General features: G+C 43.1%; 3 protein-coding genes across 8 annotated transcripts; 1 reads left to right on the top strand and 2 right to left on the bottom strand.

Moving 5' to 3' along the window:
- Positions 1-1,054: 1,054 nt before the first annotated feature.
- Positions 1,055-26,344, top strand: PPT1 (palmitoyl-protein thioesterase 1). Of its 4 annotated transcripts, XR_014027409.1 has the most exons (11): positions 1,055-1,192; positions 3,604-3,713; positions 4,677-4,804; positions 5,367-5,437; positions 8,836-8,935; positions 9,090-9,180; positions 10,307-10,405; positions 11,727-11,798; positions 12,454-12,645; positions 23,287-23,555; positions 26,283-26,344. XR_014027409.1 is itself a non-coding variant. In XM_081335310.1 (10 exons), the coding sequence occupies exons 1-9, from the start codon at positions 1,075-1,077 to the stop codon at positions 12,610-12,612; spliced, it is 948 nt and encodes a 315-aa protein (XP_081191436.1). In that variant the 5' UTR covers positions 1,055-1,074; the 3' UTR covers positions 12,613-12,645; positions 23,287-23,804. The 4 variants fall into 4 exon arrangements, 3 of the variants coding, with proteins under 3 accessions (XP_081191436.1, XP_081191437.1, XP_081191435.1); XM_081335310.1 differs by lacking the exon at positions 26,283-26,344 and having other exon boundaries at positions 23,287-23,804; XM_081335311.1 differs by lacking the exons at positions 23,287-23,555; positions 26,283-26,344 and adding an exon at positions 19,408-19,428.
- On the bottom strand, positions 13,702-36,245 carry CAP1 (cyclase associated actin cytoskeleton regulatory protein 1). 3 transcript variants are annotated; one of them, XM_081335307.1, is made up of 13 exons: positions 36,133-36,245; positions 27,686-27,810; positions 26,310-26,410; positions 24,757-24,834; positions 23,383-23,526; positions 22,675-22,760; positions 21,626-21,731; positions 21,338-21,518; positions 19,378-19,568; positions 18,447-18,570; positions 17,917-17,999; positions 16,983-17,126; positions 13,702-15,065 (listed from the first exon to the last, which is right to left on the bottom strand). In XM_081335307.1, exons 2-13 carry the CDS (start codon positions 27,795-27,797, stop codon positions 14,982-14,984), a joined length of 1,434 nt encoding a protein of 477 aa, XP_081191433.1. In that variant the 5' UTR covers positions 27,798-27,810; positions 36,133-36,245; the 3' UTR covers positions 13,702-14,981. The 3 variants fall into 3 exon arrangements, with proteins under 3 accessions (XP_081191433.1, XP_081191432.1, XP_081191434.1); XM_081335306.1 differs by having other exon boundaries at positions 27,686-27,807; positions 36,133-36,233; XM_081335308.1 differs by lacking the exon at positions 36,133-36,245 and adding an exon at positions 28,982-29,417.
- A 17,331-nt stretch (positions 36,246-53,576) lies between these two features.
- Positions 53,577-101,999, bottom strand: MFSD2A (MFSD2 lysolipid transporter A, lysophospholipid). Its single transcript, XM_081335312.1, has 14 exons — positions 100,950-101,999; positions 96,774-96,899; positions 93,793-93,917; positions 80,969-81,092; positions 79,878-79,956; positions 77,892-78,064; positions 75,719-75,809; positions 72,185-72,306; positions 70,822-70,905; positions 62,965-63,048; positions 61,335-61,447; positions 59,773-59,916; positions 57,026-57,202; positions 53,577-54,325 (listed from the first exon to the last, which is right to left on the bottom strand). The coding sequence occupies exons 1-14, from the start codon at positions 101,037-101,039 to the stop codon at positions 54,265-54,267; spliced, it is 1,593 nt and encodes a 530-aa protein (XP_081191438.1). The 5' UTR covers positions 101,040-101,999; the 3' UTR covers positions 53,577-54,264.
- Between the last annotated feature and the right edge of the window lie 42,180 nt (positions 102,000-144,179).

A 144,179-nucleotide genomic window follows, 5' to 3' on the forward strand; every position in this document is an offset into this window, starting at 1 on the left:
GCCCCCAACAATCTGGGTCCTCATTTTACTTACCTCGGAAGGATGGAAGGCTGAGTCAACCTTGAGCCTGGTGGGACTCGAACTTGCACTAATTGCAGGCAGCTGGTGTTACTTAAGGAGGCATTAGCCCACTGCTCCACCAAGGCTCATACTTCTGATTCTTTTATTTCTAGACTAAAATAGAGAAGTAGAGATCCACCATCCAATTTGTATGGGCTCTCTGCAGCTCCTTTAAACTTAAACTCTAATCCAGAGGTCCCCAACCTTGGTAACTGAGGAATTTGGGGAGTTGAAGTCCACAAGTCTTAAAAGTTACCAAGGTTGGGGACCCCTGCTCTACCCGACTCATTTCCTGAGCTCATATACTGTGCTACATCATAATATATTTCGGGACAGCACACTCTGGAACCGATCATCCTGGCTTCGCTTAATCCTTGTTAAATCACGTTTTAGTATATATGAATGCAGCTGCCCTCATCGGCAGACACTGCCGAGCTGCCGTAATAACCGCATCCCTCCATATAAATGAAACAGAGATATATTGTGGAGTGGAGAAGATGGATTGATTATATCCAGAATAAATATGGGACTAAAAAGTTTAACCTAGCATTTGAATAAGTACTGATGTGATACTTATATTGCTTGTAGTTAGTTTATAAGAGTTAAAGTGCGATAGATTTAATAGTTTATTGTTGTTTGCATAAGGTAGACTATCATTGTTTGTATTTTTATACCCTGTATTGAGCTCTGGGAAGTCGGGGAGGGGGGAGGGGGAAGGGAGGGAGGTGGTGGGGAGGGTTGGGGAGAGGGGAGGGGGTGGGGAGGGGTTTTGCTTTGTTAAAAAAAATGTATTGTAAAACTTTTCAATAAAAATAAATAAATCAATGAAATGGATGCAACGGATTCTGAAATGGATGAAAAAAGCCACTTTTCCAAGGCGAGACCTCAAAACTACAACTCCCAGAGTTCCTCGGGGGAAAGCGAGGCTCTGAGCGCCCCCCCTCCCAAGGGCGAGGCCATGTGCTGTCACGTGACGCCCGAGCCGGTGGGGGAAAGTCACATGATCCCTGGAGGATGGCGCCGGGCGGATGGATGTTGCTTGCGGGGCTCCTGCTGCTGCTGGGCGGACTTGACCGGCCGAGCTCCGGGAGCGCTGCGGGTCCAGTGCCGCTGGTTATCTGGCACGGCATGGGTGAGCCAGGCTTTGCCCTTTGGGAAAATTTAAAGGGCCTCCTTCCAATTGCAGCCGGTTGGAAGTCGGAGCAGAGCTGCTTCGTTTCGCTTCTGTTTCCCAGTCAGGCTGGGGGTGATGGGACTTGTTGCTCGAAGGCTTCTTTTTGTCGGGGGAAGCCTCATTGTGTTAGCCCAGGCATCTTCGAACTTGGCCCTTTTATGACTTGTGGACTTCAACTCCCGTGCCTGGCTGAGGAGTTCTGGGAGTTGAAGTCCACAACTCCCAGAACTCTTCAGCCAGGCACGGGAGTTGAAGTCCGCAAGTCATAAAAGGGCCAAGTTCGAAGACCCCCTCTGTTAGCCGTTGATTTTATCCATGGACCTAATAATAGGTCTCCGTTGAGACAACTTTAAAGTAGAAAATCAACCAGTAGAAACCAGTAAAACCTGTTAATTGGGCTGTTGATGAAGTCTGGTGTGCCATTCAGGCAGATCTGAATGCCTTGCTAAAGTGGACAGCCTTGGCCACTGGATGAAACGCTCCCAAGGATGGAGTCACAACTGATCAGGGGGGGGGAAGCTGTTGCAATAGAGCCCCCCCCCCAGTAGGTTGCTTTCCATCCCTGCTGTTCTCTTTTAGGGGTGGCTGAGTATCCTCTTACTACGGGCACTAGACAGTAAGAGGCAGGCAGATCCTACACCAGGGATGTCCAACCTTGGCAGCTTTAAGATGTGGACTTCAACTCCCAGAATTCCCCAGCCAGTCACTCCCAGAATTACTGATTGGGGAATTCTGGGAGTTATAGTCCATGAATCTTAAAAGTCTTAAAGTTGAAAAGTTTGCCCTACACGTAGTCCCAGATATGTGTGGTAACATCTTTGGAATCATGTGCTTCCTTGACAGTGGCATTTAATTTAAGGCTATCAGCTGCCCTCACCCAACTTCCCTTGTGAAGTTGGGGGGAATAAAATTGGGGGTAACTTTTACCTACACTTTCTTAACCTTTAAGGAAAAAAAGTTTTGCAACGGTTGGTAAAATTACATTTTTTGTTGTATTTGTTTTATATATTGTGATTCTGTTAGAGGCACACATACCATGTTAGGGGCACACATACCAGTTTAATCATGGTCTGTTTCATATGCTTAGCAGTGGAAGAATGGTGGTGCCCCTGGGAAGCTTTTATTTGTGATCAGTTGCTGGCTGTTAGAAAATTAATTATGGTGACACCCTATACATATTTATCTGGAATTAACATAAATTCCTTTGAGTTAAGTGGAGTTTCTGAATTGATATGAATTGTAAGTTCCATGTTAATATATGTTAATATATAATACTAGTGGTTTGCGCCTAAATAGATTCCAATCCACCAAGGTAGGAGTCAAATACTAGTTCTGTTATGAAAGTAATTTAGTTACAAGAGTCTCACAATGGAATTTGAAGGCTGAAATATGAAAGCTTGTGTTACTGTAGAAATTGTGCAGCTGGTATAATAAAAATGAAAGCAATGATGACTAAAACCAAGTTCCTGTTTCTAAAATACTTCCTTGTTTTTCTCAGCAGAAGATTTGATTCCTTTATCTTTGGGGGGGGGGGTAAATATGCGTGTAGGAGTGTTTATGATTTGTAAAATGGAAGGTTAGCCTTTCCTTTTAGCATACAAGTTGACTTGACTTACACTTGGAATTGAGCCTGGAATTATAGTCATGTGGATTGTTCAGTGTGTCACCAGGTGATGCCGCTCAATTTTATGACCTTTTTTGTGGTTGTGGCTAAATGAAGCACTCTAAAGGTTAAAATATTAAGCAAATTCATTTTTTTGTGGTGGGTGTTTGTTTTTTTTGCTGGCATGGCAGTTTCCGGCAAAACATGTCATAAATTGCCTTGTGTCAGCAGGATGTTGCAAAAAGGATAACTGCAGAAAGAACAATTGTAACCCACGTATCTTCCGTAGAAGATGTGTATATTGAGCGGGTCATAAGGAGGGCTGAGAAAATATCTGCTGACCCCTCACATAGCCTCTTGTTTTTAAGATGGATTTTATTGCACATAAATATTTGTAATGTATTTATAAACACAGGTAGCATGAAACCAGCTAATTTTATTCAGACCTAGCCAGGGGACAGTCTCTGCTTCGCATTTGAACCACCATATTGAATCTGTGAATCTGGAGTATGACAAGGCTTCAAGGCTCATCTAAAGCAGCTTTTTCTTGCTATATATGGTGGTATTAGATCAGCATTTTATGTAAGATTCTAGCACTTTTATATGTGTTCATAATTTTAAAACACAGCTTTTTAAAAAAAAACTAGGGCATTTGCTTACTGTTCGACTAAATGCTGTTAATATATTTATTGCTATAAATAGTTAAGGAACCTAGACAAACAGCTACTCTGGTTTTCTGTGTTTGCTTTTCTTTTTTACATTACAGGAGATAGTTGTTGCAACCCCATAAGCATGGGTTATATTAAAAAAATCGTGGAAGAGAAAATCCCAGGAATTTATGTGCTGTCTCTGAAGATAGGCAACAACTTAATTGACGTGAGTTCGTTCGTACAGCACATGCTTTCAGCATGCAGACATGTGAATTAGACGTTTTCAGACTCTTTTCTAAAAGGAAGAGTCAACATCTTGGATGTAGACTGACTCTAGGGTGCTGAAACAGCCTGTTTTGTACTTGAGGTGGGGTCTTTTGAATTCAAATGGTTTGTACATCTCTTAATTAATTGGCCGGACCAGCTGGCTGCCTCATACGAAGAGGGTGAAACAGAAGCTTCAGTGTTGAGAATCTGAGAGTAGGCCTGCCGATTCAAACCAAGACACATCTAGCTTCTCTCCTAGGTGTCAGGTACAAAGAATCAGGACTACTGGTTGGGTTGAGGTATAGAAGATTTATTGAAGACTATATGAAAGAATCGGGTCAACTAAAGTTCAACATTAAATTCGCTCCAGATAAGGGTCAACAGAATTCAGGAGGGGTTGAACTTGGCTCCCTTGTGGCCATGCAAGGATTCTAATCTGATCATATGTTTAACTCCTCCCCCCAGCTCTGTCTGTTCTTCTACAATACATAAAGTAGCCCACCAGTGTATTTAGGAAGCTGACCTATGAGAAAAAGGCAGCCCTCTTCTCCCATTGTTGCTCCCATGCACCTGGTGTGCAGAGGCAGAGTAATCTTGTATTTGGAGACTACACCTTGCTACCAAGATTGGTGGCTCTTGATAGACCTGTTCTCTGTTTGTCTAGTTCAGGGGTAGGCAACCTCGGCTCTTTTATGACTCATGGACTTCAACTCCCAGAATTCCTGAGTCAGCTCTGCTGACTCAGGAATTCTGGGAGTTGAAGTCCATGAGTCATAAAAGAGCCGAGGTTGCCTACCCCTGGTCTAGTTGGAAGAGCGATCAGGCCTTTCTGAATCGGCTTCCTGCCCTACCCATGAAGCCAATCCATTGAAGCTCCCACAGCTGGCTAGCCACTCCTCATCAACTTTTCGTTTTTCCTTAGGACATGGAGAACAGCTTCTTCATGGATGTCAATAAACAAGTCAAGAAGGTGTGTGACCAACTTTCTAAAGATCCAAAGCTTCAAGGTGGCTACAATGCCATGGGCTTTTCGCAAGGAGGGCAGTTCTTGTAAGTATTTCAAATAGGAGGTGATGGAAGACCCTGGAATGAAGTTAGTGAATGGAGCCCCCAGGTTACTGGCTGAACTCTCGGTTGCATACTGGCGAATCTCGGATTCAGTCCTTGATTTCTACCATTAAAGAGTAGCAGATGATGAGCATCACAGCTCAGAGTAGATCTGTTTGGGATACAGTGAAAATGCCTATCTGTTTTAAATTGACCAGTCCAGTCATTAAACAAAACCATAATGCCAACTTTTGTTTTGGCTTAGTGTCCTATGGTAGTTGTCAGCCATGGTAGTTTCTAAAGCATGATTTATAGCTGTCAGGTTTCTGCTCATGCTGCCAATTCTGCCTTATTTTACAAACAGGTCTCACTGAACTCAGCAACAGTCTGTACCGCCCAACCTGGAGGCGATCTAGATATTCTGGAACTTCATTTCCCATCCCTGTTCCAACCCTCGCAACACCAATGATTAATGCTGCACCAGACAGCTTGAAATTATAATCAGGTGGATTCTGTTCTGTGGTGGAAGGTCTTTCTGGTGGTGATCTGTTTTTCCCCTCCTTAGGAGAGCAGTGGTGCAACGATGTCCATCTCCACCGATGTTCAACCTTATTTCCATAGGAGGTCAACACCAAGGTAACTCTGTTTTTCAAAGGCGAGCATAGTTTTAGGACATCATAAATATTGTCCTCGTTGTTAGTTGCGAAGTCGTGTCCGACCCGTTGCGACCCCATGGACAACGTTCCTCCAGGCCTTCCTGTCCTCTACCATCTTCTGGAGTCCATTTAGGCTCACGCCTACTGCTTCAGTGACTCCATCCAGCCACCTCATTCTCTGTCATCCCCTTCTTCTCTTGCCCTCAACTTTTCCCAGCATGAGGCTCCTCTCCAGTGAGTCCTTCCTTCTCATTAGGTGGGCAAAGTATTTGAGTTTCAACTTCAGGATATGGCCTTCTAAAGAGCAGTCAGGGTTGATCTCCTCTAGGACTGACCGGTTTGATCGCCTTGCAGTCCAAGAGACTCTTTGTCCTCATAACAAGGTGGAATTTGGCCCTTTCAAGGTCTAGCAGATTTGTCCTCTGGTTATGAAGGATTCAAGATCCAAGTTGGGAAAACCGCAAAAAGACTGGGACACTGAAAGTAGGTGTTTTCTGGTAGTATATCAGGACCTGGGAACCTATGAGCAGCACACAACCATTCAGTGACAAATGGCCTATTTTCAACAGCACAATTTTCATTAGATTGAGAGTTATGGGGGGTTGTCTATAGGCAGAGCAAGAATGGCAGCACAAGACTGTAAGCAGCACAACACTCTTCCTCACTCTTAAACCCCCATCCTCCCCAAACCTCAACATCAAGCCATAATTGTGTTAAAAGATTTTAACACAACCTGGTGCTGTTTTTTTTGTTTTGTTTCTGGAAGTGGTCTGGTTGACTTTTTTTCCTTTAATGGCACAGAAATATTTTTTGTCCGCTACAAAGGAAGAGACTTCTTTTGAGTCAGGGGCTGCAGCAATATCAAAGAAAGGGAAGAGCTGAATTTTTTTTAAACGCAGTTGTGGCTTGATGCTGAGGTTTGGGGAGGAGGGGGGTTTAAGAGTGAGAAAGGGAGTTGTACAGCTTACAGTCTTGTTCTGTCATTCTTGCTCTACTTATATACAACCCCCCCAGACCTCCAAATCTACTAATAATTGTGCCATTGAAAACGGGCTGTTTGTAACAATGTCAGCACGTGATCTAAGGGTCTTTGTGTGCTGCTCATAGGGTTCCTACTCCTGATATACTACCAGAAAACATCTACTCTCAGCATCTCCGTCGTATTGTAAGGTTTTCCCAAATTTTGAAGGCTGTGGAACTTGTTAGTTTAAAAAAAAAAGACACCAATCCAGAATTTGTGATCAAGAGGCAAAGTTCTGGTGATAGAAAACTGGCTGTGTTTGTGTTATTCCCCCCCCCCCCCCGCGCCTTAGTTTCTCATGAATCAAACTCTCATGGGACTCAGTTGAAGAAACTCTGCTCCAGTGTCTGTTAAACCTGAAGTACAGGTTTACTAGGATGGATCCTGAGGTCGTTGTTTAAACTTGTTGTGTCTGATGTAAAATTCAATCTGCTGGGGTTTTAATTTTTCAACGATATCTTCAGTTTCTTGGCCAACACAAAATCGGATTTCCCTATTTTAACTATATGTTTTTCTAAAACATTGAAAAATCCCAAACACTTGTGTGTTCAGACCAGAATTAGGCAACACGTGACTCTTGAATTCAGTCTTTTACTGACCCCCCCCTCCACCCTGAAATTATATTGCTGATGTTTGGTGGCAAACCGTCGTTGAACTCTGAGAGCGCAATTTTCTGCACAATTTCAATAGGGAAGAATAGAAAAATATGTTGCTCAAAGCATTGGATAAACCAGGGGTAAGCAACCTTGGCTCTTTTATGACTCATGGCTAGCTCAGGAATTCTGGGAGTTGAAGTCCACGAGTCATAAAAGAGCCAAGGTTGCCTACCCCTGGGATAGACTGTATGTATTCCTTGCTAATTTTGCCTCATTGTTCCGCTGCGGGGTTGGGATCTCAAAAAATATATCTCCCTGACCCTAGAGAGGGGTCCACATAGTAGTGAATCACCTGTACTATATTTGAAGATATCCTACAACTAATAAAGATTTCTGTTTAAAGTGGGTATCTTGCTAGGTAGGTAACTGTTTCCTCACTTCCACCATTCAACTTTTCAGCCATTGACGTGCCAAAAAATATGGATAGTCCTTGATGTACAGTATGACCACAATGGAGCCCAACATTTCCATTGCTAAGCACAAGACAGTTGTTAAATGAATTTTGCCCCATTTTGCAACCTTTCTTGCCACAGTTATTAAGTGAATCACTGCAGTTGTTCAGTTAGCAACACGGTTGTTAAATACATTTGGCTTCCCCATTGACTTTGCTTGCCAGAAGGTTGCAAAAGGTGACCACATGATCTTGGGACACAGCAGTTGCCAGTTGTCAACCAAGCCTCCGAATTTTGATCACGTGACCGTGGGGATGCTGCAACAGTCGTAAATGTGAAAAATGGTCATACGTCGCTTTTTTTTTAGCGCCCTTGTAACTTTGAACGATCACTAAACAAATGGCCGTCTAGGGAGATTTTCAATCGTCCAAGTCATGGTTGCCCCAAAGATACTTTTTCCAAAAGGCAACTGGACTTTTTTTTTCCCTTTGAAAACATTTCACTTCTCATCCAAGAAGCTTTTTCAGTTTCTGCATTCAGGTTTCAGAACCCTTTGGGTAAACAAATGGTGGTAAGTCAGGGATTAGCTGTATGCTGTCATGGTTCCGACAGATGAAACTCTTCAAAAGAACTTCGAGGCATTGTTTACCTTAAAGGATCTTTTATTCAAGTAGCACAATATTGGCACTTACATAATCGAAGGCACATGGTATCAAAGCCCAATTCCCTCCTCCAATTAGCAGTCATAAATCACTTTCGCCAGTTAGCTTGAAGCCCGGGCTTCCTCTCCAGCCCGCCAATTCTTTTATCAGCTTTGAGTCCAGTAACCTTGATTCTCACGCTAAGTCTTAGTGTTGTTATGTCTAGCTGGACTCTCATTCACATCCCCCCCCTCCCAGCATCATCTAACTCTAAAAGCGAAAGGGAAAAAGATGGCTACATTTCCATCTGTTGTCAGTGGAAAAACATCCGATGTTAGCAGTGTTGACATATGCATTAGTGCAGCGGCTCCCAACCTTTTCTATACCCCACACCCCTAGAACGCTTCTGATACAGTCTCATGCCCCTTAACAAAAGTTCGAAATAACGGCAATGAGTTATGCATATACACTATAATTTTTGAAAACCCATGTTTTTGCACCTCCTGGAATATCGTCTCGTACCCCAGGGGGTGCAAACACCCCTGGTTGGGAACCCTCTGCATTAGTGTCAGTGGAGCGGCCCCTCAGACTTTTTTCTGGGCTTGCTTGACAAGCTAATGTGCAAAATCTAAGTGTGCAAATTCTAAGTGATTCTCTTCCTACTGCAGGTGTGTTTGGTTTTCCACACTGCCCTGGGGAGAGCTCGCATCTTTGTGACTGGTTGAGAAAAGTGCTGGATATTGCTTACACAGATAAGATTCAGAAGCAGTGAGTTTGGCTTTTCCAATATATATATATATATATGTAGGGTATATTGGGGGTAACCCAAAATCTATTGGGGGAAAAAATGCCTGGGTGGAATGGGAAAAATTCAACAGCTCTTTTATGATTTGGGGTTTGCCCTGTTCTCTCTCTGCCACAGCCTAGTCCAGGCCCAATACTGGCACGATCCGGTGAACGAGCAGCAGTACCGCAGAAGCAGTCTCTTTTTGGCTGACATCAATCAGGAGCGGGTAAGCCAGTCCAGACTCTCTAACCCAGGGGTCTTCAAACTTGGCAACTTTAAGATTTGTGGATGTCATGTCCCAGAATTCCTCAGCCAGCCCTGACTCTAGGACAGGGGTCCTGGCTGAGGAATTCTGGGAGTTGACGTCCAGGAGTCTTAAAGTTGCCAAGTTTGAAGACCCCTGCTCTAACCAATGCAAAACGCTAGGCTGTTTGCATACTGTTGAAAGGCTTCTGTGTGCCAGGAAACCAACCACAGGGTTCCTGTGTGCCAGGAAACCAACCACAGGGTTTGTAATTTGTAATTTGCTGCCTCGACTCACCTTTGGCGAGATGGGTGGCGTATAAATTTAATAATGAAAATAAATAAACGAATGACTGGGAATGAGTCAACAAACCGTAGCTTAGCAGAGGAGCAGACTCAGGTACTCTAAACCAATATTTCTCAACCTTTATCAACTTTAAGATATGTGGACTTCAATGCCCAGAATCTCCACGTATCTTAAAATTCCCTAGGTTGAGAAATACCGCTTTAAACCAGAGGTCTATTTGCAACCGGGTTGCGTGCAGCTTAACTTGCACAAGCAGTGTGCCGGTATGTGTGGACATGCCACGCAGCTTAAGTTGAGCTGCCTACACGTGCACGCCAGCCTGCCACTCATGTGGCCCAGTTCCCCTCTTCCCCCCCCCCCCATCACCGGGCCACCGAGCCGCAAAGGTTGGGGACTGCTGCTATGGGGCATCTTCCTGAAAAAGTGTGAGTTTGAAGCATTTGAAAGAAAGTTCAATTGGCAAAACCAGAACTAACCCTAGACTGGAATCCTAATTCATTATATCTACACAAAACACAGAGCTGCTTCAAAGAAACTAAGCTGGTCTGGGTGGGTTCAGTGCCTTTGAAACACCCTTTTTGTATTGCATTATTCTGACAATATAACAACTTTCTAGTGTTCATTTTGTACTGTAAGTCATGCTGGAAACTTTGAAGAATGGAACATAAAATATGTTAATCTATCCTTCACCATTTACATATGCCCAGGATTAAATGGTAACGGTAGCATGTTTTGATGTAGAGTTTGATTTTTTGCCATTAACACTTTTCTGAAATTTATCTTTCTCTGCCTGTTTTTCCAGGTTATCAACGAGACTTACAAGAAAAACCTGATGACGCTGAAAAAATTTGTGATGGTGCGGTTCCTCAATGACACAATGGTAGATCCTCCTGCCACTGAGGTGAGCTGCTCAGAAGGGTGCTATAAAAGGTGTGCACATCTGAAAATCAAAATGGGATTTAGCCCTTGTGTACCGCCCAGAGGCAGTTCTTAGTCCCAAAAAAAGTACAGGTACTCCCTGACCTACGACCATAATTAAACCAGAATTTCCATTGTTCAGTAAGGTGGTTGTTAAACAGTGTCACAACTGATTTTATGACCTTTTGTGCCATGGTTGTTAAGAGATTCGCTCCAGTTGCTAAGTACATTACGTGGTTTGATCCTGACCGGCTCAAGGTTGCCTCAGCCTTCCATCCATCCGAGGTCTGTAAAATGAGGACCCAGATTATCAAGGGGGCAAAAGGCTGACTCTGTAAACCGCTTACAGAGGGCTGTAAAGCACTGTGAAGCGGTATATAAGTCTAAATTGCTATTGCTAAGCGAATGCAGCTTCCCCCTTGATGTTGCTCATTTGTGCTTGATGGAAGCTGGCTGTGAAGGTCGCAAATGCTGATCGTGTGACCCTGGGAAGCTGCAACCATCATAAATACTTGCTGGTTGCCAAGTATCCAGGTTTTGATATTATGACTGTGGGCATGCTGTGACGGTTGTGTGAGGACCAGTCACATGTTACTTTTCTCAGTGGCATTGTAACTTTGAACGAATGGTTGTACCATTTTTGAGTCCAGTATCCTCAGATGTGGTATTCTGGCAGGTCTCCCCTATTGGGGCACAGGGGATTTATCGCTTTTCTCCCTGTCTTGTCTACGGAGATTCTCCATCATTCCAGGTCATGGTTGTCCCAAAGGTGCTTTTTCATGAGGCAGCTGGCCTTTCTTGTTTTTCTTTGAAGACATTTTAATTCTTCAGCTCTCCCTGTCCCACTTTTGAGAATCCAGCTCCAAGGGTAGGCAACCTTGGCTCTTTTATGACTCGTGGACTTCAACTCCCAGAATTCCTGAGCCAGCCATGCTGAGGGGAAAGGGAAAGTTTCCAAGCTGAGCCATGCTGGCTCAGGAATTCTGGGAGTTGAAGTCCACGAGTCATAAAAGAGCCAAGGTTGCCTGCCCCTGGCCTAGGCCACTTTATGACTCGTGGACTTCAACTCCCAGAATTCCTGAGCTAGCCATGCTGAGGGGAAAGGGAGAGGTTTCCAAGCTGAGCCATGCTGGCTCAGGAATTCTGGGAGTTGAAGTCCACGAGTCATCCAAGAGCCAAGGTTGCCTACCCCCTGCACTAGATGTTCTCATTAGGATAAGAAACACAGGGTTGGCTCTTAGCAGTTTCCAGGGATTGATCACAATAAAGATAATTTATGCCTTCTTGTTCTCTTTCCTTCCAAGTGGTTTGGTTACTACCGGAGCGGCCAGACGAAGGAGACCATTCCTCTTCAAGAGACCACGCTCTACACGGAGGTAATTACCTCGAGTGCTGCTGTCTTTCCTTTGAATGACTGAAAACTCGAGTTAGCTTGCAATAAACATCCTATCTGACACTGCAGCCAGCATTATGTTAGGGGACATAATTTGTCTATTCGGGCAAGAACAAAAAGGCCTGTAATAAATATTACCTTGAAAATTGCTTCCAGGATTGGAAACCATCAGGGTTTGGCAGAAGGACCTCTAGAGTTTCGTTCACCCAACAAACTTAAACTAGGTCAGTTAAGGGCCGTGGCTATATCTATGTGCTAAACGTGGTTATTTCTAACTTTGGGTTAGCTACCTGAGGTTTGCTATTGCCTTCCTTAATTATTTTGTCTACTTCCCTGTCTAGTTTATAACTCTGAGATATCCTTCTGTCCCCTCCCCCCACCCCATTTAAGTAGTAACGAAGACTAACACGGCTTAGCTTTTTAAGGTTGGCTAGATGTCACCTGCCAAACCTTCAAGCTGTATCGGGTGAATCCCTAAAAAGCATGAACAATCCTATGGATTGCTGAATTAAGACAGAAGTCTCGGTTACACCCTAAATGTTATGGCAGAGTGTGGTTGGGTTATAGTATGAATTTTGCCATCGTCTCATTTAGTTTCTGACTTCTCAGTTTAACTGGCATGTTCCCTTCTTTTCCAGGATCGCCTGGGCCTGAAGGAAATGGACCAAGCAGGGAAGCTGGTGTTCCTTGGGGCAGAAGGAGACCATCTCCGCTTTTCCAAAGAGTGGTTCTTCAAGAACATCGTGCCATTTCTCACTGATGCTGCTGGTGATGACAGTCAGGCTGTTCTGTCATAGGGTTTGCTGGCTGGAGATGATTTTTATGGCAAGGTGGGATACGCTCCATAGAGACCTATCTTGAAGACAGGGCTGTTTCTACTAACCTGCTAGGCTACTGTTCCATTTCAGGATTAACAGCTTAGTCATGTTCAACTGCAAGTATTTAAAACTTTTTCAAAAACCAACCTTTGTCTCCAGGACCTGCCTGTTGTAGGTGTTAAATCAGCTGTCACCTGATAATATGGTATTTGTATGGCACAATCGGAGCTGGTCACCATTGTTTGGGAGGGTGTAACTGATTGGAATCACAATGCGTAAAATTCCCACTTCAGGTATGTACAGTTTAAGTCCCGTTTGAAAGAAAGACCCCTTCTGTGATTTTATTGAGACGTCAGTCTAAAGAAACTCAAAAGCACTGCAAATGCCATTGTGTAGTTGCTCTGAATGGAGATACTGAATAGGGCTGCATTCAGAATGAGGTGTGGAGGGGTGAGGTGTTTCCACAGCTGAGATTTTTCTCTGAAAACTGTGGGCTTTCATGGGTGGAAGGAGTCACTGTTAATGCTGCAAGGAATTCTAATAAAAAGCCATTGATTAGATCTCCCAGAACAGGGGGAAGATTTAAAATACGATTTATGGAAGAGGATTCCATTTTGAAACCATGTTAATTCATGTTTGCTTTGGTTTACAAGTATTTTGCAATTTGACACAGTCTAATAAACCAGTTTTATTAACTTAGATTGCAATGGTGGTAACTTCAGGGCTGGTGTGACTTAACAGTCACATCATCTGTATGTGCTCATACTTGACTGGACAATTGGACTTTGTTATTCCACAGAGCATTACACCATAAACTAATTGGGCTTAGTGCGTTGGGAACCTAATCCGGTGCTCTTCAACCTTGAAGATGTGTGGACTTCAACTCCCAGAATTCCCTAGCCAGTATTGGGCTAAGCTACAGACTCCTCCAGGCAGTATATTTTAATAGCCCTCCGAGGCACAGATCATTTAGGCAGGAGATAACGCTCATCCTGGCAAGAATTATAGAAAAACAACGGAACAAGAGCGACCAGCTTTGAAGACACATGGCAAGCTTAGTAAGGATCATGCTTTATGAGCAACTTGGCATTAATTTTATTCTATCTTCAGTATAATTTTAAGTACATAAGAAAGACTTTATATTCCACAAGCCTCAGGAGAGATGTATGAATCACAGGACAGTTTCAAAATAAGAGTTGCATATCTTCTGTTAATTTTCAAGTGGAAAACTCAAAATGTGGCAAAAAGGAGGAAAGAAAAGATATTATCTGCATTACTACAGTTAGACAGGCAGCTCCCTGTGGTGGGTCATTCCAGTACCATGCCTTCAGCCTGGGCACGATCACCAGAGTGCTGTGTGACACAAAACTCTGCAGAGAAGCAGCAAGGAGAGAGAGGGAGAACTAGCTAAAGAGCCCAAATGCTATGGGGCTAACAAATGCCAGTGAGCAGCAGAACCAAAACGCCATGGAATTGTGCTTACAAACAATTAAATACTTCTCTTGGAATGGAGCATTAATTCTGCCCTGGGGGGAAAAAAACAACCACCTGATACAGATTCTGGGAAAAACTGTCCTGGAAGACTGAACAGTGTTCAGTTGTTCAAAAGAGGCCTCTTGGGCACAATTTTCCCTTTGTAAGAGGGCTTGAATGGAAGGGGTCGAGGGGCAGGTTTCGAACTGCTGGACAGGTGCCCAGAAAGGAGAATTGGTTCCATGGTAATCTTGTGGCACCTGTAGCCGGGCAGTTTCCCTCCTCCCCCACATCATGGCACAACACAGAATTTACAAGGACAACACAGGAAGGGGGAAAGAGGGGAGAAGGAATGTTACACATCCCATTTTTCAGCCTTTGGTCCAGCAAAGCTATTCTCAGCATCTCTTGATGAGATTAGTTGAACAGAATTATTTCCCTCGGACTTCCCCCAATTTAATAAGCCTGTCAAGTATATTTCATACATCTATAAAGGGGAGGGGCACCATATGCTGATAGAAACTTTGTCCCTCCCCCCCTCCCAACGTTCCTCATTTAAGTGAAACTCCTTGGCCTGCTTGACACCTTGGACAAGATGGCTGCTGCCTGACCAAGGGGGGGGGGAAGGGGAGTGAATGCCACACCTTCCTGCCAGTCAAGGGAGAGAATGGAATGAACCTGCCACCTTACCCCAAATCCCAGCCTGAGGTATATTTTCAGTGTGGGGAGGGAGGCAGGTCTTTCAAGAAGACAGAAGCAGATGGAGAGTTGAAAAATGGGACAAGGAATCTAAAAGCCAGCCCCCAGAAAGCATTTTTTGTGTGTGTCCCAAAGTGATGGTAGAGGAAGGGGAGGTCCTGAAGCAGGAGGCCATCTTATCCAGCAATTTCTGTCACCGTGGTGACCAACTTCTGCCCGTTCCATTGCGTCTTGAATTGTTCAGGGACAGGAAATTCGTTCTAGGGAAATCAAACATACAAGTCATTGTTGACTGGTGTGCAGAAGACAGACATCTCTGGTGCTGGGAACACCTCCATCCCAGGGCACAGCCCCCATGTTGTACACCTCTCCGAATTTGGCAAGGTTCCTAAGTCATCCAGTTCATATGTCGCTTCCCATAGTAGATGAGCAACTGGGCAACCTGCCATTTGGGGGAAGCCCCAAAACAATAGTTTTCTTCCTTCAGCAGCAGTATTGGATGACATAGTGCTAGAGCAGGGGTCTTCAAACGTGGCCCTTTTATCACGTGTGGACTTCAACTGCCAGAATTCCTCAGCCAGCCATGCTGGCTGAGAAATTCTGGGAGTTGGAAGTCCACAAATCATAAAAGGGCCAAGTTTGAAGACCCCTGTGCTAGCGAATGCAAGTATTTTCCCCAGCTATCAATGGTATTAATCTGCAGATCAATGAGTGGATGATAAAGCTACAGAGAAACGTATTGGCACAGTATCTTCTACATCCCAAAGTACACGGCCGTCCCCAGCTTAAGAATGACTTCTCTTCCTAGCTCTATCTTTAATTCAAATTTGTATTAAGTCAGAACTCATACTAGAAGACAAAATCCAGCCACTTGAAGGTAAAATGAGAGCAAATCCCAGTCCCTGTTAGAACTGATGATGCTATCTAGTTTGGTAATGAAATGTCTGCAAGAAAACTAAGCTCAGGACCAAGGACCTCTCATTATAACCCTAAGCTACAAATATTCCCCTCTGTCGGAATTCAGACTTACCAACAGATTGCCTATTACCAAAAACGGTGGATGGCATTCTCTTTCCTTGAGTTGACAAATTGCTGAAGCCATACAATGTTTTCATGAAGCACTGAAAATAGGCTACATTATTAAAAACACACAGCTTGGTTCATCAGCCTGAGGAAAGACAATGTCATCTGCCATTTTGGGCAATAGACAGACCATCATAAGTACAGGTTGTAAGTTAAGATGTTTCCAACCCAGGGACTTCCTATATCTTCTGAGAACTGGATTTGAGTACCGTGCCAGCCTTCCTCAGTCAGACACCTTCCAGTTGTGCCATTTCTGGCTGGAAATTCTTTTACAACCCCACCTATTTTGAGGATGGTTATCCCAAGCCAGTTAAAAGTTTCGGTTTTTCTTAATTTCCATTTCCTTGGCAGGGTCCATGCAGTATGTCTCAACAGGTCAGTTATTAACCTAGCAGAAACGTTTGCATGACATGCTCACCTCATTATTTTTGGCAGCTGCTGCATGAACCTAAATCCGTAAATTAACTTTAGCTAATTTATGGTTCACTCTGTTTGCAGATTCAGAAACTGGATTAACTAGCCAGGTGAAATATGTTGTGTGACTACAGCTGGGGGCATTGATGTTTGCCAGTGAAAACCTGCTTCCCTTGTTAAAGAACTGATAACATGCCATTCTCTGAAACCATTATCTGCTTCAGCAAGAGAGGGGAAGTTTCAATTTTAAGTACGGGTAGTCCTCAATATACAACTGTTCAATTAGCGACTGTTCACATTTACAACCTACCTGAAAAGGGGGAGTTCCGAAGTTCCAACTGCCACTCCCCCCACCAATTATATGACCAAATTTCAGGTGCTCAGCAAAATGGCCACATTTATTGCCGTCTGCAGCATCATGGAGTCACATGACCACATTTTACGACGATTAACCCTAACTAACAGTTAACGTCTGGCAAACAATGGGTTCACTTAATGACTGCAGCAAAAAAAAAAGGTGGTAAAATCGGGTCAGTCACATGGCCGACCCATTTTATGACTCTCGCCACATTCAACCGTAATGGGCAGTCTCTATTACAGTCATATGTTAAGGACTACCTATAACCCCCTTTTCAGCTTTAATGAAGACCCCCTTCGGAGTGATATGGACAAGAACTCACAAAGTCACCGTTGTCTGTAGGAACAAGGACGTTCATCTCCGAGGACTTGGCACTAACAATCTCACACTTTAGAGAGCTCTTGCTCAAGTAGACTTGACAACCGTCTGTCTTGTTGATGGAAATGGTTGGCACTTTACCCATTACCTAGTGAAAAAAAGAGACCAGGTTGAGAAACTGGGAAGGGCTACACCTCCTATGCTAAGTCTGGACAACATTTTTTTCCTCTCTGGAAATCACATTTCCCTCAAGGTGCATTAAGAAGCAGCAAGGTGGACAGGAGCAAAGCACCCAACAGGAAGGTGCAAGTCTAAATCCAGAAGTTGAGGAGATCAATCGTACTCCTTCTGCACCTCCTTTTTACACTCTCCCAAGAAGGGATTTAGGGACGCGGTGGCTCAGTGGGTTAGGACACTGAGCTTGTCAGTCAGAAGGTCGGCAGTTTGGTGGGTCGAATCCTGAGTGCCGCGTACTAGAGTGAGCGCCTGTTATGCGTCCCAGCTTCTGCCAACCTAGCAGTTCGAAAGCACGTAAAAATGCAAGTAGAAAAATAGGGACCGCTACGGTGGGAAGGTAACAGCGTTCTGTGCACCTTTGGCATCTAGTCATGCCGACCACATGACCACGGAGACGTCCTCGGACAAGCGCTGGCTCTTCGGCTTTGAAACGGAGATGAGCACCGGCCCCTAGAGTTGGAAACGACTAGCACGCATGTGCGGGGGAACCTATACCTCTACCATAAGAAGGGATTTATGGATTCCTAAAGGACTGCATGGCTAATGGTCACAGCTTGACCACTCTCCTAAATGTTAAGATAGAAATGAAGGGAAAGAAGGTGGGCTACAGCATTTTCATGCTTATAACACTGGTAACTCTTTGAGACACCTGGTGGAAGTTACTGTCAAGATGAAATGAACCAAAGGACATGTGCCATTACCTGAATTTGAACATCACGGCTGTTGATTATCTCAACAATGCCCACCACATCATCAAATACCAGCCCAAGTTTCTTACAGTTATCTGAGAGAGAGAGAGAGAGAGAGAGAGAGAAATGAGACTAGTATGGATTGCTTCCTTTAAGAAAAATCTCAACATAGCTAAGACTTATTTTTTCACTGATAGCCATAGCACATAGACTTTACAGCCCTCTCTAAGTGGTTTATAGAGTCAGCATATTGACCCCAACAATCTGGGCCCTCATTTTATCAGCATTGGAAGGATGGAAGGCTGAGTCATCCTTCAGCTGGTCAGGATCGAACTCCTGGCAGTGGGCAGTGTCAGCCTGCAATACTGCATTCTAACCACTCGGCCACCATGGCTCCAGAATGAACATGAACTTGGGCAAAGTCCAAGAGACAGTGGAGGACGGGGGGAGGTCTGGCCTACTATGGCCCATGGGGTTGTGAAGAATCAAGACACAACTTAGCAACTGAACAACAAAATCCCAAAGAAGAGGTGTGAACTTACCCAGCGTGATGGAGTTGATCTTCCCTTGGATACGGAGTGTACTGTTAACACACTTGTAGACATAGGCCACCTGCTTCAACTCGGTGCCACTGATCACCAAGTTGGAGGCATTCTCTTGGTTCTCCTAAAGAGGAAGGAGCAGCTGCTATTATTCAGATTTATCACCTTCTCTTGATGCAACCAGGAGCAGCAGAAACAATGACGAACTTCACACACAAAAAAATCCACCCACAGGCTGGAGCAGGGGGTCCACCACGCACACTTCACTAACTGGGCATCAGGTAAGGGTGCTTAGCTGAATTGCATATGGTCCCCCCACTGAGACAGAGGCACAGAACCCAAGTCCTCATCTTATTGCAATTCTTAATGGGCAAAACCAGGACCAGAATAATTTAATCAATATTTAAGGTTGCAAGTAGTCCTTGACTTACAACTATAATTGAGCCCAGAATTACGATCATGTCAAGGCAATCATTAAGTGGGTCGCTATGTGAACTTGCCCGATTTTACTTTCTGAGGCGGTTGTTAAGTGAACACCGTGATCCTTAAAGGAGTCTGTTTCCTCCAATGGACGTTTTTTGCAAGAGGTCCATTGTAACTTTGAATGGCCGCCCAGGGAACACTTCCAGATAACTGGAGCTGAGGTTTTGTCCTGGCTCTATCTCCTCCTCCTCCTCCTCCTCCTCCTCCTCCTATTAGAAAGAGGGCTGCCCTACCCAACGTGCCCCTTTTGAAGGCCAAGGGCTTGAAAATAAATGAGGCACCACTTGCAAGATAACGCACGCTTTTTGTATCGACACAATTTATACGCTCTTGTGCAAGCCAAGCGATTTCCCGGACTCCTGAGTGATAAGACTCTTTGAACTGAGGAGGTTCTCTTGGAAAGAACCAGCTTCCCAGGGGGTACCAAGGTGAAATGCTGCAGACTCACCACTCTCCATTTCTTGCCTTCCAACTCCAGCATGGGAGGGTCCTTCTTCGTGGGAAATTTGGAGGACACGTTGACCGTGCAGGTAGGTTTGGCAGCCGTGAATGGTTTGGGTCCCGTTCGCACAGGGCCCCCTTGGCTTTTCAGCGATGGGTTTTTGTGGGTCTTCATCTCATCGGACACGTGTTTCAAGCCTAGGATGGGAAAGCATCATTGGCAGAGTTCACACCCTTTGCTAATCCGTTATGCGTTGTGGCGTCTTGGGAACCTAAACACTTGGCCAAACAGCTTGCCTTATGCAGGACGTCCTTGACTTATGGCCACAATTTAGCCCAAAATTTCCACTGTTAAGCGAGACAGTGAGTTTTGCTCCATTTTACGACTCTTCTTGCCACCTTTATTGAGCAAATCACTGCAGCTGTTCAGTTAGTAACAAGGTGAAGTGAATCTGGCTTCCCCATTGACTTTGCTTGTCAGAAAGTCGCAAAAGGGTACACTGCAACCGTCATAAATGCATAGCGGTTGCCAAGTGTCTGAATTTTTATCATATGACCACGGGGATGCCACAGTGATGTGAAAAACGGTCATTCTCTTTTTTCAGTGCTATTGTAACTTTTTATCTAAATCACTCTCTGCTTATTCACTGCGTTCTGCAAGGATAATGTAGGACAACACACACCCCACTGCAATGAGGAGAAGGTTTGGCACAAGTTTAATGTTAACAGACCTGTGGTTGTGATCTGTGTAAGACGGGCAGCCACATAAATCTCTTAAATAAAGTCCAGCTTGGAGGTGTCGTATCAGAAAAAAAATAAAAACGTTTCTTTGTTCCTTAAATTGATATGCTGCCCATCTCACCAATAAGGGGACTCATTGGTCATATTAAGGATGGTTCACCCTTTGAACAGTATTCTTAACGTGGGGTCCTTTCTTCAACCAAGGGGAAAATGAAGCACTTATACCAGGGGTAGGCAACCTTGGCTCTTTTATGACTCGTGGACTTCAACTCCCAGAATTCCTGAGCCAGCCATGCTGAGGAGAAAAAGAGAGGCTTCCATGCTGAGCCATGCTGGCTCAGGAATTCTGGGAGTTGAAGTCCACGAGTCATAAAAGAGCCAAGGTTGCCTACCCCTGACTTATACCTTATATGGTGGATGTATGATTCAAGGGAATCTCACCCATCTCCATCTCAAAATTGATTCCCCCCCCCCAACAAAATTTTCAAACATTTTTGAAATTTGGAAAAGGACAGAAACGGTTCCCACTGTATCCAGGCGGCAAAAACGCTGTAATTCCAAGCCAGAGGGACACCTTGACAACCCTCTGTAACCCTTCGCATTTGTTGTTGTTAGCTGCGGAGTCATGTCCAACCCATCGCGACCCCATGGACAACGTTCCTCCAGGCTTCCTGTCCTCTACCATCTTCTGGAGTCCATTTAGGCTTACGTCTACTGCTTCAGTGACTCCATCCAGCCACCTCATTCTCTTTCTTTGCCTTCAGTTGAAAACATACACATGCTGCTATCTTTAGCCCCACTAACCATCTGTCCACATAAGAGAATTAACATTTGGGACATTTTGCAACCTGTTAAACAAGCAAAACTGGGTTATGGAATGCAGTTAAAACTGCACCCTGCAGAAACTCTTATCCCCTGGACCAGGGGTAGGCAACCTTGGCTCTTTTATGACTCGTGGACTTAAATTCCCAGAATTCCTGAGCCAGCCATGCTGAGGGGAAAGGGAAAGTTTCCAAGCTGAGCCATGGTGGCTCAGGAATTCTGGGAGTTGAAGTCCACGAGTCATAAAAGAGCCAAGGTTGCCTACCCCTGCCCTGGACTAATCCACTGCATAGAAGACTGAAGAACAATTCCATCCAGGACTCTTTTTTTTTGGATTTTTTTTAAAATGCATAAAGAATTTAGCTAAGCTCTCAACTTGTGGCTGAATTAACTAACCCACCTACCGGAAGTGATGCCTTCTCCCTGATTGATCTGAGCAAAAAGCGCTGAGCGGGAGGCAGAGGAATCTGAACCAGCATTTGGGGAGGCGGGAGCTGGAGGGGGAGGGGGGCCAGGGGGAGGAGGTGGTGGGCCACCACGAACAGGAGCCCGAGATCCGTTTTCTGCATCAGTTGGCTGAGGTCCCTGAAGGGATAAGGGGGAAAAAAAAGAACGTCCAATTAGGCTCTCTGTTAAACAGGCAAGTGAAACTACCCCGAGGCACCTGGAATATGGAGGCGGGTTGCACTCACTGTTTTGCTCCAGGTGAGCCCAGTGGTATGGTACTGCTTGATGTACGCTTGCAGCTCAGTCCAGATACTGAGATAAGTCTTCACCCAGTCCACGTGCTTCTTATCACTAAAGAAATAAGACCCAGACAACCTAATTGGGTCATTGGCTGGACCATCTGAAATTCTGCTTATAAAAGGCACCCTATTTTACAGATTGAACTGCTCGGATAAAGCGACTCCTCAGAATCTTTTGGCCGGAGAATCAATCTAACGTTCGATACTCAATATATTTATAAAGGAATCTCCTTCTAATATCTCTTCCCCCCCATGTTTTCACAAATGGACTTTACTTTTTGCCATGCAATTTTCCTAGAACATTTTTTTTCCTGCTTTCCTCATGCCAACGACAGGCTGTCTTAGTTTGCTGGATTTTAAAATGTCCAGTCGATGAAACTTAGTAAGGTATCAACACTCCCGTTCCAAGAGGGCTTATTTGCGAGTCTTGCCTTTGCTCTTTAGCTGTACATTTGTTTCTTGCAGTTGGGTTACAGATAGTCCTCCACTTATGACCAGTTGCTTAGCAACCTTTTAAAATTACGACCCCCCCCAAAAAACCCCTAATGACATAGTTCCGATGGCCACACCCCATGGTCATGTGATTGCATTTTGGGTGCTTGGCAATTGGCCCCCAGCAGTATGCAGCATCCTTAGTCGTGTGATCATGATTTATATTTTGCCAAAAATTGGCATTTACTTCTGGTTTTAGGCAAAAATGCCAAATACTGAACAATCACTAAGAAAAAAAAAGATAATAAAAATGGATCTGGTCACATGGTGTCCTGCTTTATGATTGTCACAACTTACAGTTGTAATGAGCAGGCTCTGTTATAGTCATAAGTCAAGGACTACCTGTATTGATAATGTATTTGTAACTCCCCAGAGATCAACCAGTAAAACTTTAGTTAAGAATTTGAAAAATGTGGGCCACAGGGCTTCTCATGTGACACTGCATTCACAGTTACTTCTGGCTGAGAAACAGGCTACTTGCAGCTTTCTGAAAGAAAACCTACACGTCTTTGTATTCTTTGAGGACCCGATTGCTATAAAACATGGCGGCATCTGTCATTTCCTTCACATAAGGGCCTGGCTTGGGGGCCTGCAAGAAGAGAAAACAGAAAATAAGCCTTTCATTTCATCAGCAGTATAACCAAGGCAACATAGTTTAAATTTAACTAATAACCATTTAAATTTAACTAATTTACAGCCAAGACCGGAAAAATGGTGCACGAGATGCAGTTTACCAGAGAGCACTGATAATATTCCAACACGTTTACATAAAATAAGAGTAGAAACAAAGCAAAAACAATAATAGGTGTGCAAATTCACCGGCCTTCACCAGGACAAAAAAAAATTAATTCAGGCCTTTCTAATAGCAATAAGAATAGAGTAAAATTTGGCTACATTCCCGGAATTTTTAGTTGAAAATTCAGCAAAGAAGAAAAACCCAATAAATTTGAGTTTTGGACCGGTCTGTATGGTGAGTAGGAAGAGCAGTTAGGAGCTCTGAAACCAAAGATGATAGAGGGAGCAGTGAAGTAAACCATGGGCTACTGATCCGGGTCAGAACAGATACGGATACATTCTGCTTAAGACAGGTGTTGTTTCTTCTCTTCTGTCAACAGCTTAAAACTGGCAATGCTAATATGAAGGATCATCCTTGAGAAACAGAAGCTCGGAGCAACTTTGCATGGAGAAGTTTTAGTTCCCCCAATCCTTACCATGGCAACCCAGCCTAGTGCAGGGATGCTTTCGCTAACTGTCGAAAGGTGGTTGAAGAATTTGCTGCCACGGTTCTTCTCTCTGAAGTTCTGGACCACCTGGATCTGATCCGATATTGGCTTCAACACGACGGAGAAGTTACTCTGCAATTGAAAATTAGAGAAAACAAGAGGTGAATTATTTATGCACCCAAATCCTCTTGCTGCCGAGGGTTCTCCTTGATCCTAATTTTAAGGCTGCCTGTTCCCATTGATGCTAGTTCTCTTCCCAACTATCTTCCACCTTCTAATTAAGCCAGGACTAGCTCATGCATAATATTGACCCACAATGTCTAAATTTACAATCTTGCTAACCCTTGGTTTGTTTTAAAGCAGTCCTTTGAATAAAGAACTGCTAGGCTTGTGGATTGTTGTTGTTGTTGTTAGTTGCGAAGTCGTGTCCGACCCATCATGACCCCATGGACAATGTTCCTCCAGGCCTTCCTGTCCTCTACCATCTTCTGGAGTCCATTTAAGCTCACGCCTACTGCTTCATTGACTCCATCCAGCCAACTCATTCTCTGTCATCCCCTCTCCAGTGAGTCCTTCCTTCTCATTAGGTGGCCAAAGTATTTGAGTTTCAACTTCAGGATCTGGCCTTCTAAAGAGCAGTCAGGGCTGATCTCCTCTAGGACTGACCGGTTTGATCACCTTGCAGTCCAAGGGACTCGCAGGAGTCTTCTCCAGCACCATAGTTCAAAGGCCTCAATTCTTTGGTGCTCAGCCTTTCTTATGGTCCAACTTTCACTGCCATAGATTGCAACTGGGAAGACCATAGCCTTGACTATACGCACTTTTGTTGACAGGGTGATGTCTCTGCTTTTTAGTGTGCTGTCTAGATTTGCCATGGCTTTCCTCCCCAGGAGCAAGCGTCTTTTAATTTCTTGGCTGCAGTCCCCATCTGCAGTGATCTTGGAGCCCAGGAAAATAAAATATGTCATGGATTGTACCAAGACATGAATCAGGCTGCAATGATTAGGTTTTCGTTTCCTATTTTCCTCACAAGAACCCTGTGAGTTGGGATAAAAGAGGGGGACTGGCCCAAAGTCACCCACCATCTTTCATGCCTAAGGTGGGGCTAGAACTCACCATCTCCTGGTGATTGTCCTAAAGTCACACAGCTGGCTTTCATGGCTATGGCGGGATTAGAATTCACAATTTCCTGCTTTCTAGCCTGGTGCCTTAACTACCAGAGCAGGGGTAAGCAACCTTGGCTCTTTTATGCTGGCTCAGGAATCCTGGGAGTTGAAGTCCACGAGCCATAAAAGAGCCAAGGTTGCTTACCCCTGGACTAGAGCAACATTACTGTAATTCTAAAGGTTTTTCTCCACTTACTGCTATGGGCTGCTGGCACTGAGAGGCTGTCACCAGGAGAGTTCTCTCGGTCATCAATCCAGCGTGGACCATCTCAGCCTGAAAGAGAAGCAGACAACCTTATGAATTAGCAGCAATGGAATTGGACTGGCAAAAGAGAATTCCAAGAATGATTGACTGTATCAAAAGGAGACAGGCTATATACATTATTTCTTACATTTGCACACTGCTTTACTTTCAACAACCAAAGGTAATTTAAACAATAAAACAAAAAATAACACTAAAGCAATACCCTCCACACACTATTAGGGCCTTATGGCTGAAAGTTTGCAGCGATGGCTAATATAAGCCAAAGGCCTTGAGATGCTGTCAAGCAGCGTCCATTCAGCATATGGAGCAAACCACCGCGTGACTAAGACTGGACATGCATATTAATAAAGGCTTGAAGACATGCTGGAGAAGGAGATGAGGGGAGAGGAAAGATGGGCTTTGCAAGAGAAAAAGTGAAAAAGATTTAAAAAATGATATATTGTGACCGTGTATCTAATTTCATAGGGGATGGGGAACTATTATTTTGCCTGTATCTGTTGTAAGAAGTTAAAGATTCTTTTCCCCCCCATCTCTTTTCTATTTCTATTCTTTTCATGTCTTTTCTCTGATTTCAGTTTGCATTATTTTTTTAGTATTGTAAAATCGTCTAATGACAAGTATTTTTAAAATACCCATATATTGTGGAGTTCCTGGGGTTGTCTGAGCTTGTTTGCTTGCAGATGTTTCATTATCTAGCTAGGTAACATCATCAGTTTTGCTCAGGAACTCCACAATTCAGTCCTGAGCTACATTATCTTCTCTTCTACTGAAAGTTAATATTTTCTGCAATTGTTCCTAAAGCTTGGATAGACGTATTTTAGAAATAGGTCAGTGATGATGTAATATGTTGGGATAATTGTAGAAAAGGGGATTTAGTTTCAATCTCACTTCAGGAGAAAAACAACAACAATCCTTTGGGTAGTCTCAATGCTCCTTGCCCCACTTAAACCCACTTAGTAGCTTATTTTATAGGGCTGCCCTGGGAATTTCTGTAGAAATATCCCCATTCTCCTGCCAATGAAGATATCTAGAAAACACAACAGCCGGGTAACTTCAGCCAACAGCTCAAGAGAAGTATATAGTATCCTTTTGCACAAAAAGAATACCCATGAAAAATAATAGAGGCCAAGTTCCTATTTTTAATTCAAACGTGTTCCTCAGAAAATTGAATTTTCTATTCTAGAGAGACTTGAAGGTGGCATGACAAAATTATTGCAGTCTTCAGAATCTAAACATTTCTTCCTTTGTAGTCTCTGGCCACAGAAGTTTTAGAACTTCCAAAGTATTGCCAACCCCCCCCCCCCAAAGGTATGAATGGAGTCTACATGGTCTCCCTTCACCTTTTATTGTGTGAGCTTGATCATACCACCTCCGTTTCTGGGCAAAAAGCCCGTTAGCCTCAATTGATTGCCTGCCAAAGATATTAGGGGTGGTGTATTTATGTCCACTCAAAATAGGAAACAGGAAGGAAGCATGAGTCATACGTGTTTTTGGACTTCGCTGCCAATTTCTCTGCTGATCTTCATGTATGCAGCCACTGGACCTGCCAAAAGCTCATCAAAAGCCTGCACAAACTCAGCGACTCCTGTGGAAGGAAAAGAAGCAGATGAGAACTTGTGGGTGAGGCCTGGGGCTGTCGCAAATCGAACATGCAGTAAGATTTTGAGCTGCGTTAGTGCCATAGATGCAATCCTACAAAAGGGGCTTCAATGTGAAAATGCAGCAACAGCCTTTAAAGTAGCTGTCTCTTTCCCAAGTTCATGTGTGTCATCCCGGGAAAACTGCAGCTGGTTTTAAGGTGCTACAGACACCAAGGTTGTATGTTTTGAGAACAGGAGGAGTTGGGAAGGAGAGTGAATTTGCTTACTAGGGCTGGGCAGCTGCTTTGGAGTTAATCTCGGAACGAACATTTGGAGTGCAAATTATCTTTGGGAGATTAACGCCAAAGCACTGCCCAACCTTAGCAAGCAAATTCACTCTCCTTTCCAATTATTTCTACTCCTAAAACGTATTTTCTATCCTAAACTTTGTGCCCTCCGAGCTTGCCAAGGCTACAGTCCACTCCACCAGAGGTTTTAACCACGTGGCTGGAGAACACTTTCACAGTGTCTTTTTCAGTGGGTGAACACACTAGGATTGCTGAGAGCATGTTGTGGGTGCTCTCACAAAAGACCTGCCATGTGGGCATGGCCAATGCCAAGGAACCAGTTTACTCCTCCTCCTGGCTGCCTCACAGGCCTCCTACTAGTTCAATTTATCCTCATTTGAAACTGAATGCAGATGCTACATGCTGACATTTTGCAGCACACTGGCTTCTTTTTCTTTAATTAGGAAAAAGAAAATCAAAGAACAAACCTCCCGATACTGGAAGCATGCTGCACCACGGTGTGCTTAAAAAGGAGGCAAGGGCACTCCAACAGGGCTGTTGTGGGGGAAATAGGAGGGGGAAGGAGTATAATGTATGGTCGCTGCCTTGTGGCAAGTAAAACTATACTGACAGGCGGCAAGCGAAAATGAAGCAAAGATGGCTGTAATCAGAACCGGGTGAAGGTTAACGCCTTGAGTATAAAAGTAGTAAAGGTGAAAAATGGGAGGAGAGGGAAGGGAAGGGAAGGGAAGGGGAGGGGAGGGGAGGGGAGGAAGGAAGGAAGGAAGGAAGGCAGGAAGGAAGTGCTCTATAATGCTATTATATACATTTGTGATTTAGAGCTGGTGAGACTTGTTGTACAGGGAAGGGAAAATGAGCTGCTAATCTGGTTCACACAGACAGAGGCACAAGCTGCCCAAATATGCTCAGGGGACAGGAGTAGAGTCAGCCTCTTGGAATATCAAAGGATATCATTTGGCGCAGGGAGCTCACCTTTTGGGGGGCTGTCCCCATGGCTACCGTGCATGCCAGGACCACGAGACACCATCTCCAGTCGCCCCACAGCTTTCTCCAGTCGTTCAACAAGGCTTTGCAGCTCTGTCATCTTTCAGCACCTGCTAAGTTTGACCATGCCATTAAGAGGAAGCTAATGCAGCTTGCACCCAATCCTATTTCCTTTCAGGGCCTTTTTATAACAACCTGAGAGCAAAAAAAAACCCTGAAAAGAAGCTTATTTACAGAATACTGGGGGAAAAAAATAAAAATCCCTCTCCACTGAAGCCAAGCCCAGAGCCGGAATACAATATCCATCGCTCAGCAATTATAGAGAGATAAACATGTGGGTGAACCCAGCCAACGTTCTACATGTGAGGGGCTGTAGCCTTTCTCTTGGAAACACAATAAAAATTAAACATGTGGAAGTAATTGGAACATTTTAATCTCTAATCCCCTTGTCAAGGTATCCGTCAATCTCTTCTGTCTGTGTTCTAACGTTTTAGCTTGGCTGGGGATTGTCGGTTGCTGAGTTTGTATTTAGAGTGACGCTCACGAGTTGTGGGTGTTTTGTCTTTCTTATCCCACACAAGTACTCGGCCTCCACAATCACACCAAGACTGATCCTAATTGGCTTTCAATCAGACTTTTAAACCACGGGGAGTATTTGAACTTTGGGCAAATCTGGAGATTCAGTTGTGTGTGGGTTGGAAACTGTACATGGTCTTCAAGTAGCAAGCTGGAGGGGGGGGGAAAAGCTCCACACTGGGTCATACTAGGACAATGATTAAATGTCATTTTAAATGGAATGTGATTAACATAAAAAACTTTCTGGCAGGCTGCAATTTGGAAGAACTACTATGGGCCCTGAGCTAGTTCAGATTCTCTCTCCTATTCATCAAAGACGCTGCACGTTTCAGGCTTAAAGGAGTCTCCTTGATCCTAATGAACTGATTCCATATGTATATGCCCAGGTGGGCATATAATTTTATTAACAGCCTGGAATGTAATAAAAATTTAATACAAGTGAAAGAAAAAGAATAAAAAGTAAATAGTGCAAAAAACAACAACCCCAGAAACAAACCCAATGGAAAAGGAAGAAAACACGCAGGTGACTTTCAACCTTCGCCATAAATATAAACAACTGTAACGACTCTTCCAACCTCTCAAAGGTTGCAAACATTTATCGCTTCATCTCCCATCCAATCTCTTTATCTAGAAACAAATCCATAAAACATCATCTTTTCAGTCCCGCTGTCAGCAGAAACTCCGTAAAGGATCGCCAGAAGAACACACCTTGCTTTAACCTTGATCAGAAAATTCTAACATTCTTCATTGCTGCAGGATCTGATTTCTCTTAATGAAGGGATTCCTTAAAGCAACAGCCTTGTTCTTTCAGCTCACAGCAAAGCCAGGAGGTGGGGGTGCTTGGGCTCCTTTAAAGGGGGAGCCGAGAAAGGTTGCACAAACACAAGAAGATCCAAAGGCACAACTTCCAAATGGGGGCAATGGTTTTAGCTAAATTAGCCTGCCAGCCTTAGGGTGGGCATGTGCCAAGATAAGCAGGTGTCCAAGATAACAAACAAAAGCACCCTTGTTTGCTTTCCTACTCAACCTTATATGAAATGGTGGATGGTGGCACCTCAATTTTTTTAATTTTTTTTAAAATCCCATTTATATCTCCGAAGACTCAGGGCGGCTTACAATCTAAGAAGCACAAATCAATGTGCTTAGCAATAGCCTTCATTCTATGTATATGCCTGCTTATTAGGGCTTTCGCCCCCCCCCCCAAAGAAGCATTTTTACAAAGTCAGCTTATTGCCCCCAACAATCTGGGTCCTCATTTTACCTACCTCGGAAGGATGGAAGGCTGAGTCAACCTTGAGCCTGGTGGGACGCGAACCTGCACTAATTGCAGGCAGCTGGTGTTACTTAAGGAGGCATTAGCCCACTGCTCCACCAAGGCTATCTTCCTCAGGGGAGGACAAAACCTACCTGTACCTTTATAAATGGGAGGTCCTTTACAGTCCTCATCCCATCCATCCCATCATTTTACGGAAATGCCAAGAGGGACCAGGGGCCAGCTACTTTTTCACTGGTTAAGCCATCTGATCAATCAATCACTGCTCTTGCTTGAAACATGAGTCGTAGCTCCAGTCAAAATGAACGTTCTACTGGTTAGATCTGAAAGTGATGTTTGACCCACTGTCGCCAGTTGCAACTCGCTGCCCCGAAAACTGACGGGGTGTCCTTAGAAAGACTTCAGACATTTTCACAGTTTAAATTCCACGCAGATACCATGCGCTGTAAATTTTGTGGGATGCTTACAGTTGGCCCATAAAGGCCTGTCAAGAGACTGCAGTAGGGCCTGAGGCAGCTACTGATGCACAAATGATGACAATCCAGACCTACGCAGCCTTAATCACTGTGAGAGAGGGCTCTGCACATCGCAAGGCTCTGCAAGAAAGAATGTTACAACAGGGTAGCACAAATGTGTTGGTGGGCTGAGACCCTTGCGGACTGCACTTGACGGAATAAATGACACTACAGGCAGTCCTCAACTTACAACTGTTTGTTCAGTGACTGTTCAAAGTTACAAGATGACTGAAAAAAGTGACTTATGACCGGCTCTCACGTGACTGGCGCATCATCAAAATTTGAGCAATTTGGGCACTTGGCAACTGGCATGTGCTTATGAGAATTGCATTGTCCCAGAGTCATGTGATCACCATTTGCCACCTTCCCAGTCAGCTTCGGACAAACAGCTCAATGGGGGAAATCTGATCCACTTAACGGTCTTATGATTCATGTCGCTGCAGTGATTCACTTAACAGCCATGGGGAAAGGTCATAAAATGCGACACAACTCACTTAACTGGCTTACTTAGCAGGAAAAAAGTTGGACTCAACGGTGATCATGAATTGATCATGAATTGCATAGCTCAGTGTGAGGTTGGCTTAACAAAGCACACCAAGACAAAGCCAGGCTACAGTACTGAACTGCAAAGGTCCCATTTCAGCCTAGTTTAGTGCGCTATGCATACCCACCCAATAAGGAAACAACAGTTGCCTGAAGCAACACTTTGCTTCCAAATTACCACACATGCCTCAAAGAGGAAGGACGCTTCCTCATTCCTGTAACAGAAAACTCTTTAACTTCCTCTTTGCAGAAAAAGCATTGATCCTAGGTGTGCTAATGAATTCAGATAAAAGTGCCTTTTCACTAAGCTTTAGCTGCCACCTATTCCCAAGCTTTTCCATTAAACTTTGCCACAGCATGTGGGAATATGGAATATTTGCAGAATTGATGGATAGCTGCTGTTAGGAAAGGGGATCTTTACTCCAACTAAGAGGATTACACAGCTTCATCCTCATGCAGGAAACTGGAATGGAATAGTAGGATACATTTTCCAGAACCAGAGCAATTTGCTCGTTATCTCCGGTAAATGGAAGATAAGGTATGTCATAACCAAAGAGAGGGATCAGGGAGAGTAGATCAGCTTTTTAATCATTCACAGCAGACTTTGGTAGTGCAATGGATTTTTTTTGGGGGGGGGAGAGAAATTTGACTCTGCAAAATATAGAATGTCCCCACCAACCACACAGACCTATTATTTACGCCATAATGTCTTGTCTGGCTGTATTCTATGTACACAGACATTCTGATTTGTAAACTGCCATTTCTGGCTTAGTTGCACAATGTCTGGAAGTTCATGCAAGACTTAAGGCACCCAAAATAATTTCAAAAAGAAAGACCACAGTTATCGGTCTTGCTTATTTGAAGGAAACTCTACAAAATGCCAAAGAGAAGCGGTTGGCTGCACTCCTTTGCATTCTTTGCCTCGCAGCAATTTGTGAACCTAGACAATTAAGGACTGTTCAACAGAGCATGCTTTAGCATGCAACACTGTGCGATGCCATAGTTGATTATGATATCCCATCTTTATTTTATGCAACCCACGACTGCTGAATTCAAGTGTACTGAACCAAAAATAATCCAATCATATTTTGGCTGAGTGCAATGTACATACCCAATCATGAATGGCTTTCTTTTTTTAAAAAAACATGGCTGACTAAATTTCAGATTAATTACCTCAAACAAAATTGGACTATTGAAATATAGAGAGCCTTGGTGGAGCAGTGGGCTAATGCCTCCTTAAGTAACACCAGCTGTCTGCAATTAGTGCAGGTTCGAGTCCCACCAGGCTCAAGGTTGACTCAGCCTTCCATCCTTCCGAGGTAGGTAAAATGAGGACCCAGATTGTTGGGGGCAATTAAGCTGACTTTGTAATAATGCCGCTTGGGAGTGGGGGCGAAAGCCCTAATAAGCAGGCATATACATAGAATGAAGGCTACTGCTAAGCTTGTAAGCCGCCCTGAGACTTCGGAGAAGGGCGGGATATAAATGGAATTTAAAAAATATAATAAAAAAAATATACCCCCCCCCCAAAAAAATTTGGCATACATCATACTAAGCCAAAACTAAATAAAACAACATTATGGATTTGCACAACTTATAAACCCCATCCATGGTGACAAATTTTTATTTTACTGGAAATGAATAGTACAGCATCACCCCATCAAAGCATGCAGAAAGAGTAGGTTCCGGTTAATAAATACTATTCTTGGTATTCATAAACCTAAAGGACGTATTTTAACGGGTATACTTTCATATGTGTTTAAATAATTTTGAGATTGTCTACCTCAGGGGTCTCCAACTGTGGCAATTTTTAAGACTTGTGGACTTCCAACTCCCAGAATCCCTCAGCCATTCTGGGAGTTGAAGTCCACAAGTCTTAAAGTTGCCAAGGTTGAGGACCCCTGGTCTACCTACATCATTAAAACAACATTTGTTAAGAAATGTTAACAGAATAGTCAGAAATCTATTACTATATACCATAGTGGTCTGTTTGAACAACAACCCCATTTTCTCCACCAAGCCAAGCTGCAAGCAATTGCTTCTAATCCTGAGGAATTTTTCAGACTGTTGCAGGCCTGAAGCTAGAAGCAAACCCAGCCCTATTTGGAAGTGGACACCAGAAATATTTCCACAAAACACTAAAAAAGTCTGCACTGGCCTTCAGAATGTCAAATTTCCCTAAGTTCTTCCTATGCTCAGACAGGAGCATTTTACTATATACATACATACACTTTTCAACCATATACACGTATAAAATTCTATTGAGAACTCAGATTTGCACAAACTACGTCTGGTCAAGTAAGCCCAATGTTTAAAAGGACGAAATGTTTTTGAATTAAACAGCTCTACTTTTAATGCCATCTTAAAAAGATTCCACGGAAAATTGCAAACAAGAGACTCTACATACTGTACTAGTCACACATTTCTCAGTGCAAATGTAACATTTAACCATTGTTAGTGAAGGTCACAGCTTCCACAAAAGCTTCAGCATCTACTTTTGCTTCCCAAGTTTACACCTGTTCATGATATAGCTAGCAGTTAAAAGCATCATCTCTACAAAGATCAAATAGCTCAGTGTATCACTGACCTTTGTTTTTTGTCAACAAGCCTTTTCTGGAAAAAAAATAGCTTTTGTGTTCTACAGTTAGCAAATGCAAAGTAATTCCTACACAATCATTCTTAAACAAAGGTACCATCAATGAATTCTTGAAGGGTAAGTATCTGCAAAAAAGCAGAATTTTTAGAATGGGCCCTAATGTTGGGGGAGGGGGGGAATCCAGTCAGTCACATTCTGTTGTTCAAAGCTTAGTTGTCAAAAGAGGCACTTTAGAGAAACTCAACAATTGAACGTGTAAATGCTACAGAACAGACTATTTCTTCCCCACAATCATAGTTCTCAACATAAGTGCTGCAAGGACTTTAATTCCACAGCCAACCTCTGCTCTGGACTAGTATCAGATGGACTTTGAACAGGAAAGGGATACTTAACCACATTTTGCTGACAAACCTATGATAAGCAGGCAGGGAGAAAGCAGCAGCAGAAACCAAGAGAACAACATGCTGTTAAAAACACAGGGCTAAGCAATTTGAAACCATCACTATGTAATTTACTGTACCTGAATTCTCCTTTTCAATAACAAAGCTAATTCCCCAAAGAGCTTACAATAGGTGCCAAGGTTTATTGGCATATTCATGCATAACATTACTCCTATAAAGTGGCTTGTCTCATATTGGGTTAATAAGCATATCCAATTAAGTTTCCCACTTTATTACTTAGCATGTGTGAACTCAACCAACTGTGCTTAGTAAAACCCATGGCTTAAATAAATAATTGTGGTTTATTGATGTCTGAATGCAGCCAATAAAAGTGTCCTCTGACATTTAAAAGGACATTTTTGGCAATAGCCATATTGGAGATTATTCTCCATTGATTTAAGTAGTTATCAAAAATGGTATGAGTCTGTTTCTGCTTTCAATGGAATTTATGCTGTCAAGCCTATAAAGACCACAGCAGCTTACAACAAAATTAAAACAGCCACTGCATAATAAAAAATGGAACATAACATTAAAACCTAGAACGGGTATTACAACATTAAAAAGTCCACAGTACAGCCAACCAAACCCATAAATATCACATAAATCCAATCACCACTGTACAAACCTCAACAATTTGGAATTACTTTTCCCAAACCACTCACTATATATTTTGAGAAGAGATTTTTCTCTTCGATTAACATCGAAACTACTGGGCTTGGCTGAATACACGGATGCATATTTCTCTTCTCTGTGGTTTTACTCATTACTTCCTGCATTAAACTTACCGTAATATTGACACTAGTTACATGCCTATGATTCTGTCCACATAGTGGAATACTACAATAGCCTTGCTAGATGTCATCTTCCACTTAACTATACAGCTTCCAAAGATCCTAATTCCTGTATGCTACTCATTGGGAATTTACAACTCTTAATCTGCAAGTTACAACATGGGAATCTCGTGTAATGAGACAAATAAGGTAAGGCAAATACTTTGATTTTTGCAGCCTATTGCAAACCAAGCAAGTTATTTTGTAAATAGTCTGGTCTAAAGTATCAATAAACATTTCTTAAATAAGCCACAATTGGTTTCCATATCATGGCAAAGTAAAATCAAGAAGCACAGTGCAATTTATAAATTGTAGCACAGTGCAATTTATAAACTCAATAACTGTCCCTACGGTATAATACATGTCCATTTTCAAAACAACTGATGGCTTAAAGTCAGTCCATCTTTATACATCTTTCATTCAACCTTCAAATGCCTCCTGAACCAATAAATAAACTGCTGCTCTATTCCAATCACCTCACTTGATACACCCCAGGAGACCAACCACAAACTTGCATGAAACTGAATTATTCTATTCTGGCTCTCCAGCCATCTCCTTCCCCTTGCAGCTTTCGTGCTCAGATATTCCCCATATCTCCCATTACAATGCAGGGCATTCAAAGACATATTCCAAAATGAATTCTGACTAGCTACTATATACTCCTTTCCCTAAAGACAACACCACCTGCTTCAGCAAACAAGCAGGTTTTCTTTCCTTGCTATCTTCGAACTATGCAACTGATCGTGAAGCCTTAATTTCTGCTTAGGTTTACTTGCAAAATATGTAGTGCTGAGTCAGTCTCTTCTCCTTGCCCACAATGACTAAGAATATTGGAATTTGTAGGCCACTTCCATCTTTAAGACCATAGTCTGGGAACTAGATTATTTTAGCCAAATTATTTGTCAAACGTTGCTTGACATTTAGGCACTAAAATGTAAATGGAAAAGTTACGCAGCACAGAAAACCTCTGCAGTTTTTAAATCCTCTAACCATGCTTTTCAGGAAAAGGCAAAGCTTTTCTAATTCTTTCATTACGTATTTAGATCAAAGGTGAAACTGGACCTTAAGTTCGGAGAATGGATTTTAACAGATTCCCCTAAAGGACAAGTAGATCCTGAGCTGGCCCAACCCAGACAACGGTCTGCAGGCTTAACCCGCCTGCAGCCTCGCCACTCTCCTCGCCTGACACTGCAGTTCCCAAAGGGAGCGATCCCACGCACCGCCGGCAGCGATCAAAAGGCCTTCCAAGGAGTAAGCGGAGCTCTGGGTTGCAATCGGGAAATCCCCGGAGCCGAGCCCCGGCGGCGACCCCGAGTCCTCCTTGCAAGGAGACACGAGTCTACCCATCAAGTTACCCTTTGCACGCCCCGTGCAGCCCCGACCCACGTCGGTGGAGTCAAGGCGGCTTTCACCCAACGCGTTTCACCCGCACAAAAGGCTCAGCTTGGTTTGGGGTGGCTTGGAAGCACGCGAAGCCAGATTCCTTTTCGGGTTGGCGAATCCAGGAAATGGAAGCAGGTTAAATGGGTCGTGGGAACCCAAACACGCCTCCTCTGCGCCTCCCCTCCCCACCGCGTTCAGACGTGCATCGACGCCGCCGTTCAAAGCGCCTCTCCCCACCCACCTCAACCCACTCGAGAGGAGCACCGGCGGCCGCCTCACCTCGCGCAGTCGCTCAGGGCGCGGCTCCTTCTCCCGCTCGCCGCCGCCGCCGCCTTCCCCGACAGCTCCACTTCCGCCCGGAGACGCCCAGTAACCCTCCCCGCTCCACTTCCGGCGTTACCGGAAATACGCTAAGAAAGGGAGAAAGAGAGAGAGAGAGAGAAGGGAAGGTAAAGAAGGCGCGCGAGATGGGCGGGGCTTAAAAGGAAAATTACCGTAACCACGCCTCTGCCGTTCGGTTAGGGTGGGGAAAGAGAAGAAAAGGTGGGATTGGGCGAAAGGCTCTGAAGCCGAAGGCTCGACGGAAGGGCGGGGAGGAGGCGTGGCTTCCACTGGCGGGGCGGGCTTTGGGCAAGATGGACAGCTACGGCTCCGCGGGGAAGCGCAAAGGCGGGAAAGTTGAGGAGGGGGGCGGGGGAGGTTTCCACGCAAGGTTTCCGCTGCAGGCAGAAGTAGAAACGGTGCATAAACTTCATATACCGGTGGAATTTCTGCCTGTCGTAATTATAGGAATTCTACGCATTGCATGCAGTGTGGTTGAAATGCACACATACGCACACCCCACACTTCATATACCGGTTGAATTTCTGCCTGTCGTAATTATAGGAATTCTACGCTTTGCATGCAGTGTGGTTGAAATGCACACATACGCACACCCCACGCATCATTACCGGGTGAATTTCTGCCTGTCACCATTATAGCAGTGGGATTCAAATACAGGTAGTCATCGATTTACAACCACAACTGAGCCCAAGATTTCTGTTGCTGAGACAGTTATTAAGGGAGTCTTGCTTCATTTTACGACCTTGCTTGCCAGAGTTGTTAAATGAACCATTGCAGTTGTTAAGATAGTAACACACTTGTTAAGTGAATCCGGCTCCGCCACTGACTTTTGTTTGTCAGAAGGTCACAAAAGGGGATCATATGAGTCCGGGACACTGCAACTGTCATAAATATGAGTCAGTGGCCAAGTGTCTGAATTTTGATCCCCTGGTCGTGGAGCTGCGGCAACGGCCGTAAAGTGTGAAAAGCGGCCATAAGCCATTTTTTCCCCAGTGCCGTTGTCATTTGAGCGGTCACTAAATGAACTGCTGTAAGTCGAGGACTACCTGCACACACACACACACACACACACACACACACACACACACACACACACACACAGGCTTGAAACCTTAAGATGCTTGCTCAGAACAAAAAAGCCCGCACGACTTTCTGCAGAACCTTTTCGTGCTTCCCCAGCTTGGCATCTGCGGTGCTGAACCACAGAGCCCATAATCCTGCACTTTGCTCCCCAATCCGGTTTCCCAAAGCCCAGAGGGAGCCTTATGCGACCCAGGCGCCTCCTTAGATCCGCAGATGGGCCTGCCTCCCTCCCGCTGGGCTGGTGGCGCCCCCCCCTTTCCCTCCCCTTCCCCATTCATCCTGCAAGGCAGGCAGCTTTAAAAAGAGAGAGAGAGAGAGAGAAAGAGAGAAAGAAAAAAGAGCCGAAAAGCAGCTCGCTGGCTTTGCAAAGGAGGCTTTGAGCGGTTGGGGGGGGGGGGATATTTCTGGGACTCCTGAGAGGAAGGAGGCGGCGGCGGGCTGTTTTTACCCGGCTTCCTGCTCGTCTCGGGGTTTTTTGCCCATAGATGGTAAAATCGACAGTCATTGGCATGTGGAAAGTGGAAGCGAGCGGGCGTAGCTGGCCCGCAGCTCTGAAATTTGTCAGCGGAGACGTCTGCTCGGCTTCAGAAATCGGGGGAGGGGGCAACTTTCTGTGCGGGAGATGGGAGGCTCGCACACGCGAGGAACGTGGAAACGTCTGAATCTGGTCTATCCGGGGATGGGGTGGAAAAGTGCAGGAGTGGAAGGAGATCAGGAGTCCGTAAAAGCCGGTCTCCCCCTCCCCCGCCTTCGCCCCGCAGTCCCAAAATACAGCTGCCAAGAAAAGGGAGAGGCGGATTTTCCCAAAGATGCTTTTTTTCACGAGGCAACTGGACTTCCTTGTTTTTCTTGGAAGACGTTTCGCTTCTCATCCAAGAAGCTTCGTGAAAAAGCATCTTTGGGATAACTATGACCTGGATGACTGAGAATCTCCAATAGAGATTGAGAGGCAGATTTCTTTCTTTCTTTCTTTCTTTCTTTCTTTCTTTCTTTCTTTCTTTCTTTCTTTCTTTCTTTCTTTCTTTCTTTCTTTCTTTCTTTCTTCCTTCCTTCCTTCCTTCCTTCCTTCCTTCCTTCCTTCCTTCCTTCCTTCCTTCCTTCCTTCCTTCCTTCCTTCCTTCCTGGGTTATAGTTTACACAAGGCAGCAGCTATACCTATACACTGTAAGCTGCCCAGAGTCAGCTCATGGTGAGATGGGCAGCAAACAAATTTAATGAATGAATGAATGAATATTCCTCCTTCCTCTTATTTTCTGCACAACAACAACCCAGTGAGGTGGGTTGGCAGAGAGAGAGAGAGAGAGAGAGAGAGAGAGAGAGAGAGAGAGAGAGAGAGAGAGAGAGAGAGAGAGAGAGAGAGAGAGAGAGAGAGAGAGAGACCAAGTGGGTCCTCTAGTTGCAAGTCCAGTTGATGGGTACTGAAGGAGCAAAATAAAAACATAAAGGAAAAACCGAATTGGTCCAGAGGTGCAATAAAAGAGCGCAGAGTTTTGGGTACTCAAGAATTCTGCATCAAGTGAGATGCTACCAAAATAAGAAAGAAGCAGAAACAAATGAATATTATATATAAAAGACCTAGCTAATTTTGAAAAGTGGGGCCAGGCCTGGTTAAGGATTGGGTGAGAGACCACCAGGAGATCCTAGGGCTGCAAGGTAGACTGGAAATGTTGAGAAGACATATTTTAATATTAAGTAATTGGCCTAAGATTGAAACTATTGTAATACGAGTAATACTTTAATGTGAGTTGCAGTGTTTTTCCCCCTTTATTTAATGCTTAACTTTGGATGGAAAGCTAAATATTTTCTGCTTAAACTACTGACATTCTGAATAATATTGTTGATAGATTAAGGAGTCATGTGTGCATTTAAATATACAGATACATTCCTACCAAGCTAACTCTATGAAATTCATGATAGCTTTACTTTTTATATTATTTTATTAAAGCTTATTATTATAGGAGAAAATGCAAATAAAAAATTCAGAAAGTTAAAAATGCAGAAAGAAATGAAAAAGGTTGAAAAAAGTAATGTTTTCCAACATTTCGAAGTGCAGTAGGATACAAAAAGAGAGTTACAGCCTTAAGCTTTTGCTTTTGCTTTTTTAAATGTTTCAAGCCCATTTCTATAATAAAGCCATTTTAATCATCAAAACCTAAAATTAGTTCCTTTTTTTAGCTTTGAGTACAAAATCCAGAAGTGGCTTCCAAATGGAAACAAAACTAGATGAATTTTTGTCTTTAATTAGAACAGTCAATTTTGCCATCTCCGCCAACTCCATCACCTTTACCATCCATTCTTCCATTGTAGAAATTATAATTCACTAAGTTTTTCTACTGTCACTTAAAGCTTTAGCTGGAAGTGGGAGAGAAAAGACTTTAGGCAGCATTTTGAACAAAACCCAACGAACACTGGATATTTGCATCTGGTCACCCTTCTAATTCTCTCCAATGCCTTGAATGGATGTTCTGTAGGCAACATTGTGAAAAATAATCACTGTCCTATTTATAGCAGTGGACTGTATAATTTGGAGAATGTGCTATCCTCATGGGAACAAGTGTGGGAGAATCTGGGAACTGAATAAGCCAATGCATCTTTATTGCATCCAGTTCTGAACTGTATAAGCCCAGTTGAATAAGCCCAACATATATTTATTACACTGAATAAGAACTGAGTAAGTCCAATGCATCTTTCATGGGACTGCCTGTAATTAACATTATCCTTAAAGTCTGGAAATGGGTAGATTAATAGAGACAAACTCCTTCCATCCATTCTTAGGTAATTTCTCAAACACCTAATTCCTGAAAAGAATGCAAAGCATTTCCTTTTCTCCATTTAGCTGACTAGCCCACCTCTTTGCTTTTCTTCCTTCAATTGCCCTCAAGGGTATTAATGTGCTTAAAATCACAGTCAGTTTGAGATCAGCTACATCTTATTAGTGGTATGTGGTGAGTAGGATGCTCTGTATTTGTACATCTATAACTGGTTGGTACAGCAACCAAACAGGACAGGTACAGACTCCAACTAATAGTTAATACTGCAGAAAAAATAATAGCAACCAGCCTGCCTTCCATAGAAGACCTGCATATGGTGCCCATCCGAAGGAGGGCTGAGAAGATATTTGCAGACCTCTCACATCCTGGAAATAAACTGTTTCAGCTGCTTCCCTCAGGGTGGCGCTATAGAGTATTGTATGCCAAGACAACTGGACACAGGGAGAGTTTTTTTCCCTGGGTGACCATCGTTCCACTGAACACTCTTGAAACTTGATGAAATACAAGGACTATAACTTACAGGTAGTTCTCAACTTACAACAGTTCATTTAGCGACTGTTCAAAGTTACAACGGCACTGAAAAAAGTGACTCATGACCGTTTTTCATAATGACAACCTTTCCAGCATCCTTCTGATCTCCTGATCAAAATTCAGATGTTGGGCAACCGGTTCATATTTATGACCGTTGCTGTGTCCCAAGATCATGTGATCACTGTTTGCGACGTTCTGACAAGCAAAGTCACTGGGGAAGCCGGATTTACTTAACAACTGGGTTACTATCTTATCAACTGCAGCGATTCACTTAACGGAGAAAAGAAAGGTCATAAAATGGGGCAAAATTCACATAACAAATGTTGCACTTAACAACACAAATTTTGGGCTCAATTGTGGTCATAAGTCAAGGGCTACCTGTACTAAGTTTTTTGTCTAATGCATATGTATATTACCCATAGGGCGTGGCTGCAGTATTATTACTTACCATTTTTATTATTTTTATTTCCCTCATTTTATTGGCTGTACACTTTATTATTATTAGAATTATATTCTGTTGTTTTGCAAGTACACTGAGTGCTTCCATATCAAAGGCAAATTCCTTGTGTGTCTAACCACACTTGGCCAAATAAATAAAGTATAAAGTATTTACGATGCAACAACAATGAAACAGCGATTCTTACTGTTAATACAATTAACTTGTTTTTATGCTTAGAAGGGATGCAGGATTCCTTCCCTTATGTAAATGCATTAATAAAATTAACATAAAGTATTTTGAAACTTTGTGTAATGCTTACCCAACAGTTTAATGTGTTTAATTCCATGAGTTAAAAGATTAATAGAGTTAATTAACATCCTCCTTTTTTGAAATTGTTTTACTGTTGATATAGTACAATGCAAATAAGATTTAAAAATGTTGTTGAATATGAAGCATTTTCTAATAACACATTCTCCCCTTCCCTTCCATGTGTGTTCCCAACCAAATGGGCTGCACTTTAGATATTTATATTATAGATTGTCAGAGAACATTGATGGTTTCTATTTAAGTTCCCCAAACATCTGCAAATGTCTAAATTTCCCCTGCACTGTGTAATGTGTTGTGTATAAAGGAATCGTGCCTGCTGGAATACGGTTAATCGTCTGTTATGGATGTATTCCGTCAATTTTGCCATTGCTGTATACCCTCCAATTTTAGCCTTCCAATCTCTTTTGCAGAGTTCTGCCAAGTTTGTTTTTGCTGCTGTCAGCATATTGTATATCTTAATAAATTGTGATTATTTTCATTTATGTATTCTAGAACTGTATCCAATCAAAAAAATATCTGAAGTATCCTTTCAAACTTTATTTTTAAGATTTTTTTTCAGTATTTGGATGCATTTTTTTTCTAGTACTGTTGTTGTCTCCCTGCTCTTATGTCTGAGCTGTGGTTGACTAAAGGGTCTCTAAACTTCAGCCTTCAGTTATGCAGAAGAAGATAGTCAAGACTGGGTAGCAAGGATTATGGGTTATATTTCATACTGATACTTGTCTTCATTCTATGTACAGAATGACAATGACCGTACAGGGAGTTTATTTAATGACAATTTGAATTTACAGTGGCACTGAAAGAAAAGACTTAGGACCGTTTTTCACACAACCGTTGCGACATCCCCGTGGTCACATGATTGAAATTTGAATGCTTGGTGACTGACTCATATTTATGACGGTCAGAGTATCCCTGGGTCAGGTGATCCCCTTTTGCGACCTTCTGACATGCAAAATCAGTGGGGAAGCCAGATTCACTTAACAACTGTGTTACTAATTTTAACACTGGCAGTGATTCACTTAACAGCTGTGGCAAGGATGGTCATTAAGTAACACCAGCTGCCTGCAATTAGTGCAGGTTCGAGTCCCACCAGGCTCAAGGTTGACTCAGCCTTCCATCCTTCCGAGGTAGGTAAAATGAGGACCCAGATTGTTGGGGGCAATTAAGCTGACTTTGTAATAATGCCGCTTGGGGGTGTGTGTGAAAGCCCTAATAAGCAGGCATATACATAGAATGAAGGCTACTGCTAAGCTTGTAAGCTGCCCTGAGTCTTCGGAGAAGGGCGGGATATAAATGGAATTAAAATAAAAAAAATAAATTAAAAATAAAAGGGGGAAAATTCACTGAGCAAGTGTCTCGCTTAGCAACAGAAATTTTGGGGTCAGTTTTTGATCATAAGCTGAGGATTATCTGAAACAACAACAGCATAATATGCCAGTTTGACAGTGCTTAGGTGCTGGAGTATTAACTGGGGGACAAACGCCAGTCAGGTGACTTTAGGCCAGCCCCTCTGTCTCAGCCCAGCCCAGCCTACTTCACAAGGCTGTTGTGAGGGAAAAAAGGAGATGGCACTGTATCATTTGCACTGTAAATGAAGCTAAATGGCCTGATTTGTGTCATAAATGGCACACATCACGTAAGCTGCCAGGGCGAAAAGCTGGAGACGAACTTCCATTTTATCGAAGCAATCTATAGCAGCTGCTGTGTCCCAGGATCATGTGATTAGCATTTGTGTCAATGGCGGAACCCAGATTTGTTTATCAACTGTGTGGTTGACTTAAAACTGCAGCAATTCACTTAACAATGGTCGAACGCTCTTGCAGAGCGTTGGAAATCCAATCACGTGGTGGCCTATTAGCTTCTAACGTGCTGGCTTTAACAACGTGGGAATTGTACTACAACGCAGCTGTGCGGGTAACCCTCGACTTACAACAGCTCATTTAGTGACCGTTCAAAGGTTACCATGGAACTGAAAAAAGCCACTTAAGGACCGTTTTGCACACAAGTGTTGCAGCATCCCTGTGGTCATGTGATCAAAATTCCCTTAATAACTTTTTCACTTAGCAACGGAAGTTTTGGGCTCAATTGTGGCCGTACGTTGAGGACTACCTGCAAATTATCAGGTGTGGGCAGGTAGCTTCAAAATACCCTGGCCAAAGTAGGCTCTATGGCAGACATGTCAAACTCGTGACGTCACGTGACGTTGCACAACGTATTGGGACAGTTTTGCTGTTGCCGGCAATGGGGTGGGTGCGGCTTCTGGATGACGGATCTGGCCCGCGGGCCGGCAGTTTGACACGCCTGCTCTATGGGATACGATATGTTGATATGTATTTAGTTATTTCCATTTGTTTATACAGATCATCTTGAGCATTGTCTATTCAAGGAACTCAAAAGCTGATTGAAAAAATTCCCAAAACATCTGGCTAGCTTCCTGACTCGTGGGAAGGCATCATTCATTCCCCCCCTCCTCTAACCAATATAATCCAGATTATGAACGACATAAGGGGTGAATCCAAAGAACACCATATTAAGAGTCTCGCTTTTAATATGCAGATTTGCATGCAGTACAGGTAGTCCTCAACCTACGACCACAGTTGAGCCCAAAATTTACGCTGCTAGGTGAGAAATTTGTTAAGTGAGCTTTGCCCCATGTTACGACTTCTCTTGCCACATTTGTTAAGTGAATCACTGCAGTTGTTAAGTTAGTAACATGGTTGTTAAGTGAATCTGGCTTCCCCATTAACTTAGCTTATCAGAGGGTCTCAAAAGAGGATCACATGACCCTGGGACACTGCAACCGTCATCAATGTGAGTCAGTTGTCAAGGATCGGAATGTAAGTCACGTGACCCTGGGGATGCTGCAACTGTCATAAGTGTGAAAAATATCCCTAAGTCATTTTTTCCAGTGACGCTGTGATGGTCACTAAGTGAACTGTTGTAAGTCAGGGACTACTGTACTTAGAGAATGTTTGCTCTGATTCATTTTCAGGGTTATTTTTGTTCGATTTTATGGCAGTAATATAAAATTGAAAAGAAAAAAAAAGAAATACAAATTATATCTTCTGTTGAAGGAAAAGTCTCCATCACGGTTCAGTCCAAGCCGGGAATAAACAACATGGCGACTGCTTTAGAAAGAAGTTTGCAGTTTATTGAAGAGGAGAGCCAGACAGAAAGATGGATCTGGAAGAAAGAGAAAAGCACATGTAGGGAGTGGGCTTTTATACCCTCTGGGGCTCTTGAGGTTGTTTCCTGTTCCTGTCTGAGGCTTTGTATTTCCTGTGTCGTGTATTTTGACCTGAGTCTGGGTGTGCCCTTTGGCATCTGTGGGTTAATCCTATTATGTCCTGTCTTAGAGTTTGGGTGGGGTATTGTTGTGATTCAGGGTCAGCCTGTGGGTTCGGCAGTTGGGTCGGACGATTCAGAGGAGGAGGAGGGGGGTGTTGGAGACCTTGCTGAGGATAGTATTGAGGCTCCGCAGAGCCCTCAGCCAGGCCCCTCCCATCTGGTCATGACGCAGACCCAGCTGTGTGAGCCTGACAGCGTGGATGAAGATGACCCACAGCTGGCCCTGTTCAAGGACGCCCGACGCAGGAGGCAGTCAATCAGGAGTAAACAGAGGAAGGCAATGGGGCACCTCGGAAGGAGGCAGAGAGAAGCCACGCCCTGAACTGTTTAAAAGGGGAATGTGTGGGAGGGCTGGTTTGCTGAAGGCAACCGTTTGAATAGCTCCTGTTTCATGGTTCGTGTTTGCTCTCTTTGCTCTGTTTGCTCTGTTTTATGTTAATAAATTTGGCAGGCTTAGTTCCAGCCTCTTGCCGTTTTGTAAAAGGGGTTGTCCCTGCCTTTTCTGCAGGGCCAGTAGTAGGCTGGTACAGAACAGGTATGTAGATTTTAGGTGTCTTTGTCTTCCTAAGCTTCGAGCTGGAGGCCTCCAACCTTCCTGAATGGATTATCACATCTGCATTTCTACAGAGCTGGTTTCTGCTTGGGGGAGGGAGACTTGGGGCTATTAAGAAAAACTGGGCATGCTTTTCTGCCTCTTTAAGATCCTTTGAGGAAATATATTTTTCTGCCCTTTTAATATTTCCTTCTCTGGGGCACTGACTTCCCACACTTCTCTTAAACAAATATTGTAACTACTGTGTAGTTAAGATACAATATTGTATTTTCATAATTCCATAATAAGCCAAACATATCGAGACTGGGGATTGCAGTACAAATGACTTTAAACTGAGAGCATGTCATTTTCCTTATCGACCAGGAGGTGGCGAGCTTCTTCCAGTCCTGGAAATAGTCCTGCTGCAGGCCAGTACAGATGGACTGACTGGTTACTGTTTTGCCTAAAGAAGGAATAGAAGTCAAACCAGAATAAGAAGCGTGACCTGTTACGCAACACTAACTTCTGCCATGTCTAGTAATTAGATGACTTCAAGAGAAAATATTGCATTTCTTTTCTTCAGTGGAATGTATTAGCGTGTGGGCAGGAGAGCCAAGATATGAACTCTTCCTTCTAAGAATAATTTTCAGATGGGTTTCTCTTAGGTTAATGCAGGGGTCTTCAAACTTGGCCCTTTTATGACTTGTGGACCTCAACTCCCAGAATTCCTCAGCCAGGCACATGTGGCTAGCATGGCTAGCTGGGGAATTCTGGGGACTGAAGTCCACCTATCTTAAACTTGCCAAGGTTGAGAAACATGGCGTATGAGGAACCTGGCTCTTTTCATATATTTCTGGATACTCCACAGTCATAGCCAACAGTCATAGCCAACATCATAGCCAACAATGATGAGAAATCTGTTGTTGGGTTATCGTAGCTTTTAAGGATCACAGATTCCTGGCACTTGGCTTATGACAATGGCAGCCCAGCTTTGCATGTACATTATTTCTCTTCTTAATCTTCCTCCCTCTTTCCCTTCTCCTATAAAAAGAAACACACCTAACTTTATCATCTGTTGAAAATCCAAATGTTTTTCATGTCACAATCTGCAGCATATGTTAAGACCTCCTGAAACAAAAATAAGTCTGTGCTCCAGATATTACATTTATTTGAATTCCTTTGGCATCTTGGATTCTCTTTCCATCTTTCAAAAGCCAATATATGAATCAATACACAAGAATGGAAAAAATCCTGCTTAGCTGCTAAATATTTCTTACTGTAATTGGCAATGATGTTGCATCTCTGGTGTTGGAGGCAGGAAGAGTGGACCGTCCAGTCTTTCATTTGCATTGCATCAGAAAGATTAGCTGCATATTTTAGCTGCACCCTGAAATAATTATTTTAACAGCAGACCTCTATTTCTCATTCTGGAATATAGATATATAAGTGCATAAGATGAGTCTTGCTTACAATATGCAATATATGCCATTGGCCTTGCTAGCTGAAGATTTTTGCATTTTTAGTTACAACATACATGAAAGCTAACAGATTGGGAAAGATTAATCAAACGTCAGACATCAGAAAGCAGTGGTGCCAATTTTGCAGCCAGTGGCTACATTCAGACAACATGCTAAACTTGGTTAGTATTCATCCTGGCTTGTTTACTCATATTTTGACTAAGTGAAATATAAGATAATAGCACATTAGGTTAGTTTTTGATTATATTGGATAAACATAAAAAATGAAGTACCTATTTTTATCTATGTTGTATAAATAAAATGAATGAAAAATGTGTGATTTTTACACAATAAGCTCTTGTGTAAAAGTAAGCATATCATATCTAGTCTACAAATAGCAGAATCCCACAGGAGGCATTGCAATCAGCAAAGCGATGAATTGATGCAAACTTATGCAAATTGTTTTTATCCTTAAAAAAATTAATGATTTAAAAAAGCATATGAGCCCAAAGAATAGAAGGGCATATAAAAATAAAATGCTTATTAAGATTAAATAAACCTGGGATCTGAAATGTTTGGAAATTGTTTTCAATGTTTCACCAATCATAAATGTATGCAATATATAATATATATTACTTTTATATCACTTTTTAAAGAAAGAACTAAAAGTCACAAACTTTAAGAATACTTGGTTAGTACAATAGATAACTAGAATAATAAACTGTAATAATTAAGATCAAGACTGAAAATAAAATATTTCATAAAACTAAGATATGAAAATATAGAAAAACTCTAGTTCAGGGTATGGTACAAACCCTTACATTAAGTTATAATGTAAAAATATTTTCCAGTTAGAATTGAATTGTACCTCTTTTATTTTTGGGTTTTTTATTGTTCAGTTTTGGAAGGGACATTGTAGGTCTAGTCAGAAGACCCTATATCATTCTGGACAAATGGTTGTCTATTCTTTTCTTGAAAACCTCCAGCAGTATGACACCCAAACCCACACCCTCACTCACCCATCCCACCCACTCAGAGAGAATGTGTGTGTGTGTGTGTGTGTGTGTACACACATACATACATACATACAGAGAGAGAGGGAGAAAAGCATAAATACAATTTTAAACACTGCCTCTTTGTTGTGATTATATTTAGCAGCTCAAAGATGAAGAGATAAATAAAGGTAGGAAATGTCAGTGGAAGTCAAGAAATAGATATGTAAGTCAAACTATTTTTTTTACTTTACCTAATTTTATGTTTTCAGAAAAGTTTCATAGAAAAGAAGCACGTAATATTACTTTCCTAAAAATATACACAGCTATTTTTAAAATCAATTTTTATAACCCAAAATTGCAATTATGTTAATTTTATATCCCTTTCATCCAATTGTATTTTCTTGATTTTTATAGAGAAAAAAAATGGCGAAGTTTGTCAACAAATGGAATATATTGTGCTCAGGGTTCCTCGTTCACACTGAGATGATCACGGTTCCAAAACTGGAAAAAAAATCGTAGCCTGCAGCTAAACACATCTACATCTTCTACTGATGCGGATATGTTTTGGCTAAACATTGAACTACAAGGACAATTAAACACTTTTCTTTCCTAGCATCCTTGTGATGTGATAGAGCTCGGCACCCAGGATCCCCAAACATTCCACCAGTTCCTGAGAATTCTGGGAGCTGAAGTCCCCTCTATGAAGAGAAGAGTGCCAATATGGGAGAGGCTGAGATAAGTTTTAAAATAAGCCAAGTGCGTGGACCATCTGAAGCTATCTCTGCTCCCCAAAATGGTGAGAACCATCCACGTGGCCAGCTATGGATCCAACAGCACTGCTGTGCATTCATTCCACTTCCTGACCTCATTCCCCATTTCTTTTTCAGAGGATATAATTTACTTGTGCTTGAATGGACTGGTTGTTTCTTTCCTTCCATGGGATGGGGGAGAACCATGCCCCCCCCTTTTCACACACAGGCATTAATTTGGAAGCTGCCTGCCTTCTTGGCCCATTCAAGAAGGCATGATCTGCCTTTGTCTACTTGTTTCCGCCCAACCATTCATCCAAATGGCAAGATAGCTCCCTTGATTCTTTTCCCACGCCAGAAACCCCTTTTTCCCCTAACAGCTCCCTCACTTTTACTGGGTTTTTTTCCTCCTTTTTTACGAGAAAGGAGCTTTTGTTGAGCCAAAGGATCAGGCCATACGCATCTGGGGTGTTAGTCAGCTTTTCGCCCAATGGACAACGAGACCCATAATTCGTGTACCTTTTACAAAATGAGGGCCACTGAACTACCCTGGGAGGCTCTATTTGTCAGGCTCTGATGTTGTCTGAGCTGAAGGAAATGTACTTCCCTTCTTTTTTTTTTAAAAAAAAAAGAATTGGTTAAAGTTATAATAAAGATCACATACAAATTAAAAGAAAACTTAAGAAAGTTAAAGGAGAAAAAAGAAGGAAGAAGAAGAAAAAAAGTCGTGACTTTGGACTTCTTTCAGTGCCAGAATACAAAAAAAAAAGAAAAAAGAAAAAGAAAAAGTTAACCTCAAGTACATGTCCAGAAATAGTTTCCATTAGGAAACAAAACTAGATAAATTCTTCATTTCAATTAAAACAGCCAATTTTGCCATCTCCGCCAGCTCCATCACTTTTAACAATCCAGATGTACTTCACTTCTTCATTCACATATGCCAGTCCTTTAACTTGCTTGCCTTTGGCTCCAGATCACCAGCTGCTTTTCAGACTGTTTTGTTGGGAGGACAGAAAAAGCATTTCTATCTGAGGGATAATCCCTTTTGTTACTTTTAACCCACCACCTCCTCCTGGCTCCTTGGCTCTCTCCAGTTGACATGCAGCTCATGAGTCATTCTTTGTGCAATCTTCCCATCCACGTCTGAGAATGATGCTCTGTGAAGGCTCATTTCTCATTCTTGAACTTTTGGCTTGCAAAGTGCATTGAATGGGTGCTAGAACAATGCTGAAGTTGCTGCGAAGAAGGAAAAACTCTTGACTTCAGAGGCCTTTTTCGGCATCTGGAAAGCAAGATATTTACTTCAAGCCAAAATTAGAGGTCTTATGAAAGATCAAGAAAGCAAACTCTGAACACCTTGATCAGCCCACACAGCAACATCACTTAAAACAGCATTCAAGGAATCCCAGTATTATTTTTTTTTAAAAAAATTGAAATGGCCCGAATCTTCTGTTCTCATGTTCGTTCATGTGAATTCACAGAAAGTTAATGTTAGGTGTTTTTGTATAAGATTTGGGCTATTTTTTTAAACGAAATATGGTTCCTGTGCTCCAAATCACACATTGGTTGAAAAGGCTGCTGAACTGAGTGACATTTAGGGTGATCCGTAATAGCTGGGGAATTCTGGGAGTTGAAGTCCATTAGTCTTAAAGTTGTCAAGTGCACTTTAAGACTGATGCACACTGGTGCACACCTTAATCACATTCTCCCCCAGCTGGTTTTTCCAAAACAAAACTATGCTAAAATGTTCCAGGTGTTTTCTGTTCTTTAAGGATGGAAGGCATTCTAGGCCTCTGGTCATCGTGGATGTGTCTTTTGCACTTTTCCCAGCTCTATTATATTTTTCCCAACGTGGCAAGCAGAATTGTACCCTAGAGTCAATGTTGCAATATTATTTTTGCTCCATTAACAAATGATTCCAATATGGAATTTGCCCTTTTCATTGCTGCTGAAGGTTGAGTCAATTTCCTCCCAGACTTACCTTTTATGATCCCATAACTTTTTCCTGATTAATTTCAGATAACTGTGACCTCATCAGAATATATACAAAGCTGGGAGAAGGGTTAGGGCTGCCTGTCTTAAATTGTTTTGCTGTTTGGTTGACCTTTTACACAGTTTTAAAAAAAAAATATTTCTGGAGCTGCTAAAATTACTTATTTGGTTAGTTCATCCATTTATATCCTGTTTTTATTCTTTTAATAACTAATTCAAGGCAATGAACATGCTCTCTAATACCCAGAATATGTAATACTACTTCCTCCTCCTATTTTCCCCATAACAACAACCTTGCAAAGTGAACTGGCAAGAGAGGAATGATTGGCGTAAAGTCACCAATTGGCTTTTGTGCCTAAGGCAAGGCTCCTTCTGGTGATTGGCCCAAAGACACCCAGCCGGCTTTCATTCCTAAAGTGGGACTCTCCTGGGTTCTAGACTGGTGCCTTAAACCACTAGACCAGGGGTAGGCAACCTTGGCTCTTTTATGACTCATGGACTTCAACTCCCAGAATTCCTGAGCCAGCCATGCTGAGGGGAAAGGGAGAGGTTTCCAAGCTGAACCATGCTGGCTCAGGAATTCTGGGAGTTGAAGTCCATGAGTCATAAAAGAGCCAAGGTTGCCTACCCCTGAACTAGACCAAGCTCACCTTTACTTTTCAATACCCAGAAAAACAGTCCATTACAAGGCTGGACCCCTTCCAGACAACTCAGAATATTTTGTTTGGAGACTGAAACATTCCCTGACAGATTGTTTTGCACACCTGGCACAAAAGTGCCCAGTAGCTTCCTTGTTGCCAGTACACAACTGATATATTCTCACTGCTGCCAGCTACCTTGCACAGTAGAAACACCCTGTCGTTGGAAAGCTTTCTCTCTTTCCTGATGCTGTGCAGAGAAGAGAAAGAAGATTAGAGGACTGGAGGCTAAAACATACGGAGAACGGTTGCAGGAAATGGCTATGCTTAGTTTAATGAAGAGAAGGACGAGGGGGGACATGATAGCAGGGTTTCGATATCTCAGGGGCTGCCCCAAAGAAGAGGGAGTCAAGCTATTCTCCAAAGCACCTGAACCAAAAGCAATGGATTGAAACTAATCAAGGACAGATCCAGCCTAGAACTAAGGAGAAATTTCCTGACAGTTAGAACAATTAATCAGTGGAATGGCTTGCCTTGGGAAGTCGTGGGTGCTCCATCCCTGGCGGTTTTTAAGAAGAGTCTGGACAGCCATTTGTCTGAAATGGTATACAGTGCATTCAAAAAGTATTCAGACCCTTTGTCAATTTTGTTATGCTGCAGCCTGATTCTACACTTGTTAAAATTCATTTCCTGCCCCCCCCATTAATCTACGCTCAATACCCGATAATGACAAAGTGAAAAAAAGAATTTTAGAAATGTCTGCAAATTTATTAAAAAGAAAACACTGAAGTATCATATTGGCATAAGTATTCAGGCCCTTCGCGGAGTACTTTTTTGGAGCACCTTTAGCAGCAATTACAGGCTCGAATCTTTTGGGGTGTGACATGTAGGGTTTCCTGCTTGAGCAGAGGGTTGGACTAGAAGACCTCCAAGATCCCTTCCAACTCTCTTATTCTGTTACATTAAAAAGTACCACTGGAAGAAAGGCTTTGCCGCTGTGATTCCAGAGAGATGGTAACTACAGAATAGATTCTTTGCTGTTCCTTTTAGAGACATTGAAACCCATCCCTACTACCTCTGTTTAGTAGATATTCCGGTTGCCCAGATTTAGCCTATACCCAGATGCTGCTCCTAAAGTGTCTCTTATTATAGTGCATATAGTTAGGCTTTGTGCAGCAGCATGAAAGTTTTGTTGAATTCTGAGAAGCCAATATACCACAATGCAATCTTTGTAACTGTAATTCATTTAAATTTCAGATATTATTAGTCTGTTGGTACTTTGTCAGGCGCAGAAAATCAGGACCATTTATAAGGTTGCAGCACAGAACATTAATTCAAGCCTACAAACAAGAGTTCAACACTAAACTGGTGCCCGAGAAAGGTCAGAGGAGTTCAGGAGAGGTTGGACTTGGATCTCTTTGGCCACACAAGGACTCTAAACTGACGACGCTTTTAACTCCACCACCCCCATCTCTGCCTGCTTTTCTCCAACATACTCCTAGTTTTAAATATCTAGATATTAGATACTAATATTACTAGTAATATTTCAGGTGTTATCATATTTAATATAACTTTAGTGTTTACATTATAATTTTAATATAGGTTGTATCTCGGATTTCACTTATAGATGTTATTTAGGCTGTTTCACAAATGGTGTTGGTCTATGACCACAGTAAACTGAATTGAATTGAAAGTCTTACATTTATATTATTTTGTGCCTTTTTGTCCAATGAAAGAACTGAAATCACGACAATGCTTAATGACAAATGTAATACTCCTCAAATAAGAGGATGTAGCAAAATATTTCCCTGTATTGTACATCAGGGGTCCCCAACCATGGCAACTTTAAAACCTATGGACTTCAACTTCCCAGCTGGCTGGCTGGGGAATTCTGGGAATTGAAGTCCACAGGTCTTAAAGTTGCCAAGGATGGACACCCCTGTTGTAGATTAAATGATCAGTTTGAGGATCCATTTAAGTTTATAGCCATATCACATGTATCTTATTTTTTTTACTATTTTTCCTCAGCTCTTTTGCTTCTCCCTTTTGGTTTAGTTTATCTTAATCAGGGTAACGTACATAGTTTTTCTTTATTATTAATGCATTATCTTGTTTGTTATACTTCACTTACATTTGCCTTACGTTTGTTATACTTCACTTACATTTGCCTTGGTGGAGCAGTGGGCTAATGCCTCCTTAAGTAACACCAGCTGCCTGCAATTAGTGCAGGTTCGCATCCCACCAGGCTCAAGGTTGACTCAGCCTTCCATCCTTCCGAGGTAGGTAAAATGAGGACCCAGATTGTTGGGGGCAATTAAGCTGACTTTGTAATAATGCCGCTTGGGGTGTGTGTGAAAGCCCTAATAAGCAGGCATATACATAGAATGAAGGCTACTGCTAAGCTTGTAAGCCGCCCTGAGTCTTTGGAGAAGGGCGGGATATAAATGGAATTAAAATAAATAAATAAAATAAAAATTTTAAGAAATATTAAAGAAAAACAGCCATGCTGGTGACATTTTTCCATTTTAATGTAAATTATTAACAAATCCAGTTTTCTTTCTGCACACAATATACAAATAGGAAAACATGACATTTTTTATATGTACAGCATTATTTTAATTAGGTTCTTTATACATACAAATATATATATATATATATATATTTATACATATATATAAACAGGAACATCACAGGATGGTTCATTAGTTATTTACAGAAAAAAACAATACTAGGTCATGTTTTGACAAGGTCAAGCCACTGGTGTAATATACACCAAAAAAGCACCATCTGGGTCCATGATAATATAATATATAATGCAATATTGAACAGGAAAAAACATACCAAATACACTTAACAGTACTTTAGAGATTTGCACCATTCAGTGGATGAATTAATGATAAATAGCATATGTTTAAAAGACATCATAACGCAACAGTTTTTCAAAGTGATTCTGGTAAAAGACACGCTGAGATGATGCTTGTTCTCGTTAGAAGTATCTTTTTGGAGTACCGAAAGTATGTTTGACAATTGGTGATCCATGGATCCCATTTAAGGCACAACGTCGATCAATATTTGATTCCCAGAGCAGTCTTTAAGTCTTTACAAGTGCTCTTCCATGGAAGCAAGTCAGCATCCCTCTTTCACAGTAGACGTCATGGTGGCACCATGTTTTGAGGATCCCAGGGGGTAAACCAAGACAAGGTAAGGTCAAACAATGCTGGCTAATTCTGTAGAATCTGTCTCAGTGCTACTGTTGCTCTCTTCATCCCTGGAAGAGTCAAAATATAGAAAAGCAATAAGCACAACATTTTGATAGGAGAAATTATCTCTTTAGCAGAAATTCAGGGACTGGGTTCACGTGTTGCCTTATAGACTATGGGTGTGATCCCTTTGATTTTGACCCAGCCAATAATTATTCTACAAAAGATGATTAAATGAACTATGGCTTAGTCTATGATACAACACGTGATCCAGGTCAGTTTGGAGGAGAGAGAAGGAAGATAGTGTGTAATATAAGACCAAGCCAAAGCTGGGAACCCCTTTGTGCCAGGCATAGGGTAAAGAATGGCTACCTAAGGAAGGGTAAACTCAACTATAGGATCAGGTAGTTGGCCCAAGGTCATTCATAGGTCACCCATCTCTGAACAAGGTGGAATAATACTCTTCCTACTCTTCTGGAGTCACTGAAGCAGTAGGCGTGAGCTTAAATGGACCCCAGAAGATGGTAGAGGACAGGAAGGCCTGGAGGAACGTTGTCCATAGGGTTGCGATGGGTCGGACACGACTTCGCAACTAACAACAACAACTCTTCTGAAAAGGCAGGTGCTCTCAATCCAATGACAACTGGACAAATTTGAAACATGTTAGAAGTCTACTATAAAGAAAACTAAAAGCCTGCAGTGTGATGGGAGGTGCACCTGCAGGAGAAGTGGGGTGAGCTTGGGCAAGATGGAGCCTTTATCAGAGAGAGAGAGAGAGAGAGAGAGAGAGAGACTGCACTGAATGGAGTAGGGAGGAATGAGGATCACAATAGCCACACATGAAAATCCCTCAGGATCTATTTAGAAGTTAAAAAAAATCATAGCTTTAGTTTGGCAAGATTCTGTCTATTAGGTGCAAGTAAATAAAGAACTGGATTCGACTGGACTTCACTGTGTCATCTCTGGGTTTGGGTCTGACAATCAGAAAGCCATGCAATACTTCTCTTTGCAAAACTAAGGTACATGAACCCTCAGCATTTTATATTTAGTGTCCTACTGTATGCTCACCCTTCTAGTGCAAAAGTGCTACATCAGAGAAATGAGATAGCCACTTGTCTCAGAGCCAGAAGCATCAGCTCTATTTTAAGTTTTAGCAATTAAGTTACAAGGATGCTCTCAAACAGAGGTCCTGGAGTTCAGGATTTCAACTGTTATCCATAAGAGGGAGTTCTTTCATATATATAAAATGTGACAATTTTATTTATTTAGGGGTAAAGAAGGAATTGGTGTTACTTATATTCCACAGCTGCAGAATTCCAAGGGAATTCTCTCTCTCTCTCTCTCTCTCTCTCTCTCCATATTTCCATTATCCATTTCTCTTTCTCTCTCTCCTATCATCTGTCATCTGTCATCTATCTATCTCAATCAATCAGTGGAATGGCTTTCCTCCAGAAGTTGTGGGTCCTCCGTTACTGGAAGTTTTTAAGAAGAGATTGGGCAGCCATTTGTCCATAATGGTATACAATCTCCTGCTTAAGCAGGGGGTTGGACCAGGGACTCTTCCAACTCTGTTATTCGGTATTCCCTTGGAATTCTGCAGCTGTGGCGTAGAGGTAACCCTGTCTCCCTTCCTTCCCCTAAAAAGCAAATAAAGTTGCCACATGATCACAACATGTCCATCATTGTGCAGGATGGACATGTCGTGAGTTTCAGCCACTGGGAGTGGAGTATGCAGGAAAGGGTTCTTGCCTCCAACCCAACCAGAACACAGCACACGGTGTTCATACTATGCTTCACTGCAGCTTCACACATTACACTAAGGCAGGGGTCTTCAAACCTGGCAACTTTAAGACTTGTGAACTTCAACTCCCAGAATTCCCCAGCCAGCATTCTGGGAGTTGAAGTCCACAAGACTTACAGTTGCCAAGTTTGGAGACCCCTGCACTAAGGAAGCAACAGCAAGCTTTGCAAGGAAGGGCACTGCCAATTGTGGTCACCCAAGTTTTTAGAATATTTTTTTATTAAAAGAAACCTCAGGAGATCACATGGAGAACAGAGAAATTTGGCCAAACTTCCTTAGCGGCTTCTCCAAGAACCTGGATGAACTTTGCCAGTTGTCTGTATTCAGTTTACTACGATTCGTGGCTTTGAGTACCATTTGAACTGATCCAGAATTACAGCTTCAAAGAATTCTATTTCTGCCATCATGGTGCAAAAATGCTAAGAGAGAGGCAGGACCTTGTGGCAATGCATCCTGAGTGAAGGGCATTTCTGATTGCTATGCCAGCCACGGGTGGTTGGTAGAAGCCCTAAAGGTCATCACTTGTGGCATGACACCACAGCAGTAGCAATAACACTTAGACTTATATACTGCCCCTTAATTCTTTACAGCCCTCTCTGGGCAGTTTATAATGCAAGCATATTGCCCCTCAACAATCTGGGTCCTCATTTTACCGACCTCAGAAGGATGGAGAGCTGAGTCAACCTTGAACCCCCGTCAGGATCGAACTGCAGGCTGTGGATAGAGTTTGCCTGCAATACTGCATTCTAACCACTGCACCACTGGGGCTCCTAATCATCACGCCATGTTTCTTCAAGTTTGCATGATAACTCAATGACACGAGTGATGCCCTTTGCTCCCCTGTGGCCAGCCAAGCGGCCAGCCCACGAAAAGCAAATCCAAGCCCGCCTTCCCACTTTGCCAGGGGCCCATCCTGAGGAAATACCTCCTTCCCTTCCTCTATGGCTGCCTCGGGTAGACCTCTCACCTTAAATCCTGCAGAGCTTTCCTGTTTTTCCTCCGCCTGTCCTCATCAATGGGGTACAGCTTAAAAAGCAGAAGGCCAAAGACGATCAAGGCCACCGGCGCAGCAGAGACGAGTATTTTCAAAGTCAGCTTCACCTCCTCTGGCTGGGAGCAGCCTCGAGTCTTGTATCCTGCAAAGCTGCAACAGATTAAGCAGGGGGAAGGAGGGGGGAGCGTTGAATAACGGGACTGAAGGCAACATTTCAGAACCGCTTCATGGTGGTAACTAACAAAATTAGAATAAACGATGCAAGAGGAAGATCAGTGATACAAGTTGGCGCAAAGCTGTATAAAGAGTCTGAATGCAGAGCTTTTTCATGGGGTAATAATTCCTCTATTGGGCAAAAAGTTAATCGTTATGTTTCGGCCAAAAGGAGGCAGAGACCTGCTAGAACAGGAATTATACATCGAAATCGTGGCACTACAGTCAGTCCTTGACTTATAACCACTTGAGGTTACAACAGCACTGAAAAAAGTGACATATCATTTTTCACACTTATAACCATTCCTGCATGCGCCGGTCATGTGATCAAAATTGACAGCTGGTTCATATTTAGGACAGTTGTAGGGTCCCGTGTGTGTGTGTGTGTGTGTGTGTGTGTGTGTGTCACTCAATCTCCTTTTGCAACCTTCTGACTAGCAAAGTCAACGGGGAAGCCAGATTCACTTAACAACCGTGTTGCTAACTTAGCAACTGCAGCGATTCACTTAACAATGGTGGCGAGAAAGGTTGCAAAATGAGGTGAAATTCACTCTACAAATGTCTCCCTTAGAAATTCTGGGCTCACTTGTGGCCATTAGTCCAAGACTACCTTTAATTCAAGCTTAGAGATAATAAATTAAATTCAAGGTGGAGTAAAATTCTCATAGTATCGTAGTTGCCAACCTGTCAAGTGCAACCACCCCGCCCCCCTTGCTCAGAGCAGGAATCAAATTGTTAAGATAGTCCTCGACTTACCACAATTGTGACAGAAAAATTGTCATTAAATGGTGTGGTCATTAAGTGAGGCTTCGTATGACCACACCCAATTTTAGGACCTTCTTTGCCACTGTCTTAGGGCAAGATGTCACATGACATGACAGTGAACTGCAACTTTCCCTCTGGCCTCCCCATTGACTTTGCCAAGCCGAAGTTAGCTGGGAAGGCTGCACATGGACAGTGCCAAATGCCCAAATCACTATCATCCAAATGTAAATCATATGACCATGGGATGCTTTGAAAGTCATAAAGGAAAGGACCATTGTAAATCCCCTTTTTCAGTGCTGTCATAACTGCAAACTGTTGCTAAACAAATAGCTGCAAGTCATAATGTGCTTGAATACACTTAGCAATGGACAGATCACTCTTTTCTTTTGTTCCTAATTTTTATGGTTAGGAAGCTTTTCCTAGCATTCAGCTGGCATCCCCCTTTCTGAACTGATGGCCATTAATCTGGGTGCAACACTACTGGATGATGGCTTAGACTAGTATTTTTCAATCTCAAGAGTAGAGTAGAGTAGAGTAGAGCAGAGTACAGTAGGATAGGGTATAGTAGAGTAGGGTAGGGTAGGATAAGACAGGATGGAAGAGAATAGTAGAGTAGAGTAGAGTAGAGGAGTGGAGTGGAGTGGAGTGGAATGGAATGGAATAGAATAGAAAATATGGAATGGAATGGAATAGAATAGAAAATATGGAATGGAATGAATAGAATAGAATAGAATAGAATAGAATAGAATAGAAAATATGGAATGGAATGGAATGGAATGGAATGGAATGGAATAGAATACAATAGAATAGAATAGAATTCTTTATTGGCTAAGTGTGATTAGATATACAAGGAATTTGTCTCTGATGCAGAAGCTCTCAGTGTACATGCAAAGCAACAGTGCAACAATAATCATAATAATGATACTAGTAAGAGGAGGTAGTAGAGGAGATGAGGAGGATAATAATAATAATAATATTACAGCCATATAACATGGGTGACCAGACTTAGACATAAGATAGCACTGTGAGGATTAGGTGTTCAGTTTAGGATGTGTAAACTTCAGTTCCCAGAGTAACTTTGCTGTCATATCCTTCTTTAAGTTTTCCCCCCCAACGGTAAATAAATCTGTTTCCCCGGTTTCGCTTCCTGGGCCTCCCCAATACAGGTAGTCCTTAACTTACGACCACAACTGAGCCCAAAATTTGTGTTGCTAAGTGAGAAATTTGTTGAGTGAGTTTTGCCCATTTTATGACATTGATTAAGTGAATCACGGCAGTTGTTAAATTAGTAGTACGGTTGTTAAGTGAATTTGGTTTCCCCATTGACTTTGCGTGTCAGAATGTTGCAAAAGGGGATCACAGGACCCCAGGACACTGTGACCGTCGTAAATGCGAGTCAGTTCTCAAGCATCCAAACATAAATCACATGACCATGGGGATGCTGCAATGGTCATAAGTGTGAAAAATGGTCATGTCACTTTTTTCAGTGCTGTTGTAACTTTGAAAGGTCGCTAAGCAAACTGTTGTAAGTTGAGAACTGCCTCTGTTCTTCTCAGAACCTGTCCCAATTTCCTGTCCTAATTTACTAGCGACTTTTGTGTCATCTGAAAATAACTGATAAACGGACGTATAAATAGAGAGATTTCTTTTTCAAAAGATTTCCAAATGATTGCAATCCCTGGATCCCGAAAGAGCGGGGATTCTGAATTCTATTAGCCAACAGGGTAATGGTGAAACCTTACTCTAAACTGAGCGTGGAGATCCCAAGAGACACTCCAGAAGCAAACTTGGTGAAGAAGACGTAGAAAGAGAAGAATATAGCTTCGTGGCCTCTGCAGTCCGCGTGCTGGAGGTTGAAGTCATCCACAACATCTGGCAACATAGACCTAATCGAAGGAGACAAGACAGAAGCCAAGTAATCACTTCAGCCTTAAGGAAGTTCACAAAAAATCAAGATACGAACCAGATCTTTCCTAAAAGCTGCCACCGAATTAATTTTTTCAGTGTGAGAGAAAAGGAAACTGCACAGTGAAGGATGAGCTGAACTGTTTTCAATTCCTTCAAAATGCTGTTCCTATTCCTTTCCTTTCCGTTCTGTGAGAAAATATATTTTATTCTTGATACCCTTTCCATCTTCCCTTAAAACATCAACAGTATATAAAACGGACTGAGAATCAGCATCTCCACTAGATAATTGACAGTCAAGCTGAAACTAAATTAATCAAGTAAAAACAGCAAATGTTACTCAAATTTCCTCAAGTCACCCAGACCTAATCGACGTATCATAGGATAAGGTCTGTAAACACAATTAAATTAGGTCTCCCAGTGGAACTGCATGTTAACAAGAATAAACATCATAGACATACCTACACATGCAAACACACACACACACACACAAATGTCACCCTAAAATCAGCATGTAGACGCTTCCACACCAGGACAAGCACCCCTATAAAAGTCTGTTGCTGTACCCCATTTCTCTGCCACTGCCCCTAAAGGCAAGCTGTTTGCTTTTAGGCATAAATATTTCTTCTTTTCTCACAGCTGTCTGGACCTCTTTTTTATTTATTCTTGCCCAATCCCAGCTTGAATTGGAACCCCAAATTGTTCTTCTGACAGTTCAAACGTAAATGACCAGCTTATACTTCAATATATAGTAATAGAGTTGAAATATGATGTAACAACCAAATCAAATCAAAACCCGGCATTCAGCAGAAACTACATATTCAGGAGGGACCCAAATCCTCCTCAACCCCATGGGCCCTTTGAAAGAGACAAGTCTTAATGGCCTTCCAAAACCCCAGTGGGTTTGGGGCTACTCTTTAGGAATGATCCCCGATTTCCTTTGGATGCTTTTCAGAGAACTGGGACAGGAAATAGAACTATGCAAGTAGTCCTTGACTTACGACCACAATTGAGCCCAAAATTTCTGTTTGCTAAATGAGGCAGTTCTTAAGTGAGTCTTGCCCCATTTTACGACACAGTTGTGAAGGAGTTAAGTTAGTAACACAGTTGCCAAGTGAATTTGGCGTCCCCATTGATTTCGCTTGTCACACAGTCACAAAAGGGGATCACCGGGACATTGCAACCGTCATAAATACATGCCAGTTGCCAAGCGTCTGGATTTTGATCACGTGACCACGGGGAGGCTGCAACGGTCATGTGAAAAACAGCCATAAGTCCCTTTTTTTTCAGTGCAGTTGTAACTTTGAACAGTGACTAAATGAATAGTTGCAATTTGAGGACAACCTGTATTGCATATGGAGTTCTGAAAACAGACAAAGATACTCGGAAATTAACTCACCAAGGCAAGAGGAAGGCAGCAGCTACACTCATTCCAGCCGCAACGGCCACCACGTAGGTCATAATGAGGTTACTTTCCAAAATCACAACCGAGATGAGGAAAGGAGTGGCTGACTGAGGAACGAGAAGACGTGGTCAGGAGGATCGCCTTGATTAAAACTGGAATGAACTTATGCAGTTTTGCACCTTAACACATCAGGATAGAAATGGGACTTTGGCTACAAAGGGCTGTCAGGAAAGTTGGGCTAGCTTGAGAACTAAGAAGGGCTTGATCATAAAGGGGAACTTGTAGATTCCCCCGCACATGCGTGCTAGTCGTTTCCGACTCTAGGGGCCGGTGCTCATCTCCGTTTCAAAGCCGAAGAGCCAGCGCTTGTCCGAGGATGTCTCCATGGTCATGTGGCCGGCATGACTAGACGCCAAAGGCGCACGGAACGCTGTTACCTTCCCACCGGAGTGGTCCCTATTTTTCTACTTGCATTTTTCCGTGCTTTTGAACTGCTAGGTTGGCAGAAGCTGGGACGAGTAACAGGCGCTCACTCTGTTACGCGGCACTCGGGATTCGACCCGCCAAACTGCCGACCTTCTGATTGACAAGCTCAGCGTCCTAACCCACTGAGCCACCGCGTCCCCCCTAGATATTTAGACTGAAGCTTATCAGTTACTCTACATTGGGCTGAGATAGAGGTCTTTGAACTGGTTCATGCGTCATACTAAATCATATTTTGACTCATCAAGGTTTATTGAATAAGCCACCATTGGCTGGGTTCATACCTCAGTCTAAATCAGGGCTCTTCAAACTTGGCCACTTTAAGACTTGTGGATTTCAACTCCCAGAATTACCCAGGCAGCCATGCTGGCTAGGGAATTCTGGGAGTTGATGTCTACAGGTCTTCATGTTGCTAAGTCTGGGGAGCCCTGCTCTAAATCACAGCTGTCTATAGCATGGCTGTGTACACACACGCTCCCAAGACCTAGCAAAATGTAACCAGCCACATAATCTCTTAGCTAGGCACGCTAGATGAGGAATTCTGGGAGTTGAAGTCTACAAGTCATAAAAGGGCCAAGTTTGAAGACCCTTGTCTTAGCCTCTTTTGCACACAAGGCTATTGCATCCATCAATGAGAAAGGTATGAGCATCACAGTTCAACACCATCCTATCTGAGATTGTCACAGTCAGATCCTCAGGGTTTGTCCTCTGGAGAAATAAATAGGATACACCTGGGACCAGGATGTTTCTGCTAACAGGTCTTCCAGTTTCTGCTGCATCATTGACAGGCTCCAGAGGAAGCCCTGCATGAGGATTACCTCTCACAGATGCCTGTGTTTGAATCATTATTTGAATGATTTTCATAGAGGCCTCTTTCAGAAGTTACCTAAGCAGGTAATAGGTTTACATTGCTTCCCCACTACAGGTAGTCCTTGACCTAGGACTGTAATTGGACTCAAGATTTAGTTGTGCCAGTCGTTAAGTGGGTCCTTCCTAAGTGGGTCACCATGTAACATGACCATGAAAGGGGGTGGGCAGTTATCATAACACTGAAACTAAATCGGGGGGGGGGAATCTGTTGTAACTTTGAATGGTCACTAAGTGAGCAGTCATAAGATGAGGACTAGCGGTATTCACTCACCGAGATGCCAATGTAAACCGCAGTTTTCTTCCCAAAACGCATAAGGAACCACTGCCAGAAAGGGATGGTCAGGGTGGCTGAGAGCTGCAAGAGAACAACAAAACAGAAAGGAAAGGAAGTTTGTTATAGGTAGTATTTGATTCACAAAACCACAATTTCTGTGGTTAAGCAAGGCATGGTTAGGTGAATCACAGGCCATTCTATGATATTTTGGCCACGGCTGTTAAGCGAATCACTGCCTTTGTTAAGTGAATCACATAGCCATGAAGCAAATCTGGTTTCCCTCAGTGACTTTGCTTCTCAGAAACGGGTTGCCAATGGCGATCACGTGACCTCGGGACAACCGTCGCAAGTACAAGCCCGTTGCCAAGCACTTGAATTTTGATCAGATAATCATGGGGCTGCTGCAATGGTCATAAGTGCAAGCACTGGTTGTAAGTCACTTTTTTCAGCACCGCCGTAATTTTAGCACCTCGTCACTATACGAGGACCATCACAAGTCGAGGACTACCTGTACTTGAGACGACTTTGCGTGGATTTTGTGGCAGCCTAAAATGCCATGTGTGAAAAACCTGCTACTCTAATTACCTTGGAGCAATGCCAACTGTTTCCACCATTTTTTTGTACACATGGGTTCCTGTCAAGCTTTGCCAATTAAAATGTGCAGAAAGCGGAAACTCTTTCCAGATCCGTATTTATAAATCATTTGGAGCAAAAAGAAAGGAGCGATCCAGTTTGGTGTACTGGTTAAGAACTCAGGCTAGAAACTGGGGGACTGAGTTCTAGTCCAATGTTAGGCACAAAGCCAACTGGGTTATGTTGAGCCAGTCCCTGTCAGTCAGCCCTAGGAAGGAGACAATGGCAAGCCACTTCTGAAAATCCTGTTGAGAAAACTTCAGGAAGTCACCAGGGTCAAAAACTGACTCAAAGGCACAAAAAAAGCCTTGGTGGAGCAGTGGGCTAATGCCTCCTTAAGTAACACCAGCTGCCTGCAATTAGTGCAGGTTCGAGTCCCACCAGGCTCAAGGTTGACTCAGCCTTCCATCCTTCCAAGGTAGGTAAAATGAGGACCCAGATTGTTGGGGGCAATTAAGCTGACTTTGTAAAAATGCCGCTTGGGGTGTGTGTGAAAGCCCTAATAAGCAGGCATATACATAGAATGAAGGCTACTGCTAAGCTTGTAAGCGGCCCTGAGTCTTCGGAGAAGGGCGGGATATAAATGGGATTTAAAAAAAAACAATCAGACAATAAAATAAAGGGGAAGTTGTCTATTTTTTCAAGCATTTTTTTTCCTTTTCCTTTTTTTCTTGGTTTTATTCTTTTTTCCTTTTTAATACTCATAGACAACAATAAATCATATTACAGTGCTCAGTATTATGTACCAAGCCCAAGATACAAATCCTTATTATGTTATAAAATAATTGTATGCCTTTTGCAGCAGGCTGTTAATACCACTTATTTTTAATTGTACAATTCAAGCTACCTTAAGTTCATTTACCTCAGAATTATAGTTAACGTTGATATAAACCTTTCCCCCTTAACTTTAAAGGTTTAAGTTATCTAAATTAGCACACTGTTAACAATTTCTAGTTTATATTTCACAATTTTTTCCTCTACTGAGCTATCTGCATTCTTTAACATATTATTTGCAACTTAAAGGTAAAGGTAAAGGTTCCCCCGCACATGCGTGCTAGTCGTTTCTGACTCTAGGGGCCGGTGCTCATCTCCGTTTCAAAGCCGAAGAGCCAGCGCTTGTCCGAGGACGTCTCCGTGGTCATGTGGCCGGCATGACTAGACGCCAAAGGCGCACGGAACGCTGTTACCTTCCCACCGGAGTGGTCCCTATTTTTCTACTTGCATTTTGACGTGCTTTCGAACTGCTAGGTTGGCAGAAGCTGGGACAAGTAACAGGCGCTCACTCTGTTACGCGGCACTCGGGATTCGACCCGCCAAACTGCCGACCTTCTGATCGACAAGCTCAGCGTCCTAACCCACTGAGCCACCGCAACTTATAATGCAATAAAACAATTAACTATATACACAAACACAGAACCAAGTTTTCCCCATTTGAATAGGCTAATATTAATTTTCCCTTACTCTTGGGAAGCTCTGTCTTACTCTTTGAGCTAGCCTGGATAGAAATTTCCATATAACAATAAAATAAATCTTCCCTCTCTTACTACTTAGTCATACAGAAGAGAAACAAAGAGGCTGAAACAGTTGACTGCAGACAATCCTCGACTTATGACCACAACTGAGCACAATTGAGACAGTTGTTAAGTGAGTTTGCCCCATGTTATGACCTTGCTTGCCACAGTTGTTAATCACTGCAGTTGTTAAGTTAGTTAATGCTTAAGCAGCTACATGAATTTGGCTTCCCCATTGACTTTACTTGTCAGAAGGTCACCAAAAGTGATCACATGAGCCTGGGACACTGCGACCATCCTAAATATGAGTCAGTTGCCAAGCATGTGAATTTTGATCATGGGGATGCTGCCACGGTCATCAGTGTGAAAAACCATCCAAGTCCCTTTTTCAATGCCGTTGTACTGTAACTTTGAACAATCACTAAATGAATGGTGATAAGTCAAGGATTACCTATAGGCTGGAAGCGGGGTTTGATCCCCCAAAGAAGGAATTTAAGTTCCATGGCACGTGGGAGTCAGAGATTCACCATTAGTTTTGCCTTAGTCAGTTATTCTTGTTTATGTTTAGTTTATGTCCAGTGTATTGTGGCAACTCAGGAAGCGGGCTAATTCAGGCACTAGGTGAAGCATGAAGAGAAGGAGGGAGGGCATGATAGCAGTCTTCCAATATCTCAAAGAAGAGGGAGTCAAGCTATTCTCCAAAGCACCAGAGGGCAGGACAAGAAGCAACGGATGGAAACTAGTCAAGGAGAGAAGCAACCTAGAACTAAGGAGAAACTTCCTGACAGTTAGAACAATTAACCAGTGGAACAACCTGCCTCCAGAAGTGGTGAATGCTCGAACACTGGAAGTTTTTAAGAAGAGACTGGACAGCCATTTGTCTGAAATGGTATAGGGTTTCCTGCCTGAGCAGGGGGCTGGACTAGATGACCTCCAAGGGTCCCTTCCAATATCATCATCATCATCATCATCATCATCATCATCATGATGTTATGAGAACACAGTAAGAATGTGCTTTATGAAAAAGTCACAAGGGCTGCAGGCTGAAATAGGTAAGCAGTGTGGCCCCTTCTTTTGTGCCTGCCAAACTCACAAACTTGGTGAAAAGTTTTTTTTTTCCTGATGTAAAAAGAGAGAGATGGGCATGCTTCAATTCAAAGCAATTCCCTCCCCTCTTTGAGTCTAGCGTCGTCTGTATATTCCATCACGCCCTTGGACTGGCATAAGCATTCTTGGAAAATATAAATAGCAGCTGTTAGCAAACCAGAGCTTTGTTTGGAATCATATCCAGGGGAAAAACAAAAGGCGAAGCGTGAGAAGAGATTGGCCATCTACTCTTTGAATAATGCAAGACCGCTTCTGATAGCGGACCCCCGACTTTTCATTCTCCTGCTGCTGTGGCCCAGACAAAGTTTTAATCTCCCAGGGAAGGGGGGAGGGGGGAAGCTAGGGATTGCAATGGCTCTTTGGCTGAAAGAGCTTAAGCATTCCTTAACAGCTTCTCTTCCATTCATGACCAGACTGCCTAAAATACAAAGTTTAGCCATTGACGTCCATAGGAATGAGCTAAAGATGGCTGCTTTGAAGTCGCTATTCCCATTCAGCTTGGCTCTTCCCCAAAGGCTGCTCTACATATTAATAGCATCCTAGAATTCTGGACCGCAAAAAGTCTCAGTGGGGAAGTGGCAGCAGCTCTGCATACAGAAAACTTGCATATTAGCCTCTCCCTGATGTGACATTCTCGTTTTCTTTTAATGTGGGAAACTGAACCCTCTCTTTCTGCCTGGAGTGGTAACAGTCCAACCACATTTGAAATAATAATTTAAAAAAAAAACCAGAAGAGAAACGGGGTATTTCCATTTTCATCTTTGATGCACCCCATGGTTTTCACCCTGAAAATTCACAATGTTGTTTCTACCCCCACTGGAATAAGAAGCAGAGGTAGTCTTCAGTTTACAACCGTTCTTTTAGAGGCCATTCAAAGTTACGACGACTTACGACTGCTCCTCTCACTTATGACCGACATAGCTTCCCCATAATGATGTGAGCAAAATTCAGACACTTGCCAACTGGCATGTTATTTTAGGACAGTTGCAGTATCCCAAGGTCAGATGTTGACCGTCTGCAACTTTCCTGACTGGCCTTTGGGAAGCTAAGACAATAGGAGAAGCCGGATCCACTTAACAACCTCATGGTTCACTAACAATTGCAGTGAGTCACTTAACAACCCTTGCAAGAAATTGGAATCCTCTCGCTTAGAAACCACCTTTTTTAGCAATGGAAGTTCTGGTCCCAAATGTGGTTGTTAGTCATGGACTGTATGAGAGACGCTAATAGTGGCTGGACCACGTCAGTGCCCACACATCTTATGTTGCTTCCCTTTCTAGACACCCCACTGCTTGTGCATAAGAGGGACCCTTTGGCCATGTTCCAAACACCCACTGTCCTGGGTCTTGAACAGTGGTGGGGTTCAGCCTGTTCACACCACTTCAGCAGAACTGATAGCTAATTTGTTGTTGCCCAGGCCCAGAATGGACTTCCGGAAGCGGCATCCACACAGAGAACCGGTTGTTCACCTATTTGAATCCCACCACTGGCCTTGAATTAAAGCTAACTTTGGGGTTATGAAGAATGCACTGGACCATAAATTAAGCAGAGAGGCTGGGTAAGTGCAATATCTAAAGGCATCAAAAACACAAGGCAAGCTCAAAGCAAAACAAACTTCTCAAATTTGGCACATAGGTTTGTAATTGACTTGGGAAAGCTTGGAATGGGCGTGTGTCTGTGCATGTGTGTGTGGGGGGTGGGGTGGGGAGAGGAAACAAGCATGTTCCTCTGTTCACCATTCAACGAGAAGGTGGTTTTTGAGAATGTGGGAAAGGAAAGCAAATGAGCAAATTATGGCCGGGAGTTTGCAGTGCTAAATCTGATGGTGTCCACTCTCAGCTACAGTTCAGAGTCATCCCTTCAGATGACTTGCAAAATTGTGGTGTTGTTTTTTTTTAAAAAGCATGTTGTACATTTTGATGGCTTTAGCTATTGGATTCCCACCCCCCAGACAGTTTGATTAGTTTAGGATCCAGTGCATTTCGTAGATCCCCCCCAAAATGGGCTACTTTCCTCACTGCCTGGAGATACAAGGGGGCTTCTACTCTTTCCTGGCTTGGCAGAGAATCTGATCTTTTCTCCTCCTGCTCAGGCCTTCTCAGACAATTTGGCTCCAAGAATTCCATTCATAGCCTCTCTCCCCCTGATCAAGACAGGCTTTTTTTCACATGATTAAGGGGGGGGGGAAGAGAGAGAATGGCAGGCTTTGGACAAAAGACCAGCCTGGTTTTTGTTTCTTGTCTCTTTTCAAACCCAGCACTAAAAGCACACAAAGAAAGCCTTGTTTGCAATCACCGACTCTATCTTTCCAGAAAGAGGGTTAATTGCCTGGGCTAGCCTTCTTTAAGGATGGGTTTCCCCTTAATGCCCTCCGGTTCCCTTGCAGAATCAGACGGCTGAAGATACCACTGGGTGCATGCATTCACCCACGACTCTCTTAACTTTGATACAGGCAGTCCTCGACTTACGACCACAATGGAGCCCAACACTTCCGTTGCTAAGCAAAACAGTTGTTAAGTGAATTTTGTCAACCTTTTTACAGCCTTTCCCGGTGCAATGGTTAAGTTGAATCAGTGCGGGCTTTTGAGTTACTAATACGGTTGTTAAGTGAATCTGGCTTCCCCCTTGACTTTGCTCATCAGAAGATCATAAAAAGTGGTCACGTGACCCCAGGACACTGCAACCGTCATAAAAACATGCCAGTTGCCAAGCATTTGAATTTTGATCACGTGACTGTGGGGATGCTGCAATGGTATGAAAGACAGTCATAACTTATTTTTTTTAGTGCCGTTGTAACTTCAAACTAGACAAGTGGTTGTAAGTCAAGGACTTACTGTCTGTACTAAACAGCTCAACCCTCGGATCTATTGGGTGATGCCTTGCCAGGAAAGACCAGATCTGATCTGTAGTCTAGATGTCTCTATAGAGCAGGGGTCCCCAACCTTGGCAAATTTAAGACCTATGCACTTCAACTCCCAGAATTCCCCAGCAGCCACGCCAAGTTGCCAAGGTTGGGATCCCTGCTGGAGATTCACAGAGCAAGGATGAAGCCCTATTTGTTAGCCCAAATGTTGGCAAGATTCATTAGCCTCATCTGCCTTTCCTAAATAGGACCCAAGTTGGAAAAATAGATCAATATCTCTTTAGTAAAGGTAAAGGTTCCCCTGCACACGCGTGCTAGTCGTTTCCGACTCTAGGGGCTGGTGCTCATCTCCATTTCAAAGCCGAAGAGCCAGCACTTGTCCAAGGACATCTCCATGATCATGTGGCCGGCATGACTGGACGCCAAAAGCGCACGGAACACTGTTATCTTCCCACCGTAGTGGTCCCTATTTTTCTACTTGCATTTTTACGTGCTTTCGAACTGCTAGGTTGGCAGAAGCTGGGACAAGTAACAGGCGCTCACTCTGTTACGTGGCACTCGGGATTCGACCCGCCAAACTGCCAACCTTCTGATCGACAAGCTCAGCGTCCTAACCCACTGAGCCACCGCGTCCCTTAATCTCTTTATTTATGCATACATAAAGGGAGGCACCTCACCGTTACAAGATGAAGGACTCCTAAAAGAGAATCACCTTATATACAGTTTAAACATACAGGGTTTGGAATCTGGAGAACAGTCTGTGTTACTTCAAAGAACTAGAAACATTAATCAAAGGCATTCCTAATTACTGAAAACATTACTCAAAGAGCCCCCCCCCCACCCCCACCTTGTTCCCATCATACTATTTGGAATATGGGTGGTTTGAACCTTGCTGGCTTTGGCAAATACATTTAAACATCTCTCTTTGGATTTGCTTTTGAATTTGCCATGAGTTTTCCTTCGGTGCCTCATTACGGGGTCTTCGTTGCATTCCTGTTTTCTTGTATTAGGTTTCATGATATGGTGGCCCACCCAAAGTCCACAAGGATAAATATTGGCAGTAAATAAATAATCCAACTTTACAGTTGAGAAAGTATTTTAACTAATCAGATGAACTAATAAACCAGGGGTCTTCAAACTTGGCCCTTTTATGACATGTGGACTTCAACTCCCAGAATTCCTCAGCCAGTGTATTTGGCTGAGGAATTCTGGGAGTTGAAGTCCACAAGTCATAGAAGGGCCAAGTTTGAAGACCCCTGTAATAAACTAATCAGTTTATTACACATTAATCAGATGAACTAAGTTTACCCGATGCACTAAACCACACGCAAACTAACCAAGCAAGCTTAGTAGGTTATACAACATCAGCCCTGAGGTTTGCAACTGAGCCAATTAAGCCTGTGTCAATACAGTCTTACGGCATTACATTATAATTATGCTTTGAGAAAAAACAGCATCCTGTTCTCACGCTGCAAAATGAGGTAGATGGACTAAGGAAGTGGATTCTCCAGCTGTCTTTGGAGGCTTGTAACCAAAGAGAATCTGGACCAGCAGCCTACCTCCCTCATAACTCCCTCTCTTCATGCCAGAGACGGTAGAAAGTGTGGAAAAGAAGAAAAGAAAAGAGGAAGAAAGAAAGAAAGAAAGAAAGAAAGAAAGAAAGAAAGAAAGAAAGAAAGAAAGAAAGAAAGAAAAGGGAGGGAGGGAGGGAAGTCATTGCATGCCTTGCAGTATACATACCATGATGGCGAGCAGAATGTTCTGGAACTCGTTGCGGAACCCCAAGGTATAAGTGCAGAACAAGGCAAAATTTCCTTCCAACAGCTGAGAAGAAACAAGAGATGTCAGTGGGAAAAAGCAGGAGCATTTTGGCAAGGAGAAAAGATGGCAATTGGAAAGAAAAAAGATCTTACCAGACTAAAGTTCTTCTAGGACAATGTTTCTTAATCTTGGAAATTTTAAGATGTGTGGACTTCAAGCCCCAGAATTCCCTAATCCAAAAATTCTGTTGAGTTGAAGTCCACACACATCATAATGATGCCAAGGTTGAGAAAAACACTACTCTGTAAAATTCCAGAAGCAAAGACCTGAAAGAATACAGATCTTTGTTTTGACTACTTAAGGACAGGGAAGCAGAGAAGAGAGCCGAAGGGTGGGAAGTGGAATTCATTGTTCATTATTGAACTGGAAGCAAACAACAGAGGAGAAGTATTTAGCTGAGCAGTGACCTCAGCATTATCCATGCTCTTTGCGCAGTACATTCTCCAAAATGTTGAGGCCGTGGGCATTCTTAGGGAGCATCTAGATTCAGAACATGTAGAGTCCTTCAACTTTCTCCACATAATCAAAATAGGCTTATCAACCAGAGCGTAGACCTTTCTAGATTAAACATTGAGAAGAAAGATCTGGGATCCATTTAGGAAATACTCTAGATCAGAGGTCCCCAACCTTTTGGGCACCAGGGATCGGTTTCATGGAGAGAGGTTTTTCTGCGGACTGGAGGGGGTGTGGTTTTGTGTGCTGCCTGCATCCTACAGATGTGGCTCTGCTTGTTTGTGCGGCCCGGCTGGGGCCCCAGTTTTAGATGCAAAAGGTCCTTGACTTACCACCACAATTGGGACAAGAATTCCTGTTGCTAAGCAAGGCAGTTGTTAAATGAGCCACGCCCAATTTTATTACCCTTTTTGCTATGGGTGTTAAGTGAATCATGCAGTTGTTAAGTGAATCAGCTTCCCCCGTTGACTTTGCTTGTCAGAATCCATCTGGGAAGGTCACAAATGATAATCACTTGACCCCGGGACACTGCAAACATTGTAAGTACATGCAGGTTACCAAGTGCCCGGATTCTGATTACATGACTGTGAGGATGCTGCGACACTTGTAAGAACGAGGAGCAATTGTCACTTTTTTCATGTTGTTGTAACTCTAAACTAAATGAATGGTTGTAAGTCGAGGACAGCCTGTGTTCTAGTAAATGCGTTCCAGGTAAGTTCAAGGACCGGGTGGGGGTGTTGGTTCAGTTTTTGATCTGGTTAAAAAAATAACCCTGAAAAAACATGTGATGAAGAAGTCTAGAAGGTGTGGTGGGGGAAGATTTTCTCACCATGAAAGCGAGGGAGGTGAATAGGAAAGCCGCAATCAGCTTGATGTAGGGTCCATGTTTCATAACTAGCTTCAAACCTTGGAAGAAGGAAACGGGCTCAGCAGATTGAAGCTCAGAAGACTCTGTGGAGCAAAGCACAAGGAGCAGGTGACGCTCTTCCCTTCCATGGATGTTCTGGATCGTACATATTTTGCTACCATATCTCTAGGACGTTCCATTTGTTATTTTTCATGTGCTGTGTAATTCCATAATTGTTCTTGTTTGCATAATTTATCCTAATTTTGCCAGCCAGAGGAGGAGGAAGATGTCCAAAAACGTTTAAAAGGACAACTGCCTTGAGTGAGCCCTTCCTTCATGGCAGGAATGAGCTCAAATCAGCTGTTTTGTGGGAGAGTCTTCTTTTTATAAGACTAGAGTGAAACACAGACATTTTCACTCTTTCCCCTAATAATACAAAACTTAAGAATGACGCAAACACCCCTTATGCAACAAGGCTGTTCAAGGGTTTTCCCTGAACTGCATTTGTTCAGTGTTCATTTCCTTCAGCCCATCCCTTTCTCTACCACAGGGGGAAACAAAGGCAAAGACAAAATCAATGCAAAAATATTTGAGACAAAGTAGATGCAGGAAGTTCCTTGGTTTTTTTTTCCTTTGAAAACATTTCACTTCTCACCCAAGAAGCTTTTTCAGTTCATTCTTCACTTCTTGGATGAGAAGCGAAACTTTTTCAAGGAAACAATAATCAAGAAAGTCCAGTTGCCCTTTGGAAAGGCACCTTTGGGACAACCGTGACCTGGATGATGATTGAGAATCTCCATAGTCATTTAGAAATAGAGGGTCCTCAACTTATGACCCACAATGGGGACCAGAATTTCCCAGGGTGGTTATTAAGTGAATCACACCTGACTTTGCAATCTTTTATTGCCATGTTGTTAAGTGAATCCAGCTCCCCCCATTGATTCCCCCGCTGGAAGCTGCCTGGGAAGGTCGCAAATGGTGATCATGTGACCCCTGCAACCTTTGTAAATGCCAAGTGCCTCCATTTTGAACACGTGACCGTGGGGATGTTGCTACTCTCATAAATGCAATGACCGGTTGAAAGTGACTTTTCTCAGTGCCAGTTGCTACACAAATGATTGTGAGTTGAGGATTATCTATAATGGACTAAATGCGTGCTATCTTTAGCTAATGTGAGCCAGATGATCCAGCCCAATATTTTGATGACATCATCCTATCAGCCTTATCTTTGGCAGTTTGCCCATCAAACTTCCCCTCTCGGCTAATCTTAATATTTGCTCATCAGGTGATACAGCTTTTCCCTTCAAGGAACACTGAGGATTTCTCAGATGTGGAGTGTGTGGATAAGGGCGAGGCATCAAGTAATATTTGCTCAAGAGGAGTGGCCCTTTAGATAAGCATCCTCCAGACAAGGCCTCCACGCCACCGTGAGCTTGAGAGGGTGCTTTCCTTCAAGAGGTTGAAGAGGCTGTCACGTCCCACAGAAGACAAAGCAGAGAACATGTCCAGGGAGTGAGCCAACTTCTGCTTCCCTATGGCTAGTTAGAACCAGAATGTGGGGTTGCTTCGTGAGAGAGAAGCTGAGGCCAGCCATGACAGGTTTATGCAATCCCAACTCTTGCACAAGGCAGTCATTTTCTCCCTGTGTTCACTCAGGCGCTAAACAGGAGGGGCCGCTGGAGAGAAAGTTACAATCAGGATGACCCAAGGGGCAAGCAAGCGACTTTTGTAACCCACCAACGGGTCTGTCTGTAATCAGTAGGAGTAGCAATACTGAATGTGCCTCCGGTATCTGGCAAGAGAAAAAAAATCCACCCTTAATTAGAAAGATGTCATCAGGGTGTATCTTTGGGGCCAGAGAAAGATTGAAGTGACTGGCCGGGATTAAAGGAAGGTAGGGATGTGGATGATGCATCTCCCCACTTGACAAATTCAGCTCCCCCTTAAATCATGGGGCTCTTGAATGACTCTGAGCCAGCCTTTCTCCCACTCAAGTCCAATCTACTTTCCAGGATTCTAGTTGCGGAAATACTCTTGGGGAAAACACCTGTGTAACACATCTTTGCACACTCAGAGGAAAGGCAGGACTGAAATAAATAATTGCTGGCATGATTAAATTCCTATTCATTTCATTCTTTTAAAGTTAATATTTAACAAAATGGTCAGGATCTTGTAGGCTTCCACAGAGGTGTCCATGTACACCACAATATTTCCTCACTGATGCAATAGATTATATTAGCAGATGGCTCAACTCAAATTATAGATTCACAATCTGTTTGACCTCAGTGACTCAACCAACTAGGCTGAGTCTTTCACTTTCAAGATTCAAGAAAATCAGTTCCAATCTGGAGAAATGCAAAGTCCTACATTTAGGCATAAAAAAACCAAAGGTACAAATACCGATTAGGCGAGACCTGGCTTAAAAACAGCAACTGTGAGAGGGACCTTGGAGTCCTAGTGGATGATCACTTGACTATGAGCCAGCAGTGTGCAGCAGCAGCCAAAAAAGCTAATACAATCCTGGGTTGTATAAACAGAGGCATAGAATCAAGATCATGTGAAGAATCACCGCTACGGGACTTGGGTTTGGCTAGTCTAAAGAAAAGAAGAAATAGGGGAGACATGAGAGCAGTGTTCCAGTATCTGAGGTGCTGCCACAAGGAAGAGGGGGCCAGGTTGTTTACCAAAGCATCAGAGGAAAGGACGAGAAACAATGGTTGGAAACTGATCAAAGAGAGAAGCAACCTGGAATTAAGGAGAAACTTCCTGACAGTGAGGACAATCAACCAGTGTAACAGCTTCCCACCAGAAATCGGGGGCACTCCATCACTGGAGATTTTCAAGAGGAGACTGGATGTTCACCTGTCTGAGATGGTACAGGTTCTCCTGCTTAAGCAGGGGGCTGGACTAGAAGATCTCCAAGGTCCCTTCCAGCTCTATTCTATTCTATTCTATTCTATTCTATTCTATTCTATTCTATTCTATTCTATTCTATTCTATTCTATTCTATTCTATTCTATTCTATTCTATTCTATTCTATTCTATTCTATTCTATTCTATTCTATTCTATTCTATTCTATTCTATTCCTCTAGAGAGGTGTATCTAAGCCAGGTTACCTCAACCTTGGCAATTTGTGTGAACTTCTATTTCCAGAATTCTAAGCAAGACAATGCCAACTGAGGAATTTTGGTGTAGGAGAAGAGCAGGCTGAAATAGAAGGTGGAGTTAAATGTGTCATAAGTTAGAAGTCCTTGCATTGCCACAAAAGACCCAAGTCCATCCCCCCTTGAATTCCATTGTCCCTTATCTAGTGCCAATTTAGCTTTGACCAATCATTGACTAGATTCTTGTGTATAGATAGCAATAGCAACACTAAACTCTTCTATGCTTTGAACTCAACAAATGCACCAAGTTATTTGCACCTGCTATCAGGGAACTAAAGTCCACACATGTAGAAGTCGCCATAGTTGGGAATACATACTATTGCATGATGTGAGTCGATTCACTTGGCTTACCTTGCCTTTCCCGCACGCCCAGAGACAGAATGGCAGCGCAAAGAATATAAATCCCACCAATGACCCCGGCTGCAATCATATAGGCATTTTTCTGTAAAAGGATAGAAAGAACAGTGGGAAAAAAGAGGAACATTTCAAATGAGATCAATACTTCAAGCAGGAAATCTTTGTAGAAAAGCATCACTGGAATGCTTAGAAATATTCCTCGACTGACAACCACAATGGGGACTGGAATTTTGATCACTGGGTGATGCTTAGGTCAATTTTATGACCCTTTTTATTGTGGCTGTTCACGTGAGTCATGTGAGTCACTAAGTGAATCATGCAGTCGTTCAATAATTCTGCCTTCCCAGCTTGTTGGAAGTCAACTGGGAAGATTGCAACTCCCATGACTGGATGCTGCAACTGTTGTAAATGCGAGTCAGTTGCCAAACACCCAAATTGCAATCATGTGACACACGACACCATGGAATGCAGGGGTCTTCAAACTTGGCCCTTTTATGACTTGTGGACTTCAACTGCCAGAATTCCTCAGCCAGCTATGCTATGCTAGCTGAGGAATTCTGGGAGTTGAAGTCCACAAGTCATAAAAGGGCCAGGTTTGAAGACGCCTGATGTAGTGTGATGGTCATAACTTCGAACATGGGTCATAAGTCATTTTTTTAGCACTACTGTAAGTTTGGACTGTTGCTAAACAAATCATTGTAAATTGAGGACTCCCTGTCCTTGGCCATGAAGTATTAAAAAAGTTTTATGAACAATAACAGTATTATACAATTTATTTATGAACAGTAACAGTATAATATTCCTTCCCAAAGCAGTTTCAATTTTGTTTTTCATTTATTACAGCCTCTAGCCAGCAACCATCCCCCAAGCCAAAAGAAATTCAGTTAAAAGCAGTTTCTTTTATATAAGGCACCCAGAGAATTTGACTGGGGTATGATACAAAATTTCAGCAACATAACAAACACCCTGGTTGGTTTCACGCACTGAAGTAAACCAGGGCTTATTTTAAACATAGTTGGTTCCACAATTCATGGTGACCTGGTTTGGGTTAGTAAGCATGTTAGCTACTGTAAATGATGGTCCCCAGAAACATTAAGAGGTGGATTTTTCATCTTGTTCATAGTGTTTTATAAATTAAACTATTAATCAGTATTCATAACCCCAGAATCCCAACAATTCTCCCAGATAAAACCAAACTTTGATTAGAAAAGACATCCTGGTTTTCATGTTACAAGATCTGCAGATTAGTAGCTAAATCTGAGGAACTATATATCAATAATATTGTTTCTCTAAAGAGTCAACAGAATTTACGCCACCAACACTTCTAAATGACCAAAACAACTTGGTCAGCAACACACCCAGTGACTGCATTTGCACATTAAACCTTTAAGCAGGATCTATTTTGACATGGGTTAGCTTGTTGAGGCTTAGCATGTTGTCCACATCTAGCCCATTTAATTAGCTTTGGATCCAATGTATGTGGAACCCCAAAATTAGAGGCTAATAACTAGTTGAAGCATCTTTGATCTGTTCCCAACTGTCTTTTGGAATGAACAAGAAGTTGGACAATAGCTCTCTCCCATTTTTGTTCCCAAGGAAAAGATAAAAATTTTTTAATCCCATTTATATCCCGCCCTTCTCCGAAGACTCAGAGCAGCTTACAATCTAAGCACAAATCAAATGTGCTTAGCAATAGCCTTCATTCTATGTATATGCCTGCTTATTAGGGCTTTCGCCCCCCCTCCCCCAAGCGGCATTATTACAAAGTCAGCTTAATTGCCCCCAACAATCTGGGTCCTCATTTTACCTACCTCGGAAGGATGGAAGGCTGAGTCAACCTTGAGCCTGGTGGGATGCGAACCTGCACTAATTGCAGGCAGCTGGTGTTACTTAAGGAGGCATTAGCCCACTGCTCCACCAAGGCATAATCTACGACATTCCACCTCTAAAGCTAGAATATCAGTCTTTTCACTTTGGTTAACCAGACAAAGCAGCAACAAAAACAAAGATTGTCTTTTTCTCAACTCATCCTTGATTTGAGAAACCCAAACCAGGCTTCAGCCAAACCTTTACCACAATGTTTCTCAACCTTAGCAAGTTTAAGATGAATGGACCTAACTTGACGGCATTGTAGAGAAAACATGAAATTCTCCATAAGGGTCCATACCGTATCAGAGAGTGAACCAGTGTCATGGGTGATGTTGACTTCTTCTAAGACCACTGAAGAATTGTTTGTGTTCAAGAAAGGTGGGTCGGAAATACAAGGAGTATCTACCTTCCCCACAATCTGTCCTTGGATGGCTGTTCCTAGGACTGTTCCAAGGACCTCCACTGTCATACCTGTAGAACAAGGGAGAGATTAGAATTAATAAAACATAGGTTGGGTCCCCTTTCAAAAGTAGTGGTAGATGCCGGTTTTAACTCGCTGAGCACCTGAATATCAGTGTTCACACTTGGTTCAACTAAACCATGCTTTATGTTAGCTGTGGGTCCATCCAATCTAGTTCACTTATAACACCGCCTCATGAAGCATAAATGGCACATGCCAAGATTAGGTTCATAAACAACCAATGGTTGACCAACATTCTAAGCTGAATCACAATGGAGTTTTTGGTTTATCAGCTAGTGAACACCAGCTTCAATCAAGCCATCCTGCTAAGCTATAATATGCTATAATATGCTTCACTGAGGTGGAGGTGGGGTAGGGGGCTAGAATATTATATGAAGCCAGAACCTATGTTTGGTTAACCAGACTTTGTAGCTTAGCACGATAGGTGAATTCAGTCAAGATGTTCCAAGTAATATGCAGCCATCTGAAAACATCTTGACAGCCATGTACAAGTTAGCACCTCTTGAAGATGGGTTTCTCAAACATCAGAGAAAATAATTCACCTGTATCTCTCATCTCCTAGCTATTAGGTTATATTCTTCCCCCAAACAGGGAGAAAATGAGATCTGAGCTGTGAATTATGAAACAGGGAAAGAGGTAGGAATCCTAATAAGCCTCAAGTTCTTTACATCTGGTTACGTCACTATTGACAGAGATCATGTTTTGACTTGTGATCAGAAAGTTCCTATGACTACAATGAGCTGCTCTTTACACATTAGATAAGTGGAATGGATTACCAGGATGAAGGATTCAAGACAGCGCATAAGCGCTACCTTAAACGTGCTAATGTAGTACAGCCTGGGTTTTTGCAAGGAGGCAAAAGTCACCACACTGGAAACATGTATTGGAAAACTCTACAAGCAGACTTATTCCTATCACTTCCATTTAATCTCAACTTGGTACCTAAGAAAGCTAAATACTTGTTGAGGCAAAAATGACTTCAATGCAATAAGTCCTTTAGATTTCTTTAAGATTACTGGGATAAATATTAGAAGCATCCATTGGGAAATAAATAAATAAATTAAAAAGGATCCTTGCATCCAACCAGCAATTTTATATATGTTTCTGCAAAGACTGACATACGATCATCAGTGAACTAATAGATCTCCCATAAAGCCATCTAGGGTGCAAACATGTAAGCTTACATATGTATTGAGAACTGGATAGATAGATGATAGATAGATACTTTGGCCACCTAATGAGAAGGAAGGAGAAGAGCCTAATGCTGGGAAAGATTGAGGGCAAGAGAAGAAGGGGACGACAGAGAATGAGGTGGCTGGATGGAGTCACTGAAGCAGTAGGCGTGAGCTTAAAGGGACTCCAGAAGATGGTAGAGGACAGGAAGGCCTGGAGGAACGTTGTCCATAGGGTCGAGATGGGTCGGACACGACTTTGCAACTACCAACAAAGATAGATAGATAGATAGATAGATAGATAGATAGATAGATAGATAGATAGATAGATAGATAGATAGATAGATAGACAGACAGACAGACAGACAGACAGACAGACAGACAGACAAGCCTTTATTGTCATTTTTTACTGTGGGCACAATGGCGCACATTAAAAATGAAATTTAATTGCTTGCTCTCAAAGTGTACACATACATAACACACATTTAAACATACTATATAGACAAACACACATACAAGTTGTGGTGTTTTGCAGTTCAGTGTATCAGAAGAGGAAGAATCAGCTTCCATAACTAGAAGGGTGGGAGCTTTTGATCTTGGTGTTGCATAAACGGAAATGGGGGTTTCTTACGGTAGGCTGTGGCAGAATCCCTTTCACTCTGCTCTCTGCTGATGAACATGGTGAGGGCTGAATAAGGAACATGGAAGCACTGTTAGGGAGAAAAGAAGGAAAGATTCTGAGCTTGCACATACAAATTCCTCTTGTAAATGCATAATATAAAAGGATAATATGCTGGTCCATGGCTGCAATCTAGATTTGATTTGATAGGACATAACATTTTTGGAAGAAATAATTTGGGGATGTGGGGGAGAGGAGAGAAACCACATTTGGGACCTTACATGGACAGAGACCAACAGGCCAAACTTAATTCCAAAAAATATGGTGGAAGACTTCAGAGCATATTCAGCACACAAAATCTCATTCAGATTTTATTGGGCTACATTGATGAATTGACTGGGACCCCTCTATGGAAAAAATGGTGCCTCTGTCCCACACAATTACAAGGACTAGAAAATATTCCTACAACTGGAAAAATTAAAGCAAGAGATTTCACGCAGTGGGATGAAGTGGATGTGCCTGCAATAGAACAAGGAGGACTGGGATCTTATTTTAGAAACGGGTTATCAGAAATATACGTTCTATAGCAATATATACACAGCAGAGTCTGATCAAGGCTGCTTCCCATTGCTAAAATCAGGGGTCTTCAAACTTGGCCCTTTTATGACTTGTGGACTTCAACTCCCAGAATTTCTCAGCCAGGCATGCTGAGAGCATGTATGTACCCAGCCGTGCTATAGACAGTTGTGATTTAGAGCAGGGCTCTCCAGACTTGGCAACGTGAAGACCTGTGGACATCAACTCCCAGAAGTCCCTAGCCAGCATGCCTGACTGAGGAATTCTGGGAGTTGAAGTCCAGAAGTCATAAAAAGGCCAAGTTTGAAGAGCCCTGGCTAAAATGTTCACTTCTTACTTATTTTAGCTCCATCCCGCTTTTATAATCTTAAATCCAGCATTTTACCTATATGCTGGTTTTACGATGGCCAGTGAAGGCACTGTATGGAGCAGAAGACCAAGGTAAGCGAGGGCAGGGCAAGGGAAGGAAGGGAACACAGAGAAGATGAAGGCACATAAATCCAATTGTTTGGAAAGGACAGACTCACCGTCACAAGAGTCTGAAACACGCAGTAGAAGAAAAGGTACCACATCACGTGCCCTTGAGAGATCTCAGGCACAAACCATATCAGGAAGTAGGAGGTCACACCAAAGGGAGTGGAAAAGACAATCCTGTCAGAGGTTCAAACCAAATGAAAGAGTTAATATACTGGGGTGCTTGCAGAAAAGACAACAAAAGCCAGGGTTGAGCTGTCACATCATTCAGACATGCATGAAGTTGGTTTAAGGTGGACTGATCATCACCATCTCTGCAAAAATCCCAACCGACTGGGCAAGAGACCTCATAGTTCTGTTTGTATCCCATTGGCTGCATCCTGAACTGGTTAACCCCAGCTGAAAACCAAAACTTAACAACAGTTATGGAGCATTTGAGAGGGACGCGGTGGCTCAGTGGGTTAGGACGCTGAGCTTGTCGATCAGAAGGTCGGCAGTTTGGCGGGTCGAATCCCGAGTGCCGCGTAGCAGAGTGAGCGCCTGTTACTCGTCCCAGCTTCTGCCAACCTAGCAGTCCGAAAGCACGTCAAAATGCAAGTAGAAAAATAGGGACCACTCCGGTGGGAAGGTAACAGCGTTCCGTGCGCCTTTGGCGTCTTGTCATGCCGGCCACATGACCACGGAGACGTCCTCGGACAAGCGCTGGCTCTTCGGCTTTGAAACGGAGATGAGCACCGGCCCCTAGAGTCGGAAACGACTAGCACGCATGTGCGGGGGAACCTTTACCTTTACCTTATGGAGCATTTGAATGAGAATGTGCAAAGGCAGCAGAAGATTTAAGAAAAGCCACCGACACAACAACGCTCACTCAGGTTTCTACCCAATGCCAATTTTCTCACAATGCACAGCCCAAGTTAACACAATATACTGTAACTGCTTCCCAGAGCCAAGCCCAAAGAAATGCACCATATGGTGGCTTATCCTGATGGCTTAATTGGTCCAGCATGCTAAGCAACAGGGGAGAACCGACAAACAGCTGAACCACACAGTTGGCTTAATCCTGTAAAGTATGTGAACCCAGCCTCTCTCTTTCTTCTCTCCCCTTCTCTCATGCACACACTCAGCATTCACTGATGGCCCTAAGCCATTAAGTGGTTTGCTTCTTTCTGGCTTAAGGTAGGAATAAACAAACAAGACGATGGGCTAGGGACATCATTTTGGTGCCCTTAGACGTTAGGCCTTTTTTTTTTCATTGCAAAATGAATCTCTTAAGACTTCTAAGGGCCTCGAGCACCTAATGTACCCCTTAAAGCTCCTTTTCCACTCAAAACAAGCCCCTTTCCCCCCTTTTGAGTGCAGCTTTCAACGTGGCTCACAAGACGGTCCTAGAATGACATCAAACCTGGCATGGAATCCTTGGCTTTGTGCACTGGAGGATTTAAGCCATTCTTCTAAATACAGCTTAGCGACTCTCCAACCAAGTCATTGCAGCTTGTTCAGCTAACCCACACACAAAGTTTCCTCTGAGTTAGACTTCTTCCTAAGCCATACAGAATCTGTTGTTTTTTAGATGTTGTGGCCTTCAGCTTCTCCCGGTCCCAACTATCGCAGCCGACAGAAAAGGACCGTAAGAGAGACCTACCCAAACATCTGGAGGATGTCAAGATGCCTACTGTTAATTTCAACAGTAAATTTGTATCTTCCTAAATAAGTTAGGAAGCCATGATTTGCCAGCCTCAATATGAAATAAAATGAGTAAGACTGAACCTTAACCTCTAACCTAAACCATATTCCTAAGTTCCATGGAATTCAGTTAAGTATGATTCTCTCTAGTCCAATGTCACTCAACCTTGGCACTTTGAAGATGTGTGGACTTCAACTCCCAGAATCCCTCAGTCTACACTCCTTCAGGTCCATGGGTCTCACAAATTTCTAAGAGTTTTAAAGTTTCCAAGTGACCCTACACATGAACAACTCCTAGGACCTAGGTTGGTGAAACAAATTCCCACAAAGCATCATAAGCAAAGCGATGTTTTTGCAAAAATTTTGTTCCAAGGGAAAAATTGTCCAGACAAGCAGCAGGAAGAGGACTAGACAAATTTAAACACCACTTGCAAGTGACAGCAACATGAAAGATGGTCTCCTTTAGACTGGGAGAAAGGTTAGCGAGATCAAGTGTGCATGCCTGATGTGTATAAAGGAGAACAGGGAAAAGAGGAATCCAGCCAATCCATTCAAGTGAATGGACTGAACATGTTTAGCTGGCTTTACTTCCCTGTAGGACGATTGCACATTTAAATAAGGGTATCCAGAAGATGAAGGCTCTGCAGCAAAACCAACTAAGTGTTTGGGGACATTTTCATAACAAATAAATGAATGACTGTGTAAGTTTTGGTAGATCGCGAACTACAAGTAGTCCTTGACTCACAACATTTGCTTAGAGACCGTTTGAGTTACAGTGGCACTGAAAAATGGGCCTTATGAGCATTTTTCACACTTACGACCATGACAGCATCCCTAGGGTCCCGAGATCAAAATTCAGGCGCTTGACAACTGGCGTGTATTTATGACGATTGCAGTGCCCCGGGGTCATGTGACCACCCTTAGTAACCTTCTGACAAGCAAAGTCAATGCGGAAGCCAGATTCACTCAACAAATGTGTTATTAATTTAACAACTGTAGCGATTCATTTAACAACCAGGGCATAAAAGGTCATAAAATGAGACAAGATTCACTTAACAATTGTCTTTTTAGCAATGGAAATTTTGGGCTGAATTGTAGTCGGACGTTGAGGATTACCTTTTCTTCAGATGTTCAGTAAAATTACAGCACCATTTCAGTGCTGTAATCTGTAGGTGCATTGACTTTACTTGGAGAACTGAAAAGACTGCTGCCATCCTAGATTTTTTTAGCTCATTAGATATTTGGATGTTGGGAAAGACTAAATGCTAAATGCTCATCGGCAAAATTAAAATCATCCTTCAAAAAGGAGAATGAAGAGGATATGATTTTTTCCAGCAGCACAGGCTGGCCTTCAAACTTTAATTGTTCAAATGAAAAATGTTCTTGTCCTCCAGAAGATGGGTTACTTCTTGTGGATTCCTAGCAGTCCGGGCAAAAAAACTCATACGGACTGAGCAGAGATGACAAGAAGAGGAAGAGAAATAAAGAACATTCATTTATAATGTCTATTTTTAGCCAGGTGGGAGAAGGGAGAACATTTTACCTATCATTCAGAGGCACGCATAGTTCAACTTCTCTAAACGTTGCTACCACAAGAGGTTACCGTCTGGGAGTATGCAGATGCATTTTAGGTAGTTTTATGAGTGCCAGAACAATGGTCTGTTTGGAAAGGAAAAGGAAGATAAAGGGATAAGAAAGGAAGGGGAAGGGAGGGGAGGGAAAAGTAAAAGAGAAGGAAGGAAGGAAGGAAGGAAGGAAGGAAGGAAGGAAGGAAGGAAGGAAGGAAGGAAGGAAATAAATTTTAACAGGCTTCTGACATTAAGTGTCTTTTCTGCACCTAGGTCAGCCTGTCTTATTTATTTGTTTGTTTGTATATATGAATGTAGGGACGCGGTGGCTCAGTGGGTTAGGACGCTGAGCTTGTCGATCAGAAGGTTGGCAGTTTGGCGGGTCGAATCCCGAGTGCTGCGTAACACAGTGAGCGCCTGTTACTCGTCCCAGCTTCTGCCAACCTAGCAGTTCGAAAGCACGTAAAAATGCAAGTAGAAAAATAGGGACCACTGCGGTGGGAAGGTAACAGCATTCTGTGCGCCTTTGGCGTCTAGTCATGCCGGCCACATGACCACGGAGACGTCCTCGGACAAGCGCTGACTCTTTGGCTTTGAAACGGAGATGAGCACCGGCCCCTAGAGTCGGAATCGACTAGCACGCGTGTGCGGGGGAACCTTTACCTTTTACCTTATGTATGTAAAATTTACTGGCCACCCATCTTACCTGAAGCTAACCCTGGGCAGCTTATAATCATAAAAGATAAAAACTAGATAAACTAAAAAACATAAATAATACAAAAAGCGACAACACTGCAGCCCAATTAAAAGAGGGGAGGGTGGGAGGAGGATGGTGGCGGGGATGGGATCTGTTGTTAATCGATCAGCCACCCCCCCTTATGATGTTCCCCCACTGGAGCCGCCAAGCTGACTGGCAGAGCTGAGTCTTTGAGCTCTTAGGGAAGGTCAGGAGAGTCGTAGCCAACCTCATATGCCCTGGAGATAATTTTATACAGTAGTCCTTGGCTTATGATCACAAGTGATCCCAAAATTTCTGATGCTAAGCAAAAGAGTTATGTGATTTCCCTCCCCCCCCCCATTTTACAACCTTTCTTGCCAGGGCTGTTAAGTGAATCACTGCAGCTTTTAAGTTAGCGGCACAGTTGTTAAATGAATCAGGCTTCCCCACTGACTTTGCTTCTCAGAAGGTCACCCAAAGTGATCGCGTGCGTGACTCCGGGACACGGCAACCGTCATAAATAAGGACTCAGTTGCCAAGCATCCGAATTTGGATCACATGAACGTGGGGATGCTGTAACGGACATAAATGTGAAAAAGTCCCCCCCCTTTTTTTAGTGCTGTTGTAACTTTGAGCGGTCACTAAATGAACTATTGTAAGTCGAGGACTCCCTGTATCCCACAAAAACCAGACTTCTTTCTCTCGTTTCTTTTGCAGCCTGCACGAAAGAGTTAACCTGGAAGGAAGAAATGAAAGAGGAAGTTCCTGGACACGTGGATTTTCCTCCCGGCTAGTTCTTTCCAGTGAAGTGGAACACAAAAATGACGTGTCCCTCAAACAATGAAGCAGCCCCAGGTAGTGGCTCAGCCGGTCTTGAACCCAGAGCTGCTCCCTTCCTCCTGGCTGCTTCTGATAAACGCGGGGGGTTGCTAGTTACTCAGTCGTTCCGCAAGCTTTCTCAGCTCGCTTATCTTTGCAGACTGCACCTAGAGCTGAAAAGAAAGGAAACTGACGTGGCCAGTGGTGAAAATATGGTTTGCTCAGGGGAAGAGGGGGGGAAAATGCCCTTTCGGGAACCCCTCCAGCCAGAGAGCAGAGCTCTTCAAAAGCTAACTGCAGCTGGCAAAGAATATATCCAGTTTCCTTTCTATCTAGAAACCGCTTCTGCAACATTGTGGCCAAGACACACACACAAAAAACCAAAATTAAACTTTGACTTTTGGTTTTGCTGATTAAAGTAGTTTGTTGTTAAAACAATAGGACTTATGTACCATCTCATGGTGCTTTACAGTGGTCTCTGGACAGTCTACAGAATCAGCCTATTATTGTCCCCCAAAATCTGGATCCTCATTTTACCAACCACTGAAGGGTGGAAGGTTGAGTCAACCTCGATCCCCGCAAGGATCAAATTCCAGCCTGTAGGCAGAGAATAAAGTAGAAGAGACCTTGGAGGTCTTCTAGTCTAACCCTCTGCTCAAGCAGGAGACTCTACTCTATGCCATTTCAGACAAGTAGCTATCCGGTCTCTTCTTTAAAACCTCCAGCGATGGAGCACCCACAACTTCTGGAGGCAAGCCGTTCCACTGATTAATTGTCTTCCTAACCGTTAGGACGTTTCTCCTTAATTCCAGGTTGCTTCTCTCCTTGCTCGGCTTGCCTACACTACTGAATTGCTTAGAACTTGTTAAGCTGATACAGTAAAAAAAAAAAGCTGAAGCGCACATTCTATTTTGTAATTGTATGTAAAGGTAAAGGTTCCCCCGCACAAGTGTGCTAGTCGTTTCCGACTCTAGGGGCCGGTGCTCATCTCCGTTTCAAAGCTGAAGAGGACGAGGACGTCTCCGTGGTCATGTGGCCGGCATGACTAGACACCAAAGGCACACGGAACGCCGTTACCTTCCCACCGTAGTGGTCCCTATTTTTCTACTTGCATTTTTACGTGCTTTCGAACTGCTAGGTGGGCAGAAGCTGGGATGAGTAACAGGCGCTCACTCTGCTATGCGGCACTCGGGATTCGACCCGCCAAACTGCCGACCTTCTGATCGACAAGCTCCGCGCCCTAACCCACTGAGCCACCGCGTCCCTTATTTTGTAATTAGCTGTGCTGAAAAAAGTTGGGATTCTGTGCTTTTTTTCTTCTTTCTCATCCCCCCCACTCTTCTTCTCTCTCCCCTGCCCATTATTTTTATTTTCATTTATTTTGATTACTTTTTATATTCTTATTTTTTTTAAAAAAATGGGAGAAAAGAAGGGCAAGCTTCGGCTCAGCCCAGCTGGTCTCACCCCACAAGGGTGACTGAACCGTTTGACTTGGAGTAACCTCCAGTCCAAGGCGGAGCCCTGAGACCAGTTGGGGGAAGGAAGCCAGATGGAATGTTAACAAGCACACACACCCTGCCTCCCCATTGGCTGAACAGGGATGGTGTGTTTTACACATGTCTCCTCTTCCCTGCTACACTTCTCCCTCCACGCACACCCTTTGCATAACTTCCCCGGCTTTAACCATTTCCCTTCCTGGAAAAGGGAAGTGGTGCTTGGCTCCTGAGGAGACTCCAAAAACAAAGAGAGAACTCCAAGTGGCTCTTGATCTGAGTGCGGCACAACCCCCCCCCTCCCAAAAAAAAGCTGAAAAGTGCCCTTCTCTGTTATTGGCGCATGAATCTGCTTCTTATTGCCACGATGAGCATTTATGGCTAGCGAAGCTCTGGGTGATGCCAAGCTACTTCTGCCAAACACGTGGGGGCGGGGGGTGGGTGGGTGGGAGAAAAAAATATGCTGGAAAAAGTCACAGGTGGGGAAGGCAGGAGAGAAGAGAAGGTAAAGAGATGGCAAATTGCGTTTTCCCCATGGGACACAGGACCAATCACAATGATGCAAAAATATCAAAACGCGCATCTGGATTTCACAATGCAAATCCCGGATTTTGTACTTGGGTTCTGCGATGGGATACAAAGACGTCATAAGCCACAGGATTTGCAGTGAGAAATCATGGCATGGGTTTGGTCAAGTTTTCCCTAGAGATGCTTGCCCTTCCTTCCCCTTTCTCTCCATGCCCAACAACTGGCCTTTTCTCCTAAATTTGATGAACTGGACTCTAATGCACAAAGGCTCAGGGAATAATAAAATAACTGAAAATGCCAAAGGCTCCAGGGCTAGCTTAACAACAGCTTGGAAACTTTTCATACTAAAGTCTCCCATGTAGAAACGGGTAGGGGGAGAACAGCAACTACCAGCGATTTAATGGCTAGATCTACTTCTGGTCTTTCCTTCAAGAGCTGAAGGCAATGTCCTTAACTCTGCAACCTTCTTTAAGGTGCTGGTACTTACCTTTAAAGCCCTACATGGCTTAGGCCCGGGATATTTGCAGGACCGTCTGCTACCGGGGACGACTTCCCATCGCCCAGTGCGCTCACACAGAGAGGGCCTCCTCAGGGTGCCGTCGGCCAGACAATGTCGGCTGGCGACCCCCAGGGGGAGGGCCTTCTCTGTGGGAGCACCAGCCCTTTGGAACCAGCTTCCCCTTGAGCTTCGGATGGCCCCGGACCTCCGGTCCTTTCGCCGCGACCTCAAAACTTTTCTCTTCCATCAGGCTGACCTGGATTGATGATGGGTTTTTAAATATGTTTTAATTTTTAATTGTAGTTAATTTATTTTGGGGCTATTTAATTCGTTTTTTAATTTTTGTATTGTTGTTTTTATTGTTGTAAGCCGCCCTGAGTCCCTTGGGAGATAGGGCGGCATATAAGTCCCAAAAATAAATAAATAATAAATAAATAAATAAACCTCCAGTTTCAATTCCCACAACAATCTACCAAGGCAGAAAGGCTGGAGCAGTAACCAGATTCATACAAGATGCTGAGTGGAGTTTCTCCATTAGCCCATTTTCTGGGTTTGCACCACACATAATATCTTGTGCTCTAATGGCCTCAATGGCCTGAACACCCAAATGGATACATATCCACCCATAAAACCATAACCAGGTTTAGCAGGCTGTGCAAATGTCATCACTGAATTTCTACAGGCTGGATGTCTCTCCTATCCTTGTCTGAAAAAGAAGCAAACTGCCTTGGCTTCCTCCTAACTGTTGCAAAATCCTTGCATTCCACAAAAGAGCACGAAATATCCTGAGAAGGAGCTCTGTTTGCCTGCTCACTTTGATCCTCTACAATACATGGAGCGAGCAAGTATTTCAGAAAGAACTTGCATACAGGCAGTTCTTGACTTACAATCGGTCGCTTAGCATTCATTCAAAGTTCCAAGGAACCCAAAACAGCAACTTACCACCCGGATTTGAAGTTTTGACAGCTGCCCATCCTGGTCATGTGATAAGGGGGCTGTTTCACATGACCAGGGTGGGCAGCTGTCATGTTTGGGATGCTGGGCAACTGACCAGCATTAATGGCTCTTTGCAGCATTCCACAGTCACATGGCTATGATTTATGATATTTTTTGCTAGGAACTGGCATTTAAATCTGCTTTCCAGCAAATAAATAAATAAATAAAACACCCCATAGCGAATAATGAGTTTGCTTTATGACCTCCACAAAAAAAGAAATCATAAAATCAGATGATCCTCTGAACCACCATCACGAATTGTGGGATCAATTACAGTTGTAAGTCGAGGATGACCTGTAGTGGAAGGGCAAACTAACTTTCAAGAATGTCCATCTGAAACTGCTGCAAAAGCTCACATGGTTTAACTGCAGGAAGAGAAGGAGAAAAACTCGAGCTGGGGGCCGTTCTCAAAGGATTGGGCTGCAACATGCATCAGGGAGTCCTGCAGCGCTAAGGACAGTCACCTGATCAGAGGCCTGAGGACATGACCTCTTGAATCCCAGACTCTTCTTGCATCAGGGGACTCTAAACTTAGCTGCTGATAAGCGGGCTGTTTCAGGTCTTCCAGAGGAAGCAACTCTGCCAACAACTACCCTGGGCAAATGCCAAGAGCGGCAACTATAGGAGCAGGAGGGCACTTCAACACAACAGAATACATACATGCATGCACATCTGCATTCCTCAAGCACAGGGCTTCTAACAATTGCAGCTCAGCAAAGCCTTCATACGTGCAATAAACATATATTCTCATTTGCCACTAAATTAGCCTGCCCCACATCCTTGCAACCCTTCAATTCATGTCCCATCAATACCAGCCTGCATGCCCAGTAATTTGCTGGGTGAAGACAGCTGCCAGCTAAGATACCTGGAAGATACTGGGCAAACCTTCCTAGAACTAAGGAGAAATTTCCTGACAGTGAGAACAATTAACCAGTGGAACAACCTGCCTCCAGAAGCTGTGAATGCTCCAACACTGGAAGTTTTTAAAGAAGAGATGGGATAGCCATTTGTCTGACATGGTGTAGGGTTTCCTGCCTGAGCAGGGGGTTGGACTAGATGACCTCCAAGGTCCTTCCCTATTATTATTATTATTATTATTATTATTATTATTATTATTATTATTATTATTATTATTATTATTATTATTATTATTATTATTATTATAACAGACTTTGAGATTCTCTGGATCCACACAATATTCGGGCTAAGCTAAGCTAAAATAGGCTTCATGTATTTGTAATATAGCATGCGGCAAACCAACCATCATTTGACAGATTATATGAAGAACAGGTAGTCCTCAACTTAAGACCACAGTTGGGACCAGATTTTTCTTGCTAAGCAAGGCAGTTGTTATGTGAGTTGCACCCAATTTTATGAACTTTTTGCCATTGTTGTTATGTGAATCACTGCGCTTGTTAAATGAATCATGCGGTCGTTAAATGAATCCAGCTTCCCCCAATGTCAGAAACTGACTAGGTAGGCTGCAAAATGGTGATCGCGTGACTCCAGGACACTGCAAACATTGTAAATATATGCCGGTTGCCTAGTGCCCAAATTTTCATCATGTGACCATGAGGATTCTAGGACGGTCACACAAGCCTGTGGACCAGTCTTAAGTAATTTTTGCTAAACAAATGGTTGTAAGTCGAGTTCCTGCTATAGACTAGGGTTTCTCAACCTTAGCAGCTTTAAGATGTGTGGACTTCAACTCCCAGAATTCCCCAGCCAGCATAATAAAACATAATTCATGTTTGTTTGGTGATGGTTGCATATTATGGGACTCCAGTGTTTTATTCACATGGGCTTATTGTGACTGTCTGAACCCAGAGACAGGAAAAGCTTTTACAAAAACTTCTTTCAAAAGAGGTCCCTAAAGCTTAGCTGAATGAATTCATTTATTCATACACTGTTCCTCTTTGCTCTTATATATATTTTTTTCCTTTTAAAGGCCAATCTATGCAAAGAGAGCACACATGAGGACTGAATTATTCCAGCCAATTATTAAAAAGTTCCTGGTTTGTTGGCCTAATGGTGGAAACCTCATGCTTCTGAGATCAAACACATGCCCAGCCTTGGAAAACAATCTGACCATTTTATAGATAGTCCTAGACCTACAACCGATTGGTAAGCAACTCTTCAAAGTTATGATGTCTACACAAACCCCCATGGACACATGATCACATTTTGGGCACTTGGCAACTGGCTCACCTTTATGGCTGCAGTTGTAGCATTCTGCAGCCGTGTGACCATAACTTTTTTCATCTTATCTGGTGTTTACTTTTGGTATCCAGCAAAAAACACCCCTTAGGTAAAATGAATTTGCTTAATGATCTCAGTGTTCACTTTATTTATTTATTTATTTATTTATTTTAATTCCATTTATATCCCGCCCTTCTCCGAAGACTCAGGGCGGCTTACAAGCTTAGCAGTAGCCTTCATTCTATGTATATGCCTGCTTATTAGGGCTTTCACACACACCCCCAAGCGGCATTATTACAAAGTCAGCTTATTGCCCCCAACAATCTGGGTCCTCATTTTACCTACCTCGGAAGGATGGAAGGCTGAGTCAACCTTGAGCCTGGTGGGATGCGAACCTGCACTAATTGCAGGCAGCTGGTGTTACTTAAGGAGGCATTAGCCCACTGCTCCATCAGGGCATCTGCTTAATGACTGCTACAAAAAAAAAGCCAAAAACTCAGGTCCAGGGACATGCTTTCAACATATAACCCCAACAACTTATGACCATAATTTCAGGGTCACTTATGGTTATAAGTCAAGGATCATATATAATCAACAGCTAATCTTCATGCTGGATGGGAAAATCCTCCAACTGCCAACGATTCTGAACTACAAGTTTTAATTACATAAAAGTGAATTAAATCAACTCAGTTTGACTGTCTTGGTATCAAGCAAAAAATTTTGGACAGCACCCCTAGGGTATGTCTAAATGTAACCTAGAAAACATTGTGCATTTCTGTTTTATAATACCCTGTGCAGGTTTTCATGCTCGTATTTTCATTCTTTGATTTATAATCCTTACATCATTTACAGACCTTCCAGGCTAAACATCAAAATAAATTTCCTGACTTGTATGAGCTGTCAGTCAGGAGAAGGCTGTCCTATGTATCTGAAAATTCTTTTTTCCTTGAGGGGTTCAAATAAGGTCTGGATGGTCAATTCTCAGAGACCTTCTAGTAAATCCTGAATTGAGCAGATGGTTAGGCTAAATAAATGTATCTCAACCTTAGCAAATTTAAGATCTGTGGACTTCAACTCCCAGCAGGCTGGCTAGGGAATTCTGGGAGTTGAAGTCCACACATTGTAAAGTTGCTAAGGATAAGTAACACAACTGTAGGCAATCCGGTGCCACGCAGTTGCTATTTTCCAATCATTATTAAGAAGGACTTCAAGATCTGGAACAATCCTGAAAGTCTTCTGCTCACGCTTGCTATAAATTAAGAAAACAGGTGTTCCCCAAGCCACATGGGGCATGCTATCTCTAAAATGCTCACCAACAGCTGAAATGGGGTGGGGGGGGGGAAAGCAAACTTTAGAGGGAAAATAGAGTATCCAGGAAGAAGTTGTAGCTTGAACAAATGTGTTATCTATTGTGGGGTTTTTTATACCAACACATACAAAACCTTTCATGGACCAGCCCAGTCCCAAGTGCAGATTGACTTCTCCCTTGTGACCTACCAAAACACAGGTTTTGCTTCTCATGCTCACAGCATGCAAAGTGTCTCAATTTCATCAAGTCACCTTCTTCCTATGTCTCTACTACAAGGACCCAAAATTATCTCCCAGGTTGGGGAAGAAGCAGAATTGATCCACAGTGCTGCAGTCACAAAACTAGGGGACACAATCGGCTGCCAATATTACTGCTACAATCAAATGCACCCCTTGAATGTTTCCCACTTGACTATGATAGACACCAACCCACTTCCTACACCGTTAGTGCCTTCTTCTACAACTCCAATGGAAATAGGAAGCCACAGCTAGTCCAAAGCTCCAGCTCACCTGACTTTAGTCACCAGGGATCAAAACCCTTCTGCTGCTTTTGACATTATCCAGTCAAGAACTGCAAACAACAGGGTTACAATTCTGTCAATGTACAGCACTTTTGGCTAGGTCAAGACTGATTTTAAGTGAGCTTGATTTCTAGTGACTACAGGAGTGTCACCATCTAGTTTTCCAAGCTGAAGACAAGTTCTGGGTATTGGGGGGGGGGGAAACATGTCACAAGATAATGGCAAACCGCTTCTCTTTTGTTATCAACAATAGCACCCATGTGTGCTCTTGTGATCAGCAGTAATAAGCTTCCTTAAATTTCATCACAGAAGGTGGCAGAACATAGCCAACCTTGGTTGATCTTCTGAAAGTTAAACCAGGTTGGAGCTTGTATGGAAGGCACCAAGGCACACCAGGCTATCGGATAAAAATAGTATTTAAAGTCATCTTGGAAAAAAGGCGAACTACTCCTGCTTGGTGACAAGAAAACTCTGCAGATGTCACCGTATAACGTAAGACTTTGTTCTAAAGAGGCATCCACGAGATTGCAACCAGGCATGCTTACCAGGGCATCAGGCGTCCAAAGCAAGTCCAGGAGCTTTTGCTGATGAAGAAACCCACCAGGGGATCAGTTATGGCATCCCAGGCACGTCCCACAAAAAGGATGATAGATGCATAGAAGGGGTCCATCTGTTAAACAGAAGAAAGGAAGAACCTCCAGTAAAGTTGAAGTGGGAGTTCATTCTCTCACTGTAAGTAATGTGAAAGAAAAGCAGATTGGTCTCTTGCAGGGAAAAAAAAGGACCAGTAGAAACAAGCCAACCCATTGGAAAGAGAGCAAGGTGGAAAACTCAGTATTTAAACCACAGCCGTGTAAACTCAAGCAGTTTCTTGAGCAGCTGAAATTCTCTTGGCAACGGCTTTCTGTCTCTTCCAATAAGTACAGGTACTCCTCAACTTATGACCTGTAATTGAGTCTGGAATTATGCTCGTTAAGTCATGCTGATTGTTAAGCGGGTCATCATGTGACTGTGCCCAATTTTACAACCTCCTTTGTATCAGTCATAAATGAACATTGCAGCCGTTAAGCGAACCCATTGTCCACAATGGGTCTTATTTTTTTTGCTGGAAATCAGAAAAAAATGTCTGTTTCCATTAAAACCCCTTATGAATTGTGGTCATGTGAGTGTGGGATGCTGCAAGTGGCCATAAATGCTGGCCAGTTGTCAAGCACCCAAAATGCGATCATGTGACTGGGGGAGGGGGAAACCATTGGAACTTTGAATTCAGGTCTGTCCAAGTTCACCGCAGATGGGGACTGTAGCCAAGAAATTAAAAGACGCTTGCTCCTGGGGAGGAAAGCCATGGCAAATCTAGACAGCACACTAAAAAGCAGAGACATCACCCTGTCAACAAAAGTGCGTATAGTCAAGGCTATGGTCTTCCCAGTTGCAATGTATGGCAGTGAAAGCTGGACCATAAAAAAGGCTGAGCGCCAAAGAATTGAGGCCTTTGAACTATGGTGCTGGAGAAGACTCCTGCGAGTCCCTTGGACTGCAAGGCGATCAAACCGGTTAGTCCTAGAGGAGATCAACCGTGACTGCTCTTTAGAAGGCCAGATCCTGAAGCTAAAACTCAAATACTTTGGCCACCTAATGAGAAGGAAGGACTCACTGGAGAAGAGCCTAATGCTGGGAAAGCTTGAGGGCAATAGAAGAAGGGGACGACAGAGAATGAGGTGGCTGGATGGAGTCACTGAAGCAGTAGGCGTGAGCTTAAATGGACTCCAGAAGATGGTAGAGGACAGGAAGGCCTGGAGGAACGTTGTCCATAGGGTCGCGATGAGTCGGACACGACCTTGCAGCTAACAACAACAACTGTCTTAAGTAGTTTTTAGGCCCATCGTAACTTCAAATCATCGCTAAGTGACCGGTCATAAGTTGAAGACTACCTATGTGACATCTTCTCCTGAGCTTCTCTACTGATTCAAATTCTGTTTCTAGCTGAAACAGAAACCTGGACATGCTTTTTCAGATGGTGAAGTTACATTAATTGCCACAAATGTGCTTTTTTCAAAAGACGACTTCCTTGCTGTGTTTTTTTTCCTTTGAAAACATTTCACTTCTCATCCAAGAAGCTTCTTCAGTTCTGGATGAGCTTCTTGGATGAGAAACGAAATGTTTTCAAAGAAAAAAAAAACAAAACAAGGAAGTCCATCTGCCTTTTGGAAAAGGCGCCTTTGGGACAAACATGACCTGGATGATTGAGAATTCTGGAAGCTGAAGTCCACAAGTCTTAAAGTTGTCAAGGTTGCAGACCCCTGATCTAGGAGAAAAAGCATGAGAAACCCCTGCAATTTGGGGATGCTTCCTTCGTTAAAGTGGTGCCCTCTGGATCAGACCTGGGAATTTTACAGCCCGAGGCCACATCTGGCCCTTTCTCTGTCCTTGCCTAGTCCCTGTGAGGTCAGTTGGAAAAAATTAGAAATCAAATGTGTACGGCCCTGTTGGTTTGGCTTTGCACAACCATCCCAGCTTTGCTGTATCCCTTTGGGAAAATTAATTCCCCACCCCTTCTTCTGGATGAATTGGGGCAGCATATTTGTTATTGCTTAGTAACTCCTGGAGTTCCCAAACAGCAATCAGGTGCTGCTACGATTTCTGGGAATTTTAATCCTACCACACCTGGAAGATTCTGGATGCAAGAAAGCTGCACTGTGCCAATTTGTGACAGGTAGTTTTCAATGGACAACCATTCGTTTTAGCAATTGCTACAATGTTACAATGGCATTGAAAAAAGTGATGTGCAATCAGTCCTCACCTCTTACGCTCACTGCAGTGTCCCCGCCATCCCATGATCAAAATTTGGGCCCTTGGCAAAGCCCAAACCTTTAGGATGGTTGCAACTTGTCCTGGTCGCCATTTTCAACTTCCCCAGGCAGTTTTCAACAAGCAAAGTCAATGGGGGAAGCTGTGTAATTTGTGTAATTCACTTAACAATTGCACAATTCACTTAACAACTGTGGCAAAAAGGTCATAAAACTGGGCACGACAGACTTCACAACCGCCTTGCTCAGCAACAGAAATTCTGCTCCCAAGTGGGGTTGTAAGTCAAGGACTATCTTTACACAGCCCTGCAGAAGCCCTTGGATCATGAGCTCAATAAAGGGTTGCCTGAAGGAGGCCTGTCCATCCAGGTGGATGGTATGGTAGGAGGGACACAGTGCATCAAGAGAGTACCAAGAAAGAGCATCAAGAAAGTACCTCTGCATAAGAAGCTAGCATCTCAAGCAGAAACCAGAAGAGACGCTTCCTTGAAAAGCTAAGGTTCTACATAGAGTGGAGTATGTAGGAAATTCTGCATGGAAACAACAACTTTGGGGAACTCTAAACCAAAGATAACAGCCCTTAAAGAAAATTTATATTGGGTGCAAGTCTGTGGAAGGGGCTCAGCCTAGAGTAGAATCCAACACAAGTCCCAAATAAGTCTTGATCTGACCACCGTCACCCAGCCTCAAAGAGAGGACACAGGCCAGTTAGGACTTACCTGCACCACGTCCAGTAAGTAAATCTGCAGAAAGAATCCCAAAGCACAACCAGTGATCTGATAGGGTGCTCCGCCGATGGCATAACACACTTTGCTGCATATTGATAGCTTAGCTTTGCTTTCTCTCTGGAAAAGAGAATTTAGAAGCAATGGTCAAAGCACCATAAGGAAGATCAAACGGGACTCACTCCGTATCAGTTTTTCTCAGCCTTGGCATCTTCCCAGGAAGTTGGCTGGGGAATTCTGGGAGTTGAAGTCCACACATCTTAAAGCTGCTAAGGTTGAGAAACCCTAGTCTATAGCAGGAACTCGACTTACAACCATTTGTTTAGCAAAAATTACTTAAGACTGGTCCACAGGCTTGTGTGACCGTCCTAGAATCCTCATGGTCACATGATGAAAATTTGGGCACTAGGCAACCGGCATATATTTACAATGTTTGCAGTGTCCTGGAGTCACGTGATCACCATTTGCAGCCTACCTAGTCAGTTTCTGACATTGGGGGAAGCTGGATTCATTTAACGACCGCATGATTCATTTAACAAGCGCAGTGATTCACATAAACAACAATGGCAAAAAGTTCATAAAATTGGGTGCAACTCACTTAACAACTGCCTTGCTTAGCAAGAAAAATCTTAAAAATACCAAGGATGAGAAATACTGGTCCATACTCCACAAATTAAATCCATCTTTAAATTCACCCAACACAGTTTACGGAATTAACTTATTTTCTGGATTCACACAATACACTGAACAAGAAATTGACCAAGTGATGGCATCTAGATCCTAAAAAGCTTGCAAGTATGTATCCGAATTATCAGCCTAAATGTTGGAGGTGTGGTGATGAAGAGGCAACATATTTTCACATATGGTGGACATGTAAAAAGGTCAAGGCTTTTTGGATAAAAGTCTGGTGGAATATGCAGAAGATTTTTAAACGGAGGATAAAGTTTTGTCCGCAATTTTTTTTGTTGGGAATAATTGTTGACGCTACAGTTGTGGACTCTAAGTTGATGTTGAATTTAGTTATGGCAGCAAGACTTTTGATAGGTCAATATTGGAAGAAAGAGGAACTGCCGACTATACAAGAGTGGATTTTAAAGGTTTCCGACTTGGCAGAGATGGCGAAGATTTCGGCCTATTTGAAAGATTACTCGCAAGAACATTATATTATGGAATGGAGAAAATGGATTGAGTTTATCCAGAATAAGTATAGGGTCAAGAAGTTTTATCTAGCATTTGAATAAGTCTTCTTTCGTTTTCTTTTTTCTTTTTTTATTTTGTCTTCTATATATATTTAATAATGTTAAGTTTTGTTTGATCCTATATAAGTTAGAGAGTGATGGATTTTAGAATTTATAGTTGTTAGTATATGGTTGTTTATGATTGCTTTTTTATATATATATACCTTGTATTTAGCTCTGGGAAGTCCGGGGGGGGGGGGGAGGGGGGTTAGGGGGAGGAGGGGGGGGAGGAGGGAGGGGGGGGAAGGGGGGAGGTAGGGAGGGGAGGAGGGAGGGGGGAAGGGGTTTTTTTAAAGGAAAACTGTATTTTTAAAACTTTTCAATAAAAAAAAAAAAAAAAGAAATTGACCAAGTGCTTTGGTTTGTACTTAGTTTTAGAAAGGGAGAATTTTGCACAACTTTCTAGAATCTTTAGCAACTGCAGGTATCTTCCCGAGGTATTTATCACTCCTACCTTATAGCAACAACTTTCTTAGTTCACCCTTTGCAAATATCCCAGCTCAAATGGGCAATAAATCTCACCAAGGACAGATAATAGAAGCTGGCTCACAAAAAGTGGTGCTTGGTCACGCTTTCTGCCCCAGTTGGGGTGAAAAACCAATTAAACATTTTTCCCCAGTGCCAGCAGGGTTTATCTCCGTAACACCCTCCCCGTTCATCCAAGCACTATCAATAATTATTACGATTGAAAAAGTTGAGATGTTGTATTAAATTATTCAGCTCTGAGGTCCTCTCCCACCCTGCCTCCCCCTGGATCCGATCAAAGAAGTTAAAGCTGAGTTTTGCACACCATTGGATTTTTACCAGTTGTTTATGTGTATTGAGTAAACACAGCAAATGTGCATTATCTCTAAGAAGTTGCGGTAATCACATACCCAATCCAACCAATTGATAAAAGTGTTACGAACTCAGAAGGATCATCATAAACATACTGGCTGAAATCACAGGAGTGGATTTTTTATTGTTGTTGAAAAAAATCTTAGTCCATTTACAACACTCAATCCATGCTACTGTGCATTATTTTGAAAGAGTTTGTAATTCCTGATTTAACTAGGCTTCTTTTTCTGAAATTCAGCTCCGTTTTTTACTACTGAAAAAGCATGTTACAAGTGACAAAATAGTGGGATCTTCCAGTTAAACCTCCAGACAACAAAGACTATCTTCACACTATTCTTAATCAGAGGTGGACAATTCGATGTTCCCCAGATATTTTGGATACAAACCTGCATTCTCTTGCCACTGGATATGCTAGCTAAGGCTGAATGGGTATTTAAATTCAAAACATTGGGTGGGTACCATAATGCCTAGCCAAGTGCTATGCCCTGAATCTTGGCTTACATTCAATGGTTACCCCAAGATCAAGCCATATACAGTGGCCATGTTTGCAAGGCTAGACTAAAGTGCAGTTGGATATTCAATGGTTTGGTGAATCCAAACCTTTTGTGCGAAACAGGCCATTCACTTAAGCCACAATGTGGTCACCCTAAAACCATCTGATAAGAGCCCAACAAATTCTTCATCAAAATCCAGCCATCATGTATTCCAGTGCTCAGGTTACAGACTAGAAACATCAAGTCTAAGAGAGAAAGTCTCAAAGGTGCTTTTTCAAGAAGGACTTCCATAGACACCTAAGAGAGAAGCCACAGACAAAATGTTCCTTGTCTGTTAAGGTTTGTTTTACTGGCCATCCTGGTCAAAAGCGGAAACTGGGTAAGTGAGCTTCCGACGATTTTCAGCACTGAATTCATTCATTCTTTCCAGAGCTCTAAGTCCCAGGCTCACACCTCGGTAAGTTCCCACCTGACGCTAAGAATCGGGGCATTCCGACAACCCAGCCGCCCGCAGCCCACCACCACGAGGGAAGCCAAACCCCGAACGGACATCCTCGCATTAAAACCTCACCCCCACCCCTTTCTGAAACGGCCACTTCCTAAAGTCACTTCTTAAAAAGGCAGAAACGCGCGCACCAACACACACACACACACACCCCGCCACGAGGCTGGAAAAAGAGACTTGAAAGTGAAAGTCTGCCCCCTTCCCCATTAATTCTTGTGTGTGTGTGTGTGTGTGTGTGTGTGTTTAAAGGGGGGGGTTGGAACAAGCCAAGGGTATCTCACTGGCTGCAAAGCGCGAGAGCGCGCTTTCCTCTACTATTTATTTATATATTTCCCAAAAGAGGAAGTCGTCCAAAGGGGGACGTACTTTCTTCTCACCATTTATGAATGAACCGCACGAGGCCTCGTAACAATTCGAGTACAACTCCAAGGCTGACTCACCGAAAGCGAGCGGGCTCTTTTTACAAGAGGCGAGGCGAGGCGAGGCGGGGCGGCTTCCTCTCCTTGCCAGTCCCCTTCGCTACCCCCGTTGCCCCGTCCACACGTGCAACCAGGCAGGACTCACCTTGACCAAGCGCCAGGGGCCAGGCAGCGTCCGCCGCAGAGCCATGGTGGATCCTCCCGAGCCCGCTCGAATTTGAAGGCTCCAAGCCTTATAAGGAAGGCTCGCCCGCCCACCTCCGCCCCGATCCGGAGGGACCACCGAACTTCGCTTCCAGGACCCGTTTTTTTTCTTTGGGAGAGGGGCCGTTTCATGCCCTCCCGAGTCTGCTTGGGAGGAGAGGGAAGCCAGCGAGCGGCGCCCGCACCCCAGACCCATTCCGGGCTTTCGGGCTCTCTCGGGACACACACACACACACACACACACACACACACACACCCCACTCCCCGGCCGACTGACTGCCCGGGCCGCACGGGGATCGCCCGGCTATTTCTAGCCGTGCCTCCTCGGGAGTAAATCTCCCCGGCTCCCAAGCAGGAGCAGCTTCGCGCGCGGTTTCCAGCCCCTCCGCGCCTTAGTTAACTTTCGGGGGGCGGGGGGCGCCTCTTTTCGCCTTGGCCGGCCCGCCCGCTCCGCAGATGACTTTGGCGTTTACCTTGGAACGGATCAGCTCCTCCGGTTTTAAGATGCTGGGTTGCAACAGGCCAGCCGAGGAGACGCTTTCAGCTCCTTCTCCTTTGGCCATTGGCAAACCCAGGGGATCGGCTCCGATTAATCCACTTGATCTCCGTGCCCGAAAGTTTTTTTCCTTTCCTTTCCTTTCCTTTCCTTTCCTTTCCTTTCCTTTCCTTTCCTTTCCTTTCCTTTCCTTTCCTTTCCTTTCCTTTCCTTTCCTTTCCTTTCCTTTCCTTTCCTTTCCTTTCCTCTCCTCTCCTCTCCTCTCCTTTCCTTTCCTCTCCTCTTTTTCCTTTCCTTTTCTTTCCTCTTTTTCCTTTCTTGTCTTTTCTCCTCTTTTCCTCTTTTCCCCCTTTCCTTTCCTTTCCCTTCCTCCTTTTTCCTCTTTTCCTTCCTTTCCTTTCCCTTCCCTTCCTCCTCTTTGCCTCTTTCTCTTCTTCCCTTCTCCTTTCTCCTCTTTTCCTCTCTCCTTTTTCCTTTTCTTTTTCTTCTCCTTTCTCCCCTTGCCCTGTTTTTTTCCCCTTTCCTTTCTTTTTTTTCTTCCTCTCCTCTTTGCCCGCTCAGTTGGCTTTCAGACGTCCTTGATCCGCTGCGGGAATCGCCGTCGGGACAGCCTGGCGTGCGCGCCCCGAGCGGAGGAGAATGAATGAATGCGACCTTTTCTGCGGCGGGCGGAATTTTTCTTTTTTTTTTTCCGCGTGTGCCGCCAGCCCCGGCTCCTCCCCGGGCTCGTAACGGGGGAGGGCGCTCCTGGCCCAGCCCACTCGCTCCTGGCGGCATGAAGAGTAGAGACACCCAAATTCTGCACCTACGAAGGGAGCCAATCCGGAGCCCAGGCTCCGAAAACACCCTCGCCTTTCCCACTCTGGGCAGCTGCAGTTCTCGCCTTCCCCGGCAGTCCCTGTGCAGACGAAGCGGGCTGCGAAAAAGGGCTTCTCCTTTCGGTCCAAATGATGAGGATAACTTTCTTGTCACTTTGAATGCACACCAATCGGCATACATCAAAATGAAATTTCGTTGCATACAGCTCTCAAAGGGTCACCACCTCCGATATATACTTCTTGTTCGGGGGGGGGCGCTCAAATTTCACATTGTCCATTTTAGTCTCTAGGGAGGGAACAATGGCACACAGGACAGATGGAAATGGGGCTCCATGTGGATTAGCCCTCAAATTCGCTTGTATTCTGTTTTTTTTTATTAAAGAGTTTTACAAAAACAAAATTTTACAATATATCCCCAAATCCCTCCCACCCCAAACCCACCCACTTCCCCCCCCACTTCCCAGAGCTAAATACAGGATTATAGTTACAATAATCATATTCTAAATAAAAATTATGCATAATATACAATTAACCAAATTCATAATGGGCTTTAACTCCCCTTTAACATAACTACAAACAACGTACCAATAACAATATCCCACTAAAATCTACTCATAAGCTAAATGGAACTTTTTAGTCCCATATTTGTTCTGAATATAATTTATCCATCTCCTCCAAACTGAAATATATCTTTCCTGTGAATGATCTTTCAAATAAGCAGAAATCTTAGACATTTCTGCAAGATTCGAAACTTTAAGCACCCATTCTTCTATAGTGGGCAAACTATCCTTCTTCCAATATTGTCCCACCAGTAACCGTGCTGCTGTTATCATGTTCAACATCAAGTTAGTTTCTTTAACATCACACTCTACAACAATACCCAATAAAAACAATTGTGGAGAAAACTTTATCTTTCTCTTAAATTCGCTTGTATTCTGACAACCTCGCCTTCTTTCCTTTTTCTGATCCTGACTCTTCCACCTTTTCCTTAAAGAGGCCTTGCTGCTTTTCGCCCCTGGAGCACGCTGCTGCTGCCACCAACTCCTCCAAAAGCCCCACTCCAAATAACGCAGCCTTTTCTGAGATAACTGTATTTGCACAGCCTGCTTAGAGGTACTTCTCGGCTTACCAACCGTGCCTTTCAGTGGCCGTTCAAACTTTCAGTGGCCCTGGACAAAAGGGGATGCTCTTCCTGGCCAGCCACCCTTGCAGCTTCCCTGTGGACAGGTGACCCAAATCCAGCTGCTTGGCAACTGACATGTATGTAGTTGTAGGGATCCTGAGGTCACGTGATTCCCCTTTTGCGACCTTCTGACAGGCAAAGTCAATGGGGAAGTCGGGATTCACTTCGCAGCCCTGCTAGTAACTCCTTAACAACTGCGCTGATCCGCTTAACAGCTGTTGCAAGAAAGGTTGCAAAAAAGGGGCAAAACTTAGCAATGGAAATTTGGGGCTCAGTTGTGGTTGTAAGTCGAGGACTACCCATATTTATTCATGACGGTCATTTAGCACTTTTTTAACACGCCCCTCTTCCTCACAATTAATGAGTGTAATGCAAAAAAATGTCATTCTGGATTTTGACCTGAGTTGAATACGTATAACTAACCGTAGAGTTTGAGTTTGACCCTCACTTTAATCCTGAAATCTGTTTGCCCATTGTGCTTAATCTGGTCATTGAATTAACTCATGAAGCTGAAATCAAGCCAAGACTAAAACTAACCAAGGTTGCAAATTACAGCTGCTAAATTTTCCATTCATCAGATTAAACATATTGGCTAAATAAAGCCACTGAAGGACAAACTAGCTTATGGATATTTTAATCAAGCCTGTGATGTGAACATCCAGCCAGTAACTGGGTTAATTGAGTAAGCCTTAGCTTTGTTAATTGTGTTATGAAAACTGCCAAGAAACGCCTTGCTAGATGCGTTAATGATGCCTCTGAGAAGCCAACGGTGTGGGATTTAAGAGCCATACAAAGTCCGGCTGGGTTAAGGATCCCAGTTTTTAAACAAGAGATTTCTGAGAATAGAGAAAACCTCAATGTGAGATTTTGGAAATTTTTAATTAAAAAAAATAATCCTTTACTTCAAAATAATGTGGAAAGCCATTTAATTATTGGCCTTCGGACTAAATCCTGAATTTCATTTGTTTCTGGCTTTGTATGAAGTGTTCCTGCAGGCTAAAATGATTTGTTAAAGAAATGATAGTAGTTTAAAAAAATCTGACTTAGCATTGTTTGCAAACCAGCCTTTTCATAACTGACCAGCAGACTTTCAACCATAAATTGGTCATGTTTATTTTAAAAAAGTCTTTCAGGTGTGTGGCTGTTGTGGTAATAAATTTTATCCATTCATCAGCTTTTCATTTTTTCTGAACAAAGACAGCCAGACTACCGTGTGCTGGTAACTTCATGAAAAGTAAAGGAAGTAGACAAGGTATTAACAAATATGGAACAAGATTGTGGCTTAAGACTGATATATATATATTCCTATTCTGACAAAGCAAGACAGTGTGCAGATGGTCAAACTCTGCACTAGTTCCTCAAATCAAAGATCTTTCAAAAAAGAGCATGCTCTGAAGAAATGTTAGAGACCAGAGATGTCATATGAGCAGGCAGGTTTTACATAAACTGTCTTTCTTTTTGGGTAGAATAACCAGTATGGATGGCCACAGGAATGGAGTGGCTATAGCGTACCTTGATTCCAGCAAAGCAATCAATAATAGCAATAGTAGTAGTATTTAGACTTACATATCGCTTCATAGTGCTTTACTTTATTTACGGTTCTATGCTGAGGAGCAGAAGGAGGAGGAAAAGAGTGAGAACAAAATTGCTTCTAATTCTTAGCGCCATGGCGAGATCTTTCAAAAGAATAGCTGGGATCTGGGGATAACCACAGCTTTTCCTTTGCAAAGGAGGGGGTGAGTAGAAAGATGCCCTCTGCAATTCTTGGAACCTCACCCAAGATTTACACCAGGTTTTCCTCTTATATATAGGCATAGTTTTAGTACAGCAATGGAGCTCTTCCAAGCTGATGCCTTTCTTCCTTCCCACTTAAGCAATGGAAGCTTAAACATTTTAGCAGTGGGTAGATGGGGGAAGAAATTAGCATGAGCAATAGCACGTAGACTATATAACACCCCATAGTGCTTTACAACACTCTCTGGGTGGTTTACAATGTCAGCACCTTGTCCCAAACAATCTGGGTCCTCATATTACCAACCTTGGAAGGATGAAAGGCTAAGTCAACCTTAAGCCTGTCAGGATCAAACTCTTGGCATTGGGAGTGCAGAGTTAGCCTGCAGTACCGCATTCTAACTGTTGCGCTACCACTAATAAAGCCTGTGGTGAAATCCTACCTGTAGGTGAGAACAAAGTAAAAGGTGGACTAGACTATGCTACCATTAAATGAATGCAGAGTTGGTTGCACAATTGTACTGGTTCTGTGTTCTGTGTCAAGTTGGAAGGAAGTGTTGAATGTACATCATAGAGTTATGCCTTTTTTGGTCCCAGTGTACAGGTAGTCCTTGACTTATGACCCCAATTGGGACTGGAATTTCCATTGCTAAGCAAGGTGCTTTTTAAGTGAGAGGTGCCCAATTTTATGACCTTTTTTGCCACAGTTTTTAAGCGAGTCATGTGGTTGTTAAGCAGTCTGGTTTGCCCAATTGAGTTTGGGAAGATCAGGAATAGAAATCACCTGAGCCCAGGATGCTGCAACAGTCGTAAATATATGCTGGTTGCCAAGCGCCCAAATTTTGCTCATGTGACTGGGGATCCTGTCAGGGTCATAAATGTAAGGACACGTTGTAAGTCACTTTTTCCAGTGCCGCTAAACAAATGGTCATAAATCAAGGACTGCTTCTATTTATACATAAATGACTTGGATGTGGAATTAGAAAAAATGAGTGTAAAATTTGCAGGAAACAGAAAAACAAGTAAACACATTGTTAGAGGACACTATTGAGATTCAGAAGAATCTGGACAAGCTGGAACATTGGACAGACAGCAGGAAGGTGAAAGTCAACAAGGGAAAGACAAAACCTTACATTCAGGTAGGAAACATCAAATGTATCAGTCAAGAGAGGGTTTGACCAAATTGGATACCAATCTTTGAAGAAAGATTCTAGGTGTCTTTCATGGACTACCAGATGAACCTAAGTCAACAGCATGATTAGCAGATTTTAAAAAAAGAATGCAATCCTATATTACTTAATATAGGATTGCATTCCTTTTTTTCCAGCTAATATAGTATGTTCCATAATATATGGCATGGGTCCGGATTACTTATGGGAGCACCTGCTGCCGGCATCAACTTCCCTTTGTCCAGTGCGCTCCCACAGAGAGGGCCTCCTTAGGGTGCCGTCGGTCAAAGAGTGTCGACTGGCGACCCCCAGGGGGAGGGCGTTCTCTGTGGGCGCACCAGACCTTTGGAACCATTTACCGGTTGAGCTCCGGATGGCTCCTGACCTTCGCTCCTTCCGCCGTGACCTAAAAACATACTTATTTGAACAAGCCGGCCTGGTCTGATGGGATTGGGGTATTTTAACATTAATTATTTTAATATTAATTGTATTTTTATTTTAATTGGGCTTTATTATTTAATTCTTTCTTAACTTTTGTATATTGTATTTTTATTGTATTTGCCCTGTACACCGCCCTGAGTCCTTCGGGAGAAGGGCGGTATAGAAATTAAATTATTATTATTATTATTATTATTATTATTATTATTATTATTATTATTATTATTATTATTATTATTATTATTATTATTAATATATGAAGTGTAAAAATAGTGGATTGATGTAACCTTTATTAATATAAGTGAAATATAAACTGATTAAAAAGGATGTTATACCTAGATACTATAAGATAGATAAAAAGTACAGTATTTCTATAATGCATGACATAAAATATTGGGATGGGGTATCTAAATGGGAAAATGTGGACATTTAGATGACTAATATATGAAGAAATTAAGACTGATAAGAAATGGATTGAATATAAGGGAAATTAAGCTTAAATAAAAATTACAAAAATAGGATGCATGGTGAACTAATGAGATGATGGTTGTAAGAATAATATAAGCTGAAAAAATGCTAAACATAGAGATTATTATTATTTATACAAATATTAAAAAATGTCTATATTCAATCATTTATATATTGATAATATTAAGAATTACATTTTATTTAAGGTTGAAGAACGAGAATATAAATAGGAGAAGGGAAGATCAAAGAAATATATTATTAATTAATATACTAATTATGGAATTACCAAACTCAATCATTACTGATTGTTAATTATTATTGTCTTTTTTTTCTTGTTAAAATATAAGCCAAGACAACACGCTGTACACCAGGCACTGGAGATTGTTATAGTTAAAAACCAATAAAATATTTATATTTAAAAAAAGGAATGCAATCCTAGGCTGTCAACAGAAGCATAACCTCAGAATCAAGAGAGTCACAGAAGTTTTTCATTCAATAATCATCATCATAATAATAATAACAACAACAACAACAATAAAGTTGGAAGGGACCTTGGAGGTCATCTAGTCCAACCCCCTGCTCAGGCAGGAAACCCTATACCATTTCAGGCAAATGGCTGTCCAGTCTCTTCTTAAAAACTTCCAGTGTTGGAGCATTCACAGCTTCTGGAGGCAGGTTGTTCCACTGGTTAATTGTTCTAACTGTCAGGAAGTTTCTCCTTAGTTCTAGGTTGCTTCTCTCATTGGTGAGTTTCCATCCGTTGCTTCTTGTCCTGCCTTCAGTCGCTTTGGAGGATAGCTTGACTCCCTCTTCTTTGTGGCAGCCCCTGAGATATTGGAACACTGCTATCATGTCACCCCTCACCCCCTCACCCTTCTCTTCATTAAACTACACATACCCAATTCCAGCAACTGTTTTAGCCTCCAGTCCCCCAATCATATTTGTTGCTCTTCTCTGTACCCTTTCTAGAGTCTCAACATTTTTTTTACATCGTGGTGACCAAAACTGGATGCAGTATTCCAGGTGTGGCCTTACCAAAGCATTGTAACGTGGTATTAGTACTTCACTTGATCTTGATTCTATCCCTCTGTTAATGCAGCCTAGCACTGTGTTGGCTTTTTTGGCAGCTGCAGCACACTGCTGGCTCATATTGAAGTGATTGTCTACTAGGACTCCGAGATCCCTCTCACAGTTACTACTATTGAGCAAGGTACCACCTATACTATACCTGTGCATTTGATTTTTCCTGCCTAAATGTAGAACCTTACTTTTTTCACCATTGAATTTCATTTTGTTAGATAGCGCCCAGTGTTCGAGTCTGTCCAGATCCTCCTGTATCTTAAGCCTATCTTCTGGAGTATTGGCTATTCCTGCCAGCTTGGTGTTGTCTGCAAATTTGATGAGTTCCCCATCTATCCCCTCATCCAAATCGTTAATGAAGATGTTGAAGAGCACTGGGCCCAGAAGAGAGCCCTGGGGCACCCCACTACACACTTCCTTCCATGTAGATGCAGTTCAGCCACATCTAGGATTTTGCTTCCAATTCTAGGCACCCCATTTCTGGAAGAACATTAACAAAATGCAGCACGTTCAGAGAAGAGCAAGGCAAACGGTAAAGAGTGTGGAATGAAGCACCTTATGAGAAACAGTTGGAGACATGGATTACATTTAGTCTGGAGAAGAGAAGACTATGGGGAGGCATGTTCACTGCCTTCCAGGATCTGTCGTGTAGAAGAGTAGAATTGTTCAAAATCATCCCACAAGAAAGTTCAAGAATTAAGGGGTTTAAATTACAAGGTATGATTGGACTTCAAGAAAAAAATGGTAATAGTAGGAGTTGTGTAACAATGGAACATTCTGTTTTTTCAAGTACTGATGTTGGAACAGAGGCTGGTCACTGTGACCCTGGATTCTTACCTTAGGTAAGGAGTTGGATTAGATGACCTAGAGTAGGGGTCTTCAAACTTGGCAACTTTAAGACTTGTGGACTTCAATTCCCAAAATTGAATTCTGGGAGATGAAGTCCACAAGTTCACAAATCTTCTAGGTCAGGGGTCTTCAAACTTGGCAACTTTAAGACTTGTGGACTTCAATTCCCAAAATTGAATTCTGGGAGATGAAGTCCACAAGTTCACAAATCTTCTAGGTCAGGGGTCTTCAAACTTGGCAACTTTAAGACTTGTGGACTTCAATTCCCAGAATTCAATTCTGGGAGTTGAAGGCACGCTAGGCACGCTGACTGAGGAATTCTGGGAGTTGAAGTCCACAAGTCATAAAAGGGCCAAGTTTGAAGACCCTTGCTCTAGATCCTCTCTATTGAATGTTGCCATGTTATGGGACCAAGGAAGTGTGCTACTCTATCAGGGCCCCAGCATCTTCCCGGGATATGGAGTCACCTTCTTTCCCAGTGCTGTAGAATCCTTTAAGATCTGGTGTTGGTCTCAGGCCTGGGACTGATGCATTTGTGGGGTCCCTGTCCTGGGCACAGTCCAGACTGTTTCTGCTGTTTTATGTTTTTAACTGTTTTTACTGTATCTGGATTTTGTAAGCTGTCATGAGTTTGCTTAGTTTGCTATAACACATTGAAAGAAATAATGTCACTCAATATTATAAACAGAATGTTCCCTAAAATGTGGAGCATATTGCCTAATTTTTTTTCTTGCTTGCTCCTTTGTCTACTGTAACTAATTCAAATGTGGACAGACAACATATTTGTCCATTGCTGCAGATCACTATCAATTTCTCCTTCATTTCTGAATCTGTCCATTTCTGGGGGGAAAAATCACTTTTTTACTGTATCTGGTTTGCATATGTTTACACTTATTGTTTCTGTTGTGAATTTTGGAGTTATAAACTGCTGCAGATGGATATTGCCCATTGCTGTTTGAGCAATGGGAAAACAAGTAATTTGCTTAAAGATCATGACCCCCAAAAAAGCTTGTAAAATTTGGTATGACCATGTGGATTATCCCTTAACGCCACACTGTTTAACAATGAATTTTCCAATCCCTATTGTGGTCATAAAATGAGGACTACCTTTACAAATTCTGGGCCTGTGTCTTTCTATCAGCCCAGTCACAGATTTCTAATAAATACAGGTAGTCCTCGTCTTTATGACCACAGCTGAGCACAACATTTCTGTTGCTAAGTGAGACAGTTGTTGAGTGAATTTTGACTCATTTTATGGCCTTTCTTGCCACAGTTGTTAAGTGAATCACTGCAGTTGTTAAGTTAGTTATAAAGTGAATCTGGCTTCCCCATTTGACTTTGCTGGTCAGAAGTTGCAAAAGAGGATCACATGATCCCGGGACACAGCAATCGTCATATATGTGAATCAGTTGCCAAGCATCTAAATTTTGATCATGTGACCATGGGGATGCTGCAACGGTTGTCAGTGTGAAAAACAGTCATGTCACTTTTTCCAGTGCCATTCTAACGTCAAATGGTCACTAAATGAATGGCTGTAAATTGAAGACTACTTATATCACAGTGAAAGTTGCATGCATCACAATGTATATTACATGATTATGTCATTTGTCCGATATCACAGTGTGCAAGACTTCACCCGTCCCTGAGGTCACCCAAGGGCAGGGGTCAGCAACCTGAAACAGTGAAAGAGCCACTCGGAACCGGTTCCCTCACAAAAGGAAAAACTGGGAGCCGCAAAAAATGTGTGCGCATGTGTGTACATGCACGAATGTGCAGAACAGGGTTTGACTGAAGAGTGGAGCCAAGGCGAGATATGCACCTACCCAGCATATTTGAATTGATTGGTTAAACTTTTTTAGTCCCACTTTTTTTTTGGACTGCACATGGCAGAGGAATGGGAGCCGCAGGAGACGGCTGAAAGAGCCGCATGCGGCTCCGGAGCCGCGGGTTGCAGACCTGTGCCCAAGGGCACCCAACCTGCCTTTCAGGAACCCCTCTCTCCCTCTAATTCAGGGGTCCCCAACCCCCCATCTGTGGACCAGTACTGGGCCGCAGCATGCCAGCAACCAGGCCACACAAACAAAGAAAGCCCCATCCGCAGGATGCAGGCAGCACACAAATCCACACAAATCTCTGGTCCTAAAGTAGTCCATTCTACGGTGGACACCATGAAGTCAGGAAACCGATTTTAGTCTCCTAACACTTTCAAGAATGTTTCAAGAGACCAGTTGCCATGACTCAACTTCCTGACTTTCAAGAAGGCCTTGCCTCAGGAGAGAACTATGTACGCTAATCACCTCACAAAGTTATCAACCGAAAGTTTTGTGTCTATCATTTATTTATTTATGTGAATTCAAAGCCACTCAATGGGAGTGTACAAAACTAGAAAAAACAAACACCAGATTAAAAACATTAAAGCCAATGGACGGCCCAGACGGAAATAGTCTTACATATAACAAAATCAAACAATAATACCTTAGTCTTTCATGTTGACAGGAAGACAAGCAATACATCTACCACGCAAAATACCTTGGAGTTGTCAAGAGGCTACTTACCTCAAGCATTTTTTTTAAGTGGAAGATACTATTTATTTATTTATCTATCAATCACATTTATTTAGTTGCCCATCTTGACTGAGGTGACCCTGAGCTGGCGCAGAACGATAGATTAAAAAGCAAACATTAAAAAAATAGCAAATATAAGCTTAAAACCCATAATAATAAATATTCTAAAAAAACAAAACAAAATATAAGCCACAGCTGAAGGGAGAATAAAAAGTGGTCCCTCACCAAGGGGGTCTTTTATTTTTTAAAAAAAGTCTCCATTAACCAACGTGCTTCTGAGCACAGGCAGGCAGCCTTCTTGCAGTTGATGGAAAAGCCTTAAATTCAGAACTTTCAGAAATTCAATTTTCAGTTACCATCTGTCCTGATACAAAATACAATAATCTGTCCTAATACTACTATCCTTTGGAAACTACAACTTTCACTGGTTACTTAAACAACAAAACCACTCATTTTTTTTGCAGTTGGGTCAAAAAGTATCCGTAATTCAGGTCCTTCTGTGAAAGAAACAGGAAAATCCCTAGCTGCGTGTCATGACCATTAAAGGACATTATCCTTTCAAGCACTATTAATGTAAATTCAAAATGCATTCAAGCACCGATCAGAAAATAGAATACACATCTTTCTCTCTCTCTCTCTCTCTCTCTCTCTTTTAAAATAGGTATAAACTAACACATAACAATAAAGAGTAAAAGCAGTCAAGAAAGAAAGAAAGAAAGAAAGAAAGAAAGAAAAAAGAAAAAGGACAGAAAGAAAAAATTGAAATAGAAGAAGCAGCTTTCAATTTCCTATGCAGCAAATATACAAAATATCTCTTACTCTAGGATTACAAAAGAAATCTCACTCTTTTCTATTATCCTTTTCCCCCCTTAATCATCAAAACCACAAATCATAAGTGCATTTTTCCCGTCTTACACAAGAAGTCTATAAGGGGTTTCCAGTCAGCCATAAATGTAAATATTATTTTTTTCGGCTGACTAAAGAGATTGATTTAGCCACCTGAAAGTCAAAGACACGCCTCTAAAGCTGGATGGGTTTGTACACGACATTCATTCAACCATATTTGCATCTACTGCATCTGAATGCTAGTGGGATAAGTATCTAATTGCACATGGGCATGTCCATCCTTTTAGTGGGGATTCACATATGATCTATTCTTGCAATTCCAGCCACTATAAGCAGCTCAATTGTTCTGCCCTGGTTGTTAACATCTTTATTCGACATATTCTGAATTGGAAGAAACCCAGGGCCTCCCTTTTCAAGGACTTATTGGGAAAATGTTGAGCATTGACAGCTGGATCAGAGCGCAGGAATCCAAGAGAAGAGCTTGACCTGGTTGATCTTTGGGCTGTAGGTCTCTGGAACTTGGTGATCCTATCTATTCTCCTTGCACCTGTTGCGCTTAGAGAGCAGATGCTTTTCTCATATGGATATGTCACCTCCCTTATAGAGTCTGAATTTCCACTTGAACTTGGTGTCACTCAGCCACACACTTCTCTTTCCCAGCAGTTGTTCCTTCAGCTGATTCCCTCAGATTTTTGTCTGGTTGTCAGATTTGGAGAGAAGGGAAGGCCCAATTTCTGCATGAAAAAAAAATAGTGCCACTCTCTCCAAGCGGGTGTTTGATGCAGAAATCAGCATATATTGTTAGGTAGAAACATCAAACAAACTATTGGAAAGGAAGGGACAAGGGCAGGAAGATACAAATCAGAAATCTCTTCCTCTTTGTGATGGAATATTTTAAGCATTGCTGAAAGGGGTATTGGGCAAAGACGTCACCCAAAGGAAGAAGTTTTAGATTTTCATAACGCGGGTCCAATTGTCGTAATGCAGGAAATAAGAATATCGTTACTAACGATCTTGCATGTTCCCGGCACTGATAGTTAAGATGCAGAAATCTGTTTTCAAGCAGAAGCCTAGATGAGAAGAACATTTTATTTATTTATGTTTTTATGTGCAAGTCCAGAGGAAAAGAAGAATGTTTGTCATCTGGATGGTTGCCAATGGATCAACACTTTGGGGAAACTGTACATTGTTTGCTATTGGGTGATCTGATCTCACCCTTCACAAGGGTAGGACATGCTGGCTGGGGGATTCTGGGATTTGAAGAGCACACATCATGAAGTTTCTAAGGTTGGGATACACTGGCCTAGAGGGTGGTGAGGCATTGGATGTCAGATATAGGCTACAAGACAGAAGAAAAGCATCTGAATGTATATTTCAGGCTGAATTCTGGCTGAATTCTGGCAGAATATAAACGGATACTTTGGAGAAATTTTCCTCACTCAGGAAAGCAAAGACCTTTGAACTGCTTCCCTTCAGGAGTAGATGCAACTGGTAAGTAAGCTCACAAAATGGCTGCCATGATGGGGACAATTCTCTCTCTGTTTTTCTCTCTCTTTCCATAACTCACACAGAGAAACTTAGAAATTGCTGAGGTCGTTTTCTGTCACTGGTTCTTATGATGTTCTTTACCACTTTTCCTGGGAATGTGCTTCTCTTGGACTGGGCTGTAACTACCTAGAGTTTTTATTACCTAAAAATTCCTCCAAGAGGCACGTAAGCCCAGAAGCATTTTGGGGAAGAACAGATGCTGACTGCATTTTGCTTTGCAGAAGACCAGCTTCTGATATATTTAATTTAATTTAATTTTAATTTAATTTAATAATATTTCTATACCGCCCTTCTCCCTGAGGACTCAGGGCGGTTCACAGGGCAAGAGTAAAATACAAAATACAAATATTAAAAAGAAATTAAATGATTGCCCAATTTTAAAACAATTGATATACAATTATAAAACCCCAAAGATAAAATTAAGAATACAAAAAATAAAAAACCCCACCAATCCCCATCAGGCTAGGCCGGCTTGTACAAACAAAAACGTCTTGAGATCGCGACGAAAGGAGCGAAGATCGAGCGCCATCCGGAGCTCTACCGGTAACTGATTCCACAGCTCCGGAGTGCCCACAGAGAAGGCTCTCCCCCTGGGGGCCACCAATCGACATTCTCTGATCGGTGGCACCCTGAGGAGGCCCTCTCTGTGGGAACGCACAGGGCGCAGGGAGCTTGATGCCGGCAGCAGATGTTCCCTGAGGTACTCCGGCCCCCTGCCATGGAGGGCTTTGAACACCATTACTAGTACCTTGAATCTCACCCGGAAGGCAACTGGTAACCAATGCAGCTCACGGAGCAAAGGTGTAACGTGGGAGTATTGGGAGACTCCCAACACAACTCTCGCGGCTGCATTCTGTACCAGTTGGAGCTTCCGGGTGGTCCTCAAGGGCAGCCCCATGTAGAGAGCGTTGCAGTAGTCCAGACGAGAGGCCACGAGCGCATGAGTGACCGTGCATAAATCATCCCGGCTTAGATAGGGCCGCAACTGGTGCACCAGGCGAACCTGGGCGAAAGCCCCCCTAGTCACAGCTCCTATATGGTCTTCCAAGGTGAGCCGTGAATCTAGGAGGACTCCCAAGTTGCGAGCCCTATCTACGGGGGGTAATAGTTCACCCCCCATAGCAAGAGGTGGAATTTCCGAATAAACCCAGGATGAAGGTATGCAAAGCCACTCAGTCTTGTCGGGGTTGAGTTGAAGTCTGTTCCTCCCCATCCAGACCCGAACCGCCTCCAGGCAACGGGACATCATGTTGAGGGCATCACTGGGGTGGTTTGGGGTCGAAAGGAAAAGCTGGGTATCATCAGCATACTGATGATACCCAACTCCAAAACCACGAATGATCTCACCCAGCGGTTTCATGTAGATGTTGAACAGGAGAGGCGAGAGGACCGACCCCTGAGGAACTCCACAAACGAGAGACCTCGCGGTCGACCTCTGCCCTGCTGCCAACACCGACTGCGAACGTCCCTGGAGATAGGAGGAGAACCACTGTAAGACCGTGCCTCCCACTCCCAATCCCCTGAGATGCCGCAGCAAGATACCATGGTCGATGGTATCGAAAGCCGCTGAGAGGTCTAATAGGACTAGAACAGAGGAATGTCCCCTGTCCCGAGCCCTCCAGAGATCATTCACCAGCGCGACCAATGCCGTCTCCGTGCTGTGCCCGGGCCTGAAACCCGATTGGTACGGGTCTAGATAATCCGCTTCATCCAGGACCAGAGGGAGCTGATGTGCCACCACACTCTCAACAACCTTCGCAAGAAAGCAAAGGTTGGAGACAGGACGGAAGTTATTCAATACAGCTGGGTCCAAGGCAGGCTTCTTGAGGAGGGGCCTCACCACCGCCTCTTTCAAGACGGCGGGGAAGCTACCCTCGTTCAAAGAAGCCGATATAACTGCCTGGAACCAGCTGCGTGTCCTCTCCCGGGCTGCATAAACCAGCCAGGAAGGGCACGGGTCCAATAAACATGTGGTGGTGCTCAGCCTCCCCATGATCCTGTCCACTTCCTCCGGAGTCACAGAATCAAACTCATCCCAGGTGGTATCGACAAGACCGCCCGTGTCCTGATCGCCAGACTCTGCCCAGTCAGAGTCCAGACCGGTCCGAATCCGAGCGATTTTGTCCGACAGATGTTGGTTAAACTCCTCGGCACGACCCTGCAAGGGATCCTCCCTCACCTCCTGATTTAGGAGGGAGCGAGTCACCCTAAACAGGGCGGCCGGGCGATTATCTGCGGACGCGATAAGGGTGGCGAAGTGGTTAGACCTCGCCTCCCTTATCGCAGCGAGATAAGACCTAATGTGGGCTCTTAGTCGCAATCGGTCGGATTCGGATCGGCTGGATCTCCAACCGCTCTCTAGGCCCCGTCTCCGACGCTTCATCTCCCGGAGCTCCGCAGAGAACCATGGAGCTCGACGGGATCTGCACCGGGTCAGGGGCCGCAGGGGTACAACTTGGTCAAGAGCCTCAGTGGCCGTCCTTTCCCAGGCTTCCACTAAGGCGTCTGCCGAGCTGTGAGCAAGGGAGGCAGGTGGGGACCCCAGCGCCGCCTGGAACCTCTGGGGATCCATTAAGCGTCTGGGGCGGTACCATTTAATTGGTTCCATACACCCATGGCGGGGGGTGGCAAAACGGAAGACCAGCCGCAGGAGATGATGATCGGTCCATGACAGGGGCATAATAATTGGAGAGCCCCCACCAAGATCATCTAACCACCGTCCAGATAAGAAAACTAAGTCAAGGGTGTGGCCTCCCTCATGAGTCGGTCCCAAAATTACTTGCGTCAGGTCCATGGCCGTCATGGAAGCCATGAACTCCCGAGCCAACTCAGATGATCCTCCCAGCGATGGTAGATTGAAGTCCCCCAAAACTATAAGTTTCGGGAACTCAATCACCAGCCCAGAGAGGACATCGAGCAGCTCAGGCAGGGCTGCTGCTGCGTGACTAGGCGAAAGGTACACCAGCAGCAAGCCCAACTGCGCACCAGGGCCGCATCTCAGAAAGAGAGACTCACACCCGACTATCTGGGGAACGGTGGCCTCCCGCGGACACAAGGTCTCCCTCATAACAACAGCCACACCCCCACCCCTACCCTGAGCCCGAGGCCGGTGTAGCACCCGGAAACCTGGTGGGCAAAGGTCAACCAGAGGAATCCCGCCCTCTGGGCCCAACCAAGTCTCCGTGATGCAAGCCAGGTCCGCCTGCTCACCCTCGACCAAGTCGCGGACGAGAGGAGCCTTATTAGCGACAGACCTGGCATTCAAGTACACCAGCCGGAGCTCGGGAGGCTGCACACCCTCACTCCCGGGACCTTGGGGCGGAGCCAGAGGGTCGGAGTGCCCCACCGCTTGTAAGCAGCGGAGAGGCCTTCCCTGAGATCGATACGGCCCTCTGCTCCTACATCTGCTGCCATACCCTGATGTCGTGGGAATAGGTAACCCCACGACCAGCCCTGAAGCCCCGGAGGCAACCGACCCCCGCTCCTCCCCCCTGTGATCTACATTGGCACTGGCCTGAACAGAGGTTGTTGGACCGCCCCCCTTGTCCAAGCAACCAAAAGAACCCTCCCGCCTCCCTAACCCCCTAAAAAATTTAGACAAAAAAATAATCAGGGGCCTCTTGTTAGGTCTACGTCGAAGGCCCCTACCCGTGCCCAGCCAACTCTCAGGGTCCCAATAAATGGGCCCTTCCTCGAGGTTATAATCGGCTAGAAAGGCGGGTCGCACCCAGGAAGGGGGAGCACCCCTGAGGGCGAACAAGTCCGTGGAAGAATATTTAAAGGAAGGCATAAGAAGCAGTCCGGATAGAAGGCAGTCCATAGATGATAGTCCGTGAGGAGGGTCTGTTCAGAGGGTAGATAGGTGTCCCAGGCCTCCGTCCAGCCGCTGCCACTCAGCTGGGTAAACCCCCCGGGCAGGCCCACCACCGTCCTCTCACGACGGCCGCAGAGCCAATTCTCAGGGGGATGGTAGTCTGGAACAACCGCTCTGGGTATAGCATGCCCCATAGAGCTCTGACCTCTAGGGGCAGCAGATGTAAGTTCAAGCCACCCTCTCACGATGGCTAATACCCAGAGTTCTCTGAATCCTTTGGGGATATTGTGTAAAGGGCAATGCACAGTCGATTGTAAAGGCAGAAATAAAGCCAGGTAACAAACCATCATAGTCAAGTCTGCTAACGGCCAAGTCCCCCGCTGCTCCGCCATTCCTGAAGGTTGTAACTGACCACAACTCCATGGGCCCTCAGTTCTATAATTATTAGGGCCTTCCAGACTGTGCCTTTATTTTAAAATAAAAGGAATTCAGAATAAAATAAAGCCATGTGGGGCAGGGAATCTGAATCACAGGTATCATGACACCTATCTTATTCAGTGCGTTAATTAATTGTACCAACAGTGTTATGTATTGGGCTTGTGGTGTTACACCACGTGCGTTGCTGGAGGAGCTAACGGCTCTCCAGCAACCCAGACAGGCCATCTCCGGTCCTGCAATTGGTCAGCCCCAGGAAGCAAGCATGGATTCAAACCTATTGCCTGCCGCCTAGGGGCTAGACTATATATTGTGGCTGGGTGCGGCCCAAGCCTCAGTACAGTTCCAGCAAGAATAAAAGTATGAGTTATTCTGTACTCAGCCTCGTGTCATCATTCCTGCTCTCCAGAGCCCACGACTTAACAAACAGTATTATGCCTATTAAAAAAATCATTCTTTGCTATTCTCATATTAAGAATGTAGGTAGCCATGGGTGTATAAGTTAGCAAAGCTGTCACCCTGGCTGCTTAGTTGCTCTGTAACTCAGGGGTCTTCAAACCTGGCCCTTTTATGACTTGTGGACTTCAACTCCCAGAATTCCTCAGGCCTGGCTGAGGAATTCTGGGAGTTGAAGTCCACAAGTCATAAAAGGGCCAGGTTTGAAGACCCCTGCTGTAACTGAAGTATGCATTGCTTGCAATCCAAGTTCTAGCTCAGCTCTCAGCCTTGAACCATCTCTCCTTCAGATATGTGCTTAATCCTATTTAATGGCCTAGAAAGCTCTATCAGTGTTCATCGGGTTTTCATTGATCACATTATATACACAACGAAAAGATGAAGGGGAAATGTTTCTCGCAACCAGCCAAGTAGCATCTCAGACTGTTAGTCAGTTTCTCAGAGTAGCCAGTTGGGATCTCAAAGCGAACAGAACACTATGCAGGGAATTGCTTAAAACCGGAAGAATTCCCTTTCCTTCTCCCCGTTTGAATTTGGAAATTTGGAGATCACAGGTAGTTTTCAACTTATGACCAAAATTGAGCCCAAAACTTCTGTTGCTCAGCAACAGAGCCTTGGTGGAGCAGTGGGCTAATGCCTCCTTAAGTAACACCAGCTGCCTGCAATTAGTGCAGGTTCGCATCCCACCAGGCTCAAGGTTGACTCAGCCTCCCATCCTTCCGAGGTAGGTAAAATGAGGACCCAGATTGTTGGGGGCAATTAAGCTGACTTTGTAATAATGCCGCTTGGGGGGGTGTGAAAGCCCTAATAAGCAGGCATATACATAGAATGAAGGCTACTGCTAAGCTTGTAAGCCGCCCTGAGTCTTCGGAGAAGGGCGGGATATAAATGGAATTAAAATAAATAAATAAATAAACACAGTTGTCGAGTGAGTTTTGCCCTACTTTATTACCACAGTTATTGCCACAGTTATTAAGTGAAGCACTGCAGTCGTTAAGAGAGTAACACGGTTGTTAAGTGGACCTGGCTTCCCCATTGACTTTGCTTGTCAGAAGGTTGCAGAAGGGGATCACATGACCTAGGGACACTGTGACCGTCATAAATATGAGCCAGTTGCTAAGTATTCGAATTTTGATCACGTGACCATGGGGAAGTTGCAACGGTCGTAAGTGTGAAAAATGGTCATAAGTTATTTTTCCCAGTACCATTTTCAGTGCCAATATCACTAAATGAACTATGGTAAGTTGAGGACTCCAAGGTTGGGAGGAGGACTTGCTAAATTCTTTCTTCCTTGCTACTTGGCTTAAGATAACTCAGTTTTTCCCTGATTTATGTCCATCGGGGAAAGAGTTGGGTTATTGCCCATATATGCTACATGTTTTTTGTCCCGAGACACAATGACAAGCACAAGAAAGCCATCATCTCAGCAGCTCAGGAGAACAAATTCCGCAAAAGATCCTTTTCCTTGGCAACAGGAAGAAATCAACAATAGAATGAGGCTGTTCCCCTTAAGAGGCTTATTCCATATTTTTGTTCCAAATGGGGTATGGATTATTAAAGTTAGAGATCTTGCTCCCTGACTGTGTCACAGCTGGACACATTTTTAAAGAAATTCAGCATTTCTCGTAATGATAATGCATCAGGCACAATCAGTCTTTCTAAGGCCAAAGCATTGCATAAAATCATGTCCCACTTGCTAGGAATAACGCTTTTTGATATATGTGGCTAAAAGCAGTGCTTTTTTTGTAAAAGAAAAAGGTGCCAGAACTCACACACATCATACAACCCGCCTTGCCTACCCTACAAGGTTCCATCCAAAAAAGGTGCCGGGACTCCGTTCTGAGCGTTCTATGAGAAAAAAAGCCCTGGAAAGTATCATTCATGCCAGCAAAAATAAAGAAATCCTCTGGACAACTCAAGCAAACTTCCCCCACCTCTTTTTGAGTCTTTTTCAGGAGGTCTGATTAATTGCCTCAATTTGTAATGAAGCAAAATAAGACTGATGGTTCTTAAGTTTCTGCATTTCTGCATCTGAAAAGGATCCAACCAAACATTTTCCAAATTAATCTTACCATCAATCACAGATGTGGGATTACTATCACCTCCAGCCAACTGAACCACCTAGAAGATACCAAGCTGGGAGACAGTGGTGCAGCAAAAACATTTAAATTCCCACACTTAATTATCTTACATGTGTATTTTAAATAGTAAGGCACGAGAAGATATATTTCTTTCAAATGCAGATACCTAATCCTGCCAGTTTTTGTTGACCAAGCCAAGTTCACAGCGAGATGGCTCTTGAAAAATGTTCTAGAGTACAAGATCTGTAAAACATATTTCTGATTCCAAAGTACACCTTCCCTGGACAAAATAGGTGATGGGTTAGATAAACAAGGTATAAAGTATTCCAGAATGAAACAGATGACTGAGTTCTATTCAAATTCTGGTTTGTAAATAGCTTGGTCATGGAAATAACATGACAGATGACCCATGCTGGGAGAAGGTTTGAGAGCACTCAATCTTGTCAAATCTGGAATGCTCAGTGACTTGATATCATCAGCCACAGTGCAGACATAGGCTTGTTACCCAAAATATTTTGTTGTTTGAGCAGAAGGGCTTTAAAGTCAGAAGAAATAGTTCCTACAATGTACCAAATACTTTGGCACTTGAGAAAGAAGATCCAGTTCTTCTCCTATAGCTGTACTATAATTAGTTATATTATGATTCTTTTGTTTATTCACAGCCAACAAACCAAGGTCGTGACTGTAAGAATAGAATAATAATTATTGTCACTTTGAATGTACACTAATCAGCATACATTAAAATGAAATTTCATTGCATACAGCTCTCAAAGAGTGCCCACCTCCAATATACACTACATAAATATGACAAAAATAAATAAATACAAACATACATACATACATACATACTAGTTCGCGTTTGTGTATACATGTGCATGGCGAGAAAAACGAATCTTGCAAGTTTACGGATGGCACAGGGAACAAAGCTATTACAAAACTGGGTAGTCCTGCTAGAAATGCTTCAAAACCTCCTCCTAGAGGGGAGCAACAGAAACAGACCGTAAAGTGGATGCGTGAGTTCTCTAACAATGCTTTGAGCTCTAAACGCTTGTAAGCAGCATCCTGAACACCGGGGAGCAGGTTTCCTGTGATCTTCTTGTCTTCATGACTGAAGCATTTAGTTAGGAGAGACTTAACAAGAGTCAGCAATGCCCTGTTGCTAATTGGTTGGAAAGTTGCCGAGTGCATTTTTCTTAGGCAGATGTCCACAGGGCTTAATAATTTGAAGGAGACAGGACCTCCGTTGACCCCAGCTAAAGAGAAGAAATAAAGAGGGCAGACTGTATTTACTCAGTGAGATACAGAAGTTGTGGCAGATAGGGGAACTCTGAGCACTGTAAACACGAGCGATGCGGTAGCTGCCTTTCTCTGAAGATCTGGTGTTAGACATTCAGCATAGCTTTCTGTTGGACTGATTAACTCATATCTTCTTTTACTCAGCCAACATACTTGTAAATAAGACAAATATTGTAAAATGCCACAAGTCACTAATGACTGCATTCGATGGATACCAACTTGGGTATGTTCTTCAGCCTTTCCATTTTTTTTATCATCCAACGGGAGAGAGAATTTCAGATGACTTCTGGAGACTTCTGGGGATCATTGCTTCATACATTGAAGTCAAGGGATCCCACAGAATGAGGTCTCTTGAGTTGTTAGCAACCACCTATGACTGTCCTGTGTAAATTAGAAGGAAGCACCATCAAATGTCCAGATGAAACCTCTGTCTATCTGGAGGATATGTGAAACTTTAATGTCATTTTTGCCAACTGCATATGTCATGCCCATACAATGTTCCAGTGGTGTGACTCCTGTTGACTTCAGGGATACTTGAAGTGTCCACTTTTCACGACAGTCCACAGCTTTCTCTATATACAGTGGCAAACAGATCTTACATAACCTATTGTTAGAAAACCTGGTTGCTTTTATGACCATGAGGTGACAATTTTCCTCCTGTGACCAATGTTCACACCTCCTTCATATTATGAATTGTTTCAGCTTTGTTGTGCGCGTCTTCTTCTTTTTAAAAAACACACCATCATTTGTATGTATTTTAACTGTTAGATTTGGTGCTTACCGGTAGTCTTAGACTGCAAATAAACAGTCCAATTTATCATCTTTCCATCTTTCCTTAGGTCCTTCTGTTTTTCTGCCAGGTGCGAACATTTCCCAGGAAATTGGGCTTGTAGTACACTCAAGATATGTAACAATCAATAACATTCCAACTTGCAAACCAATTAGCTTCTCCTTCAAGGAAACAGAGAAACACTGGTCTAGACTCTGTGCAGGATGTCTTCATCTCTTTTGCTGTTGACAAAAGATTTTCCACTCACTTTCCAAGACTGTACTGTAATTGGATGAGAGGGGACATGATAACAGTCTTCCAATATCTCAGGGATTGCCACAAAGAAGAGGGAGTCAAGCTATTTTCCAAAGCACATGAAGACAAGACAAGAAGCAGCCGATGGAAACTAATCAAGGAGAGAGAAGCAACCTAAAACTAAGGAGAAACTTCCTGACAGTCAGAACAATTAATCAGTCGAACAACCTGCCTCCAAAAGCGGTGAATGCTCCAGCACTGGAAGTTTTTAAGAAGAGACTGGACAGCCATTTGTCCAAAATGGTATAGGGTTTCCTGCCTGAGCAGGAGGTTGGGCTAGATGACCTGCAAGGTCCCTTCCTTCTTCTTCTTCTTCATCATCATCATCTTCATCATCATCATCATTATTTAATCCCTCTTAACAGACCTTACTTTTCCAGATTCAAATGCCTCCCTTTTCTGTATGTTGAGTATTTAAGGTTATTCACAATCTTAGCTTGTTCAACAGCACTGATGCTTCCTTAAGGCCACACTTTATGATACCTAGCAGTGCAGCCTGCTTATTTTCACAGCCATTTCCTAGTGAACAGTAACGAATTAAAAGAAAAATAGTCCATCCATTTAATGTAAAGGGCAAAAGTGCTGTTCTAGAAATGGTGAGTTCTAGTCTCACCTTAGGCATGAAAGCCTAAGTCAGCTCAACTGACTTTGCAGGGTTGTTGTCAGTAAAATAGGAAGAGGAAGGAGTATTAGGTATGTTGTTAGCTGGACTTTGTGCTTGAGGTGGAAAAAAAAATGAAACTGATTTTGGGTTTTACCGATTAGATAGATTTGTTGTTATAGAAATGGCTAGATTATAAGGTAAAGGTAAAGATTCCCCCGCACACGCGTGCTAGTCGTTTCCGACTCTAGGGGCCGGTGCTCATCTCCGTTTCAAAGCCGAAGAGCCAGCGTTTGTCCAAGGACGACTCCGTGGTCATGTGGCCGGCATGACTAGACGCCAAAGGCGCACGGAAGGCTGTTACCTTCCCACCGTAGTGGTCCCTATTTTTCTACTTGCATTTTTACGTGCTTTCGAACTGCTAGGTTGGCAGAAGCTGGGACGAGTAACAGGTGCTCACTCTGTTACGCGGCACTTGGGATTCGCCCCTCCCAAACTGCCGACCTTCTGATCGACAAGCTCAGCGTCCTAACCCACTGAGCCACCACGTCCCTTGGCTAGATTATGCTACTATGTAAAAGTAAAAAGTTGAGGTTTGATGTTACTGTCTTATTATACTGCAACAAAGGAAATCAGAAGTCAATGGTTTTTCTTTCTTTTTCCCTTCTTTTCTACACTTTTCCCATCCTTTCCCTTTCCCCTATTTTTCCTATTATTTGTTTTTTTATTTTATATTACAAACTAATAAAAAAGACAACTCAAAATAAATACATCAATAATTGGAAAAAAAGGCATGCTTGTTAGCTTGAGTTCCTTACAAAGTAGTAAAGCCAAGATTTTTTTAAAAAAATCTAATAAATAAATAACTAAAAACATATCAAACAGGGTTAAGAGTTGAGCAGGGATGTCTATGAGAAGGTCAAAAAAGGCAATATGGCCGTTCCAGTCATGTGACTGAAGCCTATTCCTCTCCTTCATTACATATGCCTGCGACACATGTAAAACAAGATAAATAAGATAAATAAAAAAAAATCTCCTTCCTTTACTGGGAGGGAGACATCGACTATGCTGGCATTCAACCTCTGCCCTAATAAGGCCACTGTCAAAGGGTACAAAGGTCCTGGCACGCGAAGACTCCAGGCAGAGGCAACTGTCCATCAAACAGCTTTCTTTGTGAAAGATCACAGTGCCGTCCTCACTGGGGATGATAAGGCAAATGTGATAAGCAGGACTCAGGTGTTTTTCTGGCCAAATAGCAAAGCAGCTTCTCTCTCACCCAACTCTGGTTCGGTAACGTTTCTCTCAGCTGTATATGGCCATAAAGTTCACTAGGCACAATGTCATGCTGCATTATCACAGAACAACAGAATAACAACAGTCGGAAGGGACCCTGGAGGTCTTCTAATCTAATCCAACCACCTGCTCAAGTAGGAGACCCTCTACCATTTCAGACAAGTGGTTGTCCAATCTCTTCTTAAAAACTGCCAGTGATGGAGCACCCGCAACTTCTGAAGGCAAGCCGTTCCACTGGTTGATTGTTCTCACTGTCAGGAAGTTTCTCCTTAATTCCAGGTTGGTTCTGACCTTGATAAGTTCCCATCAATTACTTCTTCTCAGGCATAGGGTAGAATTAGGTCATGCCTACACAGAGCTGTGAAGCACCTTGCTCCAGGCTGGTGCAATCCAGATGTGTCGAATAATTCTCATACTCTGCAGTTAACCAACACAACTGGAGGATCCCAGATTAAGAAATCCCAGATTAAGGATACCTGTGTGGGGACATTTAGGAATGAGCCAGGCATGCTCTTGGCACCTGCCCTTGCTCACCCTTGAGAAATATACTGAGAGACTTCAGTTATAGCTATTCTTTTAGCAACCATTCAAAGTTACAACGGCACTGAAAAAAAAGTGATTGATAACCAGTCCTCACATTTATCATTGCCATAGTGTCCCCATGATCATATGATTAAAATTCAGATGCTTGGCAACTGGCATGTACTTATGACAGTTGCAGCATCCCAGAGTCACGTGATTGCCATTTATGACCTTCCCCACCAGCTTCTGACAAGCCAGGTCAATTGGTGGGGAAGGGGGATTCCCCACTTTTGGAGCGCCACCCCCACCAAAACATAGTTGTCATTCAGATTTACAGTTCTCCAAATTTTACAACATAGTTCACCAATAATTCTAAAAATGTCTATTGAGAAAAAGTCTGTTCACAAATAAATGAGTTCTTGAGACTGTGAACATGTGTACCTTGGAGAAAATTGTGGGCCAGAAATTGCCTAACTTTGGAGAAACGGTTCCCCGGAATCTATATAAATGTCAGAGCAATGTTTTTAAAAACCTCTCAGGTATGATGAACAGACTTGGAGACATCTGAAAAAGTCAAATATAGGTACTCCTCAAATTATGACCACAACTGAGCCCAACATTTCTGTTGTTAAGCAAGACAGCTGTTAGGTGAATTTTGCCCCATTTTATGACCTTTCTTGCCACAATTGTTAAGTGAAACACTGTGGTTCTTAACTTAGCAACCTGGTTGCTAAGCGAATTTGGTTTCTCTGTTGACTTTGCTTGTCAGAAGGTTGCAAAAGGGCATCACATGAGCAGTTGCCAAGTGTTCGAATTTTGATCATGTGACCATGGGGATGCTGCAACAGTTGTGTGAAAAATGGTCATAAGTCACTTTTTTCAGTGCCATTGTAACTTTAAATGGTCACTAAATGAATGGTTGTATGGAGAAGAACTTAATCAGCTGACTTAGTCAGAAAATGAGGAACTGAGACTTATCCAGTGTGATCTGCCACACAAATCCTTAAGTAGAGAAATTCCTGATCAATCGGCCTTCAATGAACTCCGAAGGAGCAAATCCAAGAAAAATACAACTGACATTGGTTGTGACATAAAACTTCAAGAATTGATATGTTCAATGGGTGAGTCACAGCAGCATTTTGAAATTAACTGAACTCTGATGAAATCAATTTTTTTAGAAACCGAATCCGCCACTATGCACTGCAATCATGAATCACACTTTTGAGGTGGGGCAGAAAATTTGTCATGGAATCTGCATGGGTGGGAGATCTGGGAAGAAAGACAATTTGCCCTGAAGTGAAAAAGCGGGGAAGGGTTGCTCTGATACTTAGCCTGCCATACTATTCTACAAGCAGTCCTTGATTTATAATCATTTTTAGCGACCGTTCAAAGTTACGATGACACAGGAAAAAGCGATTTACGTCTGGTCCTTGCCCTTATTTGCAGCATCCCCATGGTTTACATGATCAAAATGCGGGCGCTTGGCAATTGGTATGTACTTATGTCTGCAGTGTCTCAGGGTGACATGGTTACCATTTGTGACCACCCCAGACAGCTGTCAACAAGCAAAGTCAATGGGGAATCCAGATTCACTTCACAATCACGTTATTAAACCGCCCTGAGTCCTTCGGGAAAGGGCGGTATATAAATCTAATAAAATAAATAAATAAAATAAATAAATTAACTTAGCTGCAAGTGATTCACTTAACAACGATGGCAAACAAGTTCCTAAAATTGGCTGTGACTCACTTAACAACTGCCTTGCTTAACAACAGAAATTCTGGTCTCAACTGTCATCGTATGTTGAGGACTAGTGTAATTGCAGAGTCCAGTTTTGAGGAGGGGGTGATAACAAATCAAGGCCTCAACCCTTTCTGTCAGTGGTTTGTTGGTCACCACAGGATATAAGGACTTCAACTCCCAGAATTCCTCAGGTGGCTGGGAATTGAAGTCCACGCATCTTAAACTTGTCAAGGTTGAGAAACACTGATATAGAGATTCAGTGAAACCTGCTGAGCTATCTGCTGGCAATCTGTAGTTTTGTGTCTCATTATCATATTGGAAACCTGAGGAACCAGTTCAACTGCTTTGGACTCAGCTTAAAAACGTAGCTCATTGGTTGCTGTGAACTGTACCCCAAATGATCCCCCTCTTCTCTGTGCCTTGGAAAAGATGCTTTGGTAGTAGCCTGTTTCTCTTGGACCTATGATGATACGTTCAAAAAGGACCAAATGCATCCTGGCCTCTAGAAAACTAGTGCTTTGGAGGAAAGGATTAGAACCACGTTTCTCAACCTTAGCAACTCTAAAATGTGTGGACTTCAACTCCCAGAATTCATGCTGGCTGGGAAACTCTGGGAGTTGAAGTCAACACTTCTTGGAGTTGTTCAGATTGAGAAATACTGGGTTAAAACCTGGCTTTGATCTGTTAACTTTTTCTGGAACATATTCCAAGCTGAGGAAGACAATGTTTTAGTGTAAGAACCAAGAACATCACTGGAATCAGTGATGTTCAGAAAATATGGAAGGAGACAGATTACTATTTTAATAAGAGAGGAATCAATGTCTACTTAGTGATAAAGTGTGGTCAGTCTAATTCCATTGCTTGTTGAATAGGTCATACCTGACTAGGTTCACAACCAGCATGTTAAGCCAAAACCCACCATTCCCCAGCCACAATTCCTGAGTTCACCAGCTTTGTTAAGCCAAACCAAAACAAGTCATATTATGGCTTATTGTGAAGGGTAAATTCTGATGATCATGGCCGAAACCTACTTAGGGATTTGGAAGGGGCCAGTTAAGGTCATGAAATCTAACCAGCAGCTGAATGCATGTATTGTTTCCTCTTCTTCTTTTTTTTCAGGGGATGAGTGGATGTCAAGACAACACTATAAAATATTGAGGGATGAGAAAAGTAAGGTGGGTAGCAAGGAAGTTCTCAAATCTGGGAAGGATGTTTTGCAAGACGCTTAATCCAAAGAACACCAGATTGTTTGCACAACAGAGAAACAAAATCGGATGGGTTCCCAGAGTTATTTTTGCGACTTCCATGGTGATTGGTCATCACACTCCTTCTCATCTTCCTTGATGGACTCCAAATGTTGGTCTTCCTGGATTTCATTGTCCTCATGGTCTAGCTAGCCCAGTGCTTTTCAACTTTTCAATTTCAGCCACTTGGAGATATGTGGATTTCAGTTTTCAAATTTCCACAGCCAAACATTTAGCTAGCACATGCTTTGCAGAATCATTCCATACAGCCTCACTCCCCATCCTGACATTGCTTTCTTCTTCTTTGGTAGAATTCCTGCTTCACTCCTCTGCTGAACTGGCATTCTCAAAGCTCTGTAAAATGAAGACCCAGATTGTTGGAGGCAATACGCTGACTCCGTAAACCACTTAGAGAGGGCTGCAAAACACTATGAAGTGGCATATGTCTAAGTGCTATGGCTATTTCCAGCATGGAATTTGGGCCAAATCCTCCTAAATGGTCTGAAGAACATCTCCTTCCAACCTTCTGGTCTTGGAGGACAGTTCCTTTGACCTGCTGTTTGAGTTTGAACTCTCCTGCAAGAGAAGAATGTGGTCAGAGACATATACCTGTAGACAGGTAAGGCCTCTTTGAGCACCTCTCCTGATTGACCTGTCTAGAAGAGAAAAGAGTAACAGACCGTGTTCATTTCAAGAGGTCAGACCCAAAACTAGTGTTAGAATCTGGTCAGTGTTAACCTTCCCTTTTTTGAAACTTAACCAACTCTTCACACTTCACTAATTTATGCTCCTGTGTGCCGAATTTTGATCACGTGACTATGGGGGGGGGGATGCTACCGCAGTCTTAAGTGGAAAAAGGGTCATAAGTCACTTGTTTTAGTGCCGTTGTAAGTTCAAATGGTCACTACATGAACTGTTGTAAGTCGAGGACTGCTGGTATCACCAAGCCTTCAGAACGGAGGATGAATATTGGAGAATGGCCCTGGAGGCCACTGTTTGGCTAGATCGGATAACCTCTTTGCAGGGGAGCTTCCCTCCCTCCAGGATGTGGTCAGAAAAGTTAAGAGGGCAGCCATGAGGGTGCAGCTGAAGCCGCTTGTGCCTGACACCTATAAAAGCAGGCAGAGCTTTGATCAAGCTGTGGGAGCTGCCATCTTGGCTTCCTTTTTAACCTGTGGTCAGCTCTCCTTCTACATCTTGCTTTGGGTTTCTTCTCCACCTTTAAATGGCACTGTTGATACCCACAGCCAGCCCTTTGCTTGAGAGTTTTGCTCTCTTTTTTTTAATGTGTCAGGCATACATTACATTAAATCCCTCTCAGATTTGCAAACAACCAAGTTTTACTAAACGAAGCCAAAGTGAACAAATACAAGCGAAGACGTTCAATTGATATGTTCAGCCTTCAAAGATAGCAGTGAGGAAGAAAAAGATTACACAGTTAGGAGTCTCTTTCCCTGGAACGGCAGCTGTGGGCTAAAAGAGGCTTAAGAACAGATAATGGTTTCTTTTTTTCTGTCTTGAGATTGCCCCCCTCTCCATATAGATTTAAATCTCTGTGGAGAACATCTGCTTCAAGAAGGCTGAGGTAAGTGAACATTGGCATATTGAAGAGAAAATCTTCCAGAATACAACACATTGTTTGTCAGGAAACACCTGGCTTAATTCGATCTCATCACAGTTTGGTCTTTCTAGAGAGAATTTTATTGCTGTTATGAATCGGATGAGAAAGTAGATGAAATACAGGTAGTCCTCAACTTATGACTATGAATTGAGCCTGCAACTTTGGACGTAAGTCATGACAGTGGATCACCACATGACTAGACTGATCCTTTTCTGTGGCAGTCATTAAACAAACCCTTTGTTCGCCATGGGATGGTTTCTTTGCTGGAATCCAGAAGTAAATGCTGGTTTCCAGCAAAAATATGATAAATCGCAGCCATGTGACTGCAGGATGCCGCAAACAGCTGTAAATGTCAGCCAGTTGAGTGCCCAAAATGCAGTCATGTGACCATGGGGAGGGGCAGACATCAGAATTCTGAAACCAGCTTATAAGTCCCATTTTTATGGTCCACTGGTTGCTAAGCAACCACTTGAGAACTACCTGTACATTGGTACAGCAAATACATATGTTAGACATAGCTAATTTTATTTTCCAAGGGAAACAACTTCGAAGCATATGATAATTGTGCTCCTATATGTGTTCATTACTGAGGTCAACCTTATGCAACTTGAGGAGCCAAAAACCATAACTACCTTACTTTTCGGAATGCTGGAGGTTGCAGCACCATATTGGAGAAGGGATATAGGCATGTAGCCTGCCCTGCATATCCTAAGTCAACTTGAAGATTTCAGGTGTTGTAGAGATCGTGTGAGGTGTTAGCACCACTTTATAATGCCTTGGTGAGACCATCTTTGGAATATTGCATCCAGTTTTGCTCACCATGATATAAAAAAGATGTTGAGACTCTGGAAAGACTGCAGAGAAGAGCAACAAAGATGATTAGGGGACTGGAGGCTAAAACATAGGAAGAACGATTGCAGGAATTGGGTATGTGTGGATTAATGAAAGAAAGGACTGGGGTTGTATGATATCAGTGTTCTGGTGCCTGAGGGGCTGCCACAGAGAAGTGGGGGTCCAGCTATTCTCCAAAGCACCTGAAAACAGGATGAAAGCAATGAATGGAAACTAATCAAGGATAGAACCAGCCTAGAACTAAGGAGAAATTTCCTGTCAGTGAGAACAATTACGTAAACAGTGGAACAACTTATTTATTTTTTATTTATTTTATTACATTTATATACCGCCCTTTCCCTGAGGACTCAGGGCGGTTAACTTGCCAACTTGCCTTCAGACGTTGTGGGTGCTCCAACACTGGAGGTTTTTAAGAAGAGACTGAACAAGCTTTTGTCTGAAATGCTTTAGGGTTTCCTGCCTGAGCTGAGGGTTGGACTAGAAGACCTCCAAAGTCCCTTCCAACTCTGTCATTCTGTTAAGTTGGTGTCCCCTTGGCAGAATTGAACTAAAACCCAACTGCCCATCCATCCTGTTTCTGCATTTGAAAAGGAAGGGACACCATCTTGCATTCTCTTCAGGCACCAACAGCTCTTAGCTCGGTTCTGACATTGGTCCAGAAGCAAAGAGAAAAGCCTAGCTCTTTTGCAGGTTTAGATTTTTAGAGCTGGATGATTTAAAATAAGTCATATTCACACTGGTTTATCCACTGTGTCAAGCCTTTGTTTGCTTAAATCATGTTTTATGGAATGAATTAACTGTGGCTAGACTTGGCCAACACACCAAACCAAAACTAAACAAGATCCTTGGTGGTTTAGCGGGCTGTGAAAATTCTACTGCAGTCTTTCCCTGCCAGCCCATCCCTTCTTTTAAATTGCTTTCACTCCTCATTTCCACATGGAGTTAGGAGAGCTTGGGCAGAGGTTGTGTTCTCAGGCATAATTGTGATTTAAGAGGTTTTCTTTTTCCCAGCTGCCTAAAACATTTGGCTTGCGGTTCCAGGCAATCCCTTGCAAGCTAGGTGGGGCAAGCCTCACTTTTTCTCAGCTTGGCGTGAAAGTCAAGATGATTGAGGCAAGTCAAGAAAAAACGCTGGGCCTGGGTGGGTAAAAGCAGACAGCAAACCTATGCCTGCAGCCCACTGGGAGAGGGGAAAGGAAGGGAAGGGTGTGTGAAGGGAGAACAAGTGTGAGCCTATTAGGAGCAAAGGCATTGGGGATGGAGTGCAAGGAGAACCAGAGGGAGAACTGGAATGCAGTGAGGGAGCCAACTGCCAAGTGTCTTCCAGATCATAAGACCAGATGCCCCTTAGCGTCTTGCTCTTTCCTCACTTAGACGTCTTCGCATAACTCAGTCTTTACGGAACATTTGATACATACGGTCGTGTCTGCTTCTCCTGCTCGCCTGGCGGGTTCATAAAATGATTCCTTTGCTAGTTTCTGGCATGAAAGTGAAGCTGTTAGGTGCAGAATAAGCCTCACGCTGCTCAAAAGTGTCCCTAATTCCAAATGGGAAGGAGCAACTAGCTGCACATGTAATTGACACTATTTTCCTACTCCTTATAGCTTTTGGCTGTCAGAGACAAAGGATGTGTGTGGGGACTGCTTTTTGACAACCAATAATAAGGTAAAATCACAAACAGTCGTGGGACTGAAATGCCAAACGGGTAAACTAGAGCGAAGACCACAGGTCTCTAGGCATTTTGGAGAACACGGACAGGTTAAGATGGTGATTAGTCAAGAGTACATCCAAAGAGTGAGAAAATTGCTAAAGATAAAATTGAATACCTATGATGTGGTAGATTGCTGGGATTATTAACTGGACACAAAGCTGAATGGACAGTTTGGACTGAAAAACAAGAAAATTGATGATTATAGGTAGTCCTCGATTTATAAGTGTGTTAAGTGACCATTTGAAATTACAACGGCATTGAAAAGAGTGACAGAATAAATAGAATAGAATAGAAAATATAGAATAGAATAGAATAGAATAGAATAGAATAGAATAGAATAGAATAGAATAGAATAGAATAGAATAGAATAGAATAGAATAGAATAGAATAATGAGGTAGAATAGTATAGCATAGCATACCATAGCATAGAATAGAATAGACTAATGAGGTAGAATAGAATAGAATAGAATAGAATAGAATAGAATAGAATAGAATAGAATAGAATAGAATAGAATAGAATAGAATAGAATAGAATAGAATAGAATAATAATAATAATATAAAGTTGGAAGGGACCTTGGAGGTCATCTAGTCCAACCCCCCCCCAGAATAGAATAGAATAGAATAGAATAGAATAGAATAGAATAGAATAGAATAGAATAGAATAGAATAGAATAGAATAGAATAGAGCAGGAAGGGACCTTGGAGATCTTCTAGTCCAGCTCCCTGCTTTAAGCAGGAGAACGTATGACCATTTTTCACATTTAGTAGCACTGCAGCATTTCCCATGGTCACATGATCAAAATTCAGATGCTTGGCAAGTGACTCATACTTATGCCAGTTGCCGTGTCCCGGGAGTCACGTGATCCCCATTTACAACCTTCTGACAAGCAAACTCAAGGGGGAATCCAGATTCACTTAACAACTGTGTTACTAACTTAACAACTGTAGTGATTCCCTGAACAACTGTGGCAAGAAAAATCATAAAATGGGGGCAAAACTTACTTAAGAAATGTCTCACTTAGCAACAGAGAATTTGGGCCCAATTGTGGTGGTAAGTCGAGGACTCCCTGTATTCATTATGCACTACTTTTCTGGAGTGATTTTGATGGATTATACCTGCTTCCCTATTGGGCACTGTAGAAAGATTTGAAATTGCTCATATTGTCGGTTTACAATTCACAACAGCTGCATCTTGCTCAGGATTTCCTGATGGTTGACCCATGTTACCTCTCCTCATCTTTTCCTTTTAACAAAATACTTTCCTGCTTGATATCATGTTCAGTTTTGGGAAATCGCTCCCTCTCTTTCTCTTATTTGGTAGGCAGAGTGGCAGAGCGGTGAAAGTATTGAACGAGGGAGAACAAGGTTCAAATCCATCTTGAATTGGTTTCCGATTGGTTCCATCCAGTGGTGGGATTCAGCTGGTACCCACCACTTGGGCAGAACCGGTAGCTAATTTTTTGTCGCCCAGGCCCAGAATGGACTTCCAGAAGTGGTATCCACATAGAGAACCAGTTGTTCACCTATTTCAGGGGTAGGCAACCTTGGTTCTTTTATGACTTATGGATTTCAACTCCCAGAATTCTGGGAGTTGAAGACCACGAGTCATAAAAGAGCCAAGGTTGTCTACCTCTGACCTATTTGAATCCCACCACTGGTTCCATGATCCATCCATCTGGAAACTCATTCTCTGATTCCTGATACAGGCAGTCCTCCACCCATGACCACAATTGAGTCCAAAATTTCTGTTGCTCAGACAGTTGATAAATGAGTTTTGCCCCATTTTTTGACCATTCTTGACACAGTTGTTACGTGAATCACTGTGGTTAAGTTAATAATGTGGCTATTAAGTGAATCCGGCTTCCCCATTGACTTTGCTTATCAGAAGGTCATAAAATGTGACCACATGACCCCTGGACACTGCAACCATCTTAAATATGAGTCGGTTGCCAAACGTCCAACTTTTGATCATGGAGACGCTGCAACGGTCGTTAAGTGTGGAAAAACGGTCATATGACACTTTTTCCAGCGCTCTTGTAACTTCGAACAGTCACTAAATGAACTGTCGCAAGGCGAGGATGACCTGTACAGTCTCTTAGTTGAAGCTAATCTGAGAATTATTGTGAGGGGGAAAGGAAGGGCAACTTCCATCCAAGCCATCTTGAGTTACTGGAGAAAAGAGATGAGAATGTCACTGATTTCTGCAAATTGTACCAAGTACCAAAAGAATTCATCCTCCCTCTCTCCCTCTTTTGTATAAAAATCTGTACGTATGTTTTTGTGTGTGGTGTGTGTGTGTGTGTGTGTGTGTTTGTGTGTGTTTTCTGAGCATTTGGAGCAGCTTCTCCAAACATTGTCTTTTTTGTTTGCACATTCAACAGAGTTTATTGACAACATACACTGGGTCAACTCGGAATGGCTATGTGTGATAAGATTAAAGTCCTTCACCAGAATATAGATTTTGGCTGGGAATATTCATCCTTGGATGGGATTCTTACCTTGTCCAAATGAAACATGCAGTTAGTTCCATGTCAGTTACTGTTAAAGAACCAGCAGTTCAGTTAACGTTAGTCCAACATGCTGAGCTGCAGTATTTCTTCTTAGCAAACGAGCTCTGAGAATTTGTGATATCACCCTAAGATTATAAATGAATTATATATGGAATCAGCAATGATCATATTGGTGCTGAAAGTGATTGAGAAGTAATCCACCACTTACTTTGAATAATTACATTTTCAGCCCCTACTACTGTATGTTTTTTTAGTCTTTGGAATGCTGTAACTAGCCTACTGTAGGGTTATCAAAGAAAACAAACAGCCAGGGTACAGTTAAAAAAGAAGGCAGAATAGTGGTTGTGATAGTACAATTGAATTTCCACCTTGCTTTTATATCTAGAGCAGGGATGTGCACACTTGGCAACTTTCAGATTTGTGGACTTCAACTCCCAGAATTCCTCAGCCAGCCAAGCCTCAGTGTAAGCGATTACACTGCTTCAATCACTTTGTCTGCAGAATACTGATCAGGTTTCAAAATATATGGGGAACTGCCACCCCCTTTAAGTTGCATATTAACCCTGGGACTCCTAACTATTATAGGGGAATCCTTGGGTTTGCATGTGGTTAGTTTATGGGTCAAGGTGGCTGTATGAAGCCAGAACAGTTAAGAAGTTTAATAGCAGCTCTATATCAGAACATGGTTAAACTTAACCCATCATTTTGTTTCTCACCATAGCCAATGAGATATATGATCAGGTATGTTATGTTACCAATCCCCCAGTCCAGTGGTGGGATTCAAATATGTGAACAACTGGTTCTCTGTGTGGATGTCGCTTCCGGAAGTCCATTCTGAGCCTGGGCAAAAGCAAATTAGCTACCGGTTCTGCCGAACTGGTGTGAACTGGCTGAATCCCACCACTGCCCCAGTCCATTACATTGACTTCCTCTGACAACTGAGCCCCAAATTTCTGTTACTAACCCAGATATTTGTTAAATGAATTTTGTCCCATTTTAAGGACTTTCTTGCCACCGTACTTAAGTGAATCAATTGTAGTTGTTAAGTTCGTAATATGGTTGTTAAGGGACTCTCACTTCCCTATTGATGTTGCTTGTCAGAAGGTTGCAAAAGGGGATCACATGACCCTGGGATACTGCGACCGTCATAGATATGAACCAGTTGCCAAGCGTCTGAATTTTGATCATGTGACCATGAGTATGCTTCAATGGTCGTAAGTGTGAAAAACTGTTATAAATTACTTTTTTCCAGTGCTGTTGTACCTTTCAATGGTCACTAAGCAAATGGTTGCAAGTCAAGGATATTACCTGTAGCATTTATTGGGACTGATTCCATGGAGAGAGGTTTTTCTGCGGACCGGAGGGGTCGTGGTTTTGCATGCTACTTGCAACCCACAAATGGGGCTTTGTTTGTTTACACCAGGGGTGTCAGACTCAATTTCATTGAGGGCCGCATCAGCATGGCGGTTGCCCTCAGGGGGCCGGGTGGGTGTGGCCTGGGTGGGCGTGGCCTACTGGGTAGGCGTGGCCAGAGTGCATATGGCCTACTGGGTGGGCGTGGCCAGCTCTACATCGTTCGCATCAAGGGTGCCTATGGGGGCCCGGGCAGGAGTGGGACAGATCTGAGGGTCTCTGGGCCAGGGCCAAGGCAGTGGGGGCCGTTCCCTCACTGTTTCCAGGATGGCTTCGCGGGCTGCATGAAACCACTTCGCGGGCCGCATCCGGCCCCCGGGCCTTGTGTTTGACATGTCTGGTTTACACGGCCTGGTTTCTGGCATGCTGTGGTCCGTGCCAGTCCATGGCCCTGGGGGTTGGGGACCCCTCTGTAATAGACTAAGAGAAGAAAAAGCAGAAAAAGCAGCAAGACATGGTGTGAGAAAACAAGATATAAGGAAAGAAATGGCTGTACATGAATCGAAGGGAATCCATCCGTGTTGTCAACTTGTGTTCCAAAGTCCAGCAGAACGTTTTATTCTCTCTCTGGGAACGCTGATTCCTGTATAACTGCAAGGAGGTCTGGTTTGCAAACTGGATTTGATTCAGTTTTCTCTAAGAGGGCCGTGGCTGGAATTTCCAATCAATCTGGGCAGGGGGTGTGGTGCCCACCTACTGTACCTGGAGAGCAACTGACTGAGGAAGGCTGATCTACAAGCAGTCCTCGACTTGCAATCATTCACATAGTGACAGTTTGGAGTTACAATAAACATTGAAAAAAATGACTTATGACTGTTTTTCCCACGACTGTTGCAGCCTGCTCATGGTCACGTGATTAAAATTCGAGCGCTTGGCAACTGTCATCTACTTAGGACAGTTGCGCTGTCCCAGGATCGTCTGATCACCATTCGTAACTTTACCAGCCGGCTTCCAAGCAAAGTCAATGGGGAAAGTCAGATTTGCTTAATGACTGCATGATTCACTTAACAACTGCAATGATTTGCTTAACAACAGTGGCAAAAAGGTCACAAAATGGGGCAAAACTCACTGAATGACTGCCTTGCTTAGCAACAGAAACCATTGGACTCAACAGTGGTCATAAGTTGAGGACTACCCATATTGTATCTGGACTGGGTCTGAGTGGACTACCTCACCTTTTTCCTCTTTTGTGGAGGGACATAAAAAAAGAGTTTTACACGATAAATTTGCAGTAAAGAGTTTATTTACAATTAAAACAATTTACTGACTGCAGTAAAACAATTGGCAGAAGTACTAATGAGATCCAAATGGAAGAAGATGGCATTGGGAAGAATTTTGACAGAGGGATTGCACAATAAAGATCCCAGTGGAATCATTTCTGCTCCTAAAAATAACAAAAGACAAATGCTGGAGCTCACATCACTCAATAAAAGATTATGTTTTGATTCGAAAGCTTTGCTGCCCGATGCGTCATCTTCCAATGTTACCATTTCAGAAAAGATGATGCAGTGCAGGCCTGATTAATGGTTTATTTTCCATTTTAACCAGAACAAAAATCCCTGGTCATATATAATCTCTCTCTTTCCCTCTCTCTCATTCCTCAAATCTTAAATGTTAACTGCTTCTTTTATCTATATATTTACTTAAAATATGCACCTAAGCCTGCCCTGAGGCCATTTAGAATAATATGAAAGAACTGGTATGCACTCAAAATGAGAGTCATTCCACAAATCTACAATAAAGAAGCTACAATTAGTTAGTAGGTTTCATTTGAAGAAGCTCAAAGAGCAGTTGGCGTGAGGTCCTAATATAGCACAGTGTTGAAATCCTCGCAGTCTGATCGGCAGATTTGGCTGAATTTGGTCAGCCCCCTTCCCCAAGCCCTGACCTGCCACATCTTCCCCTACCTAGAAAGGCAGCTGAGAATGACTCCACTTGTCCTTTTTCTGTGCGAAGGAAAACCTGGCTTCTTCTAATTGAAAGGAGGCTGAAAGCAATCATCTATGTGACTGGAGACAGGAACAACACCCTATGAAGTGGGCAATCTGCCATCTGTCTAGCCCAGAGGTCTCCAAACTTGGCAACTTTAAGACTTGGAGACGTCAACTCCCAGAATCCCCCAGTCAGCCGTGTGTGGCCTTCAACTCCCAGTTCCCATGCTGGCTGGGAAACTCTGGTAGTTGAAATCCACAAACTATACAGTTGCCAAGTTTGGAGAACCCTGATCTAGAGCCATGTTTCTCAAATTTGGAAACTTTTAAGATGTGCGGAGTTCAATTCCCAGATTTCCCCAGACAGTCATCTCGACTCTTTTGACCACGCTTTCTGCTCATGCCTGCAAGCACCCAGTCCAGAGTGGGGTTTGCCTATAGCAGGACTTTTCAACCTTTTTACAGATTGTACCACTTTTAGGACATGACAATATTTGAGTACCACCAGTACTTAGCAAGGTGTCAAAAACTTGACAAAAAAAGGGGGGGATTTTGGGTTTTACTGATTAGCTTCATTTGTTGTTATAGAAATGGCTAGTTTATAATATTATGGAAAAGTAAAAAGTTGAGGTTCAATGTTCGTGCTTCTGTGAGGAATAAAAATTCAACTCCAAGTGTGTTGGAAAACAAAACAAGTTTTATTAAAGCTTTTGCAAAAGCAGTAGAACTCTTGGTAATGGCAAATCCCAGAGTCCACACTTGAATCAATTTTTGCATAGGTTTTTATACCATGTCCCGTACATCACGCCACATCCTTCCAACTGAAACCCGTTTGATAGGTTTCAATTGGTCACGTGCTTTCCAACCGCCTAGTAACCATTACAATTAGCAGACCCTCCAATTATTACATCAAATACCCCTTTTGTTCCTGTCTTATCTTCACTCCCTTTTCTGTGACATGATTTGTAACATCCTGCTAACAGGAGGTATAGCTTATCTATAAGCTGTATTGCCACCCATACTGAATAATTGCAATTATAAAGGATTTATGTCTTCCCTTGCTTTTCTATAACAATGTCTACTTTCCATCTGGAAGCTATATGTGTAACAGAGTTCATGCTTTGGTTAAACATGGCTGCACAGTGATTCATAGGTCTACTTTAAAATACTAACTCTAAGCAGTTTTTATAAAGAATAAGCCTTATATAAATTGAATAATAAAAGGGACGTGGTGGCTCAGTGGGTTAGGACACTGAGCTTGTCGATCAGAAGGTCGGCAGTTTGGCGGGTCAAATCCTGAGTGCCACGCAACGGAGTGAGCGCCTGTTACTCGTCCCAGCTTCTGCCAACCTAGCAGTTCGAAAGCACGTAAAAATGCAAGTAGAAAAATAGAAACCACTCCGGTGGGAAGGTAACAGCGTACCGTGCGCCTTTGGCGTCTAGTCATGCCGGCCACATGACCACAGAGACATCCTTGGACAAGCGCTGGCTCTTCGGCTTTGAAACGGAGATGAGCACCGGCCCCTAGAGTTGGAAACGACTAGCACGCATGTGTGGGGGAACCTTTACCTTTACCTAAATTGAATAATACGTTATTCATAAGCTATATGCTATTCTACAATAGTGTGCACTATTCTAAAAATGTGTCTTAAGTCAATGTATATAGTTCATCTCTATTCCTTCAGCTTATTACATTCCTTTCCTAAAAAATACCTTAGCTGAGTGCCTCTATATGACTATTCCTTTAGCAGAAATCAAAAATTATAACATGTGTTAAGTTGTGGGCTCTTGGGTGCAGGAAGGAAGACACAATGCTGAGTACAAGATAACACATGCTTTATTCTTGCCAGAACTGTACTGAAACTTGGGCTGCAACCAGCCACAATATATAGTCTAGCGCCCCTAGGTGGCAGCCAATAGGTTTGAAGCCACTCTTGCCGCCTGGGGATAGCCAATTGCAGCGCAGGAGACTTGATGTCTGGGTTGCCTGAGAGACACGCACCTGGTGTAACACCACAAGCCCAGTACATAACAACATGTACATTTATTGTGTATCTCACACTTCCTTCTACTGCAACAGAGGAAGTCTGTTCTTTTTCCCTTCTCCCCCTCACTTTTCCCCCTTTTTCCTCCCCACTATATCCTACTATTTGCCTTTGTATTTTATTCTATAATTAACAAAATATTACAAACTTTAGAAAAAAAGGGAAAAAAGTATCAGTTTCAATTTCTTCAGTGGCTGTTCTTTCGCTGAATAATTTTCCCTTTGCACTGACAAACGTATGATGAATTTATCTATGTTTATTAATATGCACCACTACAAGATAGCTCAGGGGTCTTCAAACTTGGCACTTTCAAGACCTGTGGATTTCAACTCCCAGCATTCCTCAGCCATCCTGGCTGGTTGAGGAATTCTGGGAGTTGAAGTCCACAGGTCTTAAAGAAAAATGTCAAAGCAGAGTTGATAAAAAGGGAGATGCTTTGACTATCCTTTGTCAGCAAAAAACAGGCAATTAGCAATTACTCGCAGAACACGAGCCATAGGGACTGGCTGGCCTCTTTTTTCCCTAGCAAGCAGCAACATGCGCTTTCTTGGCATCTGAGAATGGGAGCTGACACCGCTGTCTTGCAGGCATGTAAAGAGTGGTCTTGCTCAATGACATCACCACAGGGTGGGGGCTTGTCATAACTTGCCCTGCTCTGCTGTACTGTAGACATCCCGCCACTATCTGAGTCAGAGGGTGTAGTTTTCTAGCTGCCATGAAGGTTTCCCCCCCCTCCCCACCGCCCCTCAGCTAAAATGCAAAGTTTTTGGCTGGTTGACAGCTTAAAAATTCATATGAGAGGACCAGATATTATTACACCATGTCAACTTTTAATACAGAAGGCTGGAAAGGGGGAACAGAGTGGAGCAATGTTGTAGAGTAGGAGGGGCTATCTCACAAATGTGGGCAGGGCCAAGCTTTTCACTTTTTCCTGAATTTGGGGACTAGAAAGCTTCCTTTTTTAAAAGCCCTGAATCTACAGTATTTTATGGCTTAACTTTGTATTTCTGCCATTTTTCCTGCACCAGCATAGCAGAAAACCATGCTGCCTTTTTTTTTTAAGATGCCGCCCCAACCCAAAATTTCTAGGCAGATGACAAAACTTTGTAGTTGAAACATTAATATTTTTCTGAAAACACATTTGAGCAAAGAATTGCACAGAAGACAAATAAACAGGAATAACAATGGAATTCAGTGAATAAATGGAACTGGGTTTGGGGGAACACATATCAATCTATTCTCAGTCAAGAAGCTTCTTCAGTTCACTGAAGAAGAACTGAGTAAGCTTCTTGGAAGAGAAGCGAAACATTTTCAAGGAAAAAAACTAAGAAAGTCCAGTTGCCTTTCAAAGAACACCTTTAGGACAACCATGACCTGGATGATTGAGAATCTCCATAGACATATCAATTCAGTACTTGTTTATTATGCTTGGAGAAGGTTCCAGATTCAAGAGACAGATGTTTTGGGCCTACAGATGTTCCTCATGGAAGAGTCAGAAGAATGTCAGACAGGAGTGGAGAGTCTGAGGCTGAATTCTTGCTCAGTTACAAACTTCATCAGATGACATGTTGGGATGGTCAGTTGCTGTTTCAAAGGCCAAACTCTGCACAGATTTGTTGAGAACATCAATTGAGTGGAGGAAGGATGAGCTGAAGATGTTTGCTTAATGCCTTGAAGAAGAAATGTCCTTTGTACTGATCTCATTGATAGCATGAGTAATTCTCAGAAACCAACTGAGGTGACCCACAGTTTTTATCATTCCCTCGTTATTATCCTGAATTTGGTGAGGAGGCTCACTTGGACTCAATGCTCGTTCAGCAGAATCATCTCATTCCTTCTTACCTCTTGTCCACACAAGCAGTAAGGGGCAATGGGGAAGTCTCCTCCCATTAAAGCAAGCCAATGGTAATCTAGAATTGTGTCCTGATTTCCCAGCAGCCAATGAAAGCTGAGTCTCTTGTAGAGGTAGCTGGGAGAACAGGTGAGCTCTAAGTGATCAGGGCAAGAAGTCTGTCTAGGTCACGGCTATCCTGCCCCTTGCAGAGGCAGAGAGATAAACTGTGAATGTTTGCTAATCTAAACTCTGGGAAGGGCTATCAACAAACAACTGATGGTCACATACATAGGTGATATTGATTGACAGCCCCTATGCGAGGCTTGGCACTGAAGAGAGAGGCATGATACAATCAGGACAAACTTCAAAAGTACATGCTGAGCTTTAATTTGCAAGTCCAAGGCATTCTGCCAGGTTTCACATACTGGTTTTTCCTTCATAATTATAAATATATCTGGCACTTTATAAAAGACCACAAAATTCCCAACTCCAAATACAGGCCTGGAGGACTTGTGGATTGTTATAATGCAACGATTGTCTATTTTTTATTTTTTTGGTAATAGGTATCCTATTGAAAATATTCAGCACCTCAGATCTGGAGAAATGAATGAACTATTATAGTCCAAGGATCCAAAAACTATTATAATAGCAAAGGAAGAATAGAACACAGTTGGACATTTCACGGGAAACAAATCATTTTGCAAATGGTTTTCAGTTCTTTTGTTTTAATTCTCTTGAAAGAAGAGGGCATGTGGCAAAAGTTTCTGTCCTAATCTCAAATTTGCTCAAGATGATTTGCTAAGGCAGGAGAAGACACAACCACATGGCTTCTGGCTTTCTCCCGCATTGTCCTCCTGTTTTGGTGTTGCCACACACCATCCAGCTGACTGGCCAGCTGCCCACCTCATATGCACTCCAAGGAGGAGCTGAGGAGCCGTGGCTGCTACACATCCCTTACAATATGCTCTTTTGTGCACTTTCTCAAGGCTGTAGGCACTGCAGTTGTCAAGGCTGGAACCAGCAATTTTCAGACCATGCAAAAACACATTGTGAACATGGAACTGATGTTTGCAGGACTGGATAGGGGAAGGTCAAAAAACTCAGGAGGGTAGACCAATTGCCCAATCAAAACCTTGCTTCTTTTTTTAAAGATGAATTTCACCTTTAAAAAGGCAGGGCTTCAATTATACAATTACAGATGCCAACTTGGCTTTTTTTTTACCATCCCTGTGGACATATTTCAAGTCTGGGAAAGGAAGCAAGAAATCTCCTCCTCCTCCTCCTCCTCCTCCTCCTCCTCCTCCTCCTCCTCCTCCTCCTCTTCTCAATCACTTAAACTGAGGCCTGGCTTAAGAAGTGAGGATCCTGCCCTCCCATTTGATCTCAAGTTCCATCACTTTCCCCTTTTAGTCCCCAGTGTCATGGCTCAGCAGAATGCATCCAGCAAATGTGGAAAGTCAGAGACCTCAACATATCCATAAATTGGTAGACAGAAGTCACAAAGTCATGTCTGCTCAGCTGGTACAGTACAAGCCTCGCATACTTTCTGAAGAGCAGCTCAAAATAGCCTGTTCTTGGCAAGCTGACAGCCTAGTAGCTGAACTCTGGTGCACAAAAACCCTTGTTCTCTTGGCTGTTATGTGATTTGTTGTTGTTATGTGGTGTTGTCATCCCTTATCTCTCCAATCCATTGCTACCTGGCAATCCAAAGGTTGTGTTGCTCTCTTGTGTCTCTCATCATCCTTTTTTCCTTTGCCTTCAGCCAAGGGGTTGTGCCTCTGCACAAATGTGTTTATTTTTGACCCAGCTTAACACCCACAGGAGAAAAGCACGTGGTCCAGACTCTGACCCAAAAAATGTCAAAAGAGCTTGTGGAGGAAGCAAACTCCAAAGGTACCAGAAGAAGTGGTGATGCAGTTTAGACCCTGGACTGATTTATCTTCTAGGCAGGCCCTCTGTGGGTGGAAATCCATATTCCTTCTCCTTTTTTCCAAATGTGGCAAGCGGACCGATTGATTCCTAGTTG

The sequence above is a fragment of the Vipera berus genome (assembly GCF_964194415.1).
Source record: "Vipera berus genome assembly, chromosome: 9".
Lineage (NCBI taxonomy): Eukaryota > Metazoa > Chordata > Lepidosauria > Squamata > Viperidae > Vipera > Vipera berus.

Bases quoted from the DNA above. Each gene is read 5' to 3' on its own strand.
- CAP1 (XM_081335307.1), bottom strand. From the start codon at position 27,797: ATGACAGAGCTGCAAAGCCTTGTTGAACGACTGGAGAAAGCTGTGGGG. The intron at 26,411-27,685 runs GTGAGCTCCCTG...TTCCTTCCACAG, and splicing joins TGGGGACAGCCCCCCAAAAG to GAGTCGCTGAGTTTGTGCAG. The intron at 24,835-26,309 runs GTATGACTCATG...CTTCTCTTTCAG, and splicing joins GCAGCGAAGTCCAAAAACAC to GCTGAGATGGTCCACGCTGG.
- MFSD2A (XM_081335312.1), bottom strand. From the start codon at position 101,039: ATGGCCAAAGGAGAAGGAGCTGAAAGCGTCTCCTCGGCTGGCCTGTTG. The intron at 59,917-61,334 runs GTGAGTTAATTT...TCCTTCGATTAG, and splicing joins GCTGCCTTCCTCTTGCCTTG to GTCTATGTTGCCAGATGTTG. The intron at 57,203-59,772 runs GTAAGGTTTCAC...AATCTGTTGCAG, and splicing joins ATCTCCACGCTCAGTTTAGA to CTTTGCAGGATACAAGACTC.
- PPT1 (XM_081335310.1), top strand. From the start codon at position 1,075: ATGGCGCCGGGCGGATGGATGTTGCTTGCGGGGCTCCTGCTGCTGCTG. The intron at 5,438-8,835 runs GTAACTCTGTTT...TTCCTACTGCAG, and splicing joins CATAGGAGGTCAACACCAAG to GTGTGTTTGGTTTTCCACAC. The intron at 10,406-11,726 runs GTGAGCTGCTCA...TTTCCTTCCAAG, and splicing joins TAGATCCTCCTGCCACTGAG to TGGTTTGGTTACTACCGGAG.